The sequence below is a fragment of the Moschus berezovskii genome, chromosome 21, assembly GCF_049115385.1.
Source record: "Moschus berezovskii isolate FMDL1 chromosome 21, NW_MosBer_1.0, whole genome shotgun sequence".
Taxonomy (NCBI): Eukaryota; Metazoa; Chordata; class Mammalia; order Artiodactyla; family Moschidae; genus Moschus; species Moschus berezovskii.
The window spans coordinates 35,480,985-35,615,432 of NC_142480.1; the positions used below are offsets into that span (position 1 = coordinate 35,480,985).

The following is a 134,448-nucleotide window of genomic DNA, read 5'->3' on the forward strand; positions in this document are numbered from 1 at the left end:
TGGACTGTAGCCCACAAGGCTCATCTCTCCACGGAATTCTCCAGGCCAGAATACTGGAGTGGGTTGCCATTCCCTTCTCCAGGGGATCTTCCAGATCCGGGGATCGAACCCAGGTCTCCTGCATTGCAAGCAGATTCTTAACCATCTGAGTCACTAGGGAAGCCCTAGCTATGCACCAGGTTCTCCCATAAATGCTATACAAAAGTTATTCTACTTAATCCTCACAATGACCCTATGAGGAAAGCACTGTTATTATTCCCATTTAGGAGATGGGGAAGCTGAGGCCTAGAGAATTATATGACTTGCCCCAGTTCCCTCAGCAAGTAAATAGGAGAGCCAAGATTCAAATGCAGGCAAATTTCTGGAGACAGGGGTGTGGCTTCCATCAGATCCTCAAGGCATCTGAGACCAGACAGAAAACCATATGCTTGTGCTTTGAAGCAGAGCCAGGGCACTGTTCAAACCTTTATCTCCTTCCTCCACAGCTCTCTAGATTCACGACTCCTAGAAACAGCAGCTCAAAAAGTGGCTGGGCAGGGAGAAGCATAATTCCTCTCAGAAGTAGTGGAATTCCTGTCTAGATTGTTATTTATGGGAAGGGGAAGGCATAGACAAAACAGACAACCCATCAACTGGTCTAGTCAAGAAGATAATACCAAATATGAGGTTAGAAATGAAGTAATGACAGCTATGGAGATGACTTTTGAAATTTAAGAGAAGGGTACATGCATTTTCCATGCTTATTAATGAGTGCTTCAACATTAAAATCAATATTCTAGGACTCTATTTGTAAATTGCCAAAATGGACTCAGGGAGTGAAAGACCTATAACTCCCAGAAGAAATTTGTAAAATTTCTTCTTTAAAAAAGATACAAGATGTACAGAGTTCTTACGCGTTCTTCCAAACTAGAAAAACAGGTCATTTCTATTTCTCTATTTAAACTTTTCCAGAGCATATGGGGGAAATAATGGGTGGGTTTTATGCATCCAAATTGATGTTACAAAGTTCACGTACTTCTGACACTCAGATCTGACAAAGATAAGTGTCCTCCCTACTAACCTTCACGATGATAACCACAGACAAGTTTTACTTCGGCAGTGCATACAAAACCCTGGACAAAAGGCCAGCAAATGAAATCCTGATATGGTGTTGCCTAAAGAGGCCAGAGTCGCCCACAATCGTCCAACACCCAGTGTTTGGTTATGCTTTCCTGGGCCCCAGACTTGTGCTGGGGCAAACCTGGACCCGGTATCTGGATCCGGGCAGTTTGGACCCAACGTTCCCTTCGTACAGTCCTAAGTTCCCCTCTCAGGAAGCAGAGAGAATAAAATGGAGCAGGTGTGCAAAGCTCGCAAAAAATACAAAAAGGCTAGAGTTGGAATAATTGCTGCTTGCCAGAACCTCGAAGTCAGCTGAAATACCACATTAGGTTGATAATTTGTCATTTCTTTTCCTTTTTGAGAAGTTCTCAAGTGTTTGTTTGTTTTTAAATAAGTTACTTTCTTGTTTTCTCCCTGCTGGGCTTGGCCACATCTGATTAAACCTTCTGAGTCCTGGTTGGAATTCCTTCTTTTCTGTATCAACATGCATACCCCCCAAAAAACTTGGGGGCAGTGCTTGTGGTGACCAGGGCAGCAGAATCCTGGATTCAAAATACTTGATCCAAGTGGCAGGGTACCCATGGCAGACAAGAGAAGGGACGCCTTGGCCTCTGTCTGGGGTTCCAGAAGGCTAGGGGCTTCTCAGCCCGCAAATAGGACTGTCACTGCCCTAGGAAGCCACTAGATGGCACAGACTCTTTTCCAGGATGTGATGTGCTAAGTTGCTTCAGTCATGTCCAACTCTGCGACCCCACGGACTGCAGCCCACCAGGCTCCTTTGTTGATGGGATTCTCCAGACAAGAATACTGGAGTGGGTAGCCATTCCCTTCTCCAGAGGATCTTCCCGACCCAGGCATCAAATCCGGGTCTCCCACATTGCAGGCAGATTCTTTACCACCTGAGCCATCAGGGAAGCCCCATTTCCAGGATATGTGACATCAAAGTCCATTTCATTTCTGATTCACAGCTATTACATCTTTCACTTTTAAAATATAATTCAGATATATTAAAGAATAATCCACCTGCAGTAAAATTCACCCATTTTAGGCACCCATTTGATGAGTTTTGACAAGTGTGTGTAGTTGTAGAAACCCCCCACTCCAATCAGGATGTAAAATATTTCCATGACCCTTAAGTTTTCTTATGCGTCTTTGTAGTCAGTTTTCTACCTCCACCCACATCTCCTGGCAACTACTAATCTGCTTTCTGTCCCTATAGTCTTGTCCTTTCCAGAATCTCATATAAATGGAATGATTCAGTATGTGGCCTTTTGTATCTGTCTTCCTCCACTTGACATAATGCTTTTGAAACTCATCCATGTTGTATCAACAGCTTGTTCCGTTTTATTGCTGAGAAGTATTTCATTGTGTGGACCACAGTTTGTTTTTCCATTTGCATCAGAAATTATGTATTTGGGTTATTTCTGGTTTGGGGCCATTACAAAAAACAAAAACAAAAAGAGCTGTCAATATTCAGATACAGGTCTTTGAGTGGGTATACATTTTTTTTCTTGGGTAAATACCTAAGTATGAGGCTTTCAGTCATACAAGTGTATGTTTAACTGTACAAGAAACTGCCAAACTGTTTTCCAAAGTGGCTATTGCTCCACAAAGTAACTATTGCCAGCACTTCATATTGTGTGTGTGTCTGTTTTTAAACCATTCTAGTAAGTACTGTTATTTCATTGTGGTTTTAATTTTCATTTCCCAAATGACTAATAATGTTAAGCATCTGTTCGCATACATATTTTCCATCATATCTCATGTCTGATGAAATTTCTGTTCAAATCCTTTGCCCATTTTTAATTGTCTGTCTTATTACAGAGTTGGAAGAGTTATCTATTCTGGATACAAATACTTTATCAGTTAAATGTTTTGCAAATATTTTTTCCCAATCTGTGGTTTGTATTTTCATTTTCTTACTAGTAATTTTGGAAGCACAGAAGTTTTTAATTTTGGTGAAAGTCAATTTAATTGAGTATTTTTCTTTTATGGATTGTACTATCACCTAAACAAAGTCATATTCTCCTCTATTTTCTAATATAAATACATAGTGCTATAATTTCCAAGTGCTGCTTTAAATTTTGATAAGTTGTGTTTTCACTTTCAATTAATTAAAATATTTCTAATTATTTTCATTTTTTTCCTTTGAATCATGAGTTATTTTAAAATGTATTGTTTAATTTCCAACTATTTGGGGATTTTCTAGATATCTTTTGGTTATTGATTTATAGCTTAATTTTATTATGATGAGAGAACATACTTGTATGAGTTTAATTATTTTTAATTTGTTGAAACTTGTTTTATAGCTTAGCATATGGTCTAACTTGGTGCAGTTCCATATGCCTTTAAAAGAATATGTATCCTGCTATTGTTGGGTGGAGTCAATCCTATAAATGTCATTCAGATTAAACCGGTTAATAGTGTTATTCAAGTTATCCATAACCAAGTGGATTTTCTGTTTAGTCACTCATTCTATCAAATATTGAGATTTGCCTATTTCTCCTTTCAAGTCTATCAGCTGTACTTGTATGTATCCTGATGGTCTATTCTTCAGGTCATCACTTTGAGGTCCTTTTTATCCTTGATGAACTTGACCTCTTTTTCATTATGAATTGTCCCTCTTTATTCCTAAAAATATTCTCTATTTCCTAATCTACTTTGTCTCATGTTAATAATGTTCAAACTACCACACAATTGCACTCATCTCACACACTAGCAAAGTAATGCTCAAAATTCTCCAAGCCAGGCTTCAACAGTATGTGAACTGTAAACTTCCAGATGTTCAAGCGGGATTTGGACAAGGCAGAGGAACCAGAGATCAAATTGCCAACATCCACTGGATCATCGAAAAAGCAAGAGAGTTCCAGAAAAACATCTATATCTGTTTTAATGACTATGACAAAGCCTTTGACTGTGTGGATCACAGCAAATTGCGGAAAACTCTTAAAGAGATGGGAATACCAGACCACCTTACCTGCCTCCTGAGAAATCTGTACGCAGGTCAAGAAGCAACAGTTAGAACTGGACGTGGAACAACAGACTGGTTCCAAATCAGGAAAGGAGTATGTCAAGGCTGTATATTGTCACCCTGCTTAGTTAACTTATATGCAGAGTACATCACATGAAATGCCGGGCTGGAAGAAGCACAAGCTGGAATCAAGATTGCCGGGAGAAATATCAGTAACCTCAGATATGTGGATGACACCACACTTAGGGCAGAAAGAGAAGAAGAACTAAAGAGCCTCTTGATGAAAGTGAAAGAGGAGAGTGAAAAACTCAACATTCTGAAAACTAAGATCATGGCATCTGGTCCCATCACTTCATGGCAAATAGATGGGGAAACAGTGGAAACAGTGACAGACTTTATTTTTTTGGGCTCCGAAATTACTGCAGATGGTGAGTGAAGTCATGAAATTAAAAGACGCATGCTCCTTGGAAGAAAAGCTATGACCAACATAGACAGCATATTAAAAAGCAGAGACATTACTTCACCAACAAAGGTCTGTCTAGTCAAAGCTATGGTTTTTCCAGTAGTCATGTATGGATGTGAGAGTTGGACTATAAAGAAAGCTGAGCGCCAAAGAATTGATGCTCTTTTTGTGTTGGAGAAGACTCTTGAGAGTCCCTTGGACGGCAAGGAGATCCAACCAGTCCATCCTAAAGGAAATCAGTCCTGAATATTCATTGGAAGGACTGATGCTGAAGCTGAAACTCCAATACTTTGGCCACCTTTTGCGAAGAACTGACTCAATGGAAAAGACCCTGATGCTGAGAAAGATTGAAGGCGGGAGGAGAAGGGGACGACAGAGGGTGAGAGGGTTGGATGGCATCACCGACGCGATGGACATGAATTTGAGTAGGCTCCGGGAGTTGATGATGGACAGGGAGGCCTGGAGTCCATGGGGTCGCAAAGGGTCGGACACGACTGAGCAACTGAACTGAACTGAATATAGACACTTGAGCTTTGGATCAGAGCATGTTTTTTTTTTCTTTCTTTTACTTGTAACCTACCTAGGTCTTTATATTTAAAATGGATTCCTTGTACTTAGGTGTTCCACGGGATTTTCGTTCCACCGTTTGCCTTCAAAGGTCCCTGCCCGCCTCTCCCACGGAGTGGCTCCCTCTGCGTGTTCTCGCTCGCCCCCTAGTGGTACACTGCTGCTGCTGTTTCTCGGTCCTCCCGGGCCCATCCTCACTCGCTGAGCCTTTGTACCTGGGACTCACTGGGTGCGCCTTGGCAGTGTTCCTGACCCTCGCCTCCGTCTTGGGCAGGAGAACCTTTCCTGCCCGCCCAAAAGGGACAAGTGGGGGCGCTGGCTTTTATCCTTCCCCCAGAAGCAGTGGATCTTAGTTTCTGCCTCTCCTCCAGTGTGCTGCGTCCCGACATTGCCCACCCAACACCCCAGAGGCTTTTTGAACTTTCTTTTATTGAAAGATAATTGCATTACAGAATTTTGCTGTTTTCTGTCAAATCTCAACATGAATCAGCCATAGGTATACATATATCTCCTCCCTTTTGAAGCTCCCTCCCATGTCCCTCCCCAACCCCAGAGGCTTGTAGAGAACTTCCTCTGGGAAGGTGAAGCCTGCCCTCCCACAGCAGCCAGTCACCACTTGCACATCTGTGCCACCAGGGGGTTCTCTTCCCTCTCCCACTGCTGCTCTGCCTCCAGTCTTCCTCCTGGGAAAGAGTTGAGGGTGGGGGTGGGGCAAGCTCCCCCGCCCGCCAACATGCTCTCCCCAGGGCAAAACCCTTTGCCTGTTTGGAATTCAGTTCTCTTGGTTGCCTATGATGATCTCAGTTCTCTCATGGGTTTAAAAAATTAGTTTTGCAGATTCCTGGCTTCTTCTTGTCAGAATGGGAGTGACATTTTCTTGTAGCTTTCTACATCCTAAGAGGAAGTGAAAACCCTCTCTTTCATTTTTACATGGAAATAATCAAAGGGGTCTCCGGACACTAAATGCCCTCTGACTCATTCCTAACCTTTTGTCAGGTGGCATTTTGCGACTTGTGTCTCAAAGGTTTTCTCATTTCCCCATGGCTTCGTTGTGTTTGCTGTCACTTGCGTAGCTGGCATTTACTGAGCCCCTGCAATGTTCCAGTACTAAGTGCCTTGGCACATTTTGAACCCTGATTTGTCTCCTTTGCTCTCACACCCACATCCAGTCTATCAGGAGATCCTTTGGCTCTATCTGTAAAATATCAACATCAGTTCAGTTCAGTTCAGTTGCTCAGTCGTGTCTGATTCTTTGCGACCCCATGGACTGCACGCCAGGCCTCCCTGTCCATCGCCAACTCCCGGAGTTCACTCAAACTCATGTCCATCGAGCTGGTGATGCCATCCAGCCATCTCATTCTCTGTCGTCCCCGTCTCCTCCCGCCCCCAATCCCACCCAGCATCAGACTCTTTTCCAGTGAGTCAATTCGTCGCATAAGGTGGCCAAAGTATTGGCGTTTCAGCTTCAGCATCAGTCCTTCCAATGAACACCCAGGATTGATCTCCTCTAGAATGGACTGGTTGGATCTCCTTGCAGTACAAGGGACTCTCAAGAGTCTTCTCCAACACCACAGTTGAAAAGCATCAATTCTTCGGCGATCAGCTTTCTTCACAGTCCAACTCTCACATCCATAAATGACCACGGGAAAAACCATAGCCTTGACTAGACGGACCTTAGTTGGGCAAAGTAATGTCTCTGCTTTTTAATATGCTATCTAGGTTGGTCATCGGAGAAGGCAATGGCAAGCCACTCCAGTACTATTGCCTAGAAAATCCCATGGATGGAGGAGCCTGGTAGGCTGCAGTCCGTGGGGTCGCTAAGGGTTGGACACGACTGAGCGACTTCACTTTCACTTTTCACTTTCCACTTTCACACATTGGAGAAGGAAATGGCAACCCACTCCAGTGTTCTTGCCTGGAGAATCCCAGGGACGGGGAAGCCTGGTGGGCTTCCGTCTATGGGGTCACACAGAGTCGGACACGACTGAAGTGACTTAGCAGCAGCAGCAGCAGCAGGTTGGTCATAACTTTCCTTCCAAGGAGTAAGCATCTTTTAATTTCATGGCTGCAATCAGCATCTGCAGTGATTTTGGAGCCCAAAAAAATAAAGTCTGACACTGTTTCCACTGTTTCCCCATCTATTTCCCATGAAGTGATGGGACCAGATGCCATGATCTTTGTTTTCTGAATGTTGAGCTTCAAGCCAACCTTTTCACTCTCCTCTTTCATTTTCATCAAGAGGCTTTTGAGTTCCTCTTCACTTTCTGCCATAAGGGTGGTGTCATCTGCATATCTAAGGTTATTGATATTTCTCCCGGCAATCTTGATTCCAGCTTGTGCTTCTTCCAGCCCAGCGTTCCTCGTGATGTACTCTGCATGTAAGTTAAATAGGCAGGGTGACAATATACAACCTTGACGTACTCCTTTTCCTATTTGGAACCAGTCAGTTGTTCCACGGCCAGTTCTGACTGTTGCTTCCTGACCTGCATACAGGTTTCTCAAGAGGCAGGTCAGGTGGTCTGGTATTCCCATCTCTTTCAGAATGTTCCACAGTTTATTGTGATCCACACAGTCAAAAGCTTTGGCATAGTCAATGAATTTGGCCCCAGGTAAATAACAGGGAGGGAACACAGCCCCACTCATCAACAGAAAATTGGATTAAAGTTTTACTGAACATGGCCCTGCCCATCAGAGCAAGACCCAATTTCCCCCGCAGTCAGTCTCTCCCATCAGGAGAGCCTCTTACCCTTCTCCATCAGAGGGCAGACAGACTGAAAAGTATCAACATAACTGGTGACTCAGAGGTTAAAGCGTCTGCCTCCAATGCGGGAGACCCGGGTTCGATCCCTGGGTCAGGAAGATCCGCTGGAGAAGGAAATGGCAACCCACTCCAGTACTCTTGCCTGGAGAATCCCATGGAGGGAGGAGGCTGGTAGGCTACAGTCCATGGACTCGCAAAGAGTCAGACATGACTGAGCGACTTCACGATGATGATGAACCAGTTCAAAACTAAAAACAGACCTAACAAGGGCCCAGCCATTGCATTTATCCCAGAGAAACGAAGACTTACATTCACAGAAGAACCTGTACACAAAAGTTCATAGCCGCTTTACTTGTCATAGCCCAAGCCTGGAAACTACTCAGATGTCCTTCAGAGGGGGAAGGGTGAAACCAACTGGGGTGCATCCACACCATAGTATAACAGTCAGCAAGAAAGAGGGTGAACTGCTAACATGTGCAGTACCTAGGGTTCATCTCTAGAGAGTTAAGCTGAGTGAAAAAGCCAGCCTCAAAAGGATACACACTGCAGGATTCCATTTATCCAGCAATCCTGAGTAACACAATCATGGAGATAAGAGTATAGATTAGTGGCTGTCAGGGTGAGCAACAGGAAGGACGGGTGTGACTATAAAGGTGACGCCAAGGGCAGTACCACAAAGCATCTTGATTGCTGTGGTGGCTACTCCAGGCTGTACATGTGACACTGTGTAGAGCTACACACACACACACACACAGAGCTACACACACACACACACAAGTAAAGACACATAGAGCCAGTGAGATTTGAATAAATCTGATTGATTATCCCAATGTCAATTCCTTGGTTTTGATACAGTTTGGTGGTTATATGAGATGCTGGGGTGGCGCAGGGAGGCAGACATGGGACTTCTCTGTGCATTTCTTTGCAGCTGCCTGTGAATCTATAATTTCAAAATAAAATAATAAAATACACATAGTTCAGTTCAGTTAAGTTCAGTCGCTCAGTCGTGTCCGACTCTCCGCGACCCCATGAATCACAGCACGCCAGGCCTCCCTGTCCATCACCAACTCCCGGAGTACACTCAAACTCATGTCCACAGAGTCGGTGATGCCATCCAGCCATTTTATTCTCCGTCGTCCCCTTCTCCTCCTGCCCCCAACCTTTCCCAGCATCAGAGTCTTTTCCAGTGAGTCAACTCGTCGCATGAGGTGGCCAAAGTATTGCAGCTTCAGCTTTAGCATAACTATAATCTAATTCCTTCTAATCGCCTGCCCTGCTATCAGCATGGTCCAAGCCACTATCATCTCTTGCCTGGATTATTACAATGGCCTCTTAATGGGTCTCCATACTTTTACATACAGTTTATTCTCAACAGAGCAGCTTTTATTATGTTATGTTTTATTTATTTATTTAACTGCCTAACATTATTTTGGATGCAATCTTAAAAATGACAGAATGATTTCTGTTCGTTTCCAAGGCAAACCATTCAATATTACAGTAATCCAGGCCTATGCCCCAACCAGTAACGCTGAAGAAGCCGAAGTTGAATGGTTCTATGAAGACCTACAAGACCTTTTAGAACTAACACCCAAAAAAGATGTCCTTTTCATTATAGGGGACTGGAATGCAAAAGTAGGAAGTCAAGAAACACCTGGAGTAACAGGCAAATTTGGCCTTGGAGCACGGAATGAAGCAGGGCAAAGGCTAATAGAGTTTTGTCAAGAGAATGCACTGGTCATAGCAAACACCCTCTTCCAACAACACAAGAAAAAACTCTACACATGGACACCACCAGATGGTCAACACCGAAATCAGATTGATTATATTCTTTGCAGGCAAAGATGGAGAAGCTGTATACGGTTAGCAAAAACAAGACCAGGAGCTGACTGTGGCTCAGATCATGAGCTCCTTATTGCCAAATTCAGAATTAAATTGAAGAAAGTAGGGAAAACCACTAGACCATTCAGATATGACCTCAATCAAATCCCTTATGATTATACAGTGGAAGTGAGAAATATATATAAGGGACTGGATCTGATAGATAGAGTGCCTGATGAACTCTGGACAGAGGTTCGTGACATTGTACAGCAGACAGGGACCAAGACCATCCCCATGGAAAAGAAATGCAAAAGAGCGAAATGGCTGTCTGAGGAGGGCTTACAAATAGCTGTGAAAAGAAGAGAGGCGAAAAGCAAAGGACAAAAGGAAAGATATAAGCATCTGAATGCAGAGTTCCAAAGAACAGCAAGGAGAGATAAGAAAGTCTTCCTCAGCGATCAATGCAAAGAAATAGAAGAAAACAACAGAATAGGAAAAACAAGAGATCTCTTCAAGAAAATTAGAGATTCCAAGGGAACATTTCATGCAAAGATGGGCTCGATAAAGGACAGAAATGGTATGGACCTAACAGAAGCAGAAGATATTAAGAAGAGGTGGCAAGAATACACAGAAGAACTGTACAAAAAAGATCTTCATGACCAAGATAGTCACGATAATGTGATCACTGACCTAGAGCCAGACATCTTGGAATGTGAAGTCAAGTGGGCCTTAGAAAGCATCACTACAAACAAAGCTAGTGGAGGTGATGGAATTCCAGTTGAGCTACTTCAAATCTTGAAAGATGATGCTATGAAAGTGCTGCACTCAATATGCCAGCAAATTTGGAAAACTCAGCAGTGGCCACAGGACTGGAAAAGGTCAGTCTCCATTCCAATCCCAAAGAAAGGCAATGCCAAAGAATGCTCAAACTACTGCACAATTGCACTCATCTCACACGCTAGTAAAGTCATGCTCAAAATTCTCCAAGCCAGGCTTCAGCAATATGTGAACCGAGAACTCCCAGATGTTCAAGCAGGTTTTAGAAAAGGCAGAGAAACCAGAGATCAAATTGCCAACATCCGCTGGATCATGGAGAAAGCAAGAGAGTTCCAGAAAAACACCTATTTCTGCTTCATTGACTATGCCAAAGCCTTTGACTGTGTGGATCACAACAAACTGTGGAACATTCTGAAAGAGATGGGAATACCAGACCACCTGACCTGCCTCTTGAGAAACCTGTATGCAGGTCAGGAAGCAACAGTCAGAACTGGACATGGAACAACAGACTGGTTCCAAATAGGAAAAGAAGTACTTCAACGCTGTATATTGTAACCTTGCTTATTTAACTTATATGCAGAGTACATCATGAGGAACGCTGGGCTGGAAGAACCACAAGCTGGAATCAAGATTGCTGGGAGAAATATCAATAACCTTAGATATGCAGATGACACCACCCTTATGGCAGAAAGTGAAGAGGAACTCAAAAGCCTCTTGATGAAAATGAAAGAGGAGAGTGAAAAGGTTGGCTTGAAGCTCAACATTCAGAAAACAAAGATCATGGCATCTGGTCTCATCACTTCATGGGAAATAGATGGGGAAACAGTGGAAACAGTGTCAGACTTTATTTTTTGGGCTCCAAAATCACTGCAGATGCTGATTACAGCCATGAAATTAAAAGACGCTTACTCCTTGGAAGGAAAGTTATGACCAACCTAGATAGCATATTAAAAAGCAGAAACATTATTTTGCCAACAAAGGTCCATCTAGTCAAGGCTATGGTTTTTCCCGTAGTCATGTATGGATGTGAGAGTTGAATTGTGAAGAAAGCTGATCGCCGAAGAATTGATGCTTTTGAATTGTGATGCTGGAGAAGACTCTTGAGAGTCCCTTGGACTGCAAGGAGATCCAACCAGTCCATTCTAGAGGAGATCAATCCTGGGTGTTCATTGGAAGGACTGATGCTAAAGCTGAAACTGCAATACTTTGGCCACCTCATGGGACGAGTTGACTCACTGGAAAAGACTCTGATGCTGGAAAAGGTTAGGGGCGGGAGGAGACAGGGACGACAGAGAATGAGATGGCTGGATGGTATCACCGACTCGATGGACATGAGTTTGAGTGAACTCCGGGAGTTGGTGATGGACAGGGAGGCCTGGCGTGCTGTGATTCATGGGGTCGCAGAGAGTCGGACACGACTGAGCGACTGAACTGAACTGAACATTATTTTGTTAGGCAGTTTTTATCATCTGCGGAAATAAATGAAGACGAGCCAAATGGGAAAAGCAAAGGTTATTTTTTCAGAGCTTGCTATAGAGCAAGGGAGTCAGCCACCATCACTTTGTTCTGGCAGAGACTCAAAGACAGGCAGAGGACTGGAAAGCTCTATAGTGAAAAATGGAAGGAAAGCTTCAAGTGTGCCCTGATTAAGGCTACTGGCAGTCTCCAGCTTTCAAACTGTGGTGCTGAAGCTGAAGGATTGATGCTTTTGAATTGCGGTGCTGTGGAAGACTCTTGAGAGTCCCTTGGACTGCAAGGAAACCAAACCATTCAATCCTAAAAGAAATCAACCCTGGATATTCATTGGGAGGACTGATGCTGACACTGAAGCTCCAGTACTGTGGGCACCTGATGTGCAAAGACCCTGATGCTGGGAAATGAAGGCAAAAGGAGAAGAGAGCCACAGAGAACGAGATGGTTGGATGGCATCACCAACTCAATGGACATGAATCTGAGCAAACTCAGGAGATAGTGAAGGACAGGGGGGCCTGGTGTGCCGCAGTCCACGGCATCGCAAAGAGTAGGACGCAACTTAGCAACTATTCTGGCACCTAAGACATTGCTTGGTCTAATGTAAAGTGAGTGCCCAAAACAATTCTTTAGAATGAATGACTAATGAATATGGGATTATGTGTGTGTGCAGGTATATTCAATGACATCTCCCGCTTATTGGGTGTTTGCAGTTTACTGGACATTATGCTAAATGCTTTCATATATTACCCCCATTTTTACTCTTCATAGCTCTCCAATAGGGTATTGGGTTGGCCAAAAAGTTCATTTGGTTTTTTCCATGAGATCATATAGACAAACCTGAATTAACTTTTTCACCAACTCAATATTACCAGAGCCACTTACTGTTCAGGTAAGGTAATCCCAGGGGACACAGTGACCAGAGTCCCAGAACTTCTCAAGAACCTACATTAAATGTTTAAAACCTGAAAGTCTGGCTCTAAAATGCAAAAACTACAGAACAGCCCAAATTAATAAATATTTAATCAAATGTCTAAAAAATGTCATCAATTGTTAACATATCATTCATTTCTGTGTCAACTTCTGTAATTACTAAATGTGTAGTATTCATAAGAATTTCATTCTATCTGGAAATAATTTGTAGATATACTTTTTTAACTCTGCAAGTACTTCCAGAATGTAAATGGATGCCCACGGAGTGCTGAGAACCCCACGGAGTGCTGAGGACGTGCAGATAATGACACCGTGAATGAATTACTCTTAGTCAAATAATTTCCAAGGCAAACTTAAAAAATCATTTTGTGTTATTTCATGGTAATATGTTATATTTGACAATTCTGTGCATTTCAATAACTGATTTGGGGGGAGACACCTCAGCCTAGAAAGGTCTTAAAATGCCCTTTGATATAATTGGCTCCATTTTGCAGATTTAGCTCCATGATCTGCAGTTTCCTGGTTCCTCTCTCTGGTCAATCTCCCCCAGTTCTCCTGGCCAAACCCTCATATTATCCGGCCTCCCACTTTCCTCCTGACCCCTCATCACTGCTTTGCCAACCCTGGGCCTGGGTGTACACAGGGATGGGTGTGTGAACGTGTATGGGAACAGTTGGGCGAGGTGGGCATCTCCCAGGCCTGCACGCCAGGCTCTGGTTCTACTCTTCACTTTCTCTCTACAGCAGCAGCTCCTTTGGCCCCAAGATCCTTCCCGGCCTTTGAAAGCACTTCCAGGAGAAAACGAGCTATCCCCCAAACTGCCACAAGATGGTGCCACAAGCTCACCACTGGGCTTCTGCCCGCTCCTTCAAGGAGAAGAAACGCAGGACAGGACAAGGTGTCCCAGGAGACGGCTGGGTGCCCCCCACCCCAAGCATCTTCTGCTCCCCTCAGGCGTGACTCTGGCCCCTCCAGGGTGACTCTCAGGGCCCTGTTTTCGCCCCTGTGGCAGGTACCACGGTTTGGCTCCCGCGTCCTCTTGCTGTCCGTCTCCCTCATCTTCCAGCATCCCCCTCCGTCTGTCTGTCTCGCCCTCTCTCTGCCTCCCTCGGTCTCTCCTTTCTTCCTGTCTTCACCTGTGCTCTGTCTTCATCTTCCTCAGCAAATCTAATGCTGCTTCATCTTACACCACAAGTCCATTTAAAAAAAGTTTAACGTGTATTTATTTGGCTGCGCTGGGTCTCAGTTGAAGCACGCTAACCCTCAGCTGTGGCATGCAGGATCTAGTTCCCTAACTAGGGATTGAACTCTCGCCCCCTGCATGGGGAGTTTGGAGTCTTAGCCACTGGACCACCAGGGAAGTCCTGCAACAAGTCCATTTTAAAAACCAGTTGCTGGTGCCTGTTGTATGGCGGGCACTGCCAGTCTCTGGAAAGTCAGTGGAAGCACACTGGAGTCCCAGTCCAGGGGCAGAAGCTCCCAGCTGAGGACTGTTGGGCAAGGCCCTCGGATCCTCGGTCTCCTCCCTCTCCTCTCCTCCTCTCTTCACTCCTCTCTCTCTCTCCTGGCCTCTCTCCTGGCTGAGGGTCGGGGGCAGCAGATGGGGAATAGCCCCCTTCTGCCCACCCCAACACAATCCACACCCACCCCCACGCAGTAGAGTCAGGCTAAGTGGAGCAACACAAAGCCAGAATCTTAAGACCCTCTTTACTCCAAGCCAATCCCACTGCCCCACAGCCCCCACTGACGGAAGAGGAAGTCATGGACTGGAGCCATGAGACACAGGTTCTGGGCCCAGTCCTGCCACAAATCCCTCTGGGAAGGCTTTCTGGGGGCCTGCTGGTCCTCGGTCATCCCATCTGTGGACCAATCATCTCTTGCTGTCCTGCTTGGGGGAGCTGGACTCCACTTGCCTAGGATGGGAATCAAGAACCACTCACCAGGAGGAACCAGAAAATTTCTCCTCCCAGCTTCCACCCCTGCAATACACAAACCTCCCCACATCCCCACCACCTCATCACTCTCAATTTCACGGTTTTTGGCTCGGAGGCCCCACAGTGAGGCCTGTGTGAGTGACACAGTGGCCATGATTTACCACTGGCACTTCTTCCTTGAAAACCGTTTGGTTAATAAACACCCCAGAGCTGCCGCCTACCCCAACCCACCCCCACATGCACAGGCATGCTGGAATCCTGCCCCCAGCCTTATTCCTCCCTTCCTTCTCCAGGGTGAGGTGTCAGTCTTTGTCCAGAGCTAATCCCATCAGGGCTCAGGATCCCATTCCCTTCTCTTCCTCTGCTGTCTCCCTCTGCCTCTCTCTCTACTGGATCTTTCCCCATAATATCCGCTCTCTTTCACCTTAAAAATACCCACCTCCATACTAGCCAATGCAATTATAAAAGGGAAAGCATTTTAAAGCACTGATATGAGGCGGTGACGTTGTCAACACCTGACTGTACACTGAAGATGAAGTACTACGAATAAAAATACAGTTAGTAAGGTAAGAATTAAGTTAGTAAGGTACAGAACTCCTACAGAGCAGTAAACTGCACATTGATCGGATAATATAATGAAAGGAAAGACCCCGTTTACAGTAGTATCAGAAAAGATATAGTACCTGGGAATAAACTTAAAAAAAAAGTTCAAGACCGTATGAACACTGTAAAACTTCTGAAGAACACTAAGAGGAAAAAAAAACACATAAAAACATGCCGGTTCACGGACAGGAAGACTCAGTACCATAAAGACTGCAATTATTTGAGTTACTTCACACATTTAATATGATCTCCATAAAGATATAAATAATTTTTTTGACCACTCCACTGGCAGGCAGGATCTTAGTTCCCCAATCATAAATGGAACCCAAGTTCCCTGTGTTGGGAGCAAAGAGTCTTAACCATTGGACCACCAACAAAAGTCCCCTACACAATTACTAGGGTAATTCTAAAGTTTATTTTAAAACAGCAACAAGAATAGGCAGGAAGAATTTCTTTTTTTCTTTTTTTAATTTGGCTACGCTGCGCGGCTTCCAGGATCTTAGTTCTCAGAACAGGGATTCAACCCACATCCTCGGCAGTGAAAGTGCTGAGTGGTTGAACACTGACTGCCGGGAAATTTCCAGGAAGAGTTTCGTGAGAAGCCTTAAACAGAATTAATCTTACAGATATTCAACATTCTATGAAGCCTCAGTAATTAAAACCACGTGGTCCTCGTGCACAGACAAATGGAACAGAACAGAAAACCCAGAGACAGATCCCAAGACAAACAGAAATACACAGCACTGAAAAAAATGTGGTTCTATATAGTTTCAGTTCAGTTCAGTTCAGTCGCTCAGTCGTGTCCGACTCTCCGCGACCCCATGAATCACAGCACGCCAGGCCTCCCTGTCCATCACCAACTCCCGGAGTACACTCAAACTCATGTCCACAGAGTCGGTGATGCCATCTAGCCATCTCATTCTCCGTCGTCCCCTTCTCTGCCCACCCCCAACCTTTCCCAGCATCAGAGTCTTTTCCAGTGAGTCAACTCGTCGCATGAGGTGGCCAAAGTATTGCAGTTTCAGCTTTAGCATCAGTCCCTCCAATGAACATCCAGGATTGATCTCCTTTAGAATGGACTGGTTGGATCTCCTTGCAGTACAAGGGACTCTCAAGAGTCTTCTCCAACACCACAGTTCAAAAGCATCAATTCTTCGGCGATCAGCCTTCTTCACAGTCCAACTCTCACATCCATACATGACCACGGGAAAAACCATAGCCTTGACTAGACGGATCTTGGTTGGCAAAGTAATGTCTCTGCTTTTTAATGTACTATCAAGGTTGGTCATAACTTTCCTTCCAAGGAGCAAGCGTCTTTTAATTGCATGGCTGCAATCAGCATCTGCAGTGATTTTGGAGCCCAAAAAAATAAAAGTCTGACACTGTTTCCACTGTTTTTCCATCTATTTCCCATGAAGTGATGGGACCAGATGCCATGATCTTTGTTTTCTGAATGTTGAGCTTCAAGCCAACCTTTTCACTCTCCTCTTTCACTTTCATCAAGAGGCTTTTGAGTTCCTCTTCACTTTCTGCCATAAGGGTAGTGTCATCTGCATATCTGAGATTATTGATATTTCTCCCGGCAATCTTGATTCCAGCTTGTGCTTCTTCCAGCCCAGCGTTCCTCATGATGTACTCTGCATATAAGTTAAATAAGCGAGGTGACAATATACAACCTTGACGTACACTTTTCCTATTTGGAACCAGTCTGTTGTTCCATGCCCAGTTCTGACTGTTGCTTCCTGACCTGCAAACAGGTTTCTCAAGAGGCAGGTCAGGTGGTCTGGGATTCCCATCTCTTTCAGAATGTTCCACAGTTTATTGTGATCCACACAGTCAAAGGCTTTGGCATAGTCAATGAAGCAGAAATATATAGTTTACGCTCATTTAAATCCCGGGGGTTTGTCAAACAATTACATGTAAAAAATAAAATAATGGAAGTATATGGAATTCCTTTATGATCTGAGAATGGAAGTTTTTCTTATGACTTAAAACCTAAAAGCCATAAAGTAAAATATATATCATTTCAAATACATCTGTCAAATTTCATGGAAAAATATCATCGGCAAAGTCAAACTACAAACAACAAATTGGGTTAAAAATTTTTACAACTCCTATCAAAAAGAACTAATCTCTCTAGCACAAAGAGCTCCAGATGTCAAAACAAAAATAGCAACAACAAACACTAAAAAAATACATGAAATAACATTTCACAGAAAAAGAAACACAACAGCTCTTAAACATATTACAAAATTTCAACTTCACACAAAATAAGAGACATGAAAAATTTCAAGTTTTGAGGTAATTCAGTGGGGAAAACATACCTTTTCAACAAGAAATGCTGGATACCCACATGGGTGGGGGGTGCTGGGGAAACGTCTCAGCCTTTTATCTCATACCATATACAAAAAGTAACTCAAAGTGGATCAGGCCTAAAAGTACTAAACAAAAAGTACTTCTAAAAGTTTATAGATTCAGCTAGTACTTTAAGGCCCTGTGCCTCAAAGTACTAGAAAACACAGGGGGAAATCTTCAAGACTTTCAGCAAAGATGAGCAAAGACTTCCAGGAAAGGACACAAAACCTCTAACCTTGAAAAAATTATAGGGATTTCCCTGGTGGTCCAGTGGTTACGAATCTACCATGTGATGCAGGTTTGATCCCCGGACGGGGAACTGAGATCCCACAAGCCATGGAGCAACTAAAGACCATAAGCAGTGATTACTGAAGCTAGCCCACTCTGGGGTCTACACACCATATCACTGAGCCTGAGTGCCACCACTAAGGAGTCCCTGCACTGCAAGGACCCCTCATGACAAACGAGGGCCCCATCCGTGTGTCCCAGCTAAGGCCCGACACAAACAAGGAAAGATACAAATACTTAAAAAAGCATAGACTGACTTCATCAAAATTAAAATCTACTGCTTTTAAAAATAAATCATTAAGAAGTTAGAAAGCCGAGCTGCATCTGGGAGAAAATATTTCAAATACCTACTAAAAGACATGTATCCAGGATTTACTAAGAACTCTGAGAATTAATATGAATATTATACCAATAAGATAAAGCCAGATTTTAAAGTGAGAAAAAATATTTGACAGAGACGTCACCAAAAAAGACATACACCCAATGAGCACCCAAAAGGAGGCTCAAAGTCATCAGGCAGACCCACTGGACATGACTGACAACACCAAGTGTTGGCACAACCATCTTGGAATTGGTTTGGCACCTTCTAGAACCAGTTTTACTCCTTAGTATTTACTCAAATGAAAACGTATATCCGTACAAAGACTCATACACAGACAGATGTCCAGAGAAACTTTGATAATCAAAACTGAAAATACTCAAATGTCCATCAACAGGTGAATATGTAAATTGTAAAATTCAGACTGAAATTGAACAAAGTAGGGAAAACCACTAGACCATTCAGATATGACCTCAATCAAATCCCTTATGATTATACAGTGGAAGTGAGAAATATATTTAAGGGACTAGATCTGATAGAGTGCCTGATGAACTCTGGACAGAGGTTCGTGACATTGTACAGGAGACAGGGACCAAGACCATCCCCATGGAAAAGAAATGCAAAAACGCAAAATGGCTGTCTGAGGAGGCCTTACAAATAGCTGTGAAAAGAAGAGAAGAGAAAAGCAAAGGAGAAAAGGAAAGATATAAGCATCTGAATGCAGAGTTCCAAAGAATAGCAAGGAGAGATAAGAAAGCCTTCCTCAGCGATCAATGCAAAGAAATAGAGGAAAACAACAGAATAGGAAAAACAAGAGATCTTTTCAAGAAAATCAGAGCTATCAAGGGAACATTTCATGCAAAGATGGGCTCGATAAAGGACAGAAATGGTATGGACCTAACAGAAGCAGAAGATATTAAGAAAAGGTGGCAAGAATACACAGAAGAACTGTACAAAAAAGATCTTCACAATGAAGATAATCATGATGGCATGATCACTCACCTGGAACCAGACATCTTGGAATGTGAAGTCAAGTGGGCCTTAGAGAGCATCACTACGAACAAAGCTAGTGGAGGTGATGGAATTCCAGTTGAGCTATTTAAAATCTTGAAAGATGATGCTGTGAAAGTGCTGCACTCAATATGCCAGCAAATTTGGAAAACTCAGCAGTGGCCACAGGACTGGAAAAGGTCAGTCTTCATTCCAATCCCAAAGAAAGGCAATGCCAAAGAATGCCCCAACTACCGCACAATTGCATTCATCTCACACGCTAGTAAAGTCATGCTCAAAATTCTCCAAGCCAGGCTTCAGCAATATGTTAACCGTGAACTTCCAGATGTTCAAGCAGGTTTTAGAAAAGGCAGAGAAACCAGAGATCAAATTGCCAACATCCGCTGGATCATGGAGAAAGCAAGAGAGTTCCAGAAAAACATCTATTTCTGCTTCATTGACTATGCCAAAGCCTTTGACTGTGTGGATCACAATAAACTGTGGAACATTCTGAAAGAGATGGGAATACCAGACCACCTGACCTGCCTCTTGAGAAACCTGTATGCAGGTCAGGAAGCAACAGTCAGAACTGGCCGTGGAACAACTGACTGGTTCCAAATAGGAAAAGGAGTACGTCAAGGTTGTACATTGTCACCCTGCTTATTTAACTTATATGCAGAGTACATCATGAGGAACGCTGGGCTGGAAGAAGCACAAGCTGGAATCAAGATTGCTGGGAGAAATATCAATAACCTCAGATATGCAGATGACACCACCCTTATGGCAGAAAGTGAAGAGGAACTCAAAGGCCTCTTGATGAAAGTGAAAGTGGAGAGTGAAAAGGTTGGCTTGAAGCTCAACATTCAGAAAACGAAGATCATGGCATCTGGTCCCATCACTTCACGGGAAATAGATGGAAAAACAGTGGAAACAGTGTCAGACTTTATTTTTTGGGGCTCCAAAATCACTGCAGATGCTGACTGCAGCCAGGAAATTAAAAGACGCTTACTCCTTGGAAGGAAAGTTATGACCAACCTAGATAGCATATTAAAAAGCAGAGACATTACTTTGCCAACCAAGATCCGTCTAGTCAAGGCTATGGTTTTTCCCGTGGTCATGTATGGATGTGAGAGTTGGACTGTGAAGAAAGCTGATCACCAAAGAATTGATGCTTTTGAACTGTGGTGCTGGAGAAGATTCTTGAGAGTCCCTTGGACTGCAAGATCCAACCAGTCCATTCTAGAGGCGATCAATCCTGGGTGTTCATTGGAAGGACTGATGCTAAAGCTGAAACTCCAATACTTTGGCCACCTCATGCGACAAGCTGACTCACTGGAAGAGTCTGATGCTGGGCGGGATTGGGGGTCGGAGGAGACGGGGACGACAGAGAATGAGATGGCTGGATGGCATCACCAACTCTATGGACATGAGTCTGAGTGAACTCCGGGAATTGGTGATGGACAGAGAGGCCTGGCGTGCTGTGATTCATGGGGTCGCAAAGAGTCGGACACGACTGAGCGACTGAACTGAACTAAATCTCTATCCATACAAGAGGATCACTAACAATAAAAAAAGAACTACAGGTACACATAATAACATAGATGATTCAAAAGCACTACAGAAAGAAGCCAGACACAAAAGGATACACATGGCATGGTTTCACTTGTATGAAATTCTAGAAATGTGAAATTTAATCAAGTTATGAGAAAGCAGATCAGTGGGGACCTGGGCCTGGGGGTGGGGGTGGGAGATTGCAGACTGAATGGAAAGGGATACAGGGAACCACATGAGTTGATGGAAACGTTCTGTATCTTGATTCTGGTGGGCAGTGGTTACACGGTGCCCCATTTGTCAAAGTACATTTAAAACGGGTGCATTTTATGCACCAACCCAAAGACAGACTGGGTAGGTGGATGCAAACATGCGCATGTACTCCCCCAAACTGCATGCAAGTATTTCATATTGTTAGGCTGATCATGTTTCCATGTGGCTGGCAATCATAATCATCATTTATCCAGCCACTTAGTGTGAAAAACGATAAACATCTTCTACTATTAAAAAATGAGTGCATTTTATCCTACTATCTGTTAAAAAGGTAAATTCTGTGCTTTTTACCTGGGACTGAAAAGAAACCCTGTGATTTTGCTGGGATGGAAAATCCAAACCTTAAGAAGCAATAAACAATTGAACAACTTTTTAAAAAGTTTAACTTTTTAATTTACTTTTTCACTGAGATGAGCTTTTTCATTCACTGGACTGTCAAAAAATTCCAGAGTTTAAGAAAACATTGTGTTGGCGTGGCTGTGAGGAAAAACAGACTCTCACTTACTGATGACGGGAGTGTAAATTAGAATCATCCCTAAAGAAGGCATTTGGGCAATATTAAATTATAAATGCTTTGACCTAGCAGTTTTCTTTCTAGGACTTTATCCCACAGATGAACTTCAACCACAACAGCATATGTGAAAGGTTATTACTGCATGATTGTTTGAAATAGCAAAACATAAAAATATAACCTGAATGTCTATCAACCCAAACCAGGTAAAATAAACTATGATACACCCATACAATTGAATCCTATGTAACTATTAATATAAAACTGAACAGGGAAAGTCTAGGTGTGCGAATATGGAAAGAGTCTGAAGCGCAATGTTAAGTGAACAGATTAACATTGTATTTGCTATGCTGCCATTTCTGTAAAAAAAAAAATAAAATCCCAGAGAATAATATATTTGGATTTTCTTGCAAGTATAATTTTTTAAAAGTCCAACTTCATTTTTTTGGCATGTGGGGTCTTAGCTCCCTGTTCAGGAATTGAACCTGCACCCTCCGTAGTGGAAGCACAGAGTCTTAACCACTGGACCACCAGGGACGTCCCCAAACCCCAACCTCCGCAAGAATAGCTTGGAAACTCATACCAGAGAATAACTGTTTGAAACTACAAGGATGGAGTCAAGTGTATGAGGAACAATTTTCATAGCTTGCCTTTTTAAACTTCTCTATTCAAAATTAAATACTTATTTAAAAAATAATATCAGAGTAATACATTATATATAGAAAAAGCATATCGTAACTTTTATTATCACTATTCATCGGGTTACCTTGGGGAAACAAATACAGGAAGCGTCTAATGCAGCACAGGGCATAGCTGGCACACAGTATCAGCTGCTACCACAAAATCCCTGCACACATCCCCCCTCGGACTTTAGGTCTCAGTTCCCCAAATCGGAGGTGCCTGCTACCCCTCCCGGTGGCCTCACAGGGACTCTCCCCTCTGCCGAGTGTCTCCCCCATTTCCTTTCCTCCCTCATCTCCATGTAAGCTGTGAGTCTCGCCATTAACTCCTCAGAAAGCTTTCTCTGATGGACACCCTTTTCCTCCCCCGCCCCCTCACACCATGGCCCCGTTAGGTGCCCCTCGTTGCACCCCCACCCCCCCGGGACTGCAGAGTCCGCTGGGTCCTCTGAAGCCCAGAGGCCTTGAGCCTGTGGGCTCCCTGTCCTGGAGCGCTGGCCTCGCCGCGGAAAGAGTTCCCCTCGATGCGATGAAGGCATTAACGGCTGCCAGCAGATTCTGCTCTCCACCCACACAGACGTCTATAAAAGTTTTCAGTTTCCCCTGGTGATGCTGTTCCTCTGACACCCACAAAGAAAATCTGAGTTTCGGTTTCCCTTAAGCTCTCACGAGGAAGGCGCCTGGGGCTTCCCCTCTCACCCTGTGGGGTGCTGTGTGCAGAAGCAGCGGAGGGAACAATGATGAACGGCTCAGGCACGAAGCTCAGGGTCCAGCAGGGAGGGCGGACACTCACACAAGAACAGTATCAGAACGTGGGCAATGGGCACAAAGAGAGCCCCAAAGCCGTGGGGGAGCCCAGGCCCCATTAGGGCTCGTGGGCGGTGGGGACTGGAGGGAAGGCTTTCGAACAGGCCGCCCCAGCTGGGCGGCCTCCAGAGCAGTAAGAGAGGGACAGGGAAGGGTCAGCAGCCTGGGGCTCTGGGGTTCAGGGAGGGGCCCTGGGGCTGAAACCTGAACCCAGTGGCAGTTTGGGCTACTCCAGGAGGACCTACAAGGGGAGGACCAAGGCGGGCACTGGCAGGAACCAAAGGGTAAACTGGATGGAGCCTGGTGCCAAGGCAGCTGGACAGGGCCCTGTCAGGGAAGCCTTGGTGCCAGAGGACAAGCCAGAGGCTGTTCCTCAGAGAGCAGGCTCGAATTTATGTGGGTTTTTTTTCACAAGCCTCTCTGGGATGTGAGATTCATTCCTTAGAACACAAGATGTCTAAGGCTCTCCTTCTCTGGGGTCCCTGGGGTTTGGGCCAGACCAATGGGGAAACAGTGACCAGAGGTACAGCAGGAGGGGCAGGTGATAGCAGCTCCAACTCCTCTAGAGTGTGACAAGAGCCCCTGCCCTTCATTGGATTAACGGTTTGCCAGACCAGCTCTGTCACATCCACACCCTTCCTGCAAACCTCTACCCAGACTATAAAGAGGAACAGAGTGCCTGTTCCTGCCTGCTTTCAGACCCTTGTCAGGAAGGAGAACTGTGGGTGATTCCAGAGCACTGCTGGGGCTCGTGGCACCCTTCAGGGCCTGGGTCCCGGGCTGGCAGCATGAACATCACCTCGGAGCCCTCTTACCCACCCCCATGACACCTGTTTCTCTCCAGATACAATGTAAACAGAACGTTTATTTGAGGTTTTCAAACCTCTGGTGAGAAGCACAGGAACAGCAGGGCTCTCCGTCATGCTGCCCTGGCCCCAGCCCGTCGGGCATGCAAGACTGAGGCTGGGAGATGAGTCAAGACACCCTTAGGAGCAGGGCCAGGGAGAAGCGGCCCTGCCCCCCCGTCTCCCTCCCCCAGTCTGGGCCTGGACTGCAATCAGCAAGGCGGACCCAGCCCAAGCTTAGACCCCTCCCAATGCAGGGACCTCTGCTTGGTCCCTTCTCTCTCCCTCCCCAAGCTGCTCTGACCCCCCTCTCTGACCCCCTCTTCTGGAACTTGGAGCATGAGTCACATGCAGAGCTCCCTCACACCAGGACCAAACCAGCTGCTGTTGGGCTGTTTCTGTCAGCCCTGCCTCTCCAGACAGGTCGCCAGAGGAGCAGAGCAGGCCTGGCTCTCCTGTTATTGCCTGGGTACCCAGTTCAGGCAGGGCACTCAGCAGGGGACCAGGATCAGCAAATGCTTGCTGAGACAACCGCCGTGGGTGAGAAGGGAAGGGCTGCCTGACTCAGCCTCTCCTGGCTCCAGTGTCTCCCAGCCTCCACTCACTGTCTCCCGCTGGGTCTGATACTCCTCAGGGCTTCAACAATCCAAGGTGCAGTGCCAGGGCCTCCGCCTCCAAGATGTCTCCCTGGCTTGGTGCCCGGCTTGGGGCCGGGCTACTGACAGGCAGCCAAACCTGCTACTTCAAGGCCTTGAGGACAGCCTCCAGCTTCACGGCCACGGCCAGGTCACCCTTCACCTTCAACCGCCCACTCATGTAGGCCCCCAGGGGCCACAGCTCCCTACACAACAGGGCCCGCAGGTCCTCCTCAGACAGCTCCACCACCACGTCAGGGATGACATCAGGCACTCCATGTCCCACCCTCCCTTGCCCTGTGGGGAGAAAGAAAACTGAGAATTAGTTGGGGGACAGCTATCCTACAGGGGATAGAAGAGGTCAGCACGTCCCACTGGGAAGGGTGGAAAGAATGGCTAAGAGCTCAGGCGTTACTATCCAAGGTTCAAGTCCTACTGACTGTGTGACCACTCAGAGCCTCAGTTTCCAAACGGTGAGATGAGAATGATATCACTAAGCCACGGGTTTATGACGAGAAGTAGGTGACATGACGCGCAAAACGCACTCAGACAGAGCCTGGCATGAACAGGCCTGCAACATGTGCAGGGCTCTTGGTGCAGGCAGCTGGGCCATCCGGGCGGTCCTGCTCATGGGGATGGGACAGGGAACCCAAGGCCTGGGCAGTCACTGCCTGCAAGTGGCATCTGAGCTCCTGATAGCTATGGGTTTGCCCTAAACTAGTGGCAGGAATAGGGCCTGGTCTGAAAAGGACCACAGGTGGTGGGGCTATGAGAAACCCTGGTGGGGAAGGAGAGGGCAGGGAGGGCAGCGGCACCTGCAGTGAGATCCAGGAAATAGATGCTCTGAGGGCCGCTGGGCAGGACGACGTTGAACTGGTAGCAAGCCCCGACCTGGCTGACCAGGGCCTCTGACAGGATGGGCTTCAGAGCCATCAGCAGCCCCTCGGCCACAGGCTGCTTGGGGCTGGGCCCGGCACCCCCGTGAGGGGCACACGGCTCATCCTCGCTCACCATCTCCAAGGTATCTTCTGGCGGTGGCCACCGGGATGGGGGAGGGGGCAGAGAGAAGGAAGTCAGGGCGCTGCCAAGGTCAGGATGATGGTGGCCTCCGAACCTTCACAGCCTTCTCTCTGACATCCCCTGCAGGCCGTGTTCAGTTTCCTCCTCTGCTAAGAGGCTGCCCTTGAGTTTTTAGCCATAACCCCAACCCCCATTTCTAAATCACTCCAGCCGTGAGTCTTAAACTCTCTTCCGGATGCTGTTGCTTCCTTCCCTGGAAGCTCCTAAAGGCCTCTGCACACTCAGACTCTTCTCATTACCTTAGTTCTGGTCAGCTCTAGAATCGGGGTGGCTGGAACAGCTGGGCAGGGTGTGCACTGCACAAGGTGTTTGGTTAAAGGAACAAGAGGCAAAGCTCAGTCTGTGCTGAACGCCTTGGGGAGCACACTACCCTTTCCCTGAGGCTCCTCACCTGGTCCAGGGAGCGAGGCACTTCCTGACACTGAAGCCACACTGCCTCCCAGGAAGTGAAGGGCCAGCTGATGCAGGGTGCTGTCCAGGCTGGGCCCTGGTGGGCTGGCCTGGGGCAGCTGGAGCACGGCCTCCACTGCCAGCTCCACGCGGTCCACCTCCAGCCCCCAGGCCCTGGTCACATCGTTGAGATCCAGCTGGAGGAAGTGTGGGGAGAAATGGCACTCATTCCACAAAGGTCCCATCCAGAGCACCTTCTTTAGGCAGGTTGCTATGGCCACAGTGACCCATGAGGTACCAGGCCGGCCCTTGAGAGGTGCCCAGCCTGGATGGAGGCAGAGGGCAATTACAACGCGGAGGTGGGAAGTTGTAGTATGCACCAGGAGAGGGTGTGGGGCAGGGAGGAGGGGTGATGCTAGGAGGAGGAGGAGGAGTTACCCAGGGGAAGGGGCATTAAAGGAGGCCCCTTCCCGACAAGAGGAACAGCGTGCGACAAAGCCCAGAGAGGAGCACCTCGAACGTCTGGGGATCTGTGAGTAACCACAGTTCCACTTAGCCGGACCCTCAGGTGTGGGCTGGGACACTGGAGACAGCCAAGGGGGCAGAGGTGGATGCTCTCTCTCATTTGGACTTATTCTGAGGCACAACGGGTCCCCGAGAGGAGTTTAGCAGCAAGGTGACAGAGCCGTCTTCCCAGCTGCAAAGATTCTCTTGGCTGCTATGTGGACGCTGGACTGGAGGGGTTGAGGGTGGAGGGAGGAGACCAGGCAGGACGGTGTTTCAAACTGCAGGCAAAAGTTATGCAGACGCAGTGTCAGGCAGAGAGGCGGCTTTGAGCCGAGACACATGGCGGAGGGGCACGACTCTGTAGACTCTAAGCTACAGAAGGACACTAGAGAAACTGAACCACTGGGCTTCTCGGTTGCCAGAGTGTGCGAAAAGAAGAAGGATGGTGAGGAGGTGGGGGAGCCAGGTTTCTGATGTGTGTTCTTGCACAGATCACGAGTGTGGGCATTCACCCAGCAAGCACACACAGAGGAAGACGCAGATGCGGGGGCGGGTAGGGAAGGAATGATGAGCATTCCTTTAGGGGAGGAATAATGTATTTTTAAACACATTAAGCTTGAGGTGTCTATGGGACAGCCAACCACAACTGGGTGAGTAGGTCCAGGAAGTAGGACAGAATGGGACCGGATCAGAGTGTTGTGAATAATTAGTGTCCAGAAGTAGTGAACAGCCCCACGTGGATCACAGGTGAAGAGAGACCACTGAGGGAAACCCGGAAACAGAAGGGCAGGAGCACAGGGAGTAACCAGCAGTGTGGAATAACGGAAGTCAGAGGAAACAGGATCCAACAATAAGAGGAGGACGCGCCCATGGAGTCCAAGGCTGCCTCCAGGTGAAGCGAGGCGAAGCAAGGCAAAGACTGAGAAGTGCTCCCGTGCTGGCAAGAGGGAGGTCACTGTGGGGTCAGCAGTGACGTCAGTCTTAGGAGCCTAGGGGAGCCTAGGGTAACCACAGGAAGGAAGGAGGGGAAGGGAAGCGAGGGGTGAAGAGTGAGAAGGGGTGTGGGGTAAAGGGAGAGCATGCAAAAGGCAAGAAGAGGATGAGCGGGGGAGGGAGCCGAGTCCTGCCCCCCCACCCCCAGCACTGGGCAGCGCGGAGGAACCAGATGCTTCCAGGGAGGCAGGAAAACAGCACAGAGGTAGATGAGCTTCAAGGGGTGACACTGGAGGAAGCTGGAAGAGTTCTCACCCTAGAGCGCTTTCTCCTGAGGATTAAGAGGCCAGGCCTGCTGCAGAAGGATGGGTGGGGCTGGGGCCGGCATAGGGGAGGCTGGGCTGGTGGAGGGGTAAAGCAGCAGGCACAAGTGGGTAAGCAGAGCTAAGAGGGCCCAGCAAGGGAGAGGTGGGAAGTGCCAATACCTCCAGGTGCAAAACAGGCAGATGGAGGAGTGAAAATGAGAGACATATGTCTGAACCAGGCCTTGCCAAAGGTGGGCTGGATTTCCTGAGATTTCATTTTATCCAGGTACTGAATCCACTTTGCCAGGTGCTAAGTCAGTCTGGGTAATGGCCCTAAAGGACTGTAATGCCCTGGTATGGGACTCACGCCCCCAAATGGCCTCTCTTGGCTTTGTTGCACCAAAGTAATTTGCAGCAAGGCCAAAAACAAAGGCCAAGAACAAAATCTGATTTGTGTAAAACTAAGCAGTGGACTGGAGGGTAGGGGCAGGTGATCTGGCTCTGGCCCAGCGCTGCCCTTGACCACGGCTCTTAGAGGCAAGTCAAATAACTTCTGAGCCTTAATTTCCTTCCTCCAAAATAAAAGAGTGACACTAGCCTTTGTGCAGCAAAAAGCAAAGCTGAGAATCACTAAGGCAGGCAAAATGCTGTGTGTGTGAGAAGTATTGCTGCTATCACAAATAGAATTTTCTTGGGAATTTCAGCCAGTTGATTTATTTCCTGAAGGGACTTGAACCTCCAGGACTGGCATTACCCACTCCCTTCCCAGTCCTCTAACCCTGGGGAAGGCAGAGCCTAGAGGAATGAGGAGAAACTTCACCCACGGTCCCATGCCAGGACGTGGGAGAAAGCCTGAGGTGAGCATGAGGAGCAGGTGACATGCCCTCACATGTGTATTTCCACCCCTCTTGTCACAGGAGGGATCTGAGGTGAATTCCAGTGTAACTGCTCACACTCAGACAAGAGGCGGGAAAAAGATTCAGAACAAAGAACACAAAACCACAAATATGCACATGCTGCCTTGGGGAGCATGGAATTCCCCAGAAGGTGACTGGGCCAGGAAGGCCCCTGCTCCTTTCACCCACCTGCCTGCCCAGGAGGCTGCTCAGTGCCCCTGAGGGCCAGAGTTGTCATGGCAATGCCTGCAGGGCAGTGAAGAGTGAAACTTCAGGCAGTCAGGGGCAAGACTCAAGGCCACTCCCCTGGCCCAGCCCCTCCACCTCCCAGGCCCGGTTTGCCCAAGATCGCTATGGTCTGTGCACATCTTCCTTCCTCAGCTCACAGTCCCACCAAGACCACTGACTCTTCACAAGTTGTTACACTCTTGGGACACGAGGTAAACTGAGGCCCAGAGTGGTCTGGTGCTATGCTAAAGTGCCCCAGCAGGCAGAGCCGGGCCCATGTGACAGCCACGGAACTCTGCCCAGTGCAGAGCTGCCTACCAGGAGTTGGTCGCTGATCCTGAGCTTCTCCATCTGGATCTCTCCCAGGGACCTCTTGAGCAGGGCCTTTGTCATGGCATTCTGGGCTGTCAAGCGTGTGGCTGTGTTCAGGTCCTTTACCGTCATCACAGACAGTACCGGGTCCCAGATGCGAAACTGGATATCGGCCCCCACGGACAGCACAGCCCCATCCTTAGAGGTCAACTGTTAGGAGAGGCCAGGAAAGAGGGGCAGGGGCTTCAGGGAGGCCAGGCCCACTAAGACCACCTAACCTGACCCACTTGCCTGGTCACTGGCTCCTCGAGAACAAAATGGTAACCCCAAGAGCAGGGGGTTAGAGATATAGAGCAAGGATGTCCTCCTAGCCTCCCTCCTCCTTTTTCTCGTGTCTTCCCCACCCCTCAGCCCTGATGGCTACTCGCAGGCCAAGGTACTGACATCCACAACACACCCAGCACAAGCTCCCCACTCCCTCTGTCCGGGGGAGCCGAGAAGCCCCTCACCTTGCAGGGAGGAATACTGAAGGCTCGTGTCCTCAGATCTACCCTCTGAAAAGAATCGATGAAGGGCAGCAGCAGAACCATTCCGGGTCCTTGAGGGGTGCGGATCCGGCCCAGTCGAAACACGATCATGCGCTCATAGGTGGGCACGATCTGCTCATAATAGCAAGGGAAAGGGTCAAAAGCACTGAGCTGATGCTGACAATTATGTCTGCCCAGGTCTTTCCCTCACCTCTCTCCCTCAGGTTCAGGGTCAGGGATCCTTAGCTATGTTTCCAGATGAAAAAAAACAAGCTCTGAGAGGTTATCTGACTTGCTCAAAAACCACAAAGCTCCCAAGTGAAACAGGCAAGATTTGAAGGCAGTTCTGAGTAACTCCAAAAGCCATGCTCTCAACTGCGATACTGTACTGACTTGATTGTCTGTGAAACCTTTTACCTGTGTGGTCTAAAGCTAAACACGACTCAAACCAGGAAACTGTCTGCCCTTGTCTTAGTAAAGGGATAAGCTGGGCTGCTCTAATAGCAACCCTGAGGGAAGGGCTTTGCCATCTTCAGGTTCCTGGAGTCCTCAAGGAAGGAATTATATCCAAATTGAGAAATGAAGGCTCAGAGAGGCAGTGACTTGCCCAAGGTCACATGATGGCAGTTTTAGGATTAGGATTTAGGGCCTTCTAAGGACTCCCTTCCAGACCACCCCAAACCCTAAACTTTCCAGAGATAGTGACTGTTGTCTGGGGCTGCATGAGGGTCAGCTTCCACCTGCAGCTCTCAGGTGCAAGCATCTACTCTAGCTCATCCCTTCCCTTCTGCCCCATCCCTCGTTGAAAACGAGACTGAAATTCCTTTTACTCATCACTTGCTGGGCCAGGTTGAGTGTTTTTCATTTCTAACTTAGCCTAACCCAAAGGGAAGAAGGTATTTGTATGCACCTTAACGCCAGTGTTCAGACCCCTAAACTTGGGCGTTTGGGAAGACTTGTTTCTGCCACTTATTGGCTCCCAGTAAAGTTGAGCCTCAGTTTCCTCATCTGAAAGCTGAGAATGAACAATTCTTGTCCAGCCCATTTCACAGTGTTAGTTGCTCAGTCAAGTCCGACTCTCTGCAACCCCACGGACTGTAACCCACCAAGATCCTCTGTCTAAGGAATTTTCCAGGCAAGAATACCGGAGTAGAGTGTCATTCCCTTCTCCAGGAGATCTTCCCAACCCAGGAATTGAACCCAGGACTCCTGCATTGCAGGCAGATTCTTTAATGTCTGCACCCATTTCACAGAGGTGTGATAATACTTAGAGGAAGCAGGCAGAGGATGGGAAATTCACGCACCAATGTTAAAGCTCTCAGTGCGGCCCAACGACTCTGGGGACTGACCCAGCCAGCCTTACCTTCAGGGCAAACCAACAAGAAATGGGGAAGGTGATCAGCAGCAGCAAGAACCCCAGGAAACTGATAAGGCCATGGCAGAAGTAGGAGGGCCAGCTCTGAGGTGCATCTGGGGACAAGAGAGCAGAGACAGTCAAGAAATGGCAACTACGTCTGGCGTTAACAGCTGCCAGCTGAGTGAACTCAGTCAATGCACCTTTTGCCAACCTCCCCTTTCAGTGGCTCCTTCCTTCTCAGAGCTAAGATGTTCTTTCCTAACTCACAGTGTTTCGTTTCACTGGAGTGCCCTAAAGACCAACAAATACTTGCCTTGCATAATACTAACTTCGTATCTGTGGGCAGGAGCTAGTTAAGGACTGTTCCTTCCTCCCACATATCAGGATCAATTTGTTCCAAGTCCCAACCTCACAAGGCCCATTCTCTGCTAGGCAGCAGTCATTGGAACTGAGAAGTTAATCACAGGACAACTCAGCTCTCCTCACTGGGCTGAGCAGGAGTCAATCCTTTTGTCTGATTTAAACCGCCTCCCACTTCTGGTAAAGCCAGGAGGAACTCAGCATCTGTAAACACATGCTACCTTGAACTGAATGCTGCTGGCAAAACACTTCCTCCACTATTGGCCGGAAGTGTGCTTTCAATTTGGAGGTAAGGCCTTAACCAAAAAGGATAAAGTGTCAATGGCTCGTCAACAGATGCCAGAGATGAGGGCTAAGATGTTCTTTCTTAGATCACAATTCTTCACCACACTTTAATGTCCTAATGACCACCAAAAGGCACGCTTCACTTGAAGCAACTTCAGAAGAGAGGTGGGGGAGGGGGACCAGGAAGAAGAGACGACTTGGCTGAAGCACAGGTCCCTGCTCCGGTTGAATGAGAACCCCAGGATGGGATTGAAAGCTGAGAAAACCCCAGGATCTTGGGGATCCTCTCCCAACCCTGAACTGGAAGCAGATCCTCTGCTCCACCCTTCCAGGAACACCACAGCTTTTGGGCTCTCTGAGCACCAGAATACTAAATCTCCTTTCCTGCTTCTTTCTGACCCATGTGGCCCCAGCAGGAAAAGAACTGTTGGATAGGGGCAGCTGTCATTAGAGGAGGGGGTCACAGAAGGGCCAAATCCTCTGGGGTTTGGTTGTCAGGCTGAGGCATGTGGGATCTGACCTCTGGGTCAAGGGAATCACTCAAGGATTTGGAGAAAAACAGGGCCTGGGAAGACACAACAGGCATCTAAGGGCCTGCCTTTTTCGCCTGCGCATCTCCACCAGGAAACCGGGAGATACTCAAGCTTGGAAACTAGAGGTGTCCCCTGAGGCGAAGATTCTGCCACTTCTCGGCGACCAAGTGCTCTTGGCGTGCTGGTGACCTCCTATACCTTGACCTTTAGTTTCTTTCTGGGCAAAATGTAAACCGGAAACCTTTGGGCTGATAAATGACAAGAAGAAAGGAGGTGGGGCGAGGCTTCTTGGAAGATGAGAGGGCTCCAGCGCTGCCGCCCCGTACTCTCAGAAGGGCGGATGGGCGGGAGTGTCCCAGCGCCTGATCCAAGCCCTTCTCCACATCATGGAAAACCCCTCTCGGTCCCTCCTCTTAGGCTGCGAGGACGCAAGACACGCTGACTCCCGACAGGCAGAGAGTTCGGGGCTGCCTGCTGATCTCCCTCGGATCCGCTGCGCTGGGCGGCCACTCACCGGCCCCCGGCCCCACGCCGCCCGGCTCCGGGGACAAGCAGCCCTTCTGCGAGCCCAGGAAGCCGAAGCTCGACTGCTGGAAACGGTCAAAGTCCCCCAAAGGCAGCGCCCGGTACCCAGACCTGCCAAGCATGGTTCCCAACAGAGGGCACGCCCCGCGCCCCAGGGCAGTGCGGGGCTTGAGCAGCCAGCCGCTACACTGCCCCGCCCCCGCCGGCCGCCGCTTCCGGTTTCGCCTGTGCTGCCGGAGGGGGAGGGGCGGCCCGAGTGCAGAAGGAGGAGGCCGACCGCGCCCGGTTCGCACCGTTGCATTGCGCCCCCTGTGCTGGGAGGACCGAACTGCGACCGCGGGGCTGGGAGGAAGTGTCAAGTCTTCCTGGAGGCCGGCAGCGGTCCGCTCCTCCTACACCTTTTCCCACTAGGTCTTAGAAAAGGAGCAGGAAGAGAAGCTGAGCTTTGTAAGGGAGTTTTCAGGAGCTGAATCTTCTACAGAAGCAAAGAAATGCTACCAGCCTTCTCAGCACAAACTTACAAACTCTGGACGGATTTGGGGAAGGTTGCCTTTAGGGTTTCTCCAAGGCATGATCAGCAAATTATTCCTGTTTGTATCCCTGAAGCTCCATTACTTTGGCCACCTGATGCGAAGAGCCGACTCATTAGAAAAGATCCTGATGCTGGCAAAGACTGAAGGTAGTAGGAGAAGGGGACGACAGAGGATGAGATGGTTGGATGGCATCACCAACTCAATGGACATGAGTTGGAGCAAGCTCCAGAAGACTCTGGGAGATGGTGAAGGACAGGGAAGACTAGCTTGCTGCAGTCCATGGGGTTGCAAAGAGTCGGACATGACTGAGCAACTGAACAACAACAAAGCCCAGCAAGCAGGGCCTGGCACAGAGAGGATGTCAGTGCTTATCTGTTGAATGAAGGGGTAACCAGGTCATTGTGGGTCAACCTGGGGCAGGAGGGCCTGAGCTCTGGCACAAAAAGAAAGAAATTCTGTGTGCAGATCTCAGGGAGCATGGCAGAGTATAGAAGAGGATTGCATAGTGCTATCCCAGGGCAGCCCTCCCGAGCATCACAGAGGCAAGACCCTCAGTCTTACAGATGCTGAAAATAGCACACCCCACAATCCAGGTACCCAAGGTAACTTGCTTCTCCATGGCTTGAGAAAACCAAATGCACAAGGTGAATTTACTCTGTATACCAACAAATATTAATTTCCAACAAGGCAGGCTGTGTTCCAAAGTGGGCAAAGAAATTAATAAAGATTTTCTTGTTCCACGCATACTGGTCCTGCCTCCTAAGGCCCCTCAGCCATAATCCACTTCCAGGTCCCTTCTGCAAATGGCTGCTTACCATCTTTGGCTTTTCCTAGCTTCATAACCTGGTTCTAAAGCCCTGGGAGCACTAATCAAGCAGCAGGGTGCATGCAGTAGGCTCTTGAGGGTTTTGCACTGTCCCTAGGAAGTTAGTTCTCCCCTATCCTCCCACCCCCACCCTGAACTATAAGTTCACCACCCCCGACTATTAAAGTTTTACAAGAGCAAGGTCCTGTCACCGCCCCTCTAGTCTGTCCCAAGCTGGAACTGAGCACAGAATGGGTACATGGGAGTCATCACAATGATTGGAATGCATTGAGGTTTGAAGACAGGAGCACTGGCCCAGTGATGCCACCTGGAGCTCCGCCCTCTCCCCTCACCAACTGAGAGCTGGGGCTTCTCCTTTGACCCATGGCTAACTTGCTGTCTCCTCACTTTTCTCATACCTGCCCACCAGCTCTCCCCATTCCCTACTGCTCCAGATCCACCAGCCCTTCCAGCTGTCACACCAGGCATCATCCTGTTGCCCTCATCTCCACTCAGTGTCCCCCCAGTGTCTGACTCAGGTCCCTCCTCTCATCCCACGTCCACTGTCCCAGACCACCTGGCCCTAGGTTGTCAGAGAGGCTGTCCCAATATACACAATGGACATGGTTCCTTGTTTTCAGACCCTTCACCAACTTTCTGTTGTCCACAGCCCTAGTCCATCTCCTTAGCTATCATCTTGCCCAGCCCATCCTGGTCTGACATCATGCATGGGTCCCCTCTTGAATCTGAAAATAACCAAAACAAGTTGCTTTTTTCAAAACTAGTTTCTAAACAGGTTCTGTTTCAAACCTCCATGGCTTTCCATGTGCTGTTCTCTCAGTTTAAAGTGTCACCCACCCATCCCCAGCCCCTGAATCCCTGGCAAATTCCCACCATCACTTCAAATCCCAGCTGAGTGATCTCCTGTCCAGCCAGTCTCAACACTGTGAAAATCTCCCTTTGGGGGCCTGCTCCTCCATTAGATCTGGGTGGTTCAGACGGTAAAGAATTTGCCTGCAGTGCAGGAGACCTAGGTTCCACCCCTGGGTAGGGAAGATGTCTGGAGAAGGGAATGGCTACCCACTCCAGTATTCTTGCCTGGAGAATCCCATGGACAGAGAAGCCTAGAAGACGACAGTCCATGGGGTCCCAAAGAGTCGGACACGACTAGAAGACTAACACTTTCACTTTTTTTTCCAAAGTAGGAGCCACGCGTGGCCCGGCTGTGTGGCTCTTGCTCCCAGCTGAGGGCTGGCACGAAGCTGTGCCAGTGTGAGCTGAATGAAAGATTCCAAGCCGAGGGCAGGGACGGCCTCCATCCTGCAGAAACATCAGTTCTGCCACTGCCCTGCGTGTGACTACTCTTCTCTCCCTCCTCACCGCTCTAGGCGTGTCTTCGGGACCCTGGGCCAGCCTCCCCGCCCCTGGAACCGCCGGTAGCTAGTGTCTCACTTCCTCTGGGAGGCGGGCTCTGAGCTGGCTCCTCCCCTTTAGGGCTGCTCCTGGAGCTCAGTGTTATTACGCCTGCCTCTGGTTCAGCTTCTCTGCTTCCGAAGAGCAAAACTGAGAATCGAAACTGCGCGGGATTCCATGCTGCAGGATCCGGAACCTGCCGGATCTCCGGAGCCCCAGCAGGACCCCGCACTGCCCCACTCCCCCAGCATGCCTCCCCCGGAGTCACTCTGCGAAGGCCACCAGTCCAGCCACAGCGACAGCCCCACAGAGGTACTACTGCGTTTGGGGATCAGATGGGGTTCGGGCTTTGTTAATTAGGTATGGTCGGTGGAATGAGGGGACTGGGGAACTTGACCAAGTACCTTGGAAAATGACGCAAAGAAGGGAGACCAGGTGCGAGGGTCCTGACCTTCTCGGCTGGGTTAGGGGTCGTGGAAAGTAGAAAAGGGGACCAGCATGAGTTTGAGGGGAGAGGTCTCTCTGGGTTGCGATTCTGCACGAGCAGCGGGGTGATGCTGAGGGTGAGTGGCACTGCGGACCAGACTCTTTCGCCCAAGCTGGCGACATGCCTCTTATCCCCTACCTCAGATGAAGGACCACCTGTTAAGGAAAATGGAGGTAGTAGTCTTAGCGCACCCGCCTGGCAACCCCGGACATGCGCCAGGTGTGGAAAAGCCGGAACCCTTGTTCCCAGATCAGAAAGAGGTGCCTGGGCTAAGGCTCAAGGTTCCTGTGGTTTTTCCTCTAGGAAGCTTCTTGGATCCTTTTCCTGGAGCACCGTGCTCCCTCAACCCCCATCCCTAGGGGTTTTTTAGGGGTTTACTGGTCTTTTCCTGCACAAACTCCCCACCCCCAAAGGAAGTGCTTAGATCACTTGTCTGTTTTCTTCCAGGCCCTTTTTACTCTCCTTCATGAAAGTATAAATAATACCATATTGCATTAACTTTTATTAGTTGCATTATAACACCTAGAAATAATATTTACAATACTAGTTAACATGTTTGAATATTTCTCAAGTGCCAGGTACTGTATTTTGTTACGTACGTTTTATCTGTTTCTAGGTGTACAATTCAGTGGCATTAAATTCATTCCACAATGTTTGTAACCATCACCGCAGTCTATTTTCAGAATTGTTTCACTGAAACAAAATCTGTACCCTTTAAACTCCATTCTCCTCTTCCCCTAGTTGCAGGTAACCTCTAATCTACTTTCTGTCTCTGTGAATTTGCCTAGTCTGGATATTTTATCGGAGAAGGAAATGGCAACCCACTCCAGTACTCTTGCCTGGAAACTCCTATGGACCAAGGAGCCTGGTAGGCTGCAGTCCATGGGGTCGCTAAGGGTCGGCCACGACTGAGCGACTTCACTTTCACTTTTCACTTTCATGCACTGGAGAAGGAAATGGCAACCCACTCCAGTGTTCTTGCCTGGAGAATCCCAGGGATGGGGGAGCCTGGTGGGCTGCCGTATATTAGGTCGCACAGAGTCGGACACGACTGAAGTGACTTAGCAGCAGCAGCAGATATTTTATATAAGTGAAATGCTACAGTATTTGTCTCTGTGTTTGGCTGGTTTTACTTAACATGATGTCTTCAAGGTATTTTCATGTTGTAGCATGTATCAGAATGTCCTTTCTAAGGCTAAATAATATTCCATTGCATGTATATACTACATTTGGTTTATCGTTTCATCTGTTGATGGACACGAGTTGTTTCCACCTTTTGGCTACTGTGAGTAATGCTGTGTACAGAATAATGGATGTACAAGCATCTGGATCCTTGTTTTCTGTGCTTTTGGGTATATAGCTAGGTGCAGAATTGCTGGATCCTATGGTAGTCCTATGTTTAAGTTTTTGAGGAACCATCAAAGTGCAGTAAGCATTTTGTGTGAGGTTATTATATGACACATGTTTAATCAATCTCCTTTTTTAAAGTCCCTTGAAGGCAGGGGTTTGTCCTGGAATCAGAGGTCCCCAAGTTCCAGGCCACGGACTGGCACTTGTCCAGGCCTATTAGGAACCGGGCTTACAGTGGCAAGCAGCTAGCAAGAGAGCAAAACTTCATCTGTATTTACAGCCACTCTCATCGCTTGCACTACCGAATTATCACAGTGGAAACAGAAATAAAGTGCACAATAAATGTAATGAATTTAAATTATCCCTACATTGCCCCACGCGTAGAAAAACTGTCTTTCAGGAAATGGTAACCTGGTCCCCAAAGGGCTGGGGACTGCTGCTATACATCCGTGTATCTTAGGACCTGGTACTGTGTCTTATGAGAAGTGGATGCTCAGTAAATCATGGAGTGAGTGTGGAAAGGCCTAAGTCAGTGGAGGACTGGGATGCTGATAAGCCTGGGTTTTTGTGTTATCCAATGACAGCCTGGTATGAAACAGAAAGTGCCACTCTCAGTGTGAAGCCACAGGGTGGGTGTCTGGCTGGGTGGGGACTCCTGGGACTTACCTCCCTCTCTGATTCTTCAGCAAGCCACGGAGGAAGAGTTCCAGTTCTTGCGCTGCCAGGGCTGCCGGGCTGAAGCTAAGTGCCCCAAGCTGCTGCCTTGTCTGCACACGCTGTGCTCAGGATGCCTGGAGGAGTCCGGCACGCAGTGCCCCGTCTGCCGGGCTCCCTGGCCCTCAGGTGCCGGTACGCAGGCCCTGGACAACGTCTTCTTCGAGAGCCTGCAGCGGCGGCTGTCGGTGTACCAGCAGATCGCACGCGAGCAGGCGTTTTGCACCCGCTGCAAAGAGCCGGCCCACTACTGGTGTTTCGAGTGCGAGCAGCTCATCTGTGCCAAGTGCTTCGAGGCACACCAGTGGTTCCTCAAGCACGAGGCCCGGCCGCTGGCGGAGCTCCGCAGCCAGTCGGTGCGGGAGTTTCTGGACGGCACCCGCAAGTCCAACAACATCTTCTGCTCCAACCCCAACCACCGCAGCCCTATGCTGACCAGGTGAGCAGGCCGGCTGAGGGCGGGGTGGTACATCTAAGAGCCAGGTAGAGGGTGCAGGAAGCAGAGATAAGAGCCGCATAGCTGGGGCGTGGGTCAAGGAGCATCTGAGGTCTTGCAACTCACAATGTGGTCCACACACCAGCAGCATCAGTAGTGATGACCACAATTTACGCTCTCCCGTGCGAATGAATGGATAGTAATAGTTCCCAGGTTCCCCTCACAAGAAAATAGTGCTGCAGAATCATCTTTTCTCCCATATCCAGTCATTTCTTCAGGATAAATTTTTTAAAATACCGTGACTCGGTGAAGGGATATGAAAGTTTTACATTTCTATACATGTTACCAAACTGCCCTTTAAAAACTCTTAAAGAGTGGAATTTTCCATAAGCACTGCCACTCAGTCTCCCTATAGCTAGATTGTAGAATGAAATGTGGGTAGTTAGTTCCTGGTTCAAAAGCACTCCCGAGCTTCCTGGGAGGATCTGTATGAAGAAAATCAAGTCCCATTTTAATTATTTTTACCAAGCAGCACAGGAATTTAAATTCACATTTTTTTAGACAGATAAAATACATTAATACGGTTCAAAAAATTGCTAACAAAATTTACAGAGAGAACGAAGTCTCCATTCCATTTTGTCCCACATCTGCCCATCCCTTCTCCCTCCCCAATCCAAAGTTAATCATTGTTACCAGCTTTAAAGGGCTTCCCTTGTGGCTCAGCTGGTAAAGAATCTGCCTGCAATGTGGGAAACCTGGGTCCCTAGATTGGGAAGATCCCCTGGAGAAGGGAAAGGCTACCCACTCCAATATTCTGGCCTAGAGAATTCCATGGACTACATAGTCCATGGGGTCACAAAGAATCAGTCATGACTGAGCGACTTTCACTTTCACCAGCTTTAAAAGTTTCCAGAGTTTGTGAATATACGCACAGATATAAGTATATAGTCTTATAGGACTTATTTTTCCCTTTTTTAGCAAAAAGATAGCATACCTGTGTGAACTTTTAATGCTCTCCTCTCATCCACCTACAATAGATAGCTGTATAAGATTCTTGGGGATCAGCTTACAAAGTGAAGGTATTCCTTGCCCATAAGGGGCACACTCAGATAGAGAGAGCTCCATTCCTACTAAACTATAACTTGCTTGCTTCCTGCTAGGAGGTTTACCACCTGTACTACCAGATTCCACAGGACTGATATTATTGTTTGGGTTTGGATTTCTTTATTTATTATTGAAGTTGTCCAGTGGCTTTCATTTGAAAAGTTTATTGGTTATTGAGCTTTTTCATTTGTGAATTGCTTACTGAGGTCCTTTGCTTATTTGTTTACTCTTAGGAATTACTCTTTAATTATAAGAGCTTTTTATAGTGCAGACATTTTTCCTGTGTTGACCTTTGTCATTCATTTAATATGAGGTGTTGTGTTCAAGTTGTTAGTTCTGTATAGTCTAATCCATCAATCTCTTCCTTTATGGTATCTGGCTTTGGTCATCCTAGGAAAGATTTTGCCTATGCCAATATTGAAAATATTTACTTATACTCTATTTTAATAGTTTATTTTTATTGTTAACTCTTTAATTCCCATGGAACTTATCTTTGTGTGTGGTGTAAGATAGGACCACTCGCTTCTCATTTCTCTCCAGATAGAAAGCCAGTTCTCTCAACAACTTTCATTGAATAATCCACTCTTTTTGTTTGATTTTTCCCATTTTTTTAAATTGAAGCATAGTTGATGTACAATATTCTATAAGTGACAGGTATACAGGATAGTGATTCACAATTTTAAAGATTGTACTTCACTTACAGTTATTATCAAACATTGGCTATATGCCCCATGTTGTACAATATACCCCTCTGCTGCTAAGTCACTTCAGTCGTGTCCGACTCTGTGTGACCCCATAGACGGAAGCCCACCAGGCTCCCCCATCCCTGGGATTCTCCAGGCAAGAACACTGGACCCCTCTAGTTTATGAATAATCTGCTCTTGGCTTTGATCGGAAATGCCCTTTTAATCTTGTACTGCATGTCCATGTAGTCATGAATATGTTTGTAAATCTCTGTTCTGCACCAACAGAGTACAGAACACAACTCCTATGCTAATCCTTACTGCTATAAGGGATTCAGTAGCTTTATATTTGGTAAGGTGAATTCCCACTCTTCAGAAATAATTTTGCTTTTACAATTTGTGCAGCTTCTTTTGCTCTTACACTTCAGGCAGCTTCAGAATTCACATGTTCTTTGGGATTTTGACTGAGATGGAATTAAATTTTGGACGAGTTGACCTCATCTCTGGTTGCATCTTTTGGGTTTGAAAGAGAATTCCATGGACTGCATAGTCCATGGGGTCACAAAGAGTCAGTTATGACTGAGTGACTTTCACTTTCACCAGCTTTAAAAGTTTCCAGAGTTTATGAATATACACACAGATATAAGTATATAGTCTTATAGGACTTATTTTCCCCTTTTTTAGCAAAAAGATAGCATACCTGTGTGAACTTTAATGCTTTCACAAATATCTTGAACTTTTAAATTATAGTTAAATTTACAATATGTAGTGAAGGTCCCTGGTGGCTCAGCAGTAAAGAACCTGCCTGCAGTGCAGGAGACTCAGGAGACATGGGTTAGATCCCTGGGTCAGGAAAATCTCCTGGAAATGGCAACCCATTCCATTATTCTTGCCTGGAAGATCCCATGGGTGGGAAGAGTGTGGCAGGCTACAGTCCAAGAGGTTTCAAAGAGTTGGTCATGACTGAGCACACACTGCTTATGAGACAGTATGTAATAATATTATAAATGGGATTTTTCCATTATAGTTTTTAACTGATTATCGTTAACATTCACTAATATGTATGTGTATATAGATATTGGAGAAGAAAATGGTAACCCACTCCAGTATTCTTGCCTGGAAAACCCCAGAGAGGAACCTGACCGGCTGCAGTCCATGGGATCACAAAGAGTTGGACACAACTGAGTGACTAATACACACACACACACACACACACACACACTCTTGTAAGTTTTTCCATTGATTTTCTTTTAGATTTTCTAGGTAAATAATCATATCACCTAGAAATAATAAAAACTTTTTTCCTTCCAGTATTTATCCATATTACCTTTTTGTAGCTTTGTTTCACTGAATTGGCCAAAACTGCCAGGGCAACATTGTATAATGTGAAGTGGTTAGAAAAGGCAACTTTGCTTTGTACCTGTCTTTCATGAAAAAGTTTCTTATGTTTTCTTGTTCAGTATAATGTTTATTGTTAATTTCCTTCAGTTCAGTTCAGTTCAGTCGCTCAGTCGTGTCCGACTCTTTGCGACCCCATGAATCACAGCATGCCAGGCCTCCCTGTCCATCACCAACTCCCGGAGTTCACTCAAAGTCATGTCCATCGAGTCGGTGATGCCATCCAGCCACCTCATTCTCTGTCATCCCCGTCTCCTCCCACTCCCAATCCCTCCTAGCATCAGACTCTTTTCCAGTGAGTCAACTCGTCGCATGAGGTGGCCAAAGTATTGGAGTTTCAGCTTTAGCATCAGTACTTCCAATGAACACCCTTAGGTGACTTTTAAAAATCACATTAAGAAAGTTACCTTGAGATTCTAGTTTACTAAGAGTTTTGTTGTTGCTGTTGTCTTGTTTTAACTCAGGGATACGTGTTCTTTGGACTCTGAAGGTGTCCTTTCACTTTTTAGTATAATGAATGATATCACTAGGTTTCTTTATGTTAAACCATTGTTTTAATTCCCAGGAGGAAAAACTCTATTTGGTCATGACATACTATATTTTAATTTCTAGCTCGATTCCATTTAGTACTATTTTATCTAGGCTATTATCTATATTTATAAATGTGATCAATTTTATGCATATATATGATTTCCTTGTCAAGTTTTCGTATCCATTTGATACTAATCTCTTTCAATGAGTTTGTAAGCTTTTTTGAACATGATGATATATATAAATTGCTTAGCATAGTGCCTGGCACATATTAAATACTCAATAAATGTTAAAATACTCTTCTTATAATTTCTCTGTTGTAGAATGAAGGACATAAGCAATCCAAGCTTATAGAAGTTTCTTGAAAAGCTATCTGAGACAGGTGCCTTTTTTGCAGAGTAGATTTTTTTCCCTTTTTGGGGAGGGTCATGAATCAGATTTTCTGGAATGTTTTCTAATTCATTTTGAATTATCTTACAATTTAAATATCTCCTCTATACCTGTAATTGTGTCCCCTTTCTTGTTTCTAATGTTGTATGAAAGTTAAAGTGTTAGTCACGTCCGACTCTTTGCATTCCCATGGACTGTAGCCCACCAGACTCCTCTGTCCATGGGATTCTCTAGGCAAGAATACTGAAGTGGGTTGCCATTCCCTTCTCCAGGGTATCTTCCTGACCCAGGGATCAAACCCAAGTCTCCTGCACTGCAGGCAGGAGCCACCAGGGAAGCCTCCTAATGTTGTATTTTTGTGCTTATTTTAGTGATCTTTTCAAAGCACTAGCTTTTTTGGTCTTCTTATTGCTTGCTGATATTAATGTTTTCCTTTTTTCTAATTAATCATTTTATTTTTAGCATCGTTATTTTCTTTGTTGTACTCTTCTCTCATATTCATCTAACTGGACTGAACATCTAATTCATTTACTTGCTGTCCTCATTGTTTACTGCATTATTCTCTGAGTATAACATTGCCTGCCTCCCATAACTTTGAACAAGTAGTGTAATCACAGTCAATCATTTTTCAAATATCTCTAATTTCAGTCTTTTCTCTTTTTAAACATTTTCTCTTTGATAGAAGAGTTTGGGGGAGAACGTTGTCTAAAATTTTCAAGTGGCTTGTGTTGTTTGATTTAAATGATGTTAATTTCTAAAATATGGTCTACTAGTATTTAAGAGTTGTATCTGTGACTATGTTGAGGTTTTCTTTGGGCCTACCATATTCCTTTCACTAGCATATTCCTCCGATTTTTTTTAATGTGTATTCTTTGCAGAGATGTATCTATATCTCCTCTTTCTACTCTTGTTTAAATTTTTAACAAACATATTAGAACATATATGTGTATGCGTATCTCTCACCATCAAGAGTGAGTGTGTGTGTGTGTTGTTAGTTGCTCAGTTGTGTCTGATTCTTTGCGATGTTATGGACTGTAGACCCCCAGACTCCTCTGTCAATGGCATTCTCCAGGCAAGAATACTAAGTTGACATTCCCTTCTCCAGGGGATCTTCCCAAACCAGGGGTCGAAACCAGGTCTCCTACATTGCAAGCAGATTCTTTTCCTACTGAACCATCAAGAGTAGATTCAGTACAATTTAGTTCAGTCACTCAGTCATGTCTGACTCTTTGCAACCCCGTGAACCACAGCACGCCAGGCCTACCTGTCCATCACCATCTCCTGGAGTCTGCCCAAACCCATGTCCATCGAGTCGATGATGCCATCCAGCCATCTCATCCTCTGTCATCCCCTTCTCCTCCTGCCCTCAATCTTTCCCAGCCTCAGGGTCTTTTCCAATGAGTCAGCTCTTCGCATGAGGTGGCCAAAGTATTGGAGTTTCAGCTTCAACATCAGTCCTTCCAGTGAACACCCAGGACTGATCTCCTATAGGATGGACTGGTTGGATCTCTTTGCAGTCCAGGGGACTCTCAAGAGTCTTCTCCAACACCACAGTTCAAAAGCATCAATTCTTCAGCGTTCAACTTTCTTTATAGTCCAACTCTCACATCCATACATGACCACTGGAAAAACCATAGCCTTGACTAGACAGACCTTTACAAAGTGATGTTGACAAAGTAATATCTGTGCTTTTTAATATGCTATCTAGGTTGGTCATAACTTTCCTTCCAAGGAGTAAACGTCTTTTAATTTGATGGCTGCAATCACCATCTGCAGTGATTTTGGAGCCCAGAAAAATAAAGTCTGCCATTGTTTCCACTGTTTCCCCATCTATCTGCCACGAAGTGATGGGACTGGATGCCATGATCTTAGTTTTCTGAATATTGAGCTTTAAGCCAACTTTTTCAGTCTCCTCTGTCACTTTCATTAAGAGGCTTTTTAAGTTCTTTACTTTCTGCCATAAGGGTGGTGTCATCTGCATATCTGAGGTTATTGATATTTCTCCCGGCAATCTTGATTCCAGCTTGTGCTTCATCCAGCCCAGCGTTTCTCATGATGTACTCTGCATATAAGTTAAACAAGCAGGGTGACAGTATATAGCCTTGACGTACTCCTTTTCCCATTTGGAACCAGTCTGTAGTTCCATGTCCAGTTCTAACTGTTACTTCCTGACCTGCATAGAGGTTTCTCAAGAGGCAGGTCAGGTGGTCTGGTATTCCCATCTCTTTCAGAATTTTCCAGTTTATTGTGATCCACACAGTCAAATTACAACTGTTCTTCCAGACAGGATAAAACTTTTAGCATACTTTTTCTTCTCTCCTTCCATTCCCACATTCAGATATAGTTGGATTAACATGAAATTTTATCTCTAGGTTATTACCCAATTTTCTGTCTTTTGTATTCTGAGCATCATTTTTGGCAGTTAATTGTCACATTATAACCCACTTGTTATCTGTGATCTTAGATTCTAGTTGGTGTTGCTGCCCACAATATTTTTTTTTCTATAATATGCCTTCCTCTTTCTTCAATTATTTATTGTCATTCATTTCCCAGTTGACTGGAATACTTCAAGTAAATGTTTTGGTTGATTTTTGGAGCTTTCTTTCCAGAACCTTGAGTATCTTAACTTGCATGCTCTTTTGCTGTCACATTTATGTATGTATAATGTTTTTTGGTTGTGCCATGCAGCTTGTGGGATTTTAATTCCCTGACTAGAGACCAAACCCAGGCCCTAGGCAGTGAGACCATGGAGTCACATTTAAAGGAAAGTTTAGCTCTTTGTAAAATTCTGAGGTCACAATCACAATCTTTCATCTTGGAATATATAAACATTGCTTTGTAAATGTGTGGCCTTCAGTGTGGCAGGTGAGAAAATCAATTATTGTGTATTTTTCCTCTCTGGGTAATCTGTTTTTGTTTGCTAAGGATTATTAAAAAGATTTTTATTTTTCTGTGCTGGGTCTTTGTTGTTGCACGCAGCCTTTCTCTAGTTGCAAAGAGAGGGGCTACTCTCCATGCAGGGGTATCTCATCGCAGTGGTTTCTCCTTGAGCAGCACAGGCTCTAGGCATGCAGGCTTTAGTAATTTTGGCACACAGGCTTTGTTGCCCCCCCGAGGCATGAGGAATCTTCCCAGACCAGGAATCTAACCTGTGTCCCCTGCATTGGCAGGTGGATTCTTAACGACTTGACCACCAGGGAAGCCCCTGCTAATGACTTTTATGTAATTTTTCTTTATTCTTGAAAATGATTCTTCAAGCTATAGGTCTTTTCTTTTTTCAATAATCCTCTTTGACATTGTTGAACTGAAAATTCAAGTCTTTCTTCAGCTTGAAGAAATTGTCTTCTACTCTTTTATGTATTGATCTCTGTTCATTTGCTTATGTTTTTCTTTTTACAAGTTTTTATTGTGTGTGTGGCTTTTTTTAATTAATTTTTTATTGGAGTATAGTGAATTTATAATGTGATATTAGTTTCTGCTGTATAACAGTGAATCAGTTACACATACATATATATCCACTCTGTTTTAAATTCTTTTCACAAATAGGTCATTACAGAGTAGTGAATAGAGTTCTCTGTTCTAAACTGGAGGTTCTTATTGGTTATCTATTTTATATATAGTCGTGTGTTTATGTCAGTCCCAATCTCCCAGTTTATCCCTCACCTGTGTTCCCCCTGGTAACCATAAGTTTGTTTTTTACATCTGTACTTCTATTTCTCTTTTGTAAATAAGTTCATTTGTATCCTTTTTTTTTGGAATCCACATATGAGTGATGTCATATGATATTTGTGTTTCTCTGTCTGACTGAACGTCACTCGGTATGGCACTCTCTATGCTCAGTCATGTCCAGTCGTTACCCCATGGACTGTAGCCCACCAGGAATTCCGTTAATTCCGTTACTTTGCCTTTTTTCTTCCAGATTCTCATAGGTACTTGAATTGATTTTCTAATCCACCAGCTTTTTCTTTTTTCTTTTTTTTTTTGAGACTTCTTTCTACTATTTACTACTTATGTTGTTGTTGTTTTTTTTTTTTTTTTTTTTAGGTTTTTCCCCTAGCAATCATGTTTTTTTAAATTGCCAAATAAGGTCAGTGTTCTCAGGATGCTTTTTCTTGTCATCCTGTTCTTATTTTCTCAGTGTATATTCTTAAATCTCCCTGACAAACGTAGAAGTTTTGGGAGTTTTATGTTTCCTATATTACCCTTTCTTCAATGTAAGCCAGAAATCAGTTTGGTCCCCATTTTGCCTGCTAATTCTCTTTATAGACCCTGTGGTTCTGTGTTGTCTGCTCACATGTAAATGTGAACATCTAGATTGCACAGTTTTAGTAGCTGATAGGCAGCAGTTGTATGAACCACAGTTTGTGTCTCCCACCCTGCAATAAGGACAGGACCTCTGCCAGAGCCTCAGGATGGTGGTAGCTTATGGAGTGCTTCACCTTTAGAGTGGGGGTTGGCGTGGATTCCTCCCCTGGTACAATGGGCAAGGAGGTCCTTACGGAAAGAAGAGAGGATTCTTTTCCCTTGAGCATGGTAGATGGCTTCAAAAAGCTGACCATGTTACTTAAAAATCATACATACACAGTCACAGTTCACATCATTTCACATTTTACCAGCGATTATTAGAAAAGCTCAACTTGTTTCTTCTGCACAAAACCTCAGTGTCATATATAACCCACAACTTCCTTCAGCTTACAAGTCAATAATAAACCTTTCCATCCTTTGACGTTGAGCTCACTTATGGTTCACACTAGGAGGCAGCATCAGAAATGGCTTTAAATTTTTAAACCCAGCCTGGGAGGGTCCTCCCTGGGGCCCTTGGCATTTCGTCACTGTGCCTCTGGAGTCCATTGTTTCAGCCCACCTTCCTACCACATACCAGGCCCTCTGCTAGGTGCTAGGGTATAAATATAAACAGATACAGCCCTCGACCTCTGAGGTCACAGTCTGGTGAAGGAACCAGATCTGCAGTTAACAGTCAAGGCTGCAAAGGGCTTTGAGGAAGCCTGCTCACCTGGGTCACTGTGTCCCCATAGTTGCCCTTAGGACAGCGTGGAAAGACACTGACCTCTCCCTCATGTTTTCCCTTGCCAGAGGGCCACCGTCCCATGTGTGCTCAGTCAGTTATTTAAGGGCAGGAGGAAGAAGGAACACTGGGCAAGTGAGCTCGAGAAAGGCCACCTGCCCGGCCTGGATTGGCTGCTGGTCGGGGACTGCAGCTTCCAAGGGGGTGTCATACTTAGGCTGATAGGTAAGGAAGCAGAAAGGGAAGGGAGCATGTGCAAGCGGAGAGGCTCCAGCGTGTCTGCTGCATTTCAGGAACTCCAGGTAAAGGCTGTGCAGGTCGGCAGGGGCTAGAAGGGTGAGCTAGGCTCAAACATGGGGGAGAGGGCTTCCCTGGTGGCTCAGTGAATAAGAATCTGCCTGCCAGTGCTGGAGACATGGGTTCGATCCTGAAAGGTTGTTGCTGAACGAAAGACGCCAGGATTCTTGGCCTCCGGAGGAGAAGAATTCAATCCGGGACCAGAGACAAGGCTTGATCGCTCAGAGCTTTTGTATAATAAAGTTTTATTAAAGTATAAAGGAGATAGAGAAAGCTTCTGACATAGGCATCAGAAGAGGGCAGAAAGAGTGCCCCCCTGCTTGTCTTCAGCTGGATGTTATATAGTCACTGCTACTGCTACTGCTGCTAAGTCACTTCAGTCGTGTCCGTGTCCGACTCTGTGTGACCCCATAGATGGAAGCCCACCAGGCTCCCCCGTCCCTGGGATTCTCCAGGCAAGAACACTGGAGTGGGTTGCCATTTCCTTCTCCAATATAGTCACTGGCAGTCTGTTAATTAAAGAAAGGAATGTCTTAAAACTCAGAATGGCACCAGGCCCCTCATCCATAAGATGCATTTTGGGATAATCTTGGCAACGGACGATTCATCCTGGGCCATAAAACAATTGACTTGAATCTTGTAGAAGGGCAGATTACCATACAAATAGTTTCATTTACATAGGTTAGGGGAACAATATCTGAGTATAACATACTGGTTTGTCAAGTAGGTTCTAAGCCATTAGGTGAACCGACTTGAAGACAGAGTTTGGGGTAAATGCGTAGTACATTAACATAGCTTAAGACAAACATTTCCATAAGAAAATGCATTGGTTAACTCAAGGTTTGAGAATAGTTAACTTCAGGTGAAACCAGGTGTCATTATGGCTACACAGTATTTTAAGAGAAACCTTTTAAATTTGTATAGAGAAGAAAAAAAATAGCGCTAGTTTGTAAGAGAGATAAAAATGTCTGACACTTGCAGCCTATTTCCTCCATTTGGAGACTCCTGGCCTTCCTGCCTGTTACCCTCTCAATCCCTGATCTGGGAAAATCCCACGTACCTCAGAGCAACCAAGCCTGTGCACTGCAGCTCATAAACCTATGCTCCAGAGCTGGGGAACTCCATCTACTGAGCCCACGTGCCACAACTACTGAAGCCTATGCACCCTAGAGCCCGTGCTCCACAGCAGGAGAAGCCACCACAATGAGAAGCCCTCGCATCGCAACTAGAGAGTAGCCCTGGCTTGCCATAAATAGAGAAAAGCTCATGCAGGAACAAAGACTCGGCACAGTCAAAAATAAATAAATACAATTATTTAAAAAGAAAGAAAGAAAAAACATGGGGAAATTGGAAGAGTTATGACTCTCCTGTAATTTCCAGGACAAAGAAGGTTCTCAGTTTGCCCCATTTCCCTGCAGTTGGCTCTTATACTAGTGAATATCCTGGTGAACACAGTGTGAGTGGATCTGTGGGGCACTCTGGAAACTCCCTAGAGGAGGTAAGGCAGAGAGTGGGAGAGTGTTCGGATCTTCTCTCTGCACTCTGCTATTTGATTGAAGTGAGCAAGTTTAGGAGCAGGGAGAACAGGATTGGTTTTTTATTTTTGTTTGGCTACATGTTTATTTATATTTTTAAAATGAAAGTCACTCAATCGTGTCCAACTCTTTGCAACCCCATGGACTGTCGTCCATCAGGCTCCTCTGTCCATGGGATTCTCCAGGCAAGAATACTGGACTGGGTTGCCATTCCTCTTCCATAAAGGATTTGAGATGTACCAATTTATTGTTGGGTATATGACCCAACCTGCAACTGAAGCAAAGAATCTGGACCTGGGGAAAAAGGAGCTGCCTTAGGAGGCTGAGGCCCTGGTGCAGGTGGGGCCTGCAGGAATGCAGAGATGGCAGCATGAGGAGAATGCCAGGGTCTCACATGGCCATGGACAGCCTGACCTGGAGGTCAAGGTGGCTGCCAGCCTTATCATCACGTGTGCTCCGGAGTGCCTTGCATCTAAGGGTAATGTCGGTTTTGAACTGTCAGTGGAACTGAGACCCATGTTAGGGTGTCAGATCCCAAAGCTTGGCTGTATAGGGTAGGGAAATCAATCTAGGACCATTAAAATTTGTAGGCGGAAGAACTTTAGTTATAGTTGAGTGGGGAAAATGAAAGACCTATTAGCAGAGACATTGCCTACAAAGGTCTGTATGGTCGAAGCTATGGTTTTTCCAGTAGTCATGTACGGATGTGAGAGTTGGACCATAAAGAAGGCTGAGTGCCAAAGAATTGATGCTTTTGAACTGTGGTGTCGCAGAAGACTCTTGAGAGTCCCTTGGACTGCAAGGAGATCCAACCAGTCCATTCTAAAGGAGATCGGTCCTAGGTGTTCATTGGAAGGACTGATGTTGAAGCTGAAACTCCAGTGCTTTGGCCACCTGATACGAAAAGCTGACTCATTGGAAAAGGCCCTGTTGCTGGGAAAGATTGAAGGCGGGAGGAGAAGGGGATGACAGAGGATGAGATGGTTGGACGGCATCACCAACTCAATGGACATGAGTTTGAGTAAGCTCTAGGAGATGGCGAAGGACAAGGAAGCCTGGCATGCAGCAGTCCATGGGATCGCAGAGAGTTGGACATGACAGAGTGACTGAACAAACAAAAAGTAATCAAGTTTGAGAAGTATGATGAGATGATAAACTGGGAAAAGGGTTCCCAAGACCAGAAGTTGGGATGATTTGCAGCAGGTCCAGGGAGAGGCACTCTGGACAGCCCAGGGAAGGGTTCGGGGCAGAGGCAACATCATGCAGTGGCTGCAGAAAGCAGAGTGCGGGGGACAGGTATGAAACCAGCCTTGAGTGGAGCTCTTTGACTCTTTGGTACTGGGGCAGTGCTTTTCAAGTAGGAAACTTTGCCTTTTCCAGTATGGTCAGAGAATGGGCTCTTCTGGTTGGATCCGACCTCTTCTTTTTAAAATTAACTTCTGCTGGAGGATAGTTGCTATACAGTGGTGTGCTAGTTTTTCCTGTACACAAAGTAAATCAGCTGTACATATACATGTTCAGTCACTCAGTCGTGTCCAACACTTTATGACCCCGTGGACTGCAGGGCTGTTCTGTCCATGGGATTTTTCAGGCAGGAATACTGAAGTGAGTTGCCTCCTATGAATGTATCCCTCTTTTTTGGATTTCCTTCCCATTTAGGTCATCACATAGCTTTGAGTAGAGCTCCCTGTGCTGTACAATAGGTTATCATTAGTTATCTATTTTATACAAAGCAGTGTATATATGCCAATCGCAATCTCCCAATTCATCCCACCCTTTCTTCCCCCCTTGGTATCCATACTTCTGTTCTCTACATCTGTGTCTATTTCTGCTCTGCAAATAAGATTATCTATACCAACCTCAGATATGCAGATGACACCACCTTATGGCAGAAAGTGAAGAGGAACTCAAAGGCCTCTTGATGAAAGTGAAAGAGGAGAGTGAAAAGGTTGGCTTGAAGCTAAACATTCAGAAAACGAAGATCATGGCATCTGATCCCATCACTTCGTGGGAAATAGATGGGGAAACAGTGGAAACAGTGTCAGACTTTATTTTTTGGGCTCGAAAATCACTGCAGATGCTGATTGCAGCCATGCAATTAAAAGACACTTACTCCTTGGAAGGAAAGTTATGACCAGCCTAGATAGCATATTAAAAAGCAGAGACATTACTTTGCCAACCAAGGTCCGTCTAGACAAGGCTATGGTTTTTCCCGTGGTCATGTATGGGTGTGAGAGTTGGACTGTGAAGAAAGCTGATCGCCGAAGAATTGATGCTTTTGAACTGTGGTGCTAGAGAAGACTCTTGAGAGTCCCTTGGACTGCAAGGAGATCCAACCAGTCCATTCTAGAGGCGATCAATCCTGGGTGTTCATTGGAAGGACTGATGCTAAAGCAGAAACTCCAATACTTTGGCCACCCCATGTGACAAGTTGACTCACTGGAAAAGAGTCTGATGCTAGGAGGGATTGGGGGTAGGAGGAGACAGGGACGAGAGAGAATGAGATGGCTGGATGGCATCACCGACTCGATGGACATGAGTTTGAGTGAACTCTGGGAGTTGGTGATGGACAGGGAGGCCTGGCGTGCTGTGATTCATGGGGTTGCAAAGAGTCGGACATGACTGAGTGACTGAACTGAACTGAACTGAATACCATTTTTCTAGATTCCACATACAAGCGATGTTATATGATATTTGTTTATCTCTCTCTGACTTACTTCTTTCTGTATGACAGTTTCTAGGTCCATCCACAGCTCTGCAAATGGCATGTTTCATTCCTTTCTCTGGCTGAATAATATTCCACTGTGTACCTGTACCACATCTTCTTTATCCATACCTCTGTCAGTAGACATTCAGGTTGCTTCCATGTCTTGGCTATTATAAATAGTGCTGCATTGAGCACTGGGATGCATGTAGCTTTTTGAATTATGGTTTTCCTGAGTATATGCCCAGGAGTGGAATTGCTGGGTCATAGGATAGTTCTGTTCCACACCCTCCTATAAGATTATTGAGAAAGAAAGAATTGTTGCAAGAGGCCAGAACATTAATGGGAGCTCATTCCCAAGTAAGAGGTCTTATCCGAGTGAGGACCAGGACAGTACACAGGATTTCCTGACTGCAGACTCTGTCTGCACAGAGCCTGTCCTGGGGCTCCCAGCCTCCACATGCAGGCAGTCTTCAACTAACAACCAGACCCAGCTGCAAAAAAAGAGTTCTGCAAGTTGCTTGTTTAGAGCTGAGATTGTATCTTCCCTTAGAATTAAATTATTCAATGGAAGGTTGCTATTTAAGCAATGTTACGTTTAATTTTCCTTGACTTTGAAAAAAAAAAAAGATATTGAAGTAAAATTAGACTTGTTGTTCAGTCGCTAAGTCATGTCTGACTGCAGTGTGCCTGGCTCCTGTGTCCTCCACTGTCTCCCGTGTCCTCCACTGTCTCCCGAAGTTTGCTCAGATTCATGTCGGTGATATTATCTAACCATCTCATCCTCTGCTGCCCACTTCTCCTTTTGCCTTCAATCTTTCCCAGCCGCCACAGTCTTTTCCAGTGAGTCGGCTCTTTGCATCAGGAGGCCAAAGTGTTGGAGCTTCAACTTCAGCATCAGTCCTTCCAATGAGTATTCAGGGTTGATTTCCTTTAGGATTGACTGGTTTAATCTCCTTGCTGTCCAAGGGACTCTCCTGAGTCTTCTCCAGCATCACAGTTCAAAAGCATCAGTTCTTCAGCGTTCAGCCTTCTTTATGGTCCAGCTCTCATATCCATACATGACTACTGGAAAAACCATAGCTTTGACTATATGGACCTTTGTTGGTAAAGTAATGTCTCTGCTTTTTAATACACTGTCTAGGTTTGTCATAGCTTTTCTTCCAAGGAGCAAGCGTCTTAATTTCATGGCTGTAGTCACCATCTGCAGTGATTTTGGAACCCAAGAAAATAACGTTTCTCACTATTTCCCTTGTTTCCCCTCTATTTGCTGTGAAGTGATGGGGCTGGATGCCAGGATCTTCATTTTTTCAATGTTGAATTTTAAGCCAGCTTTTTCACACTCCTCATTCACCTTCATCAAGAGGCTCTTTAGTTACTCTTCACTTTCTGCCATAAGGGTGATGTCATCGGTATGTCTGAGGTTATTGATATTTCTCCCAACAACCTTAACTCCAGCTTGTGCTTCATTTAGCCCAGCATTTTGCATGATTACTCTGCATATAAGTGAAATAGGCAAGGTGACAACATACAGCCTTACTGTGCTCCTTTCCCAATTTTGAACCAGTCCATTGTTCCATGTCTGGTTCTAACTGTTGCTTCTTGACCTGCACACAGGTTTTGCTGGAGGCAGGTAAGGTGGTCTGGTATTCCCATCTCTTTAAGGATTTTCCACAGTTTGTTGTGATCTACAAAGTCAAAGGCTTTAGCGTAGTCAGTGAAGCAAAAGTAGATGTTTTTCTGGAATTCTTTATTTTTTTCTATGATCCAGAAGACACTGGCAGTTTGATCTCTGGTTCCTTTGCCTTTTCTAAATCCAGCTTGAACATCTGGAAGTAAGTTCATGTACTATTGAAGCCTGGCTTGGAGAATTTAGAGCATCACTTTGCTAATATGTGAAATGAGTGCAGTTGTGTGATAGTTTGAACATTCTGTGGCATTACCCTTCTTTGGGATTGGAATGAAAACTGATTTTTTCCAGTCTTGTGGCCACTGCTGAGTTTTCCATATTTGCTGGCATATTGAGCACAGCACTTCAACAGCATCATCTTTTAGGATTTGAAATAGCTCAACTAGAATTCTTTCACCTCCACTAGCTTTGTTTGTAGTGATGCTTCCTAAGGCCCACCTGGCTTTGCACTCCAGAATGTGTGGCTCTAGGTGAGTGATTACACCATCGTGGTTATCTGGGTCATTAAAATCTTTTTAGTATAGTTCTTCTGTGTATTCTTGCCACCTCTTCTTAATATCTTCTGCTTCTGTTAGGTCCATAGCATTTCATGTCTTTGCATGAAATGTTCCCTCTGTGTCTCTTAATTTTCTTGAAAAGATCCCTAGTCTTTCCCATTCTTTTGTTTTCATTGTTCATTTAGGAAGGCTTTCTTATCTCTCCTTGCTATTCTTTGGAACTCTGCATTCAGATGGGTATATCTTTCCTTTTCTCCTTTGCCGTTTACTTCTCCTCTTTTCTCAGCTATTTGTAAGGCCTCCTCAGACAGCCATTTAACCTTTTTTGCATTTCTTTTTCTTGGGGATGGTCTTGATCACTGACTCCTGTACAAGGCCACAAACCTCTGTCCATAGTTCTTCAGGCACACTATCTTTTAGATCTAATCCCTTGAATCTATTTGTCACATCCACTGTATAATCATAAGGGATCTGAGGTCATGCCTTAATGGCCTAATAGTTTTCCCTACTTTCTTCAATTTAAGTCTGAATTTTGCAATATTGAGTTCATGATCTGAGCCACAGTCAACTTCTAGTCTTGTTTTTCTGACTGTATAGAGCTTCTCCATCTTCGACTGCAAAGAATTTAATCAATCTGATTTCGGTATTGACCATCTGGTGATGTCCAGATGCCATTTCTTTAGAGCTTTATAGACTTTGCTGAATTATCATTCAGCATCAAATGTTCCAGGAGAGTCCTGAGGGCAGATTCATTTTCTTTTTCTGTCTTGATGCCTAAAGATACTTTTCATTCCTGAGATTTATTAATCTAACCAAGCTGTCTTAGTGTTGAGCATTTTGTATCAAATTGTTCTAGAACCTGACTTGCTCCTTTAGTCTAAAAGTTCTATTTCAGTGAAAATTTCTTATGTTACCCTCCTCCTCTTTCTTCCTCTTACTTATTTTCTTCTTGCTCTGTTACCTTTAGTAGTACAGTTTTTAATTTGTGATTTTATTGTTTTTCAGATTAATAATCTTAACAGTATTACTACAGCTTGGGGGAAGCGTGTATGTTTAATGAGTATTGAATGAATAGCAAAGATCAGAACCATAGTAGACCCTCAAAGCTACATAAAATCATTTTACTATCTTTTTTATAAAAGTACTTGTGGTGGTACTTTTGTTGCTAAATTTTGTCCGACTCTTTTCAGCCCCATGGACTGTAATCTGCTAGGCTCCTCCATCCATGGGATTTCCTAGGCAGGAATACTGGAATTGGTTGTATATGTTTAATGAGTACTGAATGAATGACAAAGATCAGAACCACAGTAGACACTCAAAACTACATAAAATCATTTTATACCCATTTTTATAAAAGTACTTGAGAATGTCAAAATTGTTTGTCACATAAGGAGTTACTACTTGTTTTCTGTGTCCCCAGATTCTATTTACATTTAATGATTAACTTTATAGTCATTGAATTGCGTAACAAATACCTGCTTTGGCATATTTTACAATTTGGATTTCTTCTGTCAAAGCTGTTAGAGTTGGAGAGGTATTTTGAGATTGGTACAACTAAATAGAAGAGCTGCCTCTTTATGTCATATGTTCCTTAACTAATAAAGTATTAAGTTACATATGTGCATGCACTGTCAGTTGTGTCCGAGTCTGCAACCCCGTGGACTGTAGTCTGCCAGGTTCCTCTATCCATAGGATTATCCTGGCAAGAATACTTGAGTGGGTTGCCATTTCCTACTCCAGGGGATCTTCCCGACCCAGGGATTGAGCCTGAGTCTCCTGCAGCTCCTACACTGGCAAGAGATGTCTTTACCCACTAGCACCACCTGGGAGGCCCCCATAAAATGAAAGTGAATGTCACTCAGTCATGTCTGACTCTTTGCGACCCCATGGACTCCATGGAATTTTCCAGGCCACAGTACTGGAGTGGGTAGACTTTCCCTTCTCCAGGGGATCTTCCCAACCCAGGGATCGAACCCAGGTGTCCTGCATTACAGACAAATTCTTTACCAGCTGAGCCACAAGTTATAGCTATCTGATCATCAAATAACATTTTTCTTATTCATGGCTTTAGTTAATTGACTGTTTCAGCTATTTCCATCTGTTTTGCCATTTTATTTATTGAAATTCAGTTCAGTTCAGTCGCTTAGTCATGTCCGACTCTTTGCGACCCCATGAACCACAACATGCCAGGGCTCCGTGTCCATCACCAACTCCTGGAGTTCACCCAAACTCATATGCATCGAGTTGGTGATGCCATCCAGCCGTCTCATCCTCTATCGTCCCCTTCTCCTCCTGCCCCCAATTCCTCCCAGCATCAGAGTCTTTTCCAATGAGTCAGCTCTTTGTATGAGGTGGCCAAAGTTTTGGAGTTTCAACCTCAGCATCAGTCCTTGCAATGAATACTCAGGACTGATCTCCTTTAGAATGGACTGGTTGGATCTCCTTGCAGTCCAAGGGACTTGCAAGAGTCTTCTCCAGCACCGTAGTTCAAAAGCATCAATTCTTTGGCGCTCCGCTTTCTTCACAGTCCAACTCTCACATCCATACATGACCACTGGAAAAACTATAGCCTTGACTAGACGGACTTTTGTTGGTAAAGTAATGTCTCTGCTTTTAATATGCTATCTAGGTTGGTCATAACTTTCCTTCCAAGGAGTAAGCGTCTTTTAATTTCATGGCTGCAATCAGCATCCGCAGTGATTTTGGAGCCCCCAAAAATAAAGTCTGACACTGTTTCCACTGTTTCCCCATCTATTTCCCACGAAGTGATGGGACCAGATGCCATGATCTTAGTTTTCTGAATGTTGAGCTTTAAGCCAACTTTTTCACTCTCCTCTGTCACTTTCATCAAGAGGCTTTTGAGTTCCTCTTCACTTACTGCCATAATGCTGGTGTCATCTGCATATCTGAGGTTATTGATATTTCTCCCGGCAGTCTTAAAATCCAGCTTGTGCTTCTTCCAGCCCAGCATTTCTCATGATATACTCTGCATATAAGTTAAATAAGCAGGGTGACAATATACAGCCTTGACGTACTCCTTTTCCTATTTGGAACCAGTCTGTTGTTCCATGTCCAGTTCTAACTGTTGCTTCCTGACCTACATACAGATTTCTCAAGAGGCAGGTCAGGTGGTCTGGTATTCCCATCTCTTTCAGTATTTTCCACAGTTTATTGTGATCCACAAAGACTTTGGCATAGTCAGTAAAGCAGAAATTAAAATAGCTTGATAATCACTATCTATGTGATAAACTTTGTCTTCTTGTCTTACAAGATTTATTAACATGTAAATCCAAATCATATTCATGTTGACTAGTGTTCAATACTATATAATTATAGTGTATTATTATAAAACTCAATGAATTTGCCCAAGTGATCTAACTTTGCTCAAAACTTGAATTTCCTTCAATAACATAAGTACATGTCACTTAAAACATTTCCTGCACTTGATAACTATTCTGGCAGTACTTCCAAGGGGCATCATTGCAATCACTTAAGCTAATGATGATAATCACATATTAGAAATACTATGTGGAGGAAGGGTTGACTGGAGAGACCAAGGAGGCCTACTAAGGGACAGTCATAAAGGCATCAAAGTTATAATTGGGGCAAGAACAAAGGCAGTTTTGTTGGGAATTGGTATGACAGATCTAGGAACTAGAATTCTGCCTTAATCATCTCTACACTCTAGCCTCATAGCTGCAACATAGTTGGTATTCAGTAATTATATTTAAGTAAATGAAGATAGAATTTAATAAGACTTAACAATGAGTAATTGTTGAAGCAGTCTAGGATGGGAGGAGTCTGGAATTCCCCTTGATCTTTGGCTTGAGTGGCCTTTGGATGGTAGTTCCCTTCACTGCCATAAAGAGGGAAGGGGAGGCAGGGACCCCATGCAGCAGTGCACCTGCTGAATGAGTGACATGGCCCAACAGAACACTGACCACCTCGTCTTGAAAGCAGAGACCTATGCAGAAAAGAGTGGGGAGGAAAAGTACAAATTTTCTCTTCCTCTTTCTTGGCTGTGGGGCCAGTATAAGGAGACAGTGTGAAATACACAAGGCTTCCTTCTCTCCTCTTTGCTAACTTCTCTTCTCTTCCTAAGACCTCAGGTTTCCCCATCTCTGCCACCACCTTCTCAGCCAATGACTAGTTAATGAATAATGCTTTCACTCTCTTTGAGCGTCTTGGCACTTCCAACTATGCATCTTCTCTCCTGGCTTCAGAAATCTTATTTCCTCAACTGTGTCACCCTGGAGATAGCAGGAAACCAGTCCTGTTAAATGCATTCATAATGCTGTGCAGATGACTAATGGATCCCTTTAATTCCCCTCTAGCTAATTATTTGCATTTCCAAAGGAGGCCGTTCCTTTTACTACTCCCAGAAGTGAAAGCTCCCAGTCACCTTGTTGAGATGGGGATGTGCCGTGGATGGTTTGGACGGTTTTCTGTCGCCATTCACCAAGCCAGGCCCTGCCCTGGAATTTTGCTCTGGGGCCAACTCTTCTCCACGGGGCCTGATTTCATAGGATTTTTGCTTCTTGCATTCTGAGGATGCAAGATTCCTAGGACAGCATAAGGGGCATGCTGCTGTGGTCCTCGTGGAAGGTGAGGCTGGTTTAGGGTGGCATGTCCCTACTGGGAAGTGAGCAGATATTTTCTTACTTACTTAGTGTAAATATCACTTACTCAGTGGTGATATTTTCTTACTGCCCAAGGTTGAGAGGCTCACCCACCAGCAGCAGGGCTAGCCCTCCTCCCCCCACACACAGCCCCGCTATATGCTTAATGCCCTGACTTCTTTCACAACTCCAGAATGTCCAGTGTGTACCTGGCACTGTGCTGGTTGCTTCCCATACACCAGCCCCTCGTCTTTGTAACCATCTGTGAGACAGAATCTTTATCCCTATTGTATAGATGGGGAAATTAAGACTCAGAGAGGGAACGTAATTCACTCACGTTCTTACAGGTAGGAATCATGGAAGAGCTCCCGATACCTTGTCCACTGTCAGGTGGCCTCTGGCATGGACGTTTAGACACAGGCAGCTTAGGAATGGGAAGACTGAGAACCCAGGGAACTTACTGGAGCTTCTGTTAAAATATTCATAGTGCAGTCAATTCACTGCACAGTCATAAAGGAATAAACCGAACAATGTGTCACAAACCAGAAGAGATATAGCTTTGTTGTAATTCCCAGTTGGAATGTTCTCTGTTGGTTCCCCATTGCTTCCTATTTAAAGTCCAAACTCCTTTGTTTATAACTGATTATGGAAACTTTTTGGAAAATCTCAGTACATGAAAAGGGGGAGGGAGGAAGAGAAAGAGGTAACTACTATCAGTATAGAATTCTTCCTTTCCTTCCTGCTGTCTCTATAATTATCTAAAACAGAATGAACATCCCTGAGTCACAGAGTGTAGTTTCTTTAAAATAGGAGCTCGTGCATGTTTTCAAAAAACAGACCATTTTGAATTTTCAGGCAACTCCATCTGTTGATTGTATGATTTCTTCCATTTCTTCCTTGGTTATAAGGTCTTTACAATCATGAGAGCAAATAACCAACTATTATATCCCCATGGTGTTATTTTTCATATTTAACTCTGATTCGTCAAAAATATATCTTGTTGTAGTGTATGAGGCAAAGCTCTAACTTGATTTATCCACCCCCTCTAACCAGTTTTCCTGATAAAATTGTTGAAAACCCCTTTAATGTCCATTAGTTTGGGATGCTCTTTTTCATTATGCAAAATGCTGTGTTCTGATAGATGTCAGGGTCTCTTTCAGGGCTTTCTGTTGTGCTGGCCTTTCTCTTGGCTATTAGACCAGTACATTAATAGTGGTAGTTGTATAATGTTGTCAGTGGCACTGAAAATCCCCATCCTTACACGGATTTTTCAAAAAAATTTATCTATTTGATATGTTTACTCCTTCATGTGAAATCTAGAATCAGTTGGTTGTTTTGAAATCTCATTCTTGGGACTTTCCTTGTTGTCCAGTGGTTAAGAATCTGCCTTCCAATGTAGGGGATGCAGGTTCGATCCCTGGTCGGAAAACGAAGATTCCACATGCTGAGTGGCAACTAAACCCATGTGCCACAACTAGAGAGCCCACACACATTAGAGCCCATGCTCTGAAACCGGAGAAGCCCCCCTACTCTGCAGCTAAAGAAAGCCCACACACCACAACGAAGACCCAGCGCAGCCAAAAATAATAATAATAATAAAATTTGTTTTAATTGCTTTAAAATCTCATTCGTAGTTTGCCTAAAATTGCTTCAAACCTTTATATTAACTTCAGAAAAATTAATATAATAATAGTCTCTGTAGTTCGGACCTTGATACACTGTTTCATTTCTATAGACTTTCTCTCTTAGCGGGTTTTTTGTCCTTTAGTCTATATAAGTTCTACATGTTTCTTGTTAGGATTATGTCTAGGTATTATTATTATTATTTTTTAGCATTTTAAAAATTGCCATTGTGAATGAGAACTGGAAAATATTTACCATATTTTCTTTTCGTTTGCTTTGCTGGAATAGAATTAAGCTATTTTAATTCTGGCGTATTGATTCTGTGGTGTTTTAGTTCATTCTTTTGAGTATTCCAGGAGTAAATAAGTGCCCTTTTGCTCTCCAGAGCTACACCTCTTTGCGTTAAGTCCAGATCCTTATCATGGAGCTCCTATGGGCAGGTGCCCACCTCACCTCTGTCACCCCTAAAAATGCCAAGCACACAGGAGGTGCTCAGTAAGTGTCTTTTGAATGAAGAACCCTAAGCCAAGGAAGTCATTCATGGTCTTGGGTGGCAGTCCCATGAGGGGTCATTCTGATTCAGAGTCTGCACCTCAGTCTTAGCAGAAAGTTTGGGGCTTTGGGCCCCAGGGTGTCTGTTGTAGGCCCCCGAACAGAGAGAGACCTGAAGCTAATTGTCTCCTTCCGTCCAGAGGGGGAGTGGTGGGGGTATCGCTCAGCGGTAGAACATTTGACCGCAGAGGGGGAGTGGTGGCTGGTTTCCCTTAGGAGACCCCATTTGGGGCAGAAGAAGCCAAAGAAGAGGACCCAGCAGGGACTGTGGTCCACCCAGCAAGTCTTGCTCTCCCTCCAGCCAGGCCATTCTAGGGGTCCCCTTCCCAGGCCTGGAGCACTCTTCTTTTTTTCTAAGTGTTTTTTGTTTTTTTTTTTTTTTTGATGTGGACTATTTTTTATAGTCTTTGTTGAATTTGTTAACAATATTGTGTCTGTTTTATGTTTTGATTTTTTGGCCACGAGGCGTGTGGGATGTTAGCTCCCAGACCAGGGATTGAACCTATACCCCCTGCGTTGGAAGGTGAGTCTTAACCACTGGACCACCAGGGAAATCCCTGTGGAGCATCTTTTCTGAGGAAGGGACACTTATCACAGACTCAGCCCCTCTCCCATGGACCCAAAGCTGGGAAAATGACAGCTGGTTCCAGTTCTCCCTTCATGTCTATAGCCTATCTAATTGCCCACATCTAATAGAATTCTGTTCTCTAATTAAAAACATAGGTAGTACATTCACACAGTTCAACCATGAGAATAAACTGAAAGGTGTACAGTGAGATGTCTTACTCCACCTCTGCCCTGCCCCACCCCATAACTATTCATTTATAACTTTCTAAGGCTTCTTTATTCAAATGCAATCAAATACTAATATATTCTTATTTTTCTCTATTCATATACAAAGGGTAGCATCCTATATATACACGTCTACATCTTGATTTATTTAGAATATACATCATCATAATTGAATACAGTATATGCTGGTCACTGTTCTAATCTTATATATATATATATATATAACACATTGAATCCTCCTAACCCTCCTGTTATTATCCTTATTTTGCCAGGGAGATTTTTGCCTATAATGAATCTCCACTGTTTTTTCCAGCTGTGTAGTACTCCATTGCACAGGTGCATCTTAATTTGTGTAACTCATTGCCTAGTGATGGGCACTTAGGTTGTTTCTATTCTTTGCTGTTACGGACTGTGTTACATTGTACAGATGTTACCTTTTATGCATGGACATAGAGCTGTAGAAAAGAAATCTAGAAGAGGGGGTTGCTTAGCATTTCTCATTAATAGTGTCATTCAGTTCAGTTCAGTTGCTCAGTTGTGTCCGACTCTTTACAACCCCATGAACCACAGAACGCCAGGCCTCCCTGTCCGTCACCAACTCCCGGAGTTAACCCAAACTCATGTCCATTGAGTCGGTGATGCCATCTAACCATCTCATCCTCTGTCATCCCCTTCTCCACCTGCCTTCAATCTTTCCCAACATCTTTTCAAATGAGTCAGCTCTTCGCATCAGGTGGCCAAAATATTGGAGTTTCAGCTTCAACATCAGTCCTCCCAATGAACACCCAGGACTGATCTCCTGTAGGATGGTCTGGTTGGATCTCCTTGCAGTCCAAGGGACTCTCAAGAGTCTTTTCCAACACCACAGTTCCAAAGCATCAATTCTTCGGCACTCAGCTTTCTTTATAGTCCAACTCTCGCATCCGTACATGACCACTGGAAAAACCATAGCCTTGACTAGACGGACCTTTACAAAGTAATGTTGACAAAGTAATGTCTCTGCTTTTTAATATGCTGTCTAGGTTGGTCATAACTTTCCTTCCAAGGAGTAAGCATCTTTTAATTTCATGGGTGCAGTCACCATCTGCAGTGATTTTGGAGCCCCAAAATAAAGTCTGCCATTGTTTCCACTGTTTCCCCATCTATTTGCCATGAAGTGATGGGACCGGATGCCATGATCTTAGTTTTCTGACTGTTGAGATTTAAGCCAACTTTTTCACTCTCCTCTGTCACTTTCATCAAGAGGCTTTTTAGTTCCTCCTCACTTTCTGCCATAAGGGTGGTGTCATCTGCATATCTGAGGTTATTGATATTTCTTCCGGCAATCTTCATTCCAGCTTGTGCTTCTTCCAGCCCAGCATTCCTCATGATGTACTCTGCATAGAAGTTAAATAAGCAGGGTGACAATATACAACCTTGACGTACTCCTTTTCCTATTTGGAACCAGTCTGTTCCATGTCCAGTTCTAACTGTTGCTTCCTGACCTGCTTATAGGTTTCTCAAGAGGCAGGTCAGGTGGTCTGGTATTCCCATCTCTTTCAGAATTTTCTACAGTTTACTGTGATCCACACAGTCAAAGGGGTTGGCATAGTCAATAAAGCAGAAATAGATGATTTTCTGGAACTCTCTTGCTTTTTATATGATCCAGTGGATGTTGGCAATTTCATCTCTGGTTCCTCTGCCTTTTCTAAAACCAGCTTGAACAACTGGAAGTTCACGGTTCACGTATTACTGAAGCCTGGCTTGGAGAATTTTGAGCATTACTTTACTAGCGTGCGAGATGAGTGCAATTGTAGTTTGAGCATTCTTTGGCATTGCCTTTCTTTGGGATTGAATGAAAACTGACCTTTTCCAGAACACTAATATTTCAGTCAATTATAATCATTGTCTTTGTTTAAAATGTTCAGGAAGGACTTATCTGATCTTCTCCAGCACTCCCATATGAGGTGGGAATTATCCCTATTTTACAGATAAGAACACTGAGGTGCAGAGAGGTTACATGACCTGCCAAGGAAGGGCACAGAGCTGAGGTCAGATCCATATCTGCCCAGCTTTTTTCTCTGCTCCCCCTGCCACTTAACTGAGTCGCTGGCCCTGCCCCACAGGCTAGATGAGTCTCTGTTACTTAGATCCAGTGTGCTGAGGCTAGAGGGTTTGAAGGCTCCTGACCCAGTAGTGACACCCATTCCCCTTTCCACACATTTTTCTGTCTCCAGAGAAGCTTTGCTAGCATGAAATGAGTCTTCTCTGTTTGATCAAGTGGCTCAAGCCCTAGGACTTACTACCTTGGATGATGGGAAGATTGAGAGCTGGCAAAGCCAAGGACTCATACCTGGTACCTGGTGCCAAGACTTTGGAACTGGGTTGACCAGCAGGCTCTCTGTTGGCGTATCTGGGACAAGTTGATCTCAATAATTGAGACCAAAGTGGCCCCAGCTAAAATCCTTTCTCCTGGCCTTAGATGGGCTTACTTGTTATTCTCATTGCTGGCAAGATTAAATTACAGCAGTTTTTCTAGGGAAGTAACTAATATGTTTCTTGGTAATATTTTTTTAATTTATTGATTAATTAACTTCTGGCTGCGCTGGGTCGTCGCCACTGCATTGCTTTCTCTAGTTGCGGCGAACCGGGGCTGCTCTCTAGTTGTGGCGCCCAGGCTGAGTCACCTCCCTGCATGTGGGATCTTCCCAAACCAGGGGTCAAACCCATGTTCTCTGCGTTGGCAGGCAGATTCTTAACCACCAGGTCACAGGGAAGTCCTGGTGCTATCTGAAGAGTAATATTTACAGTGTTCCAGAGCCAGGCTGCTTGGGTTTTAGTTAGTTTCCGGTTGTTGCTGTAACAATTTGCCACAAATTTAGGGACTTGAACCATTACATATAGATGGTTATTGACCTCGGAGGTCAGAAGTCTGCGGTAGGTCTCATTGAGCTACAATCGAGATGTCTGTAGGACTGTGTTCCTTACGGAGGCTCTGGAGGAGGGTCCATTTTCTTGCCTTTTCCAGCTTCGAGAGGCTGCCTGCATTCTTTTCTTTTTTAATATTGTTTATTTGTTTGACTGCTCCCAGCCTTAGTCGCAGCACATGGAATGTTAGTTTTGGCATGTGGGATCTAGTTCCCTGACCAGGGATTGAACCCTGGACCCTGCACTGGGAAAGCAGAGTCTTAGCCACTAGACCTCCAGGAAAGTCCCTGCCTGCGTCCTGTATTTCATGATCCCCTGCCACCTTCAAAGCCACCAGGACAGTATCCTCCGCTTCCTCTGCCTCTCTCACTCTCCTGCGTCTCTCCTCTTTCCCCTATGAGGTCTCCTGTGATTCCATTGGGTCCACCCAGATAATCCAAGATAATCTTCCCATCTCAAGATCCTTAATGTAATCACACCTTTCAAGTCCCTTTTGCCATGTGAAATGAAGTGAAGTGAAAGTCGCTCAGTTGAGTCCAACTCTTTGCGACCCCATGGCCTTTACAGTCTATGGAATTCTGCAGTTCAGAATACTGGAGTGGGAAGCCTTTCCCTTCTCCAAGGGATCTTCCCAGCCCAGGGATCGAACCCAGGTCTCCACATTGCAGGTGGATTCTTTACCAACCGAGCCATAAGGGAAGCCCAAGAATACTGGAGTGGGTAGCCTATCCCTTCTCCAGGGGATCTTCCCAGCCCAGGGATCGAACCCAGGTCTCCACATTGCAGGTGGATTCTTTACCAACCGAGCCATAAGGGAAGCCCAAGAATACTGGAGTGGGTAGCCTATCCCTTCTCCAGGGGATCTTCCCAACCCAGAATTGAACTGGGCCCTCCTGTGTTGCAGATGGATTCTTTACCAACTGAGCTGTCAGGGAAGCCCTTCTTGCCATGTGAGGTGTCATATTCAGGTTCCAGGAATTAGTACTTGAACGCACACCATTATTTTGCCTACTACAATTTGCTTCTGGACTCTTATCACTTTCTAATTGTGTGACCTTGAACAAGTTATTGTACCTCATGCTTAGTTTCTCCATCCTTAAAATGGGAACAATGATAAGTCCCACTCCATAGGATTGTTATAAGGATTAAGTGAGTTGATATTTGTGAAATGTTTATAAGTGTCTTGACACATAGTTAATACTGTGGAAGTGTCTGCTGGCTAAAATAAATAAAAATATATACTCTCTTAGCAATTCTATTGTAATATATTTCATAGAAACAAAAGGATCTATGCATTAGGTTATATAACGCATTGTCCATATTGGGGGGAAATGCACAAACAGGAAATCACTGGAATGCCTGTTAACACGGAGTTCTACAACACCCTGGGCTGCAGACCCATACTGGTCAGAAACCTGTTAGGAACTGGCGAGGAGCAAAGGAGGCTGCATCTGCTGCTTCACATTGCTCTCATTACTGCCTGAACAACCCCTTGCCACCCCTCCCCTGCACACACCCCTCCCACCCACCCCGTGGAAAAATCGTCTTCCACTAAACTAGTCCAATGCATTATTAATAGAATGACTGAGTCAATGTGGTCCATCTGGAATGTAATGGAGCTATTAAAGAATACATTCAGCTCAGTCGCTCAGTCGTGTCCAACTCTTTGCGACCCCGTGAATCACAGCACGCCAGGCCTCCCTGTCCATCACCAGCCCCCAGAGTTCACTCAAACTCATGTCCATCGAGTCGGTGATGCCATCCAGCCATCTCATTCTCTGTCGTCCCCTTCTCCTCCTGCCCCCAATCCCTCCCAGCATCAGAGTCTTTTCCAGTGAGTCAACTCTTCCCATGAGGCGGCCAGAGTATTGGAGTTTCAGCTTTAGCGTCAGTCCTTCCAATGAACACCCAGGACTGATCTCCTTTAGAATACATTAGTCTATCCTAAAGGAGATTAGTCCTGGGTGTTCATTGGTAGGACTGATGTTGAAGCTGAAACTCCAATACTTTGGCCACCTGATGCGAAGAGGTGACTCATTTAAAAAGACCCTGTTGCTGGGAAAGATTGAGGGCAGGAGGAGAAGGGGACGACAGAGGATGAGATGGTTGGATGGCATCACCTACTCAATGGACATGGGTTTGGGTGGACTCTGGGAGTTGGTAATGGACAGGGAGGCCTGGCATGCTGTGGTTCATGGGGTCGCAAAGAGTCAGACACGACTGAGTGACTGAACTGAACTCAAGATTATGCTTGTAGACCTAGATGAGGAGTGTGCTGAACAAAAGTTAAATTAGAGGAGGAAGTTACAAAATAATCGTTTAGCATGATCTGATTTTTTTTTTTAATCAACCTGCCCAAAATTGTTGTAGGTATGAGTCAGTTATTTAACCTCTGAACATCTTGGTTTCTTCTATCTGTGAAGTGAGGATAATAATAATTCTCTTAAGAAACTCTACCGAGGATTAAGTGGGATGAAATGTATCAAGTCCTTAGAATTCTGCTAGCAACAGCAGAGTGTGAATATTTATGTGAAGTGGTTTGAAGAGCCAGAGGTGTGAAGGATCCTCCCAGGATGCTCTCCCGGTTGCCTCCAGGTGGAGAAAAGAAATTCAGAAGTGCTGTGTGCTTCTGATGATGATTAACTCTGCTTCTTTTCTTTAAAAAATTTTATTTAATTGGAGGATAATTACTTTACAATACTGTGATGGTTTTTGCCATACATCAACATGAATCAGCCATGGGTATACATGTGTCCCCCCATCCTGAAACCCCCTCCCACCTCCCTCCTCCCTCCTCCCTCCCCCCTCCCCACCCTATCCCTTTGGGTTGTCCCAGAGCACTAGCTTTGGGTACCATCCTTCACCCATCGAACTTGCACTGGTCATCTCTTTTACATATGGGAATGTACATATTTCAATGCTGTTCTCTCAAATCATCCCACCCTCGCCTCCTCCCAAAGAGTCCAAAAGTCTGTTCTTTACATCTTTGCCTCTTTTGCTGCCCTGTATGTAGGCTCTTTGTTACTGTCTTTCTAAATTACATATATATATGTTAATATACAGTATTTCATGGATGGAGGCTAGCTATTACTACTTTAGTAACTTTTTTATGTTCCAGTAAGTTTTATTGGTAGTTTGGATACTATCACCATAACCAGAAACACGGGATTGAGAAAAGCACACATGTAGAAACATAGCAGGATTCAAAGTTTTGTCACCGTTTTGAAGAGAATATTTAAAGAGAAAAAGAAAGCAGGAATGCCCTAAATCAGGCCAACCTTCTGTGTCCGCAGCATCTACTGCCGAGGCTGCTCCAAGCCCCTGTGCTGCTCGTGCGCGCTCCTGGATAGGGGCCACAGCGAGCTCAAGTGCGACATCAGCACGGAGATCCAGCAGCGGCAGGACGAGCTGGACACCATGACCAAAGACCTGCAGGAGCAGGACCGCGCCTTTGGGGCAGCGCAGGCGCAGATGCGCTCCGCCATCAGCCAGCTGGGCCGCGTACGCGCGGACACTGAGGAGTTGATCCGTGAGCGCGTGCGCGAGGTGGTCGCGCACGTGCTAGACCAGGAGCGTGAGCTGCTGGAAGGCGTGGGTGCGCGGTACCAGAGCGACTACGAAGAGATAGCGGGCCAGCTGGGCCGGCTGGATGCCGTGCTGCAGCGGATCCGAATGGGCAGCGTGCTGGTACAGAGGATGAAACTGTACGCATCGGATCAGGAGGTGCTGGACATGCATGACTTCCTGCGCAAGGCACTCCACCAGCTGCGCCAGGAGGAGCCCCAGAGCCTGCGAGCCACCGTGCACACAGACAGCTTCAACGAATTCAGGGTGCGCCTGCAGGACCTCGTCTCTTGCATCACCCAGGGTACAGGTAAGCCACCATCATCTCCTGGCTGGCCTGTTTACCCTGTGGGGGCTTGGGCCTTGCCACTGCCCCTGGGGAAAGGCAGGTGGAAAAGATCAGCCCCGTGTGACGTAAGAGGAAACTGGGGTTTTTATTAAGTCTCTTGGGTTTGATCACATCATAGGTTACAGAGCGCAGGATAAGTCTGGGGGAGCGGAAGCCTGCAGCCACCCAGAAGGGTCACGTCTGACTGATTTACAAGACCCTAAGTATTAGTTGCGGAGAAGGCAATGGCAAGCCACTCCAGTACTCTTGCCTAGAAAATCCCATGGATGGAGGAGCCTGGTAGGCTGCAGTCCATGGGGTCGCTAAGGGTCGGACACGACTGAGCGACTTCACTTTCACTTTTCACTTTCACACATTGGAGAAGGAAATGGCAACCCACTCCAGTGTTCTTGCCTGGAGAATCCCAGGGATGGGGGAGCCTGGTGGGCTTCCGTCTATGGGGTCACACAGAGTCGAACACGACTGAAGTGACTTAGCAGCAGCAGCAGCAGCAAGTATTAGTTGTGATCTTGTGACCCTCAAGGAAGTTGAAAGTGAAAGTCACTCAGTTGTGTCCAATTCTGCAATCCTGTGAACCTGCCAGGCTCCTCTGTCCGTGGAATTTTCCAGGCAAGAGGGACTGGAATAGGTTGCTAATTCCTACTCCAGGGATTCTTCCCGACCCGGGGATTGAACCCCAGTATCCTGCATTGCAGGCAGATTCTTTACCCCTTGAGCCACTGGGGGAAGCCCCTCAAGGTACTTAAGAAACTATAAAGCTGAGAACCATACCCTGTATCATTTTAGGCCCAGAGGGGCCAACCACTTCAGGAGGTTCTCATAAGCTCTCTGTGTCCCACAACAGAGAAGTCAACAGGAACATGAGGTTTGGGTGGGGCTGAGAACCACCACCACCACAGCTCCTACCCCCACCCCCATCCCCTGATTGGGTGCTTACCCAAAACCAGGCTCAGTGGAGGAGATCTTTTGCCCCTCGGATGGACTGCCATCTGGACTAGCTGCCTACCTTTGTGGGCCCTGCCTGGTATTGGGCACTGGGGAAGTGGGGAGACAGAGGACCAGTTTCTGACCTGGAGTTGTCCAGTCCAACTGGGAGACAAGGTTGGGGCACATCATGTGGCTGGAGAATGAGACAGTGCTTGGCTCTGCAGCCCAAATCCAGGAGTTAGAGGAGCTTTCTAGGCACTGGAGGCAGCAAGGAGGCTTCCACGAGACACAGGGGCTGCACAGGAGGGCCTCCAGGGTGGGGAGGCTGAAATGGCTCTTTGAGGAAATCTCTGATTCTGGTGTGAGGATGCCCTTTCACTGAGAAAGGGGAGGGAAGCCTCGGAATCTGAAGGTTCTTGGGCAGATGGCAGTGATGGAGACCTGCTCACTCCTGCCCTCGGAGCTAGTGGATGTGGATTCATCAAAATGCAGTCCTAGTGTGGACATGCGCCTTCTCCACCTAGGTGGTGACTATTACTGCATGTACGGGAAATGACCTCCATAGAGTTTAAACAGCTTGCCTCGGTGGTGGCAGAGAAAGGAGTTATTTTATCTTCCAGCATGAGAGATTTAGATTTAATAAAAACAGGCCACAGGTCAGAAGAGTGTCATGGAGCTCTCACTGTGCAGAGAAATCAGTAAGCAGTAACGCTGTTAGAATTGTCCGTGCTTTGCCTTGGTGGCGGCCCCAAGTTGGAGAGAGCTGTGCTTAGGGTCTGGAGCCAAAGGCAGGCACTCTCCCGTGCCACCGCTCTCTTCCTTCTAGGTGAGTTCATGCCCACTGCAATCAGGGAGCTTTCTTTCCAACTACAGCCACTTCATGGAGCTGCCAGAGGCCCTGGAAAATGGGTCTCCAGGAAAAGCAACAGGAATGTTTCCTTTGTCACTGTCCTAAGATAGGATGCCTCTCACCAGGGATGTCCCTGACCTGCCCATGACCTTCTCTGTGTTCTCCAGATGCAGCTCTATCCAGGAGAGCCAGCCCAGAAGCTGCCAGCACTCCCAGAGACACTTGTGGCACTGACCCGGTGAGATGGACTTGAGGTTTGAAGGGGAGGTGGTCCATCCTGCAGGCCGGGTGGGTTGGGAGTTCCCCTCTGTTGGGAAAGAAACTGAGTCTTGCTGTCCCCGTGTCTGCAAGCAACCGAGGAGAGACAGCACCTGAGAGAAGGACAGCAGGGGCCTGGACTGGAGCCTTCAGTGGGAGGGGGCAGAGGAAGGGCTGGCTGGCTCTGGGCTCCCAGGTGCCATAGTAGGTCTTGATGTCATAGTAGGTCTCCAGGAGGTGTTAGGCCCAGGGATGGACAGGAGATGAAGGAGTGGTCCCTGGCAGGCAGGTCCTTGATAGACGTGGCAGATGACCCTCCCCTCTGTGTGCCCCACCCCAGATATGTGGCCCTTCCCCCACATATGGTTCTTGGAGAGGAATGGAGAATGAGGCCAGGAGTCAGGCAGTGATCGCAGCAGCCTGGTTTCCATCGAGATGATTTCAGGGCCATCACAGTCCTAAGAGCCATAGTATTCAGGGTTGGAAAGCGCCCACGCTCCCTCTCATGTGGTCATTCCCTCTGTAGCACCGCTGACCTATGACTGTCCAGCCACCATGCACACACCTCCAGGGACAGGAAGCTTGCTCATTCTTGAGGCTTGAGCCACTCCCATCTCTGCAGTGCTCTTAGAGCACATCCCTGGGTGCAAATGCAGTGGCATCCTGTTAACCTGTCCTCTTGGCTACTTGCATGCATTTCTCCTCTCTCCCAGGATGAGCTTTATCAGTTCCTCCCTGGATTGGGCACCTGGTCTGCCTCTCCATCCTGGTCATCCAGGTGTGCGTGCCTGTCAAGGAGCTGGGCCCAGGATTGACTGGTCCTTCATGGAAAGCAGGTCTTCTGGTGAGGGCAGTCAGCCTTTCTAGCTTTGCCATGGCATGGCCCATAGGAGACAGAGATTGCTGTAGGTTGAGGCAATCAGAAGAGGCTTCCCGTAGGAGGCAGAACTTAGGATCTGAGAGCTTTAGAGCTAGTAGAAATCTTGGAGTCTGAGCTGCTCTTGTATAGAGGATGAAGCTAAGACCCCAAGAGAGGGTGTGCCTTAACCCAAGGCCACACAGCTTGCTAATGCTAAGGGCAGGACTTGAAGCCAGTTCCCAACTGTCTTGGGTACTGAATTCCCATATACACACATATAAAATTTTAAAAGGACATTTAATTCTGGATATTTAGGACAAGTAATACAATCACATGATCAGAAATTGTAATAAAAACATAGAAAGTGATAATGTCTCCCTCCCACCTTGTGCCCCATCTGACCAGTGTTTACACCCATATTGTTGCTGTATGGTCACTGAGTTGTGTCCGACTCTTGCCACAAACTAACCCGCCAGGCTCCTCTGTCCATGAGATTTCCCAGGCAAGAATACTGGAGTGGGTTGTCATTTCCTTCTCGTGGGTATCTTCCCAACCCAGGGATCAAGCCTGCATCTCCTGCATTGAGAGGCTGATTCTTTACCACTGAGCCACCAGCGAAGGCCTACCTATATATCTATCTTTATTAATTTCTTATATATCCTTCCAGAATTTCTTTATGTAGTTACAAGCAAATATGACTGTATATTTACCTTTTTTTTTTTTTTGGACCAAGGTAGCACAGTGCCGCATATATATTATGCCTCAGGCACAATACTTTTGGGGAATTCTTATCCGTAGGCAGGGAGCTTCCTGATGCCTTTTTGCATCTGCATAGTGGTCCATGCTAAAATAGGTGTAGCATGATTTATTTAGCCCGTTCCTTGGCTTTTAGGTTATTTTGATATGATAGACAATGCTAGAATGAAAAAATGTCTTCAAAGAAATTATGAATGGTGGTGAAAAGTGCCCCAGGGCCACAGACTGCTCTGGCTTCCAGGTCCCAGTCGTTAGTTAATGAACAGCAAGAGAGCCTATGTTGTCTTGTGTGAAGAAGGTCTAGGCATTTTTCTGGGTCTCGTCTTGTGCAATCTCATTTCCCGTTACTAAGCGGGTTGAACTTGGAGCATCAGAAGAATGCTCTGTGCAGACTCTCTTGCTTTCACTTTGGTAATAGGCTTGGGGGTGGGGATGGATGGAGCTGGGGAATGGAAGTGGGTCATACACCATGAGTGCAAAGGACAGGTGCGGCTGCTTGAGGGGGGCAGGCACAGTCTGGCTGTGCCAGGAGAGAAGCACCGCTTGGACCCACATTCCTGCCTTAGGAGGCAGGAACTGGGCTTCCAGTGCCAACACACATCTCTCTTGAAACTGCTGGTTTCTTTTAATCCCCACCCTGTGCCTAGGTGGAGAGGATGATAAATAGCAACTGGTGTAATTAACTAGGAGCGCTTGGGTAGGGCGGCACCTCAGACATTGTCCCTCTCTCTCTCCCTTGGTTCTTTTTGTAATGACGTCACAATACTTTAATGGAGAAAATAAACTGTTTTAAAACTGTAAAATAACTATGAATCAGTCATGATGATTTTTTTTTCTTTACTGAGCCCTCATGTGTGTCCCTGCTTCTTTAACATGGGTAGGGGGTGTCAGGAAGGATGCGGCAGAGGCTGAGAGGGGCCCAGCCCTGCCTTTGGGGAGTTCACAGCTCACGTGGAAAGAGGTTCTCTTACATGCAGCAGTTTTCAGAGACACACACAGACGTGCAGACCAAGACCTTTCAAACTCTTTTCATTTTTTAAAAAAATTTATTTATTTTTTTGGCTGCACTGGGTCTTCATTGCTCGCTCGAGCCTTTTCTAGTTGCAGCAAGTGGGGGCTACTCTCTAGTTGCGGTGTGCACGCCTCTCATTGTGGTGGCTTCTCCTGTTGCAGAGCGCAGGCTCTTAGAGCGCAAGCTCAGTAGTTGTGGCATACAAACTTAGTCGCCCCTCAGCACATGGAATCTTTCTGGACCACAGATCGAACCCAGGTCCCCTGCATTAGAAGGCAGATTCTTAACCACTGGACCACCAGTAAAGTCCCCACTCTTTCATTTTTAATGGTGATCAAATACATATAAATTTGCCTGGAAGTGGACTTGCTGCATCGTATAGTAATTCTGTTTTTAGTTTTTGAGGAACCACCTTAAAATTTTCCATAGTGGCCGCACCGTACTGGCGCACCAGCAGTCCGCAGCAGTTCCAAATTCTCCACGTTCTCATTCACGCTTTTTTTTTAAGTAGTGGCCATCTTCGTGACTGTGGAGTGGTTTAAACTTTCTGACCACTACCCACTGTAAAAGATATATTTTACGTCTAACCTACTGGTGTATACACATGCACATACCTATAGCTAAAACAGAAGTTTTGCGCAATAAATTACGCTTATAAATGTGGAATGTACTCTAGGAGTTTTCTGTTCTGTAGTATTCTATATTATACAAAACATGCTAGTCGTGACTTTGCTTCCGTGAGTCACAACTCTAATTTGTAAAACACTGGCCCAGAGATCACCCTGGAGATGGTATATTTTTCCAAGAGGCCTGGGAGGAAATGACCTGCCGGGTCATCCCCTCCTCCCACACAACCTGCCCCCTGTCCCACCCCAAACAAGTCCACTCTCTGATTCAGAGAGAGAGCTCTCCTCTGTTTTTGTGAAGATGTTGAGAAAGAGAAACCCGGGAAGGAAATCAGTCCATGATAGGCAATGATTTGGGAACCCACATTTGACATGAATGCACTTGACATCAAGAAGAGCCCCACCTCAGGCTCCTAGTCCCCAGCGCACGGCCTGTCGTGCCGGGCTTCCCTGCCTTCCCCTGCCCGGGCTTGGCCAGGTAAGCCCTGCAATTCACCCTGTGAGGGTGGGCCTGACCACAGGCCCCACCGCTCGGGAGCGGACAGAGCCTGTCCCCATAAGGAAAGCACGTTCCTGACCTCACCCTCTTAGAGCCCAGTGCCTGGGTTTTCTGATGCAGCTCAGCTTAGCCAATTGCCCCCTCCAGCTGTGTGGATGGACCTCGGGCGCCGGATGGACCCTCATCCGCCGAGTGCACAGGGACTGTGAGGCACCACGGAGTCAGGATTGGAGGCAGGAGGGGCAGGCCGGGGGCCCTGGACTGAGCCCCGGAACCCGGGCCTCTCACTGCAGAGGGATGCTCGCCACATCAGCAAAAGCTCCAGCTTACTCTTGAGTTTCCCACAATAGGGAAAGATGGTGCAGAGAGACATAAAGGGGACAGTGAGTGAAGAAAAGGGAGTGCACCCAGGCACAGAAAGGGAACTTGCATTTCAAAAGCACCAGATTCGGACTTCCCTGGTGGCGCAGTGGATAAGAATCTGCCTACCGGGGCAGGGGACGTGGGTTCAATCCCTGGTCCAGGAAGATTCCACATGCCACAGAGCAACTAAGCCCATGCACCGCAACGAGCCTGTGTTCTAAGAAAGAGAAGCCCTCACACCGCAACTGGAGAGTAACCCTCTCTTGCTACAACTAGAGAAAGCCTGCACAAAGCAACGAAGATCCAGCACAGCCAAGAATAAACAAATTTTTTAAAAATTAAAAATAACACTAGTTTCAAGCCCCTGGTCCAGGCCCTTATTAGGTTATGACCTTAGGAAATCACTTCACCTGTGCCTTGGTTTCCTTCTCTGTAGATGGGCAATAATCATAATATAGTACCACCACCTTTTTTTTTAAACTGTAATTTTGTTGTAAAATTCACGTAAGAAAATTCACCATTTCGACTACTTTAAAGTGTACCATCTAGTGGCATTTCGTGTGCTCACAGTCTGGTGTAACTGTCCAGGACTGTGTTTCCTGTACTTTCATTTCCCCAAATGGAAAGCCCTTATCCACGGAGCAGTCACGCCTCACTTTCCCTCCCCCAACCCTTGGTGACCCCGGGTCTGCTGTCTCTGTGCAGTTGGCACTTCTGGATAGTTCATATAAATGGAATCATACAGTATGCGTTCTTCTGTGGCTAGCTGTCCACTTAGCATGATGTGTTCAAGCTTCGTCCACCTTGTGTGGTCAGAACTTCATTCCTTTCTATGCCTGAATAGCATTCTCCTGAATGGCTACCCTACATTTCATCTCTTCATCAGTTGACATTTGGGCTGCTTCCCGCTTTGGGCTATTGTAAACAGGTGATGGGGCAGGGGGAAATGTCAGCTCAGTGGAAGGGTCCCCTCCTTATGATGGATTTGCAGCTAGAGAGGAGCTACTACCATTGGTAGGGACCACCACCACCACCCCTTTGTCTCTGCTTAGCCACTCAGTCATGTCTGACTCTGCAACGCCATGGACTGTAGCCCGCCAGGCTCCTCTGTCCATGAGGATTTTCCAGGCAAGAATACTGGAGTGGGTTGCTATGCCGTCCTCCAGGGGATCATCCCAACCCAGGGATTGAATCCAGGTCTCCCACATTACAGGTGGATTCTTTACCATCTGAGCCACCAAGGACTAGGCTGGGTCTACTTGTCAAGCGAGCCTTGAGTTGTTGGGCAGTGTGATCCCTGAGGTCATCTTCTGGCCCCTTAGGATGCACGGGCATTGACGTGGATGCCAGCACCTCAGGGTTGCCAGAAGGTGAAGTCATGGAGGCTGTAAGGAAGACTCCTGCTCCCCAGTAGGCTCTGGGTATTGGACCAGGGGACCTGGCTGGTCCTACTGCCTGGTCATTTTTTTTTTTTTAATATTTATTTATTTGGCTGCACCGGGTCTTAGTTGAGGAACACGCACTCTTTAGTTTCAGCGTGTGAGATCCAGTTCCCCGACCAGGGGTCAAACCTGAGCCCCCTGCATTGGGAGTGCAGGGACTTAGCTGTTGGACCACCAGGGAAGTCCCCTGCCTGGTCATTTCTGACTACTTTTGTTTCCCAACTTTGCAGCCAGAGGAGGTACAGAGGGACCAGGTGCAAGCCACGGGATTGGCCGTGGTACAGCCGGTGCCAGGGGCGCACCCTGTGCCAGTGTACGCCTTCTCCATCCAAGACCCCTCCTGCAAAGAAGTAAGATATTCCCCAGCTCTCGCCTCCCCTTCCCAGGGCCCAGATCCCACCAGGTGGTAAGAGGTGGAATGGAAGTGAGAACCCAGACCTCAATAGGCACTTACTCTGGGCTCTCCCAGCTCTTGGTTGTCATGTCAGGAAGCTCCCCTCCAATCAGGAGCCCCTCCCAGGGCAGTCAGAAGCCAACAGAGATCGGTGGTCAGTGATCACCAGCAGGGCCAGTGTGCCTGGTGACCTGGGAGGGCCTCTGTGTAGAGAGGTGTGATCTGCATGGCATAGAGCAAAGGGGACAGCGGGAGCAAAGGGCATGGGGCGGGGAACAGATTCCTACCACTCAGGTCTGGGTCTCTGCCCACTGCCCCAATCCCCTGGAGGCTCCTGACCCTGCCCTTTGACACCCCACTGCACAGGAGGTCACCAACACGGCCACACCACAGAAGAGGAAGGCCTGCCAGACCGAGTGCCCCCGGAAGGTCATCAAGATGGAGTCTGAGGAGGGGGAAGAGTCTAGGTTGGCTCGGAGCTCCCCTGAGCAGCCCAGGCCCAGCACCTCCAGGGCAGTCTCGCCACCGCACCTGGATGGGCCCCCCAGCCCCAAGAACCCCATCATAAGAGATGAGCTCTCCCTGCCTGACAGCAACCATCAAACCGGCGACCCTCCAGAGACAGGTAGGGAGTGGGGATGGGCAGGACGGGCTGAGGCCTGCATGCTGTCTTCCAGGGGCTGGGTGGGACCTTCTCTGCATCCTGACGCCCCTCCATGAAGCCCAAGGCCAGCAGCATTCCCTGTGTGTCTTGCCCTCAGTTCAGTTCAGTTTAGTTCAGTCACTCAGTCATGTCCGACTCTTTGTGACCCCATGAATCACAGCACGCCAGGCCTCCATGTCCATCACCAACTCCTGGAGTTCACTCAAACTCACCTCCATCGAGTCAGTGATGCCATCCAGCCATCTCATCCTCTATCGTCCCCTTCTCCTCCTGCCCCCAATCCCTCCCAGCATCAGAGTCTTTTCCAGTGAATCAACTCTTCGCATGAGGTGGCCAAAGTATTGGAGCTTCAGCTTTGGCATCAGTCCTTCCAATGAACACCCAGGACTGATCTCCTTTAGAATGGACTGGTTGGATCTCCTTGCAGTCCAAGGGACTCTCAAGAGTCTTCTCCAACACCACAGTTCAAAAGCATCAATTCTTCGGCGATCAGCTTTCTTCACTGTCCAACTCTCACATCCATACATGACTACTGGAAAAACCATAGCCTTGACTAGACGGATCTTGGTTGGCAATGTAATGTCTCTGCTTTTTAATATGCTATCTAGGTTGGTCATAACTTTCCTTCCAAGGAGTAAGTGTCTTTTAATTTCATGGCTGCAATCAGCATCCGCAGTAATTTTGGAGCCCAAAAAAACAAAGTCTGACACTGTTTCCACTGTTTCCCCATCTATTTGCCATGAAGTGATGGGACCAGATGCCATGATCTTAGTTTTCTGAATGTTGAGCTTCAAGCCAGCCTTTTCACTCTCCTCTTTCACTTTCATCAAGAGGCTTTTGAGTTCCTCTTCACTTTCTGCCATAAGGATAGTGTCATCTGCATATCTGAGGTTATTGATATTTCTCCCGGCAATCTTGATTCCAGCCTGTGCTTCTTCCAGCCCAGCATTCCTCATGATACACTCTGCATATAAGTTAAATAAGCAGGGTGATAATATACAACCTTGATGTACTCCTTTTCCTATTTGGAACCAGTCCGTTGTTCCATGTCCAGTTCTAACTGTTGCTTCCTGACCTGCATACAGATTTCTCAGGAGGCAGGTCAGGTGGTCTGGTATTCCCATCTCTTTCAGAATTTTCCACAGTTTGTTGTGATCCACACAGTCAAAGGCTTTGGCATAGTCAATGAAGCAGAAATAGATGTTTTTCTGGAACTCTCTTGCTTTTTCCTTGATCCAGCGGATGTTGTCAATTTGATCTCTGGTTCCTCTGCCTTTTCTAAAACCAGCTTGAACATCTGGAAGTTCACGGTCTTGCCCTCAGCTGCCACCAAATGGGGAAGGGCAAATCCAGGGTTTGTCTTGGGGGCGGGAGTGGCACGAGAGTGGATGATTTAGCCCATGCTTTGCTGGGATGCCCGTGTGGGGAGCATGATGGGCTGGGGAACACATTTCCTTAGCTCCTTGCCCTGACACACCCTATTTGAACCCAGTACTGTGCCTCTGCACAGGCTGGGTCTCCCCAAACAATGTTTGTTGGTGGGTGTTTAGCACATCCTCAGAGAAGACTTGAGTAAAGTCCACACCCATCAGTTCCCAAATTTGTTTACAAAGGCCATCCACCTAAAGTATCTCGTTTGTTCAAGGTATCTTTTATGGCCACTGCCAGACAGGGAGTCCTTTCATGTGAGTGGCAATCAACCCACAGAATTCTGGAATGTTCAAGACAGTTCTTCCTGGAGCTGTTTTATCCAATGTCCAGCTTTGTTTTCATTCTAGGTCCCACACTGACCCCTGTCCCTGGTCACACTGAACCCTGACCCTGGCCACACACTCAGCCCCAACGGAGAATCCTTGGCTCACAAATGCTATTGGTAATCAGAAGGCTTTGTCAACCTGAAGTATCTTTTAACTCAAACATCTCAGCTCACGGAGCTGAGAATTGGAACGACCAGTGTGCTGCATTAGGATGGCCAAAGGTTCCAAACCAGGTTGTGCCTGTCACACCCCCTCCACGGGTAGTCAGTTCTGAATCATTCCAGGGCCAGCAGCTGAATTAAGTCTTCACAGACAAGGTACAGCAGGCAGTGATAGAAAGCCACCTTGAGTAACCCCTCTGTACCGGCAGATCCTAGCTTCCCAGGTGGCCCAGTGGTAAAGAACCTGCCTGTCAACACAGGTAGGCATCAGAGAGGCAGCTTCGATCCCTGCCCTGGGGATCCCCTGAAGGAAGGCATGGCAACCCACCCCAGTATTCTTGCCTGGAGAATTCCACTGGCAGAGAGGCCTGGTGGGCTACAGTCCACAGGGTTGCAAAGAGTCAGACATAACTGAGCGACTAAACAGGCAGATCCATGCTGGCACACACGCTGAATGTTGACAGCCCCCTTGCAGGGCACATGTCACCCACCCAGCCCACTGGCCTGCAAGGAATCCCACAGGAGAACACCCTGGGCTCCATCCATGAGCAGCCCTGGCAGGTCCTAACCCCGTCTCCCCTGCTCTGTTTCAGAGGAGCGCGTTGTGGTGATCAGCAGCTCGGAAGACTCAGATGCTGAAAACCTGGTGAGTGGCTCAGAGGTCCGGCCCAGGACACTGCCTTCCCCCATTCCAGGTCCCTGGGGGCACAGCCCCAGCATGTGACTCTCAGACTCACCTTGCTCCCGGGGTATGTATCAGCGAGGCAGTGAGTCCTGAGCTGTCCAGAGAATAGTCTCCAATTGCCAGCTGTGGCCTGGATCGCCCCGGCCCTCCCATCGTACCAGGGCAGGAGCCGTCAGTAATCACATGTACTCTCTCTGAAGATCTGGACAGGGCTTCCCTTCAGAGCCCTGTGTCTTTTCTGGACTAGCCAATGCCTGTGTCTGCAGCTTCCTTATGCATTTTCTGCCCTCCTAAGTCCCAGTGAGGAGGCTGGACCCGCACCCATTCCCCGGTTAATGGCAGCGATGCAGGGCCACATGGGGGTGTGAGGGCACAGGGCAGCACCATGCAGGGCCCAGACTAGCACATTGTGACTCCACGTAAGCAGAAATTTCTTTAAAGCCATCCCGCAGTGGGACAAGTGGCCGCATGGGTTGTGACCCTCCTGTCCCTGGAGGTTTGTTCATAGAGGTTCATAGAGGCCGGGCTGTCACCTGCCCAGGGGTGAAAGGGGTCAGAATAGAGTGGAAGGCTGGACTGGGTGGCCCCTGAGGCCCCTGCCAGCCCTCAGTCTGAGGTTCTGTGTTGGAAAGTGTGCGGAGCCCACTGAGACCGCCGTCCTGCCTCCTTCCTCGTCTGTCCACCCCCCGCCGAGAGCTCGCCGAGCGTCCCACCCCCTCCGGGCCTCTCGTCTGTCCCATGGCACATGCCGCCCCCCGGCTTGGCCTCCCCACCATCCTGCCGAGCAAGCTGCCGTCCCCGACGCTGAGAGTCCCAGCCAGCCTGCCGGCCACCAGGAGCAAGCCGCCGTCCACCGTGGGATCAGCTTCCTGTCACGCGGGGCGCACAGAGCCCTGCGCCCTCGCAGCACCTTTCACCTGCCCCTCAAAACGTATGGTGCCCACACGTGGACTTGGCCTCCCTCCACGAGTCAAGCCACCACCCCGGCCACCACTGGGCCTCCCAGCCAACCTGCCAATCCCCAGGAGGATCCCACCCTCCCCCAAAGGGCCGGTGGCCAACCCCGCCTGATGCGACTGGCTGCACGACCCCTTGACCCCTTCCCCTCTGTGTCCCAGTGGCTCAACATCTTTCCCCTTCCTCACTCCCCTGGGATCTCCCAGCGTAACACCTTTTACAGGAGAATAATGGGGGGAGGCAGAGCATCCCAAATTCCTGGAGCAGAGGTTTCCCCTGGGGATTCTGGCAGGGTCCCCATGGAAAATCCCCCAATCCAGGTCCCCCCGGAGGCCTCTCCAAGTGCGTTCCTACCACCCCACCCTCTGGAGAGGCCACCCACCGGCCCAGACACCCCGCAGACAAGCCTCTGAGAGTCCCAAGTGCCTCCCTGCTCTGCAGCCCCGGAGACTGGCAGGTTGGCATCCCGTGTGTCTTCTCACAGAGTGGAGCAGAGAATAAATGGCTCCATGGGCCTCTGAACAGAGAGGCTTAAGGCCTCCCCAGTCAGGATATTCTCGTTCCTCGCATCCTCAAGTCTCTTTGCCCAAGACAAGGAAGCTTCTCGCACCCTTTGCAACTCCCACTGCCCCGATCTCCCACCCCAAGCCTTCCCACTGGGCCTCTGCCAGGATGTAAGCCCATGAGGGCAGGGACTGTGTGGCTCCCAGGCCCTGGCAGGTGCGGCTGCTCAATAAACACTTATTGAACGATTACCCTTGCAAACCCTTCTTCCATGACCGTCAGGTTCCCTGCTGGGCCTAGCTCCTCCCGGCTAGTGGTCTTTGTGTCCTCTGCACGGACACTTGGTTCACCTGTGGGGCTGCTGTGACCCTCTGTCCTCCATACCCTGTGTGAGCATCGGAGGTGGGAGGTGAGGTCCAGGCCCTCTGTGTCTCCTGGACTGTTCTGGTTCTACTATCTGGCAACATCCTCCGTGCCCTTGAGGTTCGGGCTCTCCAGATGAACCCCACTTTCCCCAGCTCATCTTGGACATCCTTCTGCTCCCACTGTATCGGAAGACTGTCTCCTAGGTTTCCTCTCCCCACCCGGGTCCCACTTTCTTCCTGGATGACTTCAACATCCACCACCCCGGCCTCTCCTCTCCGTGACCTTTCAGGGATCTTTGCCGCATTCCCCTGAAGCTGCCAGCCCCACCCGCCTTGCCTCCTCCCCCCAGACCACTCCATCACTGAGAACTTTCCCTCTCTAGACTGGCCCAGACTGACCATAGCTTCCTCTTCCTTGAGTTCTCTATCAGTTTCTTCCAGAACTTGGGCTGTTTGCCGCCCAGTTCCTTCTGCCATTACCTCCCGCCCCCCAGCCAACAGGGTCCACCGTTTCAGCCAGTCTTCCACCAGGATCTCGATGCCCTGTCTCCCCACCGCCCCCTCCTGGTAGCCTGCCCTCCAAAGACAGCCCTGGAAGGATGCAGTCGGGTCCCCTGCTCTGCACTGCCACCTGGAGGCCAACTTCTGTTGGAGAAAAGTCGAGGGGAGGAAAGCTACAAATGATGTGTCTCCCGGGCTCCTTAGCCTCCTGCCTAGGCATGCCCCGCCCCTGCTCGCCTCGGCACCTCGCTGCACCCTGCTTCCCCAGCTCTGGTCCCTCTTCCCCACCCTCGCTCTTGGCCGGTGGCCGCACCTTCTGCCCTAGGAGGACCACAGGACAGGTGGCATCGCAGCAGCCCACATCTTGCTCTCTGATGACCGACTGACCCGACCCCATCACATCCCTCCCCATCCCTTCTGTTAGTATGGTGGGGATGGCCACCCGCCTCTAGGACTCACTCCTCCTCTCCATGGCCATGCCCTCCTGCCCCCTTGGGAACCTCCTTCCATCTCCCCAGCCGCATTCGCATCTTCAAACACTTCCTGTGGGCTGTAACTAAGCACCCTGGAGAAGGCCCCATCTTTGCATGCACCCCCCACACACCATTTACCCTTCAACCTTCACCCCCTCGGCGCTCCTTCCTTGCCCCAGCCCCCTGCCTTTCCCCACCATGCCCGTGAGCCCTGCCACCATCTCCAGGGTAGCCTCCGTGCCTCTGAGTGCAGTGGTCACCTTCAGTCCTAACGCCCCAGCACTCCGCTTCCCTTGGGCTCAGGAGGTTTCCTCCTGCAGCTCTGGCTGGGCCTCCTCGCCCCCACTTCAGGTCTCTGTTTTTTAAATGTTGTTCTTCCAGCTTAGGTTCTGGGATCTCATCTCCTCCTAGAATCTGTACACTCTCCCTGTGATCTCAATCATGCGCACAGCTGCATATGGGCTCCTGCCCGCCGGACCAGTAGAGCCAGTGGCCACCCAGTGTCAAACATCAAATTCACCTCGCCTCTCGTCCTCTCTGTAAATTGCATACATCTGCCTAGTTGCAGAAGCTGGGACCCCAGAGCTGCCCAGGACTCCCCCCACCCTTTTTACTATTCCTCAAAGCCAATCACTTTGTGAATCTAAATTCCTCAGAAAGCTGGTTACTTCTTTCTATCCCATAATCTTGATAACATTAAAACAAGGCTAACCCTGGATGGAAGTAGACGCCTGGGAAAGAAAGAGCAAGAGAAGGCGTCAAACACTGTTAATCTGGCCAGACTTCGTGAGAGTCAGCTGGAAGCGCTGAAACATGCAATATTTTGGTGGCGTGGGGATGGGGGGTCAGACTAGCACTTAGCTGTCAGCAGCAAGGAGCCGCTAGATGCTATCTGAGGTTGATCAACTCAGGAAGGAGAAGTGCATTGCAGGTTACAAAGAATTAAATGATTAGAAGCAGCTGCTTATGTTTGGAGATCAGGTTTGGAGGCAAGAGAACCAGAGGGTCACTGCTTTTGTGTGGGCGTTCTTCAGACACATTTTTAAAATTAACCATTATGGGAGTCTGAAACTTATTGGGGAAAAAAAATTTAGAAAGCAAACAGATTAGATCCTCCTAAGTAGGTGCACCTCTCACCCACCTGCCATGCCCCCTTCCAGACCCCTGGCGCTCCCAGAGTTCCTTCGCAGGAGGGGGCAGGGCAATGTCTGCAGGATGCTCCCAGCTCCCACGTCCTCCCCTCCCTGTGGCCTTTATCCGTCCTGCTCCTGTGTGAGAGCTTTGGAATGCCTGCTTAGTTGCTTCAGTTGTGTCCACCTCTTTGTGACCCCATGGACTGTAGCTCACCAGGCTCCTCTGTCCATGGGACTCTGCAGACAAGAATACTGGAGTAGGTTACCATTTCCTTCTCCAGGGGCTCTTCCCCACCCAGGGGTTGAACTCACGTCTCTTATGTCGCCTGCTGAGCTGTGGAGTAGTGGGCTGCTAAGATACTGTGTTTTCCAAATGTACCAGGGCATGCAAGCCCCAAGCTTGGGCTGCAGCTGTGTCAATGGCTGGAATCCAGACATGTCGGGGCTCTGGCACTGATCTGGTGTGGTGGGCAGGGCTGGGGAGAGGCTACTTGAGCAGCACGGGTGTTCTGTCGGAGACCTCGCCCCTGATGGGAAAGGCAGTGGGGCTGTAGTCTTGGGGTGGAGAGGGAGTCCCAGGTCTGATGCTGGAGACCTGGGGTGAGGACTGTGCTTAAAAATGAGGTGGGTCAGCCACACCTCTACTGCGGGCCCTGTGTCAGCAGAGCCAAAGGAGAAAAAGGTAGATGTCCTCACCCACTCTTGCAACAGAAGATGCCCCAGTGCCCGGTAGCAGCAGGACCAAGTGGAAGCAGGAGGTGGCCTTGCCGAGGGGGCAGCCCCCGGAAGATATACATGGTGACCAGCAGTGGAAGGAAGGCCCAGGGGAGCAACTGACCGAGGGGAGGGACTGTGATGCTGGTGAGTGTGCGCATCAGAAAAAGACACAGGTGCTCGACCGAGAAGATGGGAGCCGTGGCTCCTGGAGCCTGCAGAGGGGCCAGAGCAGGAGATAGGGCCGTAGGGACCACTGGCTGGCTAATGGGATCATCTGGGTTAACAGATAACATGTGCGGTATCTCTGGGGCCTTCAGGCTTTGCAAGAGCTAGGGTTTTCTGTCTGCAAAACACAGGCATGCGTGTGTCTGGCCAGTCTGATCCCAACTGTAAGCTCAAGTGCTGAGAAAGTTCCTCAGGAGCCAAGGACCTCTAGATTAGCATTAATGTCAATACTAGATACTTCAGGTGAGGATGTTGAATAGCAAAGCGCTTGGCTTCTGTCTGATTTGCTGATGCCCAAATGTGGAATGAATCCGTAATTAGGACAGTTATTCCCAATCCTGGCTGCACACTGCTATCACTTGGGGGTTTTACCAAGGACAGATTCCTGAGTCCCACCCCCAGGGAGTCTAACTACATTGGTCTGGGGCGCAGCCTGGACATCAAGATTTTTTTAAACTGCTTATGAACAATCAAGGTTGTTGTGTTGTTCAGTCGCTAAGTCGTGTCTAACTCTGCGACCCCATGGACGGCAGCACATCAGGCTCCCCTGTCCTTTGTTATCTCCCAGAGTTTGCTCAAACTCATGTCCATTGAGTTGGTGATGCCATTCAACCATCTCATCCTCTGTTGCCCCCTTCTCTTGAGGGATTTGACTGCATATCTGTGTCAAAGAAATGCTGCTCATTTGTGTACCTATCAGCCTTGAACAGAGGTGATGTATGCATGCTGGGATATGATCCAGTTTGGGAAGGGGAGATGCTGAGTCTTTCCAGATAAACCCCCTAGAGGTTTTTTGGAAGGTGATAAGCTAGAGGCTTCCTAGGAGCACCTCATTATGGCCCTTACACCTGCTGTGTTAAGTTGAGATGTGGTTAGTCTGCTAAGTTGACTGTGATGAAGATAAGTGAAATTGAGCTCGTGAACCCAGTTGCACATGTATCCTGATTGCCTGTGTATCCTGAGAAATATCCCAGATCCCACATGGCTCAGTTTTGCAGTCAAAGAAACACGATCCATTGACCAACTATCTAGTATATAGTCATCTTTCAAAGACTGTTACGGAGAATGCAACTCATAACTCACAGCTGCTGCTGCTGCTGAGTCGCTTCAGTCGTGTCCAACCCTGTGCGACCCCACAGATGGCAGCCCACCAGGCTCTGCCATCCCTGGGACTCTCCAGGCAAGAGTACTGGAGTGGGCTGCCATTTCCTTCTCCAATTCACAGCAGCACTCCATAAATCCTCCGTCCCTTCATACTCACCACCACCATCTCCTACTAACTGGTCCCTCAGAGCCTTTTCTCACTTTTCACTTTCCAGTCCTCACATGAGGGCTCTGATCTCTTCCCCGCTCTGGTTCTTTCTGCTGCCATTCTTTTCCCTTCCAAGCAAATCTCAAGCTTTTTCCAACAAAAGGCCCTCTCCTGGATTCTTGGGTCCAGGTCTCTGCTGCTCTCCCCCTATATGCTCCACCCCTCCCCCGGCCCCGCTTAATCCTGGTTGTGGAATGAGGTGGAGGAGTGACAGTGGGGGGCATGGAAGAGGGACAGAAAGAGATCCAACATCGGAGCTGGATAACCAGCTGTGCTGATTCTGTTAACCTTGGGTCTTTAGGAAAGTCTTTGTTAAATGTCAGTACTTCCCAGCTGTACCGCTGGGATTTAAGGCAGGAATGGGGAACTGCTTGTAGTGCTAGCTGGAGTTCAGTGGAAGGCATTCCTGTGAGACCAGCCCAGTGGAGTAGCCATACTTTATGGTCGTCCGCAAGGGCAAGAGAAATCTGGGCGAAAGAGGAGTCAGGGCTGGAAGATTCAACCTTCCCTCCCTTGACAGCTCGATGGAAAGGGGTGTTCTTTTATTAAGGGGGCCAGCAGGATCTTCAGTAAGTTCAGGACAAAGATATTCCCATGACTATAAAAGAGAGAATGACCCCAGGACCATGGGAAGCTCTTAAAAAGTGAGGGTCTCGTGGCTATCATAAGTGACCCTAATATAAAGATGGGGGAGTTAGCTCAAAGATGCTGCTCTCCAGAGAGATCAAGTCTTGGAAAGGACTATCTGAAGAGAAGACACTGGCTTTCCAGCCTGAAGAGATGGTGCCAGAAGACAGACGGATGCACTTGGGGCCACTGCGAGGGCTTCGGCAGTTTGGAGCAAAGAGAAGAAGAAAGAAGGGAAGGCCATGTCGGTGGGTGGCAGAGAAGACTCGGCCAAGGGGACGGCACTTCACCTGAAGCCCGGGGGAGGCCACAGCAAGGGGAGTCCAGCTGCTTCCACCAGCCCAAGTGTGAGGGCACCCCTGCCTTGTGATCGGAACAGGCACTGGAAGCTTGGATATAGGAAACAACTAGATTCTCCCATGGGAGAAGGTAGTGTCTCCTGTTGGCGCTCTAGCAACTTCAAAGAAGACTCCTGGAGAAGCCTCCCTCCAGGGAGGCAAGGGAGCCCTGACAGCGTGACAGAAACTCATCTGGACATTCCAGACCAGCCTTGGATGTGTGGCCAACTCGAGGATAGTGATCCACAAGGCCTATGTTTTGTCAAAGTAGGGCCTCAGGTGTAAAGTTCCAGAAAACTCACCGGCTGCTGTAAGCCAAACCAGCTCTATTCTAGATAGACTCAGTTTCTATCAGCGCCTAGGAGGAAGTTGGTGAGCCTGGGAGAGGGCTACGAAATGCAAATAAAGCAGAAATCGGCCACTCACAGGAAAATCCGGCACATTTTAATTGTGGTTAGCAAAGACTTCGCACTTGGCTGGAGTTTCAGTAAAACAGAGATTTCACCTGGAGAGTGGAAGGGCCAAAGACAGTAGGCTAGTTCTGCCCAGGCCAGGGACGACAGCCAGAGGTCAGGGTTCAGAGAGGTCTCGGATGACCTCTGGTGAGGCCAACTCCATCAGCCGCCAGGGGCGGTCTATCAGAGGGGAAGGTTGGGGCCTGCCCTGGACTCTGTTCCAGCAGTGCCTGCAGCGGGCCCTGTGACAATGGCCACATCCCTTACCCCTGGTGTCTGGTTAATATCCACAGGTGACACAGTAAGTTCTGAGCGGCCCCCAAAGCCTAGCTTTGCCATGTGTGCCAATGATAAGCAATTAACTCTATATTATGAAAGGCTCTGCCTCCCATTTGCCCCAGCCCTGGGGGTTTAAACGCTTACAGCTAGAGCCTCTCCCACCCCCAGGGCCTTTCACCAGTGTTCACACCTTGGTGCTGGAGAGATCAGAGCCTCAGGTGCCCAGGCTGGCGGAACCCCCGCCTTCAGCTTACCTAAGCAGCTGTCTTCTGGACGCCAAATGGCAGAGGGCTCCCGGTTCTGAGCCTACTTCTCTCCATTGTTCTCACAGCCAGGCACCGTGTGTCGCCTAGAAGTGGCGTCCCAGAGGTCGGGCGGCCCTCCCTGCTCCTTTGTGCAGGGTGCTGGGACCTCAGTTCACTTGGGGGACAAGAAAAGCCAGGCATCTTGCCCCTTCCAGAGAAACACCTGAGGTTCGAGATGGGACTCCTTCCCCCGCCACCCCCCAGTTCACGATGTTTGTTCTGAGTTGGCTCAAGGAGTTGAAGCGAGGAGCAGACACACTGGGCCCTGCCCACCTCGGCCCCGACACCTTTTCTGAGTCTCCATCCCCAGCCTTGCTCACCCATGGACACACTTAGCCACACAGTATCACACTTTCACACACACCTGTGTCAACACAGGCCCACAAACCCACACCCCCCCCACACACACAATATATGCATTTATTCCCACACTTTTCACACTCACTCACACTTGGCCCCATGATCCCATCCTACTCATGCACTGACACACGTGCCCTGGTTCACACACATGACCCTCACACGTGCACGTTCACATCCGTTCAGGCACTCGCTTGGAAACGCCGCCTCCCTTTCCCAGTAACAGGCCCTCCCCAAGTCACACACAGACCCCCCGCCATACCCATGCACTCTCACTGCCCCCTGCCCCACGCTTACGCACACACCAGCACGCACACCTTTTCACAGGGAACCGGCTCACATGGCCACTGCCCGCTCTCGGCCCCCACGGCCCCCTGACCTGTTGGTTTCTTCTGTGTTGCAGGACTCCCGAGAGCTGGCCGACAGCAGCAGCGAGTCCAGTGACCTCCAGCTGGAGGGCCCCAGCTCCCTCGGGGTCCTGGACGACAGCCTCTCCAACTCCCTGGTGGAAGACAAGCCCCTGGTTTTCTTTGATCTCAAGATTGACAATGAAAGTGGGTTCTCTGGTGGCCACCCCCGACCCCTTTCTAGCTCAGCCCCTAAGTCCCCAGGATAAGTGCAGGCAGAGCCATCTGTGAGCCCGGGAGAGCCCTGAGCTGTGGCCAGTGGTTGCAGCCAGAGAGTGGTCAGAGCACCGCACCTCCCGGGACCTCTCAGGTGTTTGAACTTGGTTCTCTGAATAAGGACGTCTGCTTTGATCAGGGCCTGAAGGCATGAAGCAAGCACCTCCATGAGTCCCTCCGTGACTGGTGCTTCCATTAGGGAGCCTTGGGAACACACTTCTAAACAGAAACGCAACGTTAAAGTCGCCAAGGTGACACTAGCAATCCAAACACAGCCTTAGGCTGAGCACAGAGCGCATTCTTTTCATGGTTGCTGCAAGGGGAGGCCAACAAAGCCAAGGTCACAGAGAGATGTGACCCCTTCTCCCTCAACTCCGCAGTGCTAACGCTGGCCCTGTGGGAGGCTGGGTCCCCTCCAGTTGCCCAGGCTCAGCATGGGGCCAGCCCAGGGAGACACAGCAGCGGGTATTTCATAGGACAGGGAAGCCGTTTGCAGACTCACTGGAAGGTTCGGGGCCATGCTCTGAATGGAATGGACTGGGCAGGTGCGCTGTCTGACCCAGCGCTCTGATGGCTGGGGGCTTTAGCCACGTGACTGATGGGGTTGGCAGCCAGGGGAACGGGAGTGGAGGGCTAGGCGGAAGCAGTGAGGGGTCCCTAGTGTAGGTGGGTGGAGGCTGGCAGAAGACAGACAGGAGGGACCTGAAGTGAAAGGGTCTGGTGAACTCCGGAAGGTGGCAGGGCAGGGGGAATTGGGACTCCCGGCAGGGGAGGAAGGGGGCGTGGAGGGCAGTGCCATCTCCCGTTCTGACCCCCATCCCTATTAGAGACAGGGTCAGAGGTGCGTTTGAGGCTGGTGCTTGATTCTTGCCATCAGGCCCCAGGGTGGGGTCTCTGGATGGTGGGGTTGGTGCCCCCGCCATGCCCTTGGGGCCTCACGCTGCCCTTCTCTCCTGCCCAGCCCAGAAGATTAGCCAACTGGCAGCCGTGAACCAGGAAAGCCAGTTCCGCGCGCTCATCCAGCCTGAGGTGCTCAACGTGTACTCCAAGGCTGTCTCCCTGGAGGTGGGACTGCAGCACTTCCTGCACTTCCTGGCGAGCATGCGCCAGCCCATTCTGGCCTGCTATAAGTTGTGGGGGCCCAGTCTCCCCAACTTCTTGCAGGCTCTGGAGGAGATGAACATGCTGGGGGAGTTCCAGAAGACCATCTCGGGCTTCCTGGCCACCCTACCCCTCATCCGGGAGTGCGTGCCGGGGGCCAGCAGTTTCAAACTCAAGAGCCTGGCCAAGACATACCTGGCAAGAAACATGAGTGAACGCAGCGCCCTAGCGGCCGTGCTGACCATGCGTGACCTGTGTCGCCTCCTCGAGGTGTCCCCTGGCCCCCAGCTGGCCCCGCACATCCACCCCTTCAGCAGCCTGCAGTGCTTCTCATCCCTGCAGCCCCTGGTGCGGGCGGCCATCCTGCCCCGGGCCGAGGCCCGCTTGCTGGCCCTCCACAAGGTCACCTTCATAGAGCTGCTGACAGCACACCACCATGACCCGCAGGGCGGCCTGAAGAAGTACAACCGCTTCCTGAGCCTCCAGACCCCCACGTCGTCCCCTGCCCAGCCTGCACTCGACCTGCAGTCTCTGGGCACCTACTTCGAAGCCCTGCTGGGGGCGCCAGCCTCAGCAGGGGCAGGAGGCGTCGCTGCCCCTCCAGCTGGCCACAGCTTGGCAGAAAGGGCTACGCAGCAGACCTGAGGCGGGGTGCTGACTGGCTCAGATTCTCTGGGGACAGAGAGAGATGGGGTCCCTGAACCAGCCCCTGCCCACCACAGCATTCCCAGGTCCTGATCCCCAGTTATCTCCCTTGTCATTTGACCTAGAATCAGTTCTCCTTCTCTGGGACCAAATTCCACTTCTCTAAAAATTCCACAGAGAAGGTTCTGAGGCCAAGCAACCACCCGGCGGGGGCCACCAGATCCCCGGGCAACCCTGGGAGCACTGTGTTAGCTCAAAGACCCCCCTGGGCCTCCCACTCCAGGAACCAGAACCAGGGGCAGGATGGGGTCCCTGGTGAAGAAGGCCTGGCCGCTGGGCTCTCGAAGCAGCCCCCATATTGCCCCAGCCAACCGACTCCAGCTTCCAGAGGGGTCCTTATTGCTCCTCCCTGAGCCCTGGCATGGCCCCAGGGAACCGGCTGACAGCACCCACGGACACTGCCTACAACACCAGGGGCCCATGGGTACCAAAGTGCCTTTCAAACCAAACCTTCCCTGAGGGGTTTAGGTTCTTCTAGCTTTTGCCTGCCCGGAGGCCAGCCCAGTTCATGTCCCCTCTGGAGCACTTTCACCCTCAAAGGGCCTCCTCTCAGTGGAGACGGGGCCTGCCGCTCCCTGCTTCCAGACATGAACTTCCAGGCCTGCTTCCCTCGTCCTGGCCACACTGGGCCCTTCTCACTCTTTGCAATGCCACCACCTGCCTAAAGCCCTCCCAAGGTGTGACCTCCAACGTGGCACTGCTGTCAGTGGATCCAGGGACCTGCAGCATGGACTCTCTGGGGTGGGGCCCAGCAGGCTGCTTTAGCAGGTTCTCCAGATGATTCTGAGGCCCGCCAAGTTTCAGCGCCGTTGCTCTGATAGACTGCCCTCCCAGGAGAAGCAGTGTGGAGCAGCAGAGAAAGCCCTGGCCCTGACTGTGTGCGCTGAGTGGGACCCAGGAAAGGGCCCCTTCCTAAGCCCCCACGTCCCCACCTATAAAATGGGCTGGTTAGCCTGCGTGGTCCCAGAGCTCCCATCTACCTGCTGTTCTGGGGTTTTAGGAATGAACAGCAGGCCTCTGGGGCAGTGGTGAAGGAGTTTCATTCTTGAGCCCTTGGCCCCAACCCTAAGCTAACTAAGGCCCCCCAAACTTGCACGGGACACACGCAGGTGGTCTCATCTGACTAGCGGAACCACTGCCCCTTCCCCTCAGCCCCTCTGCCATCCCTCTTCCTTGACGCCCTGATCCTGGGGATAGCCCCATGGCCTCAGCTTTCACATGGGTGAAGGTGTGCCCACACCCCCGCCCCCATCCACTGGGGACCCTGAAGACCCACAGAGGGATCACGTAGGAACTTGTTGCCATGTGAGAGTTCTGGCTCTAACAGCGAACTCTGATGCATTTAAAATCAGATTCCGACTTAAAAGTAGGCGCTGGCTCTGAAGCTCAGTAAAACTGGCCGCTGGGTGAGGGGAGAAGGGGGCCGGAGCCTCAGTCTGCCTGTGATGACCATCTTGGCAGCAGCAGGGCAGGACTTGGGCCCCTCCTCACCGCATCTTCCCCCGGCCCCACCCCGAGACTGAGCCTGCTGATTTCCAGCTCCAAGCCCAGCCCCAAAGGCTTTCTTCCTTCAGATGGAGTTGATCACAGGTGTAATAGCAAAAGACTGTTCAGCCCTCTCACCACTGTCATAGCCTTTAATAAAGATGTGAATCTTCAAAGCCTGTTGCGCCAATCACAGACTCTGCCCAACCCACCTGAGGAGTCTTGAGCAGTCTCTTTCCTGGTGAAGGGGGAGCTTACTGGCATAGCTGTTCTTTGTGAGGGGGTCTTTCCAGACTGAACAGAGCTGAGAACCCCTCGTTGCTCAGGGCTGAGGGTCTCAAGGATATGAGCCCCCGTTCTAAGTGGGGAGACCTGTCTGGGATCGTCTCCAAGGGGGTAACCACGTGAAGGGAAAGAAGCACCAGTTTCAAGAATCACCCCCTAGGGGGAGTCAGAGACCGGGGACTTTACGTCTGCCTCCTGCTGGGTAACTTTGTACCCTGGGGTCTCAGGTGGAGTTCTCATTAGTGCCTGCAGGGGTTCCCTTGGCACAGATGCTGTAGGAATTAGTGGCCCCCTGGCCTGGGTGAGGACCCAGGTAATGTAGTTTGATCAGTGCCTCCATCCTTAGCCTCACCCACCTGTCTCACTTAGTCATGGCCGACGTTTTGTGGCCCCATAGACTGTAACCCGCCAGGCTCCTCTGACCATAGAGTTTTCCAGGCAAGAATACTGGAGTGGGTTGCCATTTCTTTCTCCAGGCGATCTTCCCGGCCTAGAGATCGAACCCGTGTCTCTTGCATCTCCTGCACTGGCAGGCAGGTTCTTTACCACTAGTGCCACCTGGGAAGCCCAAGTCTCTAATGGCAAAGCCAAATACTTCTCCTGTGCTTTGAATCTTGAATCGATCTCAGGTTTACCTGTGTCAGTGAGCCACAAGCTTGGGCAAGAAGCCAGGGAACTGAGTTTCAGTCCTCAGTAGCCCCTGACTGTGGTCTGGTGCATCAAGCTCACTGATGTTCAGGCTCCGATTCTGTAAAATGGTATAAGATGGGTCGTTTTTTACCTCAGAGGATCTTGTGTGAACCAGTAAAGAGACGTTTGTGAAAATAGCCTTTTAATGTATGAAGAATTGCACAAATATAAGATCTTATCTTACTGACAAACAAGATGACAGTGTTATTGCTTTAAAAACAATAGAAAAATAAACAGATACTGGATCTTAGTAAACAAAGGGCTTGGGCTTATCTTTAGGGGGATGAAGAACAAGCTCTGGGATGGAGCAGCAAATAAGGAGTGGGGTGGGGGTGGGGGGGTGCTGGTCCAGGGTCCCAGGAAGGAGAGCCAGGGAGTCTACCTTGGACTGGTTGAGCAGTGGGTGGCTTTGTGTCCCCTAAACACCCAGATGGGAAGTTTCAACCACACAGACCTGGAGCTGAAAACAGCCTTCCCGTGACAGCCAGCTTGGCCCTGCCCAACCCTCCCCAACTCTAGGGCCTCCTTCTGAGGCCCAGGAGCTCACTGATACCCCCAGGAGGGTCATCTGCAAGTCCACTTTCACCTCAACCTTGCCCTGCCTTTTACCTGCGCAACTCCCAAGCCGCTGTCTCACCGCCGGGCGTTGCTGTTCCCCCGAGCTGCACCCTCCGCTCATCCAGCCCCGGCCTATCCGGCCCTTAACATCTACCCTAGACTCACTCAGATCCCTATGTCCCATCCCTGACAATCCCCTTCACCCCGCACCTGCCCGAGGCCCCAGCCCCCGCCCTGTACCCACCTCCCCCGACCTCAGGCGGGTCTCCACCTTGCACCCCAAGTGCCCCAGCCCCTGCACCTGGAGCAAGGGGTCCTTTCTCACTTCTCTTCACGCCTCACAACGAAGGAAAACTACACCGCTAGTGACATCAAACGTCCAGTCGGAGAGAGTCACTCCTTGTGACTCCAGCCCAGGCGGAAGGGGAGTCGAGCTGGAGCGGCTCCCAGACTGGCCAGCAGAGGGCGCTGCAGCCCCACTGAGCCCGGTGCTGAGGCTGCGGCTCCTCGCAGATGGGGAGGGGCGGCTTGTGGGCTCAGGCTCCGGATGGCAGCATCTTTTCCAAAGCGCCACGCGTACCGCCGGTGGCGTGGCAGGTATCTTTAAGTAGATGGTGCATGGAGAAACATTTTTAACGTGTTGACAACTTTGCATTAATTTTAACATCTATCAGAAAATATATAACCAGCCTATCCATGCCCTGATTTCTGGAATCTGGCTGCTCAGAATGATGCCAAAAGAGAATTCTTTAAAGGTCTGATTTAAGGACAACTATGACAGGAGATCAATCCTGGGTGTTCATTGGAAGGACTGATGCTAAAGCTGAAACTCCAATACTCTGGCCACCTCATGCGACGAGTTGACTCAGTGGAAAAGACTCTGATGCTGGGAGGGATTGGGGGCGGGAGGAGATGGGGACAACAGAGAATGAGATGGCTGGATGGCATCACCAACTCGATGGACATGAGTTTGAGTGAACTCCGGGAGTTGGTGATGGACAGGGAGGCCTGGCGTGCTGTGATTCATGGGGTTGCAAAGAGTCGGACACGACTGAGTGACTTAACTGAACTGATGAAGTAACTACTGGAGAAGGAAATGGCAACCCACTCTAGCGTTCTTGCCTGGAGAATCCCAGGGACAGGGGAGCCTGGTGGGCTGCCGTCTATGGGGTCACACAGAGTCGGACATGACTGAAGTGACTTAGCAGCAGCAGCAGCAGCATGAAGTAACTACAAGCTCAGAAGAAATACAGGAACAGCAAAACTTGTGACAGTGGAAGTGGAAGACTTAATTTGGGGAAATACTGGGTTTTCTGTTGTTCAGTTGCTAAGTTGTGTCCATATTCGGTGGCTAAGTGTAGTCATCCTCTTCTAGAAGCATCCAGCAGGGATTCCACCTGAGCTCACTGAACCCTGGGGAGGACACAGTGACCATCCAGGTGTGAGTGCCTGGGACAATCAGGTGAATAAAGCTCCCAACTAACATGACTGAAAGGTAACTACGCGCTGGACACTCTTTTCTCACTCAGCAGAGCTAGCTGTATCTAGTCTCCCCAGACACCAGTTTACATTATCATCCTCATTCTATTCTGGACCTGGGATGGGGGCTGAGGCAGGATGGTTGAGTACCTTGCTCCAGGTCATTGAACTTGAATGTGGCAGAGTTGGGATTTGCCCCACAGGGAGGCTGTGTCTACACTGGAGCCTTCTGTAGCCCACACTGCCAGGTGCCTTGCCATGCATTTGGGTGGGGGTTTCCACCCTCTCCTTCCAGTGCCCTCCTGGGCTGTTTGATCTCACACGATGCAAAATGCAGGGCCCAGAAAACTCACACCAAAACCTTCTGGTCCCAGGGTCCCAGAATTTGAACTTATCCTAATTCTATTTTTTTTTCTTTAAGGACCCTGCTTCTCCAACTTCTTTCCCCATTATTGCCTAACACCCCCCGCCCAAGGAGCCTTTTTAGACAGTGTTTTTCTCCTAGTTGAGACTCTCTCCCATGAAATTTTAATACTTGATTCCTTAGGATTTTCTATATACAAAATTATGTCATCTGTAAATAGAGATCATTTTACTTCTTCCTTACACAGATGTCCTATATATCTGTGTACGTTCTGTGGTCCTTTGGAAGGTCAGAAATCATTGGAATATCTAAAGTGTTAGTACCCTCTCTACCTCGAACCAATTTTCATCCTCTCTGGGGCAATATGGCCCCTGTTGAGAACGCATGATTTAGGGTGAGGCCCTCTCTAGTTATAATGCAAGTCAAGAAGTCATGATGGGCGTCAGCTCTTCCTCATTGCTTGGTTCACAGTGGGGATGAGGTGAGTCTAGGCTACAGGGAGATGAGAGAGATCATGGGCAGAGGTCTCTGAGGACACGTTTCCCTGGGGTGGCCTTAGTCCTGGACTCAGACTCAGGTCCAGGCTGAGCCTGGGGCTAGGAACGATGGGGCAGGACCATTATTTATTTTTGTCTTGGAAACCAGGTGTCAGCTCCCAAGCTTTTGGACCTGAATAAAGCAGAGATGGGTCTAGAATTTCAACTGACTCCCCCTCTCAAAAAAACAAAACCCAAAGTTTGAATCTCTACCCACTCCTACAGAATGCATTTGCTGCCAACAGAGGGGAAAAATTCCTTCATTCTTGGCTCGAGGAACTTCCTTAAACTCAGCCCAGAAGAATTCTTTAAAGACCAGCTGCCCAGACTATGCTGAAGTCAATTGATAAATATTATAAATATCCCAAAGTTGATAGCTAAGCAGATTACAAAAGCTAGCAAACCACAGAAAATTTCCACAAAGCTATCCAGCCAAATAATTGTGACCGGAAATATTGCAAAATCCAGTGCTGCTTGTCTAATTGTCTAAAACTGAGTTCTTTGCACAGACAAAATGCAGAGGGCCTGAGGGTAGGGTTTTAGCCGAGGGCTGACTCTCTCCTGGAGTTCTCCAGCCATGAAGCCCTGGCTGACACCACAGCAGACTGATTGTAGAGTAAAGCAGACCAGCCAAGGAGAAGGCAGGAGGTGGGTGGCCCTGGGCCACGATGGCAGTGGCAGTGCCCTTGTCAAGTCTGCTTGGGGGGGTTGAGGGGAGATGATGAGCAGTAGTCAGGACTTGGGCTTTGGAGGAACCTGGTTCAAATCCCAGGTCTGCTGGGTGACCTTGAACAAACAAGTTAGTCTGTGTGGTCTCAGATGCAAATTGGAGGTGAAAATACACACTTAGAAAATTGTTAGGATCAAATGAAATACATAAAGCATTAACTTTGTGATCTGAAATGTAGAAGTGTTAGTCACTCAGTCATGTCTGACTCTTTGCAATCCCATGGGCTGTAGCCCACCCGGTTCCTCTGTCCATGGGATTCTCCAGGCAACAATATTGGAGTGGGTTGCCATTTCTTTCTCCAAGGGATGTTCGGACGCAGCAATGCTCAGTAAAAAATAACTATCCATCCAGTGCCACAGAGGAGAAGGCACTGGGTTGACTCCCAGAAAGCGACTGGTCTACAACACTCCTCTCCCGTGCCCTCCCTTCCCCTCCCCTCCCTCTCTCCCCTCCTCTCTCTTCTGGTTCCAATTCATTAGGATTTGAGCAACTCTGTCCCCAGCTCCTGCGACTATTACCTCTGTCCTCATCTCTTCAAGCCTCCTCCACCATCTCCTCTACCCCGACGGGGTCACCCTGCAGGCTGCAGGCTGGATGGATTTACTACAGCTTCCCCCGCCCCGGCCCCTACCTGGCTACCAGACACAGCCATCTGCAGGAAGGTCACTTTCTCACAGTACCAACAAAGATGTGGGTTGGACAGAGGAGGTCCTGGGAGAAGCTAATAAATACATCACGTTCCCAGCTGGGTCTGGAGATAAGGGCTCCGGAGACAGGCTGAGGCATCGCTGTATCGGTTCACGCTTCCCAGCCTGTCCGCGCTGGTTTTGCCAGCAGCAGGAAACCCTGTTTGGAGAACTTCAGAGAAGACATTGCAGAGAACTGCGGGGTGAGGGCATGGAGGGCAGGGAAGGGGCTGTCCCTCCTGGGGATGAATTTGGTAGGGACAGGTCTAACAAAAAAGAATATGATGGATCCTAGCTACGGTTCCTGGAGAAGGAAATGGCAACCCACTCCAGTATTCTTGCCTGGAGAATCCCAGGGACAGGGGAGCCTGGTGGGCTGCCATCTATGGGGTCACACAGAGTCGGACACCACTGAAGCGACTAAGCAGCAGCAGCAGCAGCAGCAGCAGCTACTGTTTCAGCTGGGGCCGGTGGGTGGGGAGGGGTGGTTAGCCCCAAGGTTCAGAAGGGGAAACTGAATCCAAGAACAGAGAGAAACTTTTCCAAAAGGCTCAGAGGAAGTCGGTGGAAAAGCAGGTACAGCTCCCCACCCCCTGATCTCCTGTTCTGGATCCCCTTACGCTGAGCTCTACCGGGTGGTCACAAAGGGGTGGCCATTAGAGCTGGACTTGCCTGGCTACAGATTGGTGGCCCCTCTGCATTGGTGGCCAAGACCCACTGAGGAGGGCTCTCATTTCTCCAAACCTCTGCCCCAGCCAGCTGCCTGACTGAGGGCTGTAATCAGAGCTGTTGCAATCCAGGGCACAACCTCAGTCTGGATCAGATATGGGCACGGCTCTGCTGCTGATGACCACGAAGCCCAAAGGAGAATGACAGGGGACTAACACAAGAAACCTGAAGTCGGAGCACCTGTCCCACTCCAGAAACACCTGCCCTCTGCGGTCAGAGAGGCCACACCTCCTGAGAGTCTCAAGGGCTTCCTAACCAGCAAGGTCAGTGATGGCCACCGAGCTCAGCCTGCCCTTGACCAGACTGCCCTGGGAGGGCATCTCAGAGAAGCTACCTGCTGGGGGCATCTCCCAGCCCCGCCTGCTCTGTGACCTCCGTCTTGGCCTGTCTTCTCTCCTGTAAAGTGGAGAGGTAGGGAGAGAGGACCTCCAGGGCCTGAGCTCTGATGCTCTGCAAATCCAGACAGCTCCCTATCTGTCCTTCATCTCAGGCAGGTGCAGGCTTCAGAGAGTCGTTCTGACTTTGGCCCAGGTGACCTGTTGGAGCCTGTCCAAGGGATGCTTGCCTTCCGGAAGCTGGTTCATAAACACAGGAGATCTGATCATGCTGGGAGGTACAGGGGCCCATAAGCTTTCTTAGGGCAGAGATAGCATCTGCCTGGTTCACAGCTTGCCCAGGCCAAGCACGGCACCTGGTAACACGGTGGGGGGCTCTGCGTAGTCACTCAGTTGTGCCTGACTCTTTGTGACCCCCCACCCCACCCCATGGACTGTACCCACCAGACATCTCTGTCCAAAGGGATTCTCCAGGCAAGAATACTGAAGTGGGTTGAAGAATACTGAAGTGGGTTGAAGAATACTGGAGTGGGTTGCCGTGTCCTCCCCCAGGGGATCTTCCCATCCCAGGGACTGAACCCAGGTCTCCGGCATTGCAGGCAGATTCTTTAAGCTGAGGTACCAGGGGTGGGGAGACTCGATTAATATTTGTGGAATGAAGGATGTAGCAAACCTGTCTCTGCTTGCCATCCCTCTGCTTCCGTGTGCTTTTTTTGGGGGGGAGGGGGTGTTGGGTCTTTGCAGCAGGTGGAGGTGGGATCTTGGTTGTGGAGGAGGCTTCTTTCCAGAGCCCATGGGTTCAGTAGTTGTGGCACATGGGCTTAGTTGCTCCTTGGCACATGGAATCTTAGTTCCCAGACCAGGAATTGAACCTGCGTCCCTTGCACTGGAAGACAGATTCTTAACCACTGGACCACCAGGAGAGTCCCTGCTTCTGTGTGCTTTACTTCTGACAGCTCACACCTGCAACTTTCTTCCAAGGCCTTCCCTTCGGCTGCTGAAACTGATTCCCTACAGACACAGAGAGGGAAATGCCTGGAAGCTTCCAACCCCAGGGGCAGCCCCTTGCGAACATCCCGTGTCTGTGGAAGCCAAGCTCCCCTGGCCGTAAATCAGGGCAAACTCTGAGGTGTGATTATGCCTAGAGCTTCCTGGGACCAGGCTAAGCCTGCCTGAAATCACACCCTGGCTTGGCTTCCTCCCTTTCCTCTCCTGCCTCTCCTCTCCCTTGCTGGTTTCTGCTGAGGCATTTCCTTAATGGATCACTGGGGTGTGAATCCCTGTCTCCATTCTGCTCTCTGGAAACCATATTCAAAAACAAATGAAAAGCCTGATGCCCACAGGAGACTAGAGATTCCCAGGAGAAAATTCAATTTAGTCCATGCCGCCACATGACCCCCATGGGCTTTGATGGGGACGGCAGATGCAGAGACCCTGGGTGACCCTCCAGGAGATTTGAGTCTGAGGGATGGAGGTGGTGGAGGTTCCCTGGGCCTTTCTTGCCCTTGTGGGCTCTGCCAGAGACCACGCTGGGTTGGGGGGCAGAGAGTCTCTGACAACATATTTATTGTGATCTTCTCTCCAAGTCCTCTGATAATGCCAGGCAAGAGAGAGCCGAGAGCCCCAGAACAGAGAGGAGTGGCCTCAACTGCTGGAAGAGTTGGAATCCCTTCTGCATCCCTACCCCCCAACCCCAGCCCACCAGCCAGGGAGTCCCTGGCAAACTTGGCCTTTCTTCCTGAGCCTACCTGCCATGTTCTTGAAATATTCATTGATTGGATTTAATCTCTAATCACATCACGCCCTCTGCCCCCAGACTCCTACTATGTGAAGGACCTTCAGGAAGTGTTTTGTAGCAGGAATCCCCCTGCCCACAGAGTTGTGGACAGCACTCTGGGGAAGGGCGAGCCCCTGGGCGCAGGGGTGCCGATGGCCTCAAGAGATGAGGTGGGCTGCAGTGTGGTGGGAGGGGAACATAAACCCTGTCTGGGGGCATGAGGAGGAGGGCAAGAGGTGGTCCCCAGACTATATGAAGAGCCCCTCCTGCAGGAAGCCCTGGCAGACACCCCCTAGAGGTCTCAATTCAACCTGCAAGCTTGCTTCTCAAGCTGCAGCACCCCAGACAGTGGCCCTGGAAGGGCATCCGAGCTCTTCTGGACCATTCTTCTACCTTCCCAACTACAGAGGCTTAGAATGAGAGAGGCCGAGTGGTTGCTTGAGATCACACAGCAAATCTGTGAAGCTGGCACCTTTGTGCCACCTCCGCATTCTTCACAAGACCAGTAGAATTCTTCCTCCTGTTTTCCACCTCAACAGTAAAATGCCTCTCTCCCCTGCCATGGGACCTGGTGACATGTTCAGGATGTGAAGTCATGTAGGAACAGTCTTTGAATTCAGAAACATCTCCTGTTCATAAATACTCAACTAACGACTGAAACTTCCACGGTTCCCAAAATAGCTTTGGATCCAGCTCTGGCATTTCCAAGAACAGATTTTTATCCTTTCAAGAATTCTATGAAAGCAGAGACTCCTCTAGTCTGTATGCCTGCTCAAGAGAGCTCCCTGATCCTGGTCACATGTTGAGCCTTGACCCTGGTCACAATCTGTGGACATAATCTGGTCTTATTTCCAGATAAGCGGTGTCTACTATGGTTCATTATAATTATGTCAACCTCAATTCATTTTAACACGATGTTAGATTACTCTGATCATGCAGTTCCCCAACTTCTATTGAAAGGAGACTTCTTGCTTGCAGTGAATCTTGGGACTGACTCCTCAACGTCTATTTCAGGACTAGATGATTACTCTGAGCCGATCAATCCTATCCCCTTTCCCAGTGACTGGCTCAAAGATGGAGAGTCCTAAGCCAATATGTGTCCATAAGACCTAAGGAGAGGCAATATCTTCTGGAAAGAGAATCCAGTCTCTCTCTTCTGGGGTCTGCTACTGATAAGCATGTTACCCCAGCTGCTGCCAAAGCCCTCCAATGACGCTGAGGGACACGAGGCTCAAGTTGAAGCCCGGCTGAGAATGGGAGAGGAGACAGAAGAACCCAAGCCTGCCAATGTCACTGAGCTACTGAATCAGCCAGCCCTGAAGCCAGACCTGCTTCCTGCTTGTGAGATGATGCACTTAATAGTTTAACACACTTTAAGGTGGGCATTCTGTTATCTGCAGATGGAGGCATCATACATGATTCCCTGGCCTCCCTGCCCCTGCTTCCCACTGCCATGGAGAGGCTGGCTGCCCAGGACTCCAGCTCTGGGGGTTCCAGTCATGCCTGACCTGGGTAGAATAGCTAAGCATGTTGCCCAGGCAGGCGTGTTGTGTCTTCCAGGCGGGAGAGTCCCATCTTTGGTGAGACAAGCACAGACTCAGATAATTACATGAGATGCCACTGGAAAAGCTGTCGTTAATTTTGATGGCAATAAAGCGCCTTGCCAGCAAGTTAAGCTAATTTCATGAAAGCACTGGGAGGAAGGTCATGGACTGGATTCCAGCTTATTAATAATGTCGAGTTTCATTTGAACCATTCAGGAAATTCCTCCCAGTTGCCTCCAGCAAACTGCCACAGGTTGCTACTTTCCTCTGAAATCAACAGTCTTCCCATATGCAAATGTGGATTTTTCTGTTTTTCCCGAGAAAATAATTAAAGTCACAGAGCCCAATAAATACTTAAACAGATTGCGGTTTTAATTAAAAACCTTTCTCCAAGCCTGCAGCCGCAGGACTCTCTTCCCAAATAGGCACACTGGTGACAGCTGCAAATATGAGAACCTGGGTTTAAGCGTCTGAGACTAGAAGACTTTACAAATAATAATAATAGCAATTCTGATTGTTACCTGTGCCATGGTGTGTGGGAGGTACAGGAGGAGTGAAGAGAGATTTGGGGGGAGGGTCAAGGCCTTTCTTCCTACTGGAGAGGCAATACACAAGCATGTAGGAGCATGCTCAGTGGAACATCTCATCATACCTGTACCCAGTGCTGTAAGATAATAATGATGGTTAATTCTAGCTATTGTTGGGAGGGGGGATGGCTCACTTCTGAGCACCACCTAAGTGCCAGAGCTTTGCATGCATCGACTCATTTAATCCTCACAGCAACACAATAAAACAGTTAGTCTTACTTATACCCTCCACTCCACTCCCCGCCCCACACAAGAGGTTAAGGAACTTGGCCAAGGTCACACAGTGCATACGCAGTGAAGTCAGATGCTAGCACCTTCCCTCCTAACCACTATGTAGAGTGTGTATGAGGAGGAGGAGAGATGGAAGTTGGGATTGAAGTTGTTAGTCACTCAGTCATGTCCAACTCTTTGTTGGACCCCAAGGACTGTAGCCCACCAGGCTTCTCTGTCCATGGAACTCTCCAGGCAAGAATATTGGAGTGGGTTGCCGTGCCTTCTCCAGGGGATCTTCCTGACCCAGGGATTAAACCCAGGACTCCTGCATTGCCAGCAGATTCTTTATCATCTGAGCCAAGTTTGGGGACAGGCTGGGGGTGGGGGTGGGTGGGGGTGGTTTTATAAACAAGGACTCCAGAAGCTGAAAGGTGGGAAGCTGTGTGTTTAAAACATTTTTGCTGGAGGGCAGGTGGGAAGGGTCTCTTGAATAGGTTTCTATGCTGAAGATACTTGATGCCCTTCTGGGTTCTGGCTTTCTTACTCTCAGAGACCCTTGTTCTTTCATTAACTCACCTGCCTGTCACATTAAATACAAGGGCATGATTTCCAAGCCATTGTCTGCTAACTCCATCATCTCTATGATTTCTGTTTCTGTTGATTTATTTTTTCTTAGTTATGGGTCCTATATCCACCTTCTTTACATGTACAGTAAGTTTTGATCAGACACTGCTCATTAGGGATGTTTGGATTTTTGTTCTTTTCCTTGAAAAAGCATTGAGCTTTTCTTTAGGAAGGCAGTAAATAAATACAAGGGCGTGTACAACTCTGCGTGCAGTTGCAACGGAACGGTTTGCACAGTGTTCTATGTCCTAAACAGTTCATCAAACGTCTACTACTTCCAACTTTGCAGTTTTCTATTTCCTTCTTAGAGCCTGAAAGAGATTTTGTTTTTCAGATTCAGGCATTTTATAGGTCTGGCAAAATCAGATGGTCAGCCTTCTAGGCGTATGTGTGTGTGTGTGTGTGTTAGTCATTCAGTCGTGTCCGACTCTTTGAGACCCATGGGCTGTAGCCTACGAGGCTCCTCCATCCTTTGGATTTTTCCAGGGAAGCAAGGGTACTGGAGTGGGTTGCCATTCTCTTCTCCGGTCTAGGCCTGGGTACTGGACTCAAAGAGAAAGCACTTAGCCTGCACAGGGAAGGTGGGGGAGGAGTACAGGAGAATTAAACTTCTTCGTTTCTCACTGAGGATTCAGAGGGTGCCAATTGTGCCCTGGGCGTGGGAAACACACTGGGGTGCAAAGCAGGGACTGTGCCTGTGCTGTGCGGGGTGGTGAAGAGGCTGCGGATTCCTGGGACGTCCGCTGAGTGGTGGCCATCGGGACAAAAGCTTTGGTGCTTGGGTTAGCATGTCCCACTTCGGAGTGTCGCACCGCGGGATGCAGAACCGGGAGCCGCGCAGGCTTCGGTCCCGGCCCGGGTTCGAGCCTCACTCAGAACCTCCCGGCCCAAGGTACCCCAGCCGCAGCCCCGCGCCTCTGAGCCCGGTAGGCGGTTTCCAGCAGGGGGCGCGCGCGAACCAGGCCTGGGCCCGAGATTTGAATAGACAGAATCGTGGTAGCTTAGTGCCACGATGCAGGGGGTTTCAACTCTCCCTACCCTCGGAACCGTGAGGGTCGGCAAGGACGCAGTTAAAAGTCCACCAAAAGCTGCCCAGAGCAGCTCTGGTGTTATCCTCTCTGGGTGTATCTGGGTCGGCACCGCAGCCTGGTCCAAAACCCTTAGCCTAGATTCTGCAGATTTCAAACCTGGGCCCTCCACGCTGGCGTCTTGGAAAATTGTACCCCTTCTCTTCCCTATTTCCACGCACCTAATTAGGTGTCTGTTTCTTTAACCATAAAAGACGTAGGCGGAGGTGGGGGTGGTATCTTCGCTCCCGGTTCCCCAGCCCTTCAGTAACTGTACCATCAGCCACATTATGAACATTAAGAGAGGCTGGCTCTTGCGCGCCTGGCGGCTCCGGTGAAGATGCGCGCAACCTTCTCCAAGAGATGCTCGGAGGCTGATCCTGGAGTCGTAGCTCCCAACCGAGGTCTCGGAGGACTCTGCCAGGGGCGACTCGGGCTCCAGCCCTGCCCGGGCGGGCACTGAACTCTTCAGGGTTCAAAGCGGGGGTAAGGGTTGTCTTTTCCCCCAAGGCAGGCTCGGGGAACAAAAGCGCTTGCAGGAGAGTGGGCGGGAGCGCGGGGGTCCGCGGGAATTGATGCCCTTTCCTGGGTGGCCACTGCTCCCTTAGCCCCCCTTCAGGCGTCTGAAACCCTGTTTCCCTGCCAAATTCCCCTGGCTTCTGCACCCCTGGCAAAAGAGCAAGGAAGGGGGTCTTTCTTGGCTCGCGGGCCCCAGAGGTCCCCAGGTGGGGCGAGTTCCCGCTGTCGAGGGAAAGTCTTCTGCGGAGAGACAGAGAGGTCATTTTCCCTTCCATTCCCCAGCCTCTGTCTTCCAGTCCCTCAACCCTTCCTAGTTACCCCATCCCTGCCTCCCCTTAGGCTTCTTAGCCAAGGCAAAGAGAACCAAAACGGGGGGAGAGAGTGAAAACTGGTCCACAAGTCTCCTGACTCCAAGCCTGAGTCTAGGTCACTGCCTTTAAGCCAGGCGCCCCTCCCCCTGCCAAAGAAAGTCTCCAGGACCCCCCATCCAGGACTCTATTCTCCAGACGGCTGCAGAGCCCCCGTCTCCCCAGATCCCTCTTACTCGACCAAGGCTCCTGGAATTGCCCTTCAAGATTCCCAAGACGCTCAGACTGTACGCCCAGGAAACCCCTCTTGCTTCACAAAGAGGCTGTGCCAGGCCCGCCGGCTGGCACCATTCCCCCACCTAGCCAGACCCAATCCCACCCCCACTCCTGAACTGGGGACCTGCTCCTACTGCCCCTACCTTGTGGTCGAGATCCTCTTACCCCTGCTTCCTCCTCGAAGACACCTTCTCCCTCTGGGTGCCCCCATCGCCCTCCCCCGGAGGCGTGTGTAGGGATTACAGACATAGGCAGGTGGAGTGAAGTTTGGGGTTCTGAATTCTGGGTTGATGAGATGCGTTGGTCCCATCAGGGCTGCCTGTAGCGACCGCAGGAATAGGAAAGAGAGGAAAGGATGCAGAGTATGCATGGAGCAGTCTGTTCATCTTTAATTTACAAAGCCTCCTCCGAACCCCTGGTGGGGTGGTCTCTTTAGATGCAGCCCTCCTCACCCGTCGCTCTCCCCCACCTACTCAGCTCATTAAAATGCTCAAATTCAAATAAGAAGATTGATCTCAGAGGCCCCAAAGCGACCCACCTCCAGAGACCGCCTTGGCCGGAGTGAGGGCTGGGGGGCCAAGAGCCCCCAGAGTGCTCAGTGTCTGCGGAAAAACATAGGAACGGGGCTCTGCATTTTCGCCGCCCGTACCCCCCTTTCCGATTCTGGTCAGCAACTGTCTCCAGGGCTGTCGTGGACACTGTCGGGGAACAGAAGTCGAGTTCTATACACATGCCTGGACATCCCTACGCCCCCACTTTCTTGTCGCTAGAAGAAATGTCGGAGTTTCGCCAGAGACAGGAACAGCAAATATTCGAGTCTGCTGAGGCCGACTGTTGTGAGAGGGTGTGAGACAGTAGGGCGGTATCGGGGCTGCGGAGGCTGTCAGGGATAGTGTGGGGCGGGTGGCTGATGGCGTGTTTGCTGGTTAGACCATGAAGACGTTGTGGGGGCGGAGGAGGGAGAGAGATGCTCAAGCCTTACATCCCCAACCCACAGTGCTCAAAAGAGCAGACGTTTTGTAACCATGCCTCTCCATCCCGCCGTCTGCTGCAGCCTCGGAGCCCCAAGCTAGCAAGACCAGAGGGCGAGGCGCTGGGGTGCGCCTGGGCGGGCTTCCTGGGAGCGCAGGCTGGTACCCACGCGCCCTGCCCCACTCGGCGATACGCACGGTCTCGTGCGCTGGGGGGTGGGCTTCAAGCGCTGGGTTAGCCACAAAAGACAAGACGTACGCAGTCCAGCTGAGGAGGCTGGGCTGGGGCGGTGGTGGGCTGGGGAGGGGAGCGTCGCTTCTCCGCGCGCCCAGCAGGGCGGTGCGTTCTAGTCTCCGGGTTGGGCTGTTGGGGGTGGGGTGGGGGCGGGAAAGACAGGGGCTTGTAGCTGCCCGGATCCAGGCAAAAATAGCAGGGAGGGTGAGGCGCTCTGCTAACACTATCAATTATGCATCGTGTTGAACGTGGCTTCGGGGAGGAGGCGGCTAGCAGCGAGGGTGCGGGAAGGAAGGGTCCGCGCGAGCCGGGCGGCGCGCAGCTCAGCCAGTCCCGGGCGAGGTCTGTCGGCACCACCGCCTGCCTTTGCAGAAAGAGTTTCAAGGCAAAGACACGCCTCCCCCACTTCAGGCGTGCGCCTTTCCTTCCCCCAATTCCTCAAAGATGGTTTGTCTCACGTGTTGCGGGGCGTAAAAGAGGCTCGCATTCAATTAGCAGCAAAGCTAACGGGCCCTGGCGGGACCCGGGCTTGAGGGTGAGTGCGCGTGAATGTGTGTGTGCAGGAGGAGGGGAATGGTGAGGGTCCCGGGTGTGAACACTCAGCGGCGAGTGAAAATGTGTGTGAACGTAGCGAGAGCTCCACACATGGGCGCGATTATTACATGCTGATGGATAATTCTCATATTGAGGAGCAACCGTGTGGACGGTGTGAGGGTCTGTGTCTGTGCCAACATCTTTGAACAGGGGGAGGGGGCTGTATAATTAAGAATAGTGATAATGTCTGCAGATGTGTAGATGTAGGGGAAACGTGGGTTTGGGGAGTGCGGTGATCTAGAAAGAGCCAAGTCGAGGGCGGTGGGCGTGGGGGCGCCTCTTTGTGACCAGGGGAAGAATCTCTACGGCTTTAACAAATGTAGAGGATGCGGGAGGTGGGAGAGGCTGCGCAAAGCCCCGCAGCCCGGGAGGACTCTTCAATCTGCAGCCGGTGGGAGCTGGGGGGAGACAGATGCGAAAGAGAAAACTAAAGTGGGACCTCAGGGTCAGGGGAATCCACAACTTACCGGTCCCTTTCTCTGTCTCTACCATCTTCCGCCACAGTCGCAGCAACAGATGTGGGAAGCGCCCTTGGGCTGTCGTCCTGGCTCCGCGACATCCAGTCTGGAGAGGGGGTTGCAACCCGAGGGCAGCGCACGGAGAGTTGGAGAGCAGCCGGTAAGCCTCGGAGACCACTGCACAACCCTGACCCAGGAAGGGGTAGAGTCCGTCCAGGGTGCCAGACCCTGCTGGCTCTTGCAAGCAGGAGACGGGGGAGCAGCGGGGAGGGGCCTTCCCTCCGGAACAAGAGGGAGTGGGGATGCCGATTCTAAAGACCAGAGTGTGGGAGGGGCTCTGCCAACCTGTCAGGAGCCCTAAGTGGGAGCCGGGATTCTGTTTGTAGGTGCGTTTGTTGTGACTGGGGATAAGAATATTTTGGGGGGGGGCGTTGTCAAGCATCTGGGCTGCAGAAGAGAGGCCAAATCATGAACCTTCTACTTGATTAGCTAGTGACCGCCGCCTTGACCCCACTGGCCAGGGACACCCCCTCACCCCATGGGAGGTCCCGATGGGGGGAGTGAGCATCCTTAGCGACATCCCTCCATTGCTCTTGGTCCCAGCTTGGAGAAGGAAGGTCAGCCGAGCAGCCCTGAGGGATTTCCCCTCCCTGGAGTCGCAGCCCGTGGGGAAGGCAGCTTTGACTGCAGCCCGAGAGGGGCCTGGCAAGTCTGCTTCCCCATCCCTGTCCCATCTTCTTGCCACCTGCAGCAAGTTCACACCTTTTGCTGAGCCGCTGGGATTTCAGTCTGAGGGCTGTCTACAGGCGCAAGTGCCCGCCTGTGTCCCGGTATGTGGGTCCGCCCCTGTGAGGACTTGTGCCCTGATGTCTGTCCGTTCCAACAATGAACAGGAAAGTAGCTTGCCCGGTGCTGGAGAACGCTGTACAAATGCTGTGTTCGGTTCAGAGAACAATGAGGTCTCCAGAGTATATGGTGCCTGTGTTTGTCTGTCTATGACATGTGTTGGGACCCCCTAAACCCCTAAATAGAAGTCCCGGTTTGATGGCAGGTGCCTGGGCTTGTGTTGTATTGTCCAGCGTCTGTATGGGCGTGTGTGGGCGAGTTCTGTGCGGTGGGACAGAGTTCAAGGGAGGACAGACGGTCACGGACAAAAATAGCCTATGTATCCCTTTCACTGCGTTAAAACTAGCGTTAGAAACAGAGTCCGGAATCAATGCAAAGCTCAGGGCAGACCGGGTAGCGGCCCAGCCTGTGGAGGGTGTGGCCCCAGGCTGAGGGGATAGGTAGAAAAGGGCGAGGCAGGACGCTGCTAGAAAAGGAAGTCCTGAGAGGGAGCATGCACTGAATCCCGAGACTTATTGAGCTCCAACTCGTGCCTAAGAGAGACTCTGGGCCCGGAACAGAAAGTTACCAGAGCCCTGGGATCTGCCCTAGACAGGTTTACATGAGGCAGAGCTTGGCAGGGGAGGGAAGCTGGAGCTCGGTGAGTGACATTCTCCCCCTCCTCTCCCCGCCCCCCGTCTTACGCCTCCCCCCTCCCTCTCCCATGCACATCCTTCTACCCCCACCCCACGCCTACCACCCCCTCACCACCACCCCCCCGTTTCCACCTGCAGGATCAGCGATGGTGCCCTTGAGCGCCCTGTGTCTGGCTTGGGCGCTGCTAGGAGCGGCCGCAGCGTGCCCAGAGCCGTGCGCCTGCGTGGACAAGTACTCGCACCAGTTCGCCGATTGCGCCTACAAGGAGCTGCGCGAGGTGCCAGAAGGGCTGCCGGCCAACGTGACCACGCTCAGTCTGTCGGCGAACAAGATCGCCGTACTGCGCCGCGGGGCCTTCGCCGACGTCACGCAGGTCACCTCGCTGTGGCTGGCGCACAATGAGGTGCGCACGGTGGAACCCGGCTCGCTGGCCGTGCTGAGCCAGCTCAAGAACCTCGACCTGAGCCACAACCTCATATCCAGCTTCCCATGGAGCGACCTGCGTAACCTGAGCGCGCTACAGCTGCTCAAGATGAACCACAACCGCCTGGGCTCGTTGCCCAGGGACGCACTCGGTGCGCTGCCTGATCTGCGCTCCCTGCGCATCAACAACAACCGGCTTCGTACACTGGCTCCTGGCACCTTCGACGCGCTAAGCGCGCTGTCGCATCTGCAACTCTACCACAACCCCTTCCACTGCAGTTGCAGTCTTGTGTGGCTGCAGGCCTGGGCCTCGAGCACCCGGGTCTCCTTACCCGAGCCCGACTCCATCGCGTGCGCCTCGCCTCCTGCGCTGCAGGGCGTGCCCGTGCACCGCCTGCCCGCCCTGTCCTGTGTACCGCCCAGCGTGCATCTGAGTATGGAGCCGCCGCCCGAGGCGCCGGGCAGCCCCCTGCCCTCCGGCCTGACTCTCATGGTACACTGCGTCGCCGAAGGACACCCCACGCCCCGCTTGCAATGGCAACTTCAGATCCCGGGTGGCACCGTAGTGCTAGCCCCGCTGGTCCTGAGTGGGGAGGACGGCGGGGACGGGGCGGAAAACGGGGAGGAGGAAGGAGATGGGGACGGGCCGGCGCAGACAGAAGCCCCAACGCCGACTCCAGCACACGCCTGGCCGGCTCCCCCGGCCACCCCGCGCTTCCTGGCCCTCACCAATGGCTCCCTGTTGGTGCCCTTCCTGAGTGCTAAGGAGGCAGGCGTCTATACCTGCCGTGCCCACAACGAGCTGGGTGCCAACTCCACGTCGGTACGCGTGGCAGTGGCAACTGCCGGCCCCCCAAAGCACGCTCCCGGCGCAGGGGGAGACCCTGATGGGCAGGCTCCAACCTCTGAGCGTAAGTCCACAGCCAAAACCCGGGGCAACAGCGTCCTAACGTCCAAGCCCGAAGGCAAAATGAAAGGCCAAGGTGTGGGCCGGGTTAGCGTCCTCGGGGATTCAGAGATGGGGCCGGAGCAGGAGGAGGCGGAGGAGGAGGCAGGTCAGGGTGAAGAAGCGGAAGACCAGGTCCCCGCTGACCCCATGGAGGAGCAGCGCTGTGGCCACGGGGACCTCTCGCGGTACGTGTCCAACCACGCCTTCAACCAGAGCGCCGAGCTCAAGCCTCACGTTTTCGAGCTGGGCGTCATCGCGCTGGACGTGGCGGAGCGGGAGGCGCGGGTGCAGCTGACGCCCCTGGCGGCTCGCTGGGGCCCGGGGCCCGGGGGCGCCACGGGAGGAGGGCGACCCGGGCGGCGGCCGCTGCGCCTGCTCTATCTGTGCCCGGCGGGGGGCGGCGCAGCAGTGCAGTGGTCGCGCGTCGAGGAGGGCGTCAACGCCTACTGGTTCCGTGGCCTGCGGCCCGGCACCAACTACTCCGTGTGCCTGGCGCTGGCAGGCGAGGCCTGCCACGTGCAGGTGGTGTTCGCCACCAAGAAAGAGCTGCCCTCGCTGCTGGTGATCGTGGCGGTGAGCGTGTTCCTCCTAGTGCTGGCCACCGTGCCCCTGCTGGGCGCCGCCTGCTGCCATCTGCTGGCCAAACACCCGGGCAAGCCCTACCGCCTTATCCTGAGGCCGCAGGCCCCCGACCCCATGGAGAAGCGCATCGCCGCCGACTTCGACCCGCGCGCCTCCTACCTCGAGTCCGAGAAAAGCTACCCCGCGGGTGGCGAGGCGGGCGGGGAGGAGCCAGAAGAGGCCCCCGGGGAGGGCCTCGACGAAGACGCGGAGCCGGGGGACCCCAGTGGGGACCTGCAAAGAGAGGAGAGCCTGGCGGCTTGCTCGCTGGTGGAATCCCAGTCCAAGGCCAACCAAGAGGAGTTCGAGGCGGGCTCCGAGTACAGTGACCGGCTGCCCCTGGGTGCCGAAGCGGTAGACATCGCCCAGGAGATTAATGGCAACTACAGGCAGACGGCGGGCTGAACCCCCAGCCTACCTGGCAGCCCATCCCCGTCCCCGACCTCGGGTATCTGGGAGCAGAGGCGTAGGGCTGTTAGGATTTATGCCCCAACCCCACCTTCACTTACTCCACCCCCTTACCCTAACTACTGGGGGCGTCCAGTGGGGAGTGGGACGATTTCACCAGTCCCACCCACGACGGCCGTTGTCCCTGTGGGCAGAATTCCCCTCCATGCAAGCACAGTTCCCTCCCGAGCTCCTCCCTCCCCGTATGAGACACCCTCCGCTGACCGTGCGGCGAACTCCAAGCCTCTCCATTCCCACTCCAATTATCTGCGCAATCCCGCCCCGGAGCCCACTTCACTGTGGGCTCGGAAGCCGAAGGAAATGGAAGAAGACGTTGGAAATATCTGATGGTCATGCTGTGGCTCGCTCCCTGGCGTGGAGCGCTATGGCGTCCCGCCTCAACCCCCTACTCTGCCCTTTCCGGGGCTGCGCGTCCCAGAAGCCAGGATGCGGCGGCAATCCCCAGTTTGTAGTTTCAAAGCCCTCCTCCTGACTGGGAACCAAACGCTTCTGTACTTTCATCGCTTCTCCGCTTCGGACCGGCTAGAGCCGAGCCGGGTGCCTGGGGCGCATTTCAGCGCCGCACTCCGATTTTCATATTTTCGTTGTGTTCCAAGAGAGCGACTCTCCGGGTCTGGTGCTAACACTCCCTTCTTTGCTTCTGGGGAAAACTGGGTGTGTGTGTGTCTTGGGGTGGGGGGAATCCGTCTTCCTTCGCCCTCTCCCCTAACTTAAAGTGCCGGAGAACCACGCACCCCTTTTCCGCGGAGGGTGCGGCCTTGGTCGCGGGCCAATTTCGTTGTGGGGGGACTTGGGGTTTCCGGAGACTCGACAGCTCCGCTTCCGCTGCTGCTCGCGGCCTGGACCTCAGCTCGAGAAGGGCCGGGGGGCCCAGGAAGCCTGCTCTGGCCTCCTGGATCAGGTCTCCCGTGAGAGGCTAGTGTCCCGGTTCGCACAAAGCCTGCGCGTGACCGTGCGGCGGGGTCCGGATGGAGAAAAGCCACGGATGCTCGCGCCTCCCCGCCCCGCACCTCCTTCTTCGAGAATAGTGTTTGCCCGGCGGTAGTCCTAGACCAGCGTGCTCTGTAGGAGAAAAGTCTGTGTCCCGTCAAAGTGTGTCAAGTGTAGTGTTGGGAGGCGGGGGGCGGGGAGGGAGGGCGGGAGAGGGGACGCGGCGCGGCAACTGGGGCGGTGGTCTTTTTTCGTTCTTCTTGCAGAAAAGCCTAGGGGCTGGGGTGGGGGGTTAGGGGCATCGGGGGCCAGACCTGTCGGTGAAGCGCAGCACAAGTGCGGCCTCGGGGCAGAATAGCCCCCTGGAGCCCGCGCCCTTTTCTAAAGGCGTCTGTATGATGTAAACAGTCAATAAAACAATCGATTTGGACTGGGCTTGGTGACTCTTTGTCGGGGGGTGAGGGACAGAGGGAGGGGATGCAAGAGAAAACCGCAGAAGGAAGGAACCCCTGGGATCCTCCCTCTGGGGTTCTTTGTGTGATTTTTTTTGCTTGACTGCTTTGTGATTTTGTCCAGGTGTTCACATCGTGGTGCCTGCTCTGGGCGCCTCCAACTCCGGGATGGAGCCGGGAGACCAAGTGGGATGGGGGAGGCTGCGAGTGAGTGGGGAAGGTTAGCAGGGAGGGAGGGGTGGTTTTCTGCAGACTGAACTCTTGGGGAGCTCCAGAGTGTGTGTGTGAGTGTGAGAGATGCACAGTCCTCCCTGGTCTGACCCTGTCACTATGATGGGCTGTGGCTCTGTGTGAGGGCTGCCTAATTTCTGTGTCTCAGCACCAGCTTGGGTTCTCTGAGGAGGTAGAGGGGCAAGATTTGTGCACAAAAATTGGCGCAAGTCACGAAAAGGACAGAGCAGGCAAATGATGGAGAGCAGCAAAGGGGGAAACCTGCAAAGAACAAGCTGGCACCTTTACCCCAGGAGCCCTGTGTGTGTGTGTGCTGGTGGTGGCAGAGATGATGCTCAGGGAAGTGATGCATGGACACCCGGTAGGGCATGTGATGGTGTGGGCTGAGGTACGTAACCTCAGGATTGGAAGCACACTGATTTTAGTCCTAGAAACGGGGCTAAACAGGAGAGGGGAGGGATGAAAAATGAAGCTCCTGTCCAGCTTACAGTGCTGGGATTGGGCTGGTGTGTTTCAGCTGAATCTCCTCCCACCTCCTCAGGCGGTGGGGGGTCCTGGGGTAGGAAGGAGGGTGGAAGAGGAAAGGAATAGAAAAGAGTGGAACAGGTGAAGAGTCCATCCCTATGCTCCCTACTTCTTACTTCCAGTCTATCTCATCCTTCACCCTCTCTGTGGGTATCAGGTCTTCCTAACTGGATCAGGCCGGTCTGGAGACCAGGCCCAGGCCCAGACATCCAGCATCCTGTCCCAGCTGGGACACTTCCCGGGGCCAGAGCCCAGTTTCCCTTCCCAGGCCAGCAAAGCTGTCTCTGAGAAAGATTCCCCTCTGAGGGCCACAGCCCCAAGCCCTGCCACTGTAGCCCACACCACTGTTAGGGACATAGCTCAGAAGTATAATCTTTTAGGAAGAGGGCTGCTTTGTTCTACCTGCAAATGCTGCTTTTGAGCAGGGACTGGCCCGATTTCTATGATTGGTTCATGAATCCAGCCACACAGTTGCATTTGGACACAGGCCCGGCTGATGAGTGCTTATCGATGTCAATCCCACACAATCCTCTCATCGTGGGAGGGCAGGGTCGGAGGACAAAGGGCTCCTTCTTGTCCCCTCTGTTCTAAGGATTGAGAACCCTCCTGGAGAACTCCTAAGATCCTGCGTGCCCCTAAGAGATTGTGCAGAGTTGCTGAGAGTTCTGCCCTTCTTTGTCCCAGGCCAAGCTTCCTAATGAACACACACTGCTCAGGTGGGCGTCATGCCCCCTGGGTGGGGCCAGGCCCAAAGGCTTGGCCCACAGGGCAGAAATGGGTGGGTGCTAAAGGGTGCTGTGACACTCTGTCCACTGCCCTTTGAGACACCAGCCTCTCAGGAACTCCACACTTTCTATCCGAATATTTGGCCCATGCATAGAATGGTCCCCAGCCTCCGGCCTTCTTTCCTGTCTCTTTTTATATTTTATTCTTTCATTTTCTCCCCCTCTCTCCTCTGGTTTGCTTTTTTTTTTCCTTTCCTGCCTCTCCCCTTTTTCTTCCACAAGGAATGTCATAAAATCTCAGGATGGGAAGGGACCCTGAAGACTTACTAATTCAACTATCTGCTCTGAGATTCAATTCTTTTCTACACTGTCTCTATGTTGTGCAACCTCGGTCTATAACTCACTGTTCACTCCCTCTCGCTGAAGAACCGGCGTTGAGCAGTTTACAATGCCTGTCCTCCGCACTTCCAGCCCCCAGGCCTGACACTGCTTTGGCACGTGCTCTGTGAGAATCTACGGAGGTGTGGAGGTGATAGCCCTGTCTCCATCCCTCGCTGCAGGGCTCCACAACTTCTCATGCAAAGCACATTTGTGAGCCTCTACTGTATGCTTTGGGTGCTGTGCGAGCCAGCTAGCTCCAGTGCATTTCATCATAAAGCTTGTTTGGGTGGGAGTGGTGTATAATGGGTTGAAGAGACAGACAGAGAGTCTAAATGTGTATGAGGGGACCTGGAAAATGGTCAGAGAATGCAGGATGACAGCAGTAGCCTTGGAACTCGGAGCAATTTATCAGGAGCAGTAATTCTTTGAGCTACAGAAACCAGATGCCCAGGATGTGGCCTTGAATCAGATCGGAAAACTGTCTGCAGAAAGGTGATTTGAAAGGAGTGGCCCCCTCCCCACTGCCCAGCGTCTCCTAAAGATCAGCTGGAATGAGAACCATCTTGAAGATCATTAGAGAAAGTCCATTAATACAAAAGGACAAAAGGAGGCAGGGCTTCTTTGAGGAAGCAGCAGCTGGTACAGGGTCCTCGGCTTCCTGATCTTCTGTCTGGAATGCAACCCCCACCATCCCCATGACACCTGAATAACATCCACAACGAAAGCTAACATCTCTGAAGATTACCTGAGTCAGTAAATGTTTAAATTGCTATTCCCTGGTGGTGATACTAACCTTGGATTTCCTTTTGGGGTATCAGGGTGATGCATTTTGGTACATAAAGGAAAGGGGATGGATGGCATCTTGCTGTGGCTGCCTTGCCCCAGATTTTTTTTTTTTTTAAACGTAAGTTCTCTAAACTCTACTTTCGTTTTTGAGGATTTTTCTGAAGGTGTATTTTTTTTCTTATTGTTTTTTTATTTGACTGTCAGGAGGTCTTAGTCATGGAAAGGGGCTTAGTTGCTCCGTGGCACATGGGATCTTAGTTCTTGCCCAGGGATCAAACCCACATCCCCTGCATTGCAGGGCACTTCACAGGGAAAGAGGGACCTTCTGTCTGCACAAAAGAAGGCGTCATCTATAAAGAAAGAACCATGACTACTAGAGCATGAGCAAAAGAAATTGGGGGACCTTGTCCTTCTAGGGATTATACATGTTCTCTGCTGAAAAGGCAAGCTCAGATACTAGGATATAAGAAATGCCCCAGTTAGAGGCCATAAATTGCCAAGTTTGACCTAACAAATACCTTTACCTTGTAAATCTCCAACATAATGACAAGAGCAATTCTGGAAAATTGAAGATGGAGCAACCAGAGCCACTTCAGTTGTAATGTGTCAATTAATTGATTGTATTTGCAACACACCCACCCACACATATGTGCTCAATGACAAGCTTTTGCCTTAGGACTCAATAGAGAATAACATTACATTGAAAATGAAAGATCTGCTGTGACTGGCATACAAAAGAAGATTGAATTATAAAATGTCTTACAATATTAGCATTTATTTCAAAATATGGCCAGTGTTCCTAATATGACTTGATATGGATTAAAATAAAAAAGCCATCCAAAGACCCTATGATGGGTAGACTTGTTGGTTTAAATTAGTTGGAAAGATTTTGTATCATCTGTTGGTTGAATAAGCAATTTAGGTAATTTGAAGATGGTATGATTTTTTAAATTGTGCTAATTGCGTATGTTTTGTCTGGACTTGTGAATGTAAGTTCAATAATTAAGTTCAAGTCCACATGGAATAAGGAGAATAAAAGTGTTTATATTTTTATCAACTGTTTGCTGCTTAAACATTTCCCCTTGTGTATTAGGAGTTAATTTGGTTTTGGCAAATTAGACGCATTTTCTCTTAGCAACACTCTAGCAAACTGGTCCTTAAATTGAGTCTAAAAGCCACTCAAGGCATCCAACCATTTGTGAGAAAAACTGCCACAATCATAGAGATCAGAGAGAAACTTCATAAGAATTGATCAGTGTTGAAATGGAGAAAAGAATGGAAATGGAGAATTAATTACCAATGCTTTGTAATAAATGTGGACTATCATGTATTAAAACTGGCTGAAAATGCTACTGGTGACCAAACATTAATAAAAATATTAATAATACCAATACTAGCTAAGATTTATTGAACTACCATATTTCAGGCACATGCTATAGAACTTGTAAGCATTATTTTATTAATCCTTACAATAATCCTGTGAGATAATATTATTTCCCTTTATAGACAGAGACCAAAGTGCAGAGAGGGTTAGTCATTTGCTGAAGGTCACATAGCTGTTACTTGCAGAGTTGAGTGAGGTTTGTTCTTTGGCTGACTCCAACATCAGAATTCTAAGACACCAAGCCAAACCTCCTCCCAATACCAATATAAATCAGTTTAAGCAAAGGGTAATGCGTTTTACATAGTGTTGCCAAATTTGCTTCTAATTACGGAATTTGTCTAGAAAAAGGATTTCTCTTGCTGTCTCTCTTATTTCTCAAACTAGCATTGCCCCCACCCCCGCCCCCGCCACAATTATAAAAGATAGGCATGATTTAATACATATGGTTATAGCCACATTGGGACAAATCTTTGACAGTATTCTAAAGGCAAAGATACAAAGACCTTATGATACAGCAATTTCACTCTCGGGCAAATACCCAACAGAAATGAATGCTTATGTCCGTCAAAAGACAGACGAGTCTTTTGGTAAACATAAGCACAAGGATGTTCATACTGGCTTTATTTGTAATAGTCCCAAATTAGAAATAGCCCAAATGTTCACCAAGAGTAGAATGGGGGGTGCCGGGACTGTGGTGCATTCATACAATGGGATACAACACAACCACGAAAAAGAACAAAGCTACAATTACACGCAACAGCATGGATGTCATAACGTTGAGTGAAAGAAGAATATGTAATGTGTGATTTCACTTCCATGAAGTTCAAACATGTGTCAAACTAGTTTTTGGTGGAATAAGTCAGAATAGTGTTGAAAGGCACTGACTAGGAGTGGGAGCGATTGAAGGAGTATTCTGAATTGAGAGAAAGTGTTTCATATCTGGGTCCGGGCGGTGGTTTTCTTTTTCTTTATTTTGGCTGCTTCGTGAGGCTTGTGGGATCTTAGTTCCCTGACCAGGGATCAAACCTGGGCCCTCAGCAGTGAGAACGTGGAGTCCTATCACTGGACTGTTAGGGAATTCCCCTGGTGGTGGTTTCATATCTGGAAATAGGTGGTAGTTTTATGGTAGTCTGTGCATATGTCAAAATTCATCAAGCTATAAACTTGAAATTTGTGCACTTTATTATATGTTATACTCTGATTTTTAAAAATGGAAAAACCCTTGGAAACAAAGCAACAAAATAATATGTACTCATTATATTAGAACTGCCCTGACCAATGCAGCAGCCACTAGCCACGTGTGGTTATTTAGATTTAATTTTAATTAATTAAAATGAAATGAAAAATTCAGAATTTCACAATTCCTAACCACATTTCAAGTGCCCAATAGCCGCACATGGCTAGCGATTTCTGTATATCGGGTAGCAGAGAGATAGAACATTTCCATCCTCATGGAAAATTCTGTTGGTAGTGTTTCAACAGAAAACTGAAAAATGCTGAAATATATAGAAACTTCCCTGGTGATCCAGTGGTTAAGAATCAGCCTTGCAATTCAGGGGATGCAGGTATGATACCTAGTCAGAGAACTAAGATCCCAAGTACCCCAGGGCAGCTAAGCCCCTGCACCACAGCTATTGAGCCCATGTACCTCACCAAAGGGAAAGATCCCATGTGCTGCAACGGAGACCTGAGACAGCCAAATAAATAAATATTTTTTAAAAGTATATAGAAAAATAACAGTATTCATAGCACCGCATCCAACAAAAACCATAGTTAACATTTTGGAGGCCTTCCAGGCTTGCTCTAAAAGAAGTTTTTATGAAAATTACATGAAACTTTTTGAAAGTACATGAGTGATGTATGAATGCATTCTCATCCTAAAATAATTAAATGCTGATTAATTGAAACTCCCCTTGACCACTAGCTGCAATCCCAGCATTCTCTCCAGTGATAATCACTCTTATTGGGGTAGCATGTAGCTTTTCACACCCTTTTTGCATGCTCTTGTAAACATGTATGTATCTGTATGGACGCGAGTAGTAAAGAACCTGCCTGCCAACGCAGGAGACATGAGACTCAGGTTCCATCTCTGGGTTAGGAAGATCCCTTGGAGGAAGGCATGGCAACCCACTCCAGTATTCTTGCCTGAAGAACCCCATGAACAGAGGAACCTTGTGGGCTATAGTCCATGGGGTCGCAAAGAGTCAGACACAACTGAAGCATCCTAGCAGGCACACATGCTTGTATCTGTATGGAAATATAAGCAGTGTCATTAACACCACCCAAGCTCATGGAGCTTCCATCTGGTTCCGTTCAGACTCTCACAGTGCATATAAAGGGCGTTATCTCCACCATCCACACCCCACCAGGGGTCAAGGGCTCCACTCCCCTTCGTCTTGAGCTACTGTGATCCTGAGGTTTCGTAAGGACAAATGTCACGAGGCAAGTCAGACAGGGGCCCAAGCACTGTCTCAGCCCAGAGGTGCTTGTCCTATTGGATGCTCCCAGGACAAAGAGCTGACGATAAATCAGGCAGAGTGTTACTCCATACTGACTGTAGGGAGAGCTAGCCTGTGGCCCAGGGCCAGCCTGATTGATGGTGGTGCTTGCTAGGGTAAAGCCTGGGAGGTCTGCAGGCAGGACTCTGTTCCCACTGGGGGGCCTCACACAAAGGTCTTTTGCTGCTCTCACACCACGACAGAGCATGCAACTCTTTTGTGAGGCTGCCCAGGATCGCATTCGTACCAACATAATAATTTTCTCTCCGAGCAGCACTGCAAGGATTGCGGCACAGGCTCCCGCTGACTCAGACCAATGCAACTCTCCATGTTTACCTTTTGAGTTCTGTTCTTAATTCATTAAATTTTAAATTTTCTTGATTTTAATACATGCATCTATAGCTATTAATGTCCCCCTAAGTGACACTTTAACAACATCTCCAAATTTTTGATAGAGAGTGTTTGCATTGTCACTTAGTTTTAAATATTTTATTTCCACGAGATTTGTTCTTTGACTAGTGAATTATTTAGACATATACTTTTAAATTTCCAAATGTATGCATTTTCTCCTGCCACTTTTGTTTTTGATACTAATAGTTGTATTCAAAGAATAAGGACTGTACAAAGTTGGTTATTTGATTATTAAAACTTGCTCTGAGGAATAGTATGTAATAAATTCAGATAAGTGTTTATATATATTTAAAAGAATGTTTATTATTGAATTGTTGGGTTCATGTTTATATGATATGTTCATTAGATCAATTTGTTAGTTTTATTATTTACATCTTCTATTTCCTCACCAAATTTTTGGTCTGCTTGCTCTATTAATTTCTGAGAAAGATGCATTAAAATCTCCTTCTATGATTGTGCATTTATCCATTTTTCCTTGTATTTTGCTTATTTTGCATTGTGTATTTTTGAGGCAGTGTCATAAGACTCATTCTTTTTCAGTTAGATTTTTATCAAAGTATAACATACATACAGAAAAACATTTTCACAAACAGAAATCATGTATACCATCATTCACATCAACAAAAAGAAAATTATCAGCATCCACAGCCTCCCCGTACTCTCTTCCAGTCACTCCCCTGCCCCCACTATCCTAACCTGTAACATCACAGACTAGTTTTGCCTTTATGTACAGTGTGTCTCTGAGCGTGATTCACCCAGGTCATTGCATATAGTTCATTCATTCTCACTGTTGTATAGTGTTCCAGCATGTAAATATACCACAATTCATTGATTCATACTACTGCTGAGGGACTTTTATGCTGTTTCCAGCATGGGACTATTAGAAATAAACCTGTTATACACATTCCTGTATACGTCTTTGGGAAATTGATACATTTTTGTAGGAGTAAAATTGCAAGACAATACCATGTGCATACACAGCATTGATAGATACCTCCAAACAGGTTTTCAAACAATCCACACTTGCACCAGCAATGAGTCTTCATCAGCACTCAGCATTGTCTGCTTTGGTTTTAGACACTCTGTTAGGTATGTAGCAGCATTGCACTGTGGTTATAATCGGCATTTCGCTCATAAGATGAACGTTGTTCTTTACTGTCCATTTGGACATATATATGTGTATTTGGCTTCACTGAGTCTTGGTTGCAGTGCATGAACTCTTAGTTGAAGCATATAGGATCTAATAATACCCTGACCATAGATAGAAGCCGAGTCCCCTGCATTGGGAACATGGAGTCTTAGCCACTGAACCACCAGAGAAGTCCTGGATATCCTCTTAAGTAAAATGTCTTTTACTCATCCTTCTATTGGGCTGTCCAGCCTTTTCTTTCTGATTCCTAGAGTTTTTAATATATTCTGGGTAGGACTCCTCTGTATTTAAAATGTCCTCTCCCTTTTTATGTCTTCTATTTCCATTCTTTGGGTGTTGGGGGGGTGGATGGGTGGGTCTGTGCTTTAATGAAAAGTTGTTCTTAATTTTCATTGTTTCTATTTAGTTGCTAAGTCGTGCCTGACTCTGTTGCAACCCCATGTACTGTAGCCTGTCAGGCTCCTCTGTCCATGGGATTTCCCAGGCGAGAATACTGGAATGGGTTGCCATTTTACCATTTCTTTCTCCAGGCAGTCTTCCCAACCCAGGGACTGAGCCCACATTTCCTGCTTCGCAGGATAATTCTTTACCAATTCTTAATTTTAGCATTCTAGTTTATTGATTTTTTTCTATATGGTGAGAACTTTTTTGGAGTTTAAGAAATCTTTGCCTATCCCAAGGTAAAATATTCTCTTATGTTTTCTTCTAAAAGCATTTTTTTTTTTTTTTTTTTGCCTTTTACATTTAGATCTACAAGCCATCTGAAAGCTATTTTTGTGTATGGAGTAAGGTAAGATCAAGATTCATGTTTTTCTAGGTGGATAACCAGGTGATTGCACATCTTTTACTGAAACAATGTTCTCCCTCAGCCCCCCCTCAGCCCCCAGTTTAAGGCTTTGACACCTTTATTATTGGTTGCTGCTGCTGCTGCTGCTAAGTCACTTCAGTCGTGTCCGACTCTGTGTGACCCCACTGACGGCAGCCCACCAGGCTCCCCCGTCCCTGGGATTCTCCAGGCAAGAACACTGGAGTGGGTTGCCATTTCCTTCTCCAATGTGTGAAAGTGAAGTCGCTCAGTCGTGTCCGACCCTTAGTGACCCCACGGACTGCAGCCTACCAGGCTCCTCCATCCGTGGGATTTTCTAGGCAAGAGTACTGGAGTGGCTTGCCATTGGAGACCATATATGTGTGCATTTTTTTTCCTGGACTCTCTGATCCTACTTTGGTCATCATATCTCTTTTTGTGTCTCTTTTCTATGTCTTTCTTCTACTTTTAAGGATCTTTGTGATCATGTTGAGTCCACTCAGATAATCCAGGATAATCTCCTCATTTTAAATCAGCTGATTCACTATTTTAATTCCATGTGCAACCTTAATTCTCCTTTGCCACCAACCAGAAATACTCAGAGGTTCTAGGGATTAGGGTATATACATCTTTGTTGTCGTTCAGTCTCTAAGTCATGTCCAACTCTTTGCAACCCCATGAACTGCAGCACGCCAAGCTTCCCTATCCCTCACCATCTCCCAGAGTTTGCTCAAACTCATGTCTTTCCCAGCTTCAGGGTCTTTTCCAGTGGGTCAGCTCTTTGCATCTAGTGGCCAAAGTATTGGAGCTTCTGCTTCAGCAACTGTCCTTCCAATGAATATATCTTTGGAGGTCCATTATTCTTCCTACTGGAATGAGTGATTCAGTTTTTATGCATCCTCACAAACATTTGGTGTTTTCACTATTTTTTATTTTAGTCATTCTGGTATGTGTGCAGTGATATCTCATTGGGTGGTTTTAATTTGCAGTTCCCTAGTGGGGAATGATGTTGAATACGTTTTCATGTGTTTACGTGCCATTTACACATCTTTGTCAGCAAAATGTCTGTTCATGTCTTTTGCTGATTTCCTAATTAGATTGTTTGGAATTTTTCGCTATGGAATTTTGAAAGTTCTTTGTATATTCCAGATCCTAGTCTTCTGTTGGATATGTGGTTTGCAAGTATTTTCTCCCACACTGTAGTTTTTCTTATTGTTCTCTTAAGAGAGATATTTTCCATATAGCAAATATTTTTAATTCTGATGAGGTCAAATTTAGCAATCTTTCCTTTTGTGAACTGTGATTTTGCTGTCAAGTTGAAGAACTCTGCCAAACCTAAAAGATTTTTTTTTATATTTTTCTCCAAAGTTTTAGAGTTGTAGGTTTTATATTTATATCTATGATCTGTTTTAAGTTAATTTTTGTATAAAGTGTGAGGTTTAGGGAGAGGACCCATTGCCTGTGAATTTCTCCAACACCATCAGTTAAAAGAGGTACACTTCCTCCAGCAAACTGCTTTTGCATATTTGTTAAAAACCAGTTGGGTGTATTGAAATAGGTCTATACCTGGGTTCTCTATTGTCTTCTATTGAACCATGTGTCTATCCCTCCACATACTGATACCACAATGTATGAATTATTGACCAAATATCATGTAGAATGATTCCTTCCATTTCACTTTTCCTTGTCACAATTGTTTCAGTTATTCTAGGAATTGTTCCTTTCCATGAAATTTTTAGAATAGACTTGTCTGTGTTATTAAAAGAAAACACAAACCTCACTGGGATTCTTATAGGAATTGTATTAAACTTATGGACATCTTTACTATATCAAGTCTTCGAATCCGTGAACATGATATGTCTCTCCGTTTGTGTAGGTTGTGTTTGATTTCTTTCATGAGCATTTTGTAATTTTCAGCGTGGGGATTCTGTACATACATTAATAAATGCATACAGATGTATTTCATTTTCTTTGGGGTTTCTGTTAAAGGTGCTGTGTTTTTAATTTTGGCTTGCACATGTTCATTATCAGGATATAAAAATGTGATGCGACTTTGCTGGTGGTTCAGTGACAAAGAATCCACCTGCCAAGGCAGGAGACACGGATTTGATCCCCGGTCTGCGACGATCCCACATGCTGAGGGGCAAATAAGTCCCTGCACCACAACAGCTGAAGCCCGTGCACCCTAGTGCCCCTGCTCCACAGCGAGAGAAGACCAGGCGATGAGAAGCCCGAGCACTGCGGGTGGAGAGCAGTCTCCACTTGCACAACTAGAGAAAGCCCGTGTGTGGCAACAAAGACCCAGCACAACCAAAAATAAATAAATTACTTAAATTATCTTTTTAAGTGTGATGATTTGTGTACGTCAGCCTTGTACTCTGCAACCTCGTTGAACTCACTTTTTCTAATTTTTTTAAGATTCCTTGGAATTTAATAGGCAGATATTTTAATGTTATTTTTATAGCCAAGTCTTATATTTACTTGTCCTCATGATCAAGTCCTCATTATCACTCCTAATGTTGTTTATTTATGTCTCTTCTTTTTACTTGATTCCCAAATGGCGGACTTTTAAAAAGAGCAAACAACTTTTGTTTTCGTTAATCAACTTTACAATTTTTTTTCTTTAATTCATTAATTTCTGATTTTTAACTTTACCAATTTTTCTACTTTCCTTGGGCTTATTTTTCTGGAAAACTTTTGCTTTTGAATAAATTTCCTGAAGGTTATAGATTCTTTGCATATCATTTTAGATAAATCCCACAAGTTTTCTATGTCATGCTTTTGTTCTTATAAAAAGTCTGTGTTTCATTATGGGATTATGAAAAAACTTCTGGAGATGGATAGTGGTGATAGTTGCATGCAAGTATGAATGAACTTAATGTCACTGAGTTGCACACTTTAAAATGGTTGAAATTTTAGGTTGTGTATATATTTGACCATAGTAAAAAAAAAAAAAAAGGTTTGTAATTGTAGTTTGAATTTCCTCTTTAACTTGAGAGTTTTCCTAAGTGCATTTTAAATTTCTCAATTTTTGTTTTGTGGTTGTTGTTGCTGTTGCTTCTTTTGGCTATTTTTTTTAACCCTAATTTTATTATATGTGGTTTGTGAAGATATCATGTATGTTTTACTATTTGAACTTTATTGATTTCTTTTGTGGCCTAAGAAAGTTTAATTTAGGAAGAACACTTGGAGAAAATATGTACTTTCCCATTATTGGGTAAAATATTTTAGGAAATGTTTCCATCTAGCTACTTAATTATTATCAAACCATCTGTATCCTTACTTATTTGCTATCTGATCTCATCTGCTGAAAGATGTGTTAAAAAGCTCCCACTTTGATTGTAGATTTTTCTCATTATACTTCTGTCAAAGCTGTGTTAGTAGATGCATACATGTTTATGCCCATTGTATCTTCCTGATGGACTATACCATCTATTAATATGAAATAGTCTCCCTTTTTAAGGTGGGTTGCTTTGAATTTTATTTTTTTCTGATGTTAATTTTGCAACTCCTATTTTAAAAAAAGTGTATACCTAGGACTTCTCTGGTGGTCCAGGGGTTAAGAATGGGGACATGGGTTTAATCTCTGGTCTGGGAAGATTCCTCATGCCTCAGGGCAACTACAGCTCGAAGGCCACAACTACTGAGCCCAAGTGCCGTAACTACTGAAGCCTGAGTGCCGAGAGCCTGTGCTCTGCAACAAGAGAAGCCACTGCAATGAGAAGCCTGCCCACCACAATTAGAGAATAGTTCCCTCTGCCACAAGCTGACAAAGCCCATGTGAAGCCATGAAGATCCAGTGCAGCCAAAAATAAAGAAATAAATAATTGTAATAAAAAATAATCAAAATGTATATACCTAATGTGTTTTTCCATTATTAAAATTAACTTTCAATGAAATAATTCTCTAATGCTTATGATGAAAAATAGTCCTGATTTCAATTCTCTAAGGCAAACACTTTGAAATTTTTCAGCTACTTCTTCCAATATTTCCCACTGTGTTAAAAAAATACTTTTGTGTTATTTCTTTCAATTTTGTGTATTATCTATTGACTTTCTATGGAAGTTGAAGAATTAGGTCTCTCACATATGCTCTCTCAACCTCCTCTATCTTCCAATATGATTAAATTATCATTTTTGCTAAAATCAACGTTCAGTGTTTACATTATGATAATTACCCAGACATTATTCACAGCTGGTTCCTGTAACTAATTATGCTTCTATTTCTTTTCTTGTAGAACCTTTTGTTCTCTCTGGAACTGATAATTACCTTGGTTGTTTGGTGTTTTTTTTATTTATTTATTTTTGCTTGTTTCCATTACTCTGCCAATGCAGGAGACGCAGAAGAACTCGGATTTTATCCCTCAGTCAGGAAGATCCCATGGAGGAGGATATAGCACCCCACTCCAATATTCTTGCCTGGAAGATTCCACGGACAGAGGAACCTGGCAGACTACAGTCCAAGGGGTCGCAGAGTCAGACATGTCTTAGTAACTGCTGCTGCTGCTGCTGCTGCTGAGTCACTTCAGTCGTGTCCGACTCTGTGTGACCCCTTAGACGGAAGCCCACCAGGCTCCCCCGTCCCTGGGATTCTCCAGGCAAGAACACTAGAGTGGGTTGCCATTTCCTTCTCCAATGTGTGAAAGTGAAAAGTAAAAGTGAAGTCGCTCAGTCGTGTCCGACCCTTAGCGATCCCACGGACTGCAGCCTACCAGGCTCCTCCATCCATGGGATTTTCTAGGCAAGAGTACTGGAGTGGCTTGCCATTGCCTTCTCCTTAGTAACTGAGCACACCCTAAAACTTATTGCAGAAATATACATTTTCTCTCAGTATACCCTTAAAAGTAATTCATTTGGTCAGTTTCTTCTGCTTTCCTAGAGATATTCCTCTGAAGCCCTCCTTCCTTCTGCTCCCATCCAGGCCAGGCTGCTTGCTCCCTACACTTGCCGCACGGTTGCCATACGGGGATTTCCCTGTACCATCAGCCTCAAGTTTGCCCTGTCTGATGTTGGACCGCCCCTTTCCCAGGTCTTTTTCTTCTCTTTAGAGTTCCTTGTACTGCAAGGAGATCCAACCAGTCCATTCTAAAGGAGATCAATCCTGGGTGTTCATTGGAAGGACTGATGCTAAAGCTGAAACTGCAATACTTTGGCCACCTCATGCGACGAGTTGACTCACTGGAAAAGACTCTGATGCTGGGAAAGCTTGGGGGCGGGAGGAGACAGGGACGACAGAGAATGAGATGGCTGGATGGCATCACCGACTCTGTGGACATGAGTTTGAGTGAATTCCAGGAGTTGGTGATGGACAGGGAGGCCTGGCGTGCTGTGATTCATGGGGTCGTGGAGAGTCGGACACGACTGAGCGACTAAACTGAACTGAACTGATATTCCCTCTTTTTGATGGCACACCTTCTCTAGAGAAGCAGGAGAGGATCCTGGTTTCATGGGGCCTAAGATATATAATTATACAAGATTAAATATGACAGAAAATTACTTACTGTGAGAAAAGAAATCACAACAATTTGCTTTTTTTGAAAACGGTAACAACTACCACAAACAACACAAAGTCCAGGAAACGAGCCCCACATTAAACTGTGTGATACGCCTCTGTAACGGTTTTCCTCTTTTTTGGATTTCCTTCCCATTTAGGTCACCACAGAGCACTGAGTAAAGTTCTCTGTGCTATACGGTAGATTATCTATTTTATTAGTGTCAATATGATATACATGTCAATAGCAATCTCCCAGTTCTTCCCACCCCCAAGCACCATTTTTACAATTAAATGTGAGTTATCACAACCGCTTAAGAAAGTGAGTAAAAACCACATAAAAACATATAGCTGGGGGTACGTTTAGTGTGGGTTCAGTTGACAGGGTAATAGTCAGGAAGGCCAGAGGTCCCCAAGCAGCCTGAGGAAATAAACTGCAAGTGGCAGGCATTTTATTCCTTCTCTACACAAAAACCACTGTGAAAGGTTGCTGCTGCAAGCTGTGTGTTACGCCGGGATTCATGACCTCTAGAGGAGAGGATTTTGATTTGGGATTAGAGACGAGGGTTGACTACTTGGAGATTTTTGTATAACAAAGTTTTATTAATGTATAATAGAGATAGGGAAAGCTTCTGACATAGACATTGGAAGGGGACAGAAAGAATGCCCCCTTGCTAGTTTTTAGCGATGTGTTTTATGTCTGTTAGAAAGCTATTAATCAGATAAGAGAGATGCCTCAAGACTGAGGGAATTTCACCAGGTCCCTCCCCCAAATATGCACTTTTGAGATAGGATGGCACAAGGTGTGTCATTCTCCAGGCATAAAACAATTGACAGAAATCCTGGTTTGTTGAGCCATTATCAGCCCAAGGTTTGGGAAAAGAAAAAAAATTAGTCTTAGGTAGAACCATGTTGAAGAAAGGCAGATTCCGAAGCAAATACATAGTTTCAATAACACAGTTTAAGAAAAACATTTCCATAAGAAAAACGCATTGGTTAGCTCAATGCAGAACCAAGTGTCCTCAACACAGAATTAAAGAAGCCTCTTTTAATTTTGTGTAGAGAAGGAATAAAATGCCTGCCACTTGCAGTTTATTTCCTCAGGCTGCTTGGGGACCTCTGGCCTTCCTGACTGTTACCCTGTCAATTGAACCCACACTAAACGTTCCCCCAGCTATATACATTCTTAATCTGATCCCAGATATCCCTGCAGTCACTGCTAACACCGGCCAGCAGCATGTTCTGGACTTGTGACCACTTTGATGGACAGAATGTTGCAGAAGTAACTGTGGTTTCTGAAATTGAGTCTTCAGAAGCCTTGAAGCTTCCTCTTTTGCCCCCTTGGAACCACCCAATCATCATGCTGTGACAAAACCCCAGCCAACCTCCTGCAGGATGAGAGGCCACACAGAAGAGAGCCCAGAAACCCCACCAAAGCCATTACCAAAGACCACGCACAGACTGCAGACATCCCGGTTTCTTCAGCCTCAGTCAAGCTGTCCAATGACATCAGCCACATCAGTGATCCCAGGCCAAGACCAGCAGAACTGCCCAGATGGCTAACCTGCAAGATGGTGAGAAACATTTTTGTCTTTAACCACTATGTTTTGGAGCGGTTTGTCATGGAGCAGTAGATAACCTAACACATGTTAATCACACAATCACATGTAACTAGATTTTTAAAAAACCCAGTTTGAATGCCTTTCTTTTCATTGATAATTGCTCACAATTTATTGTACTTAGTGATATGTTCATGTATGCATGCATGCTAAGTCGCTTCAGTTGTGTCCGACTCTTTGTGACCCTATGGACTGTAGACCACCAGGCACCTCTGTCCATGGGATTCTCCATGCAATAATAATGGAGTGGATTGCCATATCCTCCTCCAGGGGATCTTCCTGACCCAGGGATCGAATCTGCGTCTCTTCTGTCTCCTGGTTTGGCAGCCAGTTCTTTACCACTAGGGCCACCTGGGAAGCCTGATATGTCCATATCTATTCCTAGCACCTTATTTTGGGTTTTCTCTCTACCATGCTTTTCTTTTATTTTTTGGCTCCCCCCCACCCTTCACATGTCTTGCCTTTTGTTAATTTGGTCACGTTTTATTTATTGTGTTTTTCTTCTCATGACTTAAAAGTTACAAATTCTATTTCCATTCTTCTGGCTTTTCTATCCACGAGACAGAAGAATATATGTGAACCTGTTTCTTCATTTTTCTTTGGCTAGTGGGTGTGCTTTGAGGGTAATTAGGTTGAATTTTACTCATTGGAAGGGAAGCTACTGCTTGTGGTCTAGAAAAATATAAAATATAGAGTAAAGCAATCAAAATCACAACAGGATAGGAGCCCTAGGAGCCTCTCTGTATGTGGGTGAGCGAGTGGATGGTTATTGGAAAATGGCAGGAGTGCAGCTCCTCGGCTCTGGTCTTGCACTTACCAGCCGCCCACCTGACACGTATTGAAAGTGTCTGCAGATGGACCAAGCGTCCACACTGGCCCCTTGCTTACCCTCTGCTTTTCCTTGACCACACTTTAGGCAGGCTTCTCTTTGCACTCCAGGCCCCTGATCCCTGTTTTCCCCCAAGCCTGCGCAAGCACAGAAACATTGGGATGTGCCCCCCTCCCCCATCCGCCTCTCCTGGGAATTGCCAGACCACAGCGGAACACTTTTCCTGCCAAACCTCACTGGTATTTCCTCTTGCATTTCAGCTTTCCCTCCAAAGATTCTACTTATCGCTTCTTGGCTCTCCTCTACCCTATAAACGAAAATCCCTTTTCTGTTTGATTTTAATATGTTTGCAGATTACTGAGATGAATGTTCTCCCTATTGCAATAGTTTCTCTAATTAGAGTCTCTATCTAAGTCACTTATCTAAGTCTAGATTTCTGTTTATTTGACAAGACATAATTATCATCTGCTGAACTAAAAACCTGGATAACATCAGAAACCTGGAAGGTAAACTCTTTACAGGGAGTGGGACGAGCCCCTTATTTTTCTTCCCATGAACTTAGACTGCTCTTGAAACTTTATTGGCATTGAATATGTTTCCTGAACAAATGAACAGTTGATGAACTCAGGAGATGGAGGAAGAGATTGAGACACCTGGTGCCTTGTCCCTCTTTGCCCTAGAAGTTAAGTTCTCCCTGTTCAAATCTATAGCTACTAGAAATTCTGGAAATACATCTTCTACCTTGAAAATATGTGTAATCAGAGTGAGAAATTTTAAGTTACTTTAAAAAGCTACATTGTTTCGAAGCAGATCTCCTTACTCCTGCAGGAGGCAGTGACTGGGTGACAATGGCGGAATCACGTGGTTAATGATGACAGACTCACATGCAGCTAAAACGATAGCTGGAGATGCAAACGTTTTTGCCACTTACTGAGTTCCCTGTGTCATTTGCCTTGCTTTCTCCACTTTTACCTTCTCTAACTTCTTGCAGCTGGATGCAAATGTTAGCAGCAGCAGCTCAGCCCTCCGTAGGGACTGAGGCAGGAAGTTGGTCTGTTAGTCTCAGCGGCTCTTGACAAAACCCAGTCGGCTAAAATCTGTCAACCCTTCCCCCAAAGCTGTTGCTAAAGCGAGTCCCCACCCCCTGGCGGCTTTGTCAGGCGTTGTTTATCTTTTCATCACTCTTGACCAGCTCTGGACTATTTCTGGATCCCATATCTGGGATTTCCCAGACAAATCCCACATCTCTGCCAGCTCCCTGGTGTCTCAGATTCTGAGAGGTGTGGAAAAACATTGTCTAACTGAACCCGCATTCCACTGTGGCAAAAAAGTAGATTTGTCCAAAGCAATTTGGGCACACATGAATGTCCCTAGTTACCAAACATCCCCAATCACTGGTTTTCCCCACGGTGAACTTTTGCCAACAATCATCTCTATGCATTTTTATGCCCTGATATTAATTTCGATGGATTTTTCTCTCCCCTTTACTTAAAAAATCATTTAAATCCATTTTTAGTTGATTATTCCTGCCCTGAGCTGTTTCTAGAACAGCTGGAAACAACACAATTATTAATGGAAAGAGATATTCCCCCTCACCTGGTGTGGGGTCCCTGTGATTGCAGGCTGGGGCTTACCTTTCTCCTCTCATTGGCCTCACTTGCAGCTAACCTATAGTCTGGTGGCCTAGCCTCTTTCCAACCAGCTGACCTCTGTCTGGTCTGCCCAATCTGACAGAGCATCTTCTTATTCCCGGAGGGAGGACGGGAGAGGAGCAACTGAATGGAGCAGAGAGAGGCCTGCCCACAGGTAACTGATGGCAAAGGTGCAACCGGGGACTTCCTTGGTGGTCCAGTGGTTAAAACTCTGCATTTCTACTGCAGGGGTCATTGGTTCTCTCCCTAGTTGGGGAACTAAGATACCGTATGCTACACCAAGTGGCCAAAAAATTAGTGAAGAAATAAATCTTTTTTTAAAAGGTGCAACTGATCTATGCACCCAACATGCTCTCTCTTCCACAAATGTGGGCTGCATCCCTGTCGCTGCATCTGCTCACTCTCCCTACTCACCTCCCCAGTGCAGAGTATTGAGGATACTATGTTAGTGAAACCCTCCCCCTGCTCACATTGTACTGGCAGAACACTCCCCTGCCTCTCTCAGTCACGAGTAAGGCCCAGAAGCAGTTACACCGATCAGAGCGTCACCTCCTACCTTTCCAGCTACACAGTTGACTAGCTGTGCATCAGTCGAGAAAAGTCATCCTGAAACCTTGCTCAAGTGTGGGGAGGCAACACACTCTTGCTTTCTTCCAAGAGATGTTCTTCTGAGGTCTCTGTAATGAGGGGAGTACCTCCCTGGCCACGCACAGCAGCCTGGCTGGGGAAGGAAGGATCTGTTCACAAGTCTGGGATGCGACAGTTACTTCTAAATCAATCAAGAGTTTTCCTCTCCCCAAAGATACCAATGCTCGATTGAACACGGCAGCTGCTGAATTAGACTGGGTACCTCATTTATTAAGGTGCTGTTTTCTCGATTGTCTTGTGAAACTAAGTTACATTTCCTGATTCAGAGGTTGTGACGAAAACGATCTTTGGGGAAACAAAAGGGGGACATTTTGTTTAACAGATGTGTTGGCCCTTTGCAGGGCAGGGCGGATTCTGTGAGCTATTCCAACATGCACACATTCAGTAACACATCTAGCAATGAGCTAAGCACAGTAACCCAAACAGGTTCTCCCGAGGTCTTTGGTATTTTGAGTTGAAAGATGGAGTTTTAAATTGTTTTCCTGGTTTCTTTGAAGATCTTAGTGAAATCACAGATTATATGAAACAAAAGATTATCTTGTCTAAATGCTAACTATGCTTGTCTGTTGGCATATTGGCAAACAGAGCAAAAGTAAATGTTGAAAAATTCCATTTAGTCTATGAACTTCTCACCAAAGAGAAATTTTTAAATCTTACCGGGCTAAATGTCCTGTACACCTTTTACATAACACTGATGAAAAGAGGTTTGATTTGCTTACCTAGGATATTGAGATTTTCATAATGAAAGTTTAGGTCACTTTTCCATTTCCTGAAAGCATGAAGAAGCACTCAATGAGATTTTTTATCTATAGAAGCAGAAGAAGATCACCTCCTTAGGCATATGCTTACAAGACATCTTATGGAATAGATGTTAAAATATTGACCTACTATAAAATAACACTTTCCAAGTGTGGGACCAGAAGAATGTCCTTCTCTAACTTAGAAATTCACTGACAGGGAATTCCTGGTGGCTTAGTGGTTAGGATTCTAGACTTTCACTGCCGTGGCCTGGGTTCAATCCCTGGTTGGGGAACTGAGATCTTGAAAGCTGTGAGGCATGCCCTTGACCACCACCCCTCCTCAAATATACTAAGGATGAGAGTGAAGAAAGCGGTTACTGTGAAATGGAAATCTATATGCCATTTCTCCAAAATTGTCTAATGATCTTTGTAGAAGTTGCAGAAAAGGATGAACTGAGTGCACCTGACTAGTTCCATTCAGGTGCAGGTTGGACAGAAACTCATCCAGTGAAAAAAAACGACTTGTTTCTTGGAAGTGAGACTGCTTTGGAATTAAAAAAATTATCATCAGTAAAGGACAGCCAAGCTGAACAGGACTTTCTGAATTCTTTTGCCGTCACTCATTTGAAATCCAAATTCAGTTTCACAAGTTCAAATGGCCTCTGTGCTTTATAACCACTTTTCCTGAGAAAAGAGGTTTAACTTGTGATGACATTCGATATGCTTCAAGATGTTTCAAAATGATGGCCATTTAAGGCTTCCTTGGTGGTCCGGTGGTTAAGAATCCACCTTCCAATGCAGGGGACATGGGTTCAATCCCTGGTTGGGGAACTAAGATCCTACATGCTGCATGGTAACTAGAGAAAAGCCCACGTGCTACAACCAAAAATCCCTCATGCTGCATCTAAGACCAGACACAGATAAACAAATCAGATTAGTAAGTATTTAAATAAAATAAAGTGATGGATGTTTTAGACATGGAGAACATATGGGATGAATTTATAGACACAAAGGACTGACAAACAGCTGGTCTCCCAAAATGGGCTTGTAGGTACAAAGAGGAAGGGCATTTTTGGAGAG

General features: G+C 48.1%; 3 protein-coding genes and 1 long non-coding RNA gene across 12 annotated transcripts; 2 read left to right on the top strand and 2 right to left on the bottom strand.

The window, feature by feature from the left end:
• Window positions 1-24,017: 24,017 nt before the first annotated feature.
• STOML1 (stomatin like 1) lies at window positions 24,018-33,100 on the bottom strand. Of its 8 annotated transcripts, none has more exons than XM_055418173.2 (7): window positions 32,880-33,100; window positions 31,194-31,300; window positions 29,813-29,962; window positions 29,310-29,513; window positions 26,124-26,319; window positions 25,468-25,680; window positions 24,018-24,949 (listed from the first exon to the last, which is right to left on the bottom strand). In XM_055418173.2, exons 1-7 carry the CDS (start codon window positions 33,010-33,012, stop codon window positions 24,756-24,758), a joined length of 1,197 nt encoding a protein of 398 aa, XP_055274148.2. In that variant the 5' UTR covers window positions 33,013-33,100; the 3' UTR covers window positions 24,018-24,755. The 8 variants fall into 8 exon arrangements, with proteins under 8 accessions (XP_055274148.2, XP_055274147.2, XP_055274149.1 ...); XM_055418172.2 differs by having other exon boundaries at window positions 33,002-33,089; XM_055418174.2 differs by lacking the exon at window positions 32,880-33,100 and adding an exon at window positions 32,607-32,774.
• Window positions 33,101-35,719: 2,619 nt separating this feature from the next.
• Window positions 35,720-92,780, top strand: PML (PML nuclear body scaffold). 2 transcript variants are annotated; one of them, XM_055418170.2, is made up of 9 exons: window positions 35,720-35,953; window positions 38,165-38,631; window positions 68,270-68,850; window positions 70,834-70,904; window positions 76,712-76,831; window positions 77,242-77,500; window positions 80,051-80,103; window positions 89,094-89,244; window positions 90,275-92,780. In XM_055418170.2, the coding sequence occupies exons 1-9, from the start codon at window positions 35,819-35,821 to the stop codon at window positions 91,057-91,059; spliced, it is 2,622 nt and encodes an 873-aa protein (XP_055274145.2). In that variant the 5' UTR covers window positions 35,720-35,818; the 3' UTR covers window positions 91,060-92,780. The 2 variants fall into 2 exon arrangements, with proteins under 2 accessions (XP_055274145.2, XP_055274146.2); XM_055418171.2 differs by lacking the exons at window positions 89,094-89,244; window positions 90,275-92,780 and adding an exon at window positions 80,775-89,068.
• Window positions 73,679-89,518, bottom strand: LOC129550474 (uncharacterized). Its single transcript, XR_008684837.2, has 4 exons — window positions 89,391-89,518; window positions 89,070-89,192; window positions 88,283-88,448; window positions 73,679-73,814 (listed from the first exon to the last, which is right to left on the bottom strand). It is a non-coding gene; the product is annotated as an uncharacterized LOC129550474 (long non-coding RNA).
• A 14,772-nt stretch (window positions 92,781-107,552) lies between the features above and the next one.
• Window positions 107,553-113,222, top strand: ISLR2 (immunoglobulin superfamily containing leucine rich repeat 2). Its single transcript, XM_055418168.2, has 3 exons — window positions 107,553-107,652; window positions 108,216-108,329; window positions 109,789-113,222. The coding sequence occupies exon 3, from the start codon at window positions 109,797-109,799 to the stop codon at window positions 112,047-112,049; it is 2,253 nt and encodes a 750-aa protein (XP_055274143.2). The 5' UTR covers window positions 107,553-107,652; window positions 108,216-108,329; window positions 109,789-109,796; the 3' UTR covers window positions 112,050-113,222.
• The last annotated feature ends 21,226 nt before the right edge of the window (window positions 113,223-134,448 follow it).

Bases quoted from the DNA above. Each gene is read 5' to 3' on its own strand.
- PML (XM_055418170.2), top strand. From the start codon at position 35,819: ATGCTGCAGGATCCGGAACCTGCCGGATCTCCGGAGCCCCAGCAGGAC. The intron at 76,832-77,241 runs GTAAGATATTCC...CCCACTGCACAG, and splicing joins AAGACCCCTCCTGCAAAGAA to GAGGTCACCAACACGGCCAC. The intron at 77,501-80,050 runs GTAGGGAGTGGG...GCTCTGTTTCAG, and splicing joins CGGCGACCCTCCAGAGACAG to AGGAGCGCGTTGTGGTGATC.
- STOML1 (XM_055418173.2), bottom strand. From the start codon at position 33,012: ATGCTTGGCAGGTCTGGGTACCGGGCGCTGCCTTTGGGGGACTTTGAC. The intron at 29,514-29,812 runs GTGAGGGGCTTC...CTCTCCTAACAG, and splicing joins TCAGTATTCCTCCCTGCAAG to TTGACCTCTAAGGATGGGGC. The intron at 24,950-25,467 runs GTGCCGCTGCCC...TTCTCCCCACAG, and splicing joins TTTCCTGGATCTCACTGCAG to GGCAAGGGAGGGTGGGACAT.
- ISLR2 (XM_055418168.2), top strand. From the start codon at position 109,797: ATGGTGCCCTTGAGCGCCCTGTGTCTGGCTTGGGCGCTGCTAGGAGCG.